The sequence below is a fragment of the Coregonus clupeaformis genome, chromosome 31, assembly GCF_020615455.1.
Source record: "Coregonus clupeaformis isolate EN_2021a chromosome 31, ASM2061545v1, whole genome shotgun sequence".
Taxonomy (NCBI): Eukaryota; Metazoa; Chordata; class Actinopteri; order Salmoniformes; family Salmonidae; genus Coregonus; species Coregonus clupeaformis.
The window spans coordinates 41,795,604-41,939,782 of record NC_059222.1 but is presented as its reverse complement, the minus strand read 5'-3'; the positions used below and the strand labels follow the sequence as shown (position 1 = coordinate 41,939,782).

General features: G+C 44.5%; 2 protein-coding genes and 1 long non-coding RNA gene across 3 annotated transcripts; 1 reads left to right on the top strand and 2 right to left on the bottom strand.

Annotated features, from left to right (window-relative positions):
* The first annotated feature begins 24,465 nt into the window (after positions 1 to 24,465).
* LOC121547907 lies at positions 24,466 to 26,541 on the top strand. The gene is made up of 3 exons (XR_005996564.2): positions 24,466 to 24,637; positions 25,030 to 25,145; positions 26,307 to 26,541. It is a non-coding gene; the product is annotated as an uncharacterized LOC121547907 (long non-coding RNA).
* A 49,509-nt stretch (positions 26,542 to 76,050) lies between these two features.
* On the bottom strand, positions 76,051 to 128,327 carry LOC121547737 (dual specificity mitogen-activated protein kinase kinase 6). The gene is made up of 12 exons (XM_041859152.1): positions 127,788 to 128,327; positions 109,735 to 109,798; positions 104,299 to 104,347; positions 102,361 to 102,474; positions 101,831 to 101,950; positions 99,382 to 99,498; positions 87,737 to 87,788; positions 87,020 to 87,147; positions 84,327 to 84,404; positions 81,884 to 82,023; positions 76,885 to 76,930; positions 76,051 to 76,581 (listed from the first exon to the last, which is right to left on the bottom strand). Exons 1-12 carry the CDS (start codon positions 127,924 to 127,926, stop codon positions 76,504 to 76,506), a joined length of 1,125 nt encoding a protein of 374 aa, XP_041715086.1. The 5' UTR covers positions 127,927 to 128,327; the 3' UTR covers positions 76,051 to 76,503.
* Positions 128,328 to 129,281: 954 nt separating this feature from the next.
* LOC121548040 (BTB/POZ domain-containing protein 17-like) lies at positions 129,282 to 143,121 on the bottom strand. Its single transcript, XM_041859440.2, is given in 5 exon segments — positions 129,282 to 130,337; positions 130,665 to 130,762; positions 130,765 to 130,811; positions 132,136 to 132,288; positions 142,897 to 143,121. Coding segments are annotated over 5 exon segments (1,194 nt in total). The 5' UTR covers positions 143,037 to 143,121; the 3' UTR covers positions 129,282 to 129,581.
* Positions 143,122 to 144,179: the final 1,058 nt, after the last annotated feature.

Here is a 144,179-nt window from a genome sequence, read left to right as displayed (position 1 = left end):
CGACCACCAGATGAGCGTGCCCAGACGTTTCACCACCCTCAGCCCGATACGCCGCTCCATCACTGGGGAACACACACACTAAGCACTTGGACTGGACACCCCCGGACATTTGGTGACCCCCGGAGCACAGGTACCCACAGGAGGACCCTGAAAGACCCCTGACACCCCTGGGACTCCTCTTCCCGCCTGTAACCTTGAATAAAGAACTCTGAATTTGAACTTGCGCTCTTGGGTCCTCTTCTGTTCGTGACAGAACGATCTGACCATCATGGACCCAGCGCACTCCCTGACCACGATGGAGGAAGAGCCAGAGAGGACTGCCCTACAGCGACTGGAACGCTCTGAGGGAGACATAAATCGGATGGCTGGCGACATCGCTTCCCTTCTCCAGTTATTCAACCAGCAGCAACAACAGTTCCAACTGCAGCAACAACAGCTAGCCCAAGCCCTGCAATTACTCTCAAGCCCGGCTACTCCACCTGCACCCCCCCCTGGTCCTTTTGTTCCTGTACCACCGATACTCCGTCATCCCTCCGCTGGAGGTCCCAATGCTGCAGGCCCGGCAGTGCTGCCACCAGATCCCCACGCTCCTGAACCAAGGATTGGGAACCCGGAACGCTTTTGATGGCAACCAGAAGCAAGTAAGACCATTCTTGAGCAGCTGCCGAATCCAGTTTGCACTACAGCCCAGGACTTTCTCAACAGAGGGAGCCAAGGTGGGGTATGTCATCACACATCTCACCGGTCGAGCTCGGTTGTGGGAACGGCGGAATTCGACCGGCAAACCCCAGCCTGTGCCTCCTTCAGTGCCTTTGAGGAGGAGATGTTAAAGGTCTTTGACCTAGGCTCGCCAACAGCCGAAGCATCACAAGCTCTGCTCACCATCCGTCAGGGCAATCGGACAGTGGCAGACTTCTCCATTGACTTTCGTACCCTGGCCAGTCAAAGCTCGTTTAACCCAGAGGCACTGGTGCAAGCCTTCCTCCATAGCCTGGCGGACTATATCAAGGACGAGCTTGTTTCCCATGACCCGCCCTCAACGCTTGATGCCGCCATTGACCTTGCCGTTCGCATTGACCGCCGTATACAGACCCGGGAGGAGGGAGAAGGGCCGTCTCAGTCAACCTGCCATCCGTACTCGGTCGATACCGCTTCTGTCCAGCCCCTGCCTGTCAAGTCCCATAGCCAACTCAATCAGCCTGAGGCCATGGAGATTGGCCGTGCCTCTCTGACTCCCGAGGAGCGTCGGCGCCGTCTAAGCTCCAACCCTTTGCCTCTACTGTGGTGGCGAGAATCACCGTGTCGCTACTTGTCCGGCAAAAGCCGCAGCTCACCAGGTGTAGGGGAGATCCGGGTGAGCTCAACAAGCCTTCAGTCTCCCTCCATCCGAAAGACCCTGCTTCATCTCCGCCTTCAGCTTTCTGACAAGACTCATACATTGGCCGCCCTTGTGGATTCCGGAGCCGAAGCAAACATCATGGACCCTGAGCTTGCACAGCAACTGGGCGTGAACCATCATCAACTGACACAACCCATTCCTGCACGAGCCCTGGATGGGCATCATCTTGGCACTGTCACTCATATCTCCGCCCCTGTGACAATCCTGCTGTCAGGAAACCACCAGGAGTCCATCCAGTTTCACCTCCTACACTCACCTGGCCAACCACTCATTCTTGGATACCCGTGGCTCCGTCAGCACAACCCCCACATCGACTGGGAGACAGGAACAGTCCGTGAGTGGGGAAGGAGTTGTCACCAGACCTGTTTAAGGGGGGCCACCCTGCCCGTTCACCGGGAAGGATCTAGCGCTACCTCCGACATATCCAATGTTCCGGCCTGTTACCACAGCCTGAAAGAGGTGTTCAACAAATCCAAGGCGACATCTCTACCCCCCACACAGACCCTATGACTGCGCGATTGATCTCCTGCCTGGCACAGCACCTCCCAAGGGTCGTCTGTATTCACTGTCAGCCCCGGAAAGAAAGGCCATGGAGGACTACATTAATGACTCTCTTGCCTCCGGGATAATTAGACCGTCGTCTTCCCCGCAGGAGGCGGATTCTTCTTTGTCGGCAAGAAGGACGGTTCTCTTCGTCCATGCATAGATTACCGGGGTCTGAACGACATCACGGTTAAGAATCGCTACCCACTGCCCTTACTTTCGTCTGCCTTCGAACTGCTGCAGGGAGCCACTGTATTCACTAAGCTGGACCTTCGCAATGCCTACCATCTGGTGCGGATGAGGGAGGGAGACGAATGGAAGACAGCGTTCAACACACCAACCGGCCACTATGAATATCTCGTCATGCCCTTCGGCCTCACCAATGCCCCAGCAGTTTTTCAAGCCCTAGTGAATGATATCCTCAGGGACATGCTAAATACGTTCGTATTTGTGTACCTTGACGATATTTTAATATTCTCAAAGACTCTGTCAGAACACACGCACCACGTCCGGTTGGTCCTGCGCCGCCTGCTGGAGAACTCTCTTTTCGTGAAGGCAGAGAAGTGCGAGTTCCATGCCAAGACCGTTTCATTCCTGGGGTATGTGGTGACCGAGGGCAGCATTCAGATGGATCTCACGAAGGTGTCGGCTGTCACTTCCTGGCCAGTTCCTGAGTCTCGGAAGAAGTTGCAACAGTTCCTGGGCTTTGCCAACTTTTATAGGAGATTCATCAGAAACTATAGCACAGTGGCTGCACCCCTCACGGCGCTAACCAGCACTAAACAACCGTACCAATGGACATCAGCTGCTGATAAGGCCTTCAATATCCTCAAGACATGTTTCACTTCTGCTCCCATCCTCCAGATGCCAGATGCAGCAAGGCAGTTTGTGGTGGAGGTAGATGCTTCGGACGTGGGAGTGGGTGCAGTGCTTTCTCAAAGAGCAGCTGAGGATGGCAAGATGCACCCTGTGCCTTCTACTCCCGTCGGCTAACCCCTGCCGAATGCAACTACGACATTGGGAACCGCGAGCTGTTGGCTGTCAAGCTCGCCCTTGAAGAATGGCGGCACTGGTTAGAGGGGTCAAAGGAACCATTACGTAGTGTGGACAGACCACAAGAACCTGGAGTATATCCAAACAGCCAGGAGGCTGAACTCCCGTCAACAGCGGTGGTCTCTGTTCTTTACGCGCTTCAATTTCACGCTCTCCTACCGCCCGGGATCTCGCAACATCAAACCTGATGCTCTTTCCCGGATGTTTCAGAAGGACGAGACCACCGCCATGACAGCTCCCATTCTTCCCAGCCACTTGGTCGTAGCGGCCCTCACCTGGGAGATCGAGAAGCAGGTCATGGAGGCTCTTCGGGACCAGCCAGGTCCAAGCACCAGCGCCCCCAACCGTCTGTTTGTTCCAGCAAATCTCAGGTCACCTGTGATTCAGTGGGGGCACGAATCCCGTCTGGCCTGTCATCCCGGCATCACTCGCACCCTTCATCTGGTCCGCCAGCGGTTCTGGTGGCGGGGGATGAGACGGGATGTCCGAGAATTCATCCGAGCTTGTCCCACTTGTAACCGAAACAAGACTCCCAACCAGCCTCCTGCTGGGTTGCTGCAACCCCTACTCATACCCAAGAGGCCCTGGTCCCACGTTTCACTGGACTTTGTTACGGGCCTTCCGCCCTCTGACGGACACACAGTCATCCTTACCATTGTTGACCGCTTTAGTAAGATGACCCACTTCGTGCCCCTTCCCAAACTACCCTCTGCTAAAGAGACCTCCCAGGTGGTCCTGGAACATGTGTTTCCGTATCCATGGCCTACCCCAGGATATAGTGTCAGACCGGGGCCCGCAATTCTCAGCAACCTTTTGGAAGGAGTTCTGTCATCTCCTTGGGGCCACCGCCAGCCTATCGTCTGGATTCCACCCGCAGTCAAACGGCCAGACTGAACGCATGAACCAGGAGCTGGAGAAGGCACTGAGGTGTGTGGCTTCCCAAAATCCCCGGGCCTGGGCTCAACACCTGCTCTGGGTGGAATATGCCCATAATTCACTCACCAGTTCCTCCACCGGGCTCTCCCCCTTTCAGTGTGTCTACGGGTATCAACCTCCACTGTTTGCCAGCCAGGAGGCGGATGCCACCTGTCCGTCTGCTCTTGCGTATGCCCGCCGCTGCCGCCGCACTTGGGCCCAGGCTCGCACTGTGCTCCTGGAAGTCTGGAACCAGGCTACGCCGTCGGGTGCCAACCGACGGAGGACCCCAGCACCTACTTACCGGGTTGGTCAGAAGGTCTGGCTGTCTGCCCGGGATCTGCCGCTGCGGGTTGTATCACGAAAGCTGGCCCCTCGCTTCATTGGTCCTTTTCCTGTGCAGAAAGTCATCAGTCCAACGGCGGTCCGACTTCAGTTGCCCGCTTCCATGCGGGTCCACCCCACCTTCCACGTCTCCAAGGTCAAGCCGGTCCATGAAAGTCCCCTGGTCCCTGCAGCTCCGGCGCCACCTCCTCCGCGCCTCGTAGATGGCGGTCCTGTCTTCACCGTCCGGCGGCTGCTCCGCTCTAGGCGAAGGGGTAGGGGTCTCCAGTACCTCGTTGATTGGGAGGGATATGGTCCAGAGGAGAGGACCTGGATCCCGGCCAGGAGGATAGTGGACCGGACCCTTATCACTGACTTCCACCGACTACATCCTGATCAGCCTGCAATCCGTAGGGGGCCGCCCAAGAGGGGTTCCTAGCCGTCCGGCCCGCCCCTGCTCCTGTCTCAGTGCCTGTCCTGTCTCCCGACCGTGACCCTCCAGCTCCTTCTGAGGATGAGGAGATTCACTCGGACCGCTCGGAGGAGTTCTGACCCGCCGCCTGCTCCCCTCCACCCTCCCGGCATGATGTTGTTCTTGGGACTTCTGGGGCCGTCCCTTGGAGGGGGGGTCCTGTCATGAGCACTCTCTCTCCCTGGTAGCAACATTAATTGCATTCAATTATCTTCCACTCTGCTCACCTCCCTCTCTCTACTCAGCCTAACTAGCTCCACCTGCCCTGCTCTGCTCTTGTTACCTGGCCAGCTGCACTGCATTTCCCACTCACCATCCTCACCTTGCCTCACTCTGTTCTAATTACTCTGCCAGCTGAACTGCATTTCCCCACTACCTCTCCCAGTATATCAAGCCCTGTTTTTCAGCCAAGCCCTGTCAGATCGTCTTCAAACCCGGACCAGTATCCTGCCTGTCTGCGCTCTGACTCCTGTTTGTGATACCGATCCTTTCTTGACTGCCTCCTTGTTCTACTGCCCCGTCTATCCCAACCTGCCTTCTGGACCTCGACTACTCTCCGATCTTCAGCCCCTCCGGTAACTCGTTTCTGCCTTCTGTCTCTCACCACGATATTTGCCCAGCCCTGATCTGTACTTCTGCCTGCCATTCATATTGCTGTTGTGTGTGTGTGTTCCCCCAGGTCTCCGACCACCAGATGAGCGTGCCCAGACGTTTCACCACCCTCAGCCCGATACGCCGCTCCATCACTGGGGAACACACACACTAAGCACTTGGACTGGACACCCCCGGACATTTGGTGACCCCCGGAGCACAGGTACCCACAGGAGGACCCTGAAAGACCCCTGACACCCCTGGGACTCCTCTTCCCGCCTGTAACCTTGAATAAAGAACTCTGAATTTGAACTTGCGCTCTTGGGTCCTCTTCTGTTCGTGACAAAATGAGGATCGGATGTCGTCAACCTTATTTTCAAAATGGTTGACGAAGTCATCCACAGAGAGGGAGGAGGGAGGGAGGGGGAGGAGGAGGAGGATTCAGCAGGGAGGAGAAGGTGGCAAAAAGCTTCCTAGGGTTAGAGGCAGAGACTTGAAATTTAGAGTGGTAGAAAGTGGCTTTAGCAGTGGAAACAGAGGAAGAGAATGTAGAGAAGAGGGAGTGAAAAGATGACAGGTCCGCAGGGAGTCTAGTTTTCCTCCATTTCCGCTCGGCTGCCCGGAGCCCTGTTCTGTGAGCCCGCAATGAGTCGTCAAGCCATGGAGCAGGAGGGGAGGACCGAGCCGGCCGGGAGGATAGGGGACATAGAGAGTCAAAGGATGCAGAAAGGGAGGAGAGGAGGGTTGAGGAGGCAGAATCAGGAGATCGGAGGGAGAAGGATTTAGCAGAGGGAAGAGATGATAGGATGGAAGAGGAGAGAATTAGCACAACACTACACCAAAGTAGCACAACACCTCAGATCATTTGCAAAATGGAACACTTTTGTCAAAACTATACAATGTCTTATAAAAACCTTATTTTGTTGTCATAACATAAACCCAACCATCATATGGTCTGATTCTGTTTGAATCAGTTAAACACTCCTGTGCTCAACCTAAAACACTTTTAGCATTTACACAGAGAAAGTGTAAAAATAAATTCACCAACACCACATGACACCAATTGTGCAGACTAATGAAAATATGTATTTATTTTCATGTACTCAAGTCAGTCAATACTGAACATTTCAACAAAACATTCATAATATTTTCCAGTTTTCATACAGTATTACTGAGCGTACCATTGCACTGTAAGCTTACAGTAATACTGTAACATAAATTACATATCCAGTTCAGTACCGAATAAAAAAGAAAAATAACCTAAACATCTCTCCGCCTAGCTGGATCTGGCCACAGGGCCTCGTCAACATCACAGGCTATATTTTCATTTGCAAGGCAACGTGGGAAGAATCTTTTGGAGTGACGAATCCACCCTTGTATGGATGCTGCTTCAATTTGATCACATGCTTCCACCATAGCTTGAATGAGGGCCATCTGGACATAGGGCCGGAGATCATAAACCTTCCACCGCCATGCTGAGAAGAACTCCTCGATGGGGTTTAGGAAGGGGGAGTATGGTGGAAGGTATTGAACTGTAAATTGTGGGTGTTGATGAAACCAGTTTTGGACCAGAGCAGAACGATGGAAAGCTACATTGTCCCAGACGACAATGTATTGCATCTGGTCCCTTTGGTTTACTGCTGTGATAATATTGTGTAATCTGTCTAAAAATGTAAGATTGAGGTCAGTGTTGTAATGACCCAAGTTGGCAGGCGGTGGAGGACCCCATTCTGTGTACAAAGGGTAATGTTACCCCCACGTTGCCCTGGTACATTGACAATAGCCCTGTGGCCAATGATGTTTCTTCCCCTTCTTCTCACTGTTGTCAGGTTAAATCCAGCCTCATCAATGTATATAAACTCATGCGGGACTTCCTCCGCAACCATTTGCAAAACTCTCTGAAATACAGCAAAAAGATCACATTGTGTAGATCAGTTTACTGTAGGTCTGCTATACAGTACAAGTACATGGAATTGTGCTTTAAGCAATTGAAAAAAACTGTAAAATGATAAACTTGGATTAGCAAACGCAACGTGCCATTGGAACACAGGACCGATGGTTGCAGATAATGGGCCTCTGTACGCCTATGTAGATATTCCATTAAAAATCAGCCGTTTCCAGCTACAATAGCCATTTGCAACATTAACAATGTCTACACTGTATTTTTGATCAATTTGACGTTATTTAAATGGACAAAAAAAATTGCTTTTTTTTCGAAAACAAGGACATTTCTAAGTGACCCCAAACTTTTGAACTGTGGTGTATATAAATTGACTATGAGCCAAGGTTCATATATCATGATTACTAGTGATGTCAAGAAGTTTGTAATGACATAACAACTGCGTTCTACTTGCTACACAGAGCATGTTGTTTTGAGAGCAGAAAGCAGCTGAGCGGAAGAGCATCTTTATTATATTTCCCCCTACTGTACTGTACCATATTCATCCATTATGAGTCAGTACCATAGCTTCGGTCCAGTTTTTTGCAAGTACTCATTAAAGTGTTGCTAATTGTTGTACTAAATGATCCTCTAATTACACAAGTTGCTTTAGTTTACATTGTGAACCCAGCTAGTCCACGTAGCTAGCTAGCTAGTAGCGGTAGCTTCTTGACTTCATACATCTTGTCTAGCCCAGGCTATGTGCAATCAAATCAACTTTATTTCTCGTTATTTAAATTCACAAGATAGAATGAACATGCGCGTCAGCCATCAAGAAGTGAATCTCTGCGATTCTTGCCATTGGACGTGACGCAACACGAGCGCAACACGAGTAGTGAAGCCGCTTTCATTGATTTCAAAGGAAGCATTTCCTCAATGGCTGACGGCTGACGGCTGACGGCTATAGCGTAGCAGGGCCGTAAGTAGTCTACAACAGTCCGACCTCATAGCCTCTGACGAGTTGAATCGGGGAATGGGCTTACTTGGGCCATCATTGACCTGTGAAGGCAGGAAGTAGATATATTATAGGAAAATATTATTTAAACACATCCAGTGTACTCCTCCAGAGAGTCTTTGAGCAGGTGCTGGATATAAAAAAAAAGATATTTGCAAATTGTAAAGAGATACTCCACTACCACAGCAAAGGCAGTCATTATATATTACACATACTGAATACAAGGGGAGAGGTTCAACTTGTACATTGGATGAAAAAAGACAAGTCCATCTTATCCACTTAAGGTTGACAATAACGCAACACGGCCAGGCCAGAGAAGATTGATGGTGACAGGCTGAGCTTTTTGTGGAGGCTAATGGTGCTCTGTCTCTGTTTGCCTCCGTCACCTGACCTGATGCGCCTGCTGTCGCTGTCTCTACCGTACCAGTAAGTCAGATCCAGTCACAGCAGGCTTCCTCTTCCCTGAGGACTATAGCAACAGGGGTGTGTTGCGGTGAGTGTGTACGTACGTGTGTGTGTGTGTGTGTGTGTGCTTGTATGTGTGCGAGAGTGACAGGTAAATACGCTAAGCATTTTTATTGATGCAGTATCAGTAACAGAAGATGTGAAGAGTTAAGTACAGGCAACACAAAATGACCAGGGGGTGCAATCAGTACAACAGAACGGTGTTCAACTTTTATTTGAATGGAAAACTGTACTGAACGACATGTTGCAAGAAAGGCGTGACTATGGTGGCCTAGAGGAAGATTGTGCATGGTGTGCTGCACAACTTTATCAAATGGGTCACACCCATGATCGGGCCACATCTCGCAACACCCACCAAATGGAAGCAAACACACCTCAAAAGGCTGTTGAATAACGTTGCACACTGTTTTTCTGAAAAGTTTAGTTCCGAACAAACTGTCACGCAACATAGCAAGCGTTCAACCGAACTGAATGAACCCCAGTTTTAAATATTTATTTCATTAAGGCATGGTTCACATCAGATAACTGTGGCAAAAAAATGTAGCATCACAATGTATTTGCCATAATATATGTAGGGGAGAGTGGGAAGTTGAGCAATGTTTTACATTCAGCATCACTCCGTTAAGGGAAATATTGTATTATTTTTAACAAAGATATCTACATATATTTCAGGATGTTGTGTATCCCTGGAAATAATCATAATTCATGTAAACATTACAGTTTGGAAAACATAGGTTGTCCCCCAAAAAATTGGTCTCTTTGCACAACTTACCCCGGGTATGGGTGAAAGTTGAGCTCCCAGTGAAAGTTGAGCTCCTGGTTAGGGGTATACTCTACCCCCCTCTCCTTCTCTCACTCTCTCCTCCTTATCTCTGAACAGATCCAGGAGCAATGGGAAGCTATCTCCCTCTCTCCTCCTCTTCTCCTCTCTTCTCCCCCCCTCTTCCTCTCCTCCCCCTCTCTCCTCCTCTTCTTCTCTCTTCTCCCCCCTCTCTCCTCCTCTCTTCCTCTCCTCCTCCTCCTGTCCTCCTCTTCTCCCCCCTCTCTTCCTCTTCTCCTCCTCTCTCCTCCTCTTCTTCTCCTTATTTAATGATATCCTGGAGCGATTGGTTCCTCAGCCCTCTCCTGTTACCTGTCGGCCTAATTAGAAGTGGGATACCAACCTCTCCATCTCCCTATTCCTTCGTTAGTAATGGAATTGGTTGTCCCCGGGCCTGTTAGAGTAATAGCTAGGGTAAAGATTAGATCTGATTTGTTTAGCTGTGCAGCTACTGATTTCCTCCTGTTGGACAGGGTTATTTAGGACAACGACAACACTTTCATTACCTCCAGTGAAATTTAAACCTGGGTTTGTTTCAGGGGAGTGACGTTGTTAGCAGTGAGAAGCCCTTATCTCTCAGTTGTTCAATATGTTCACTGATGACCGATTGCTGTTCTGGTTGTTGTTGTTGTTTAGTAACTGAGTGACTCTTTGATCAAATTATTCCTAGCAGATCTCATTGATATCTTCATGACTTCCCAGTGATACTATCTAAAATGCATCAGCCTCCTAATGATACATTTGAGGATAATTTCTCCCTCAAGGCAGACCCCCTGGTAGGTTATGCCATATGGTAAATAGTTGATGGAATAGAGTTGTTGTTCCATGGTGTTAGACAGCTGTTTTAGCAACATTTGTAGGGAAGCTACATTAGCTAACCAGCAGCAGGCTAGCCATCTGACCACAGGCTACAGAGGGAAGGAACACTGGCCCTACTTCCCTCTCCAACCAAGGTGCATGAATTGAGGAGCAGTTGATAAAAGTAGATAAAAATGCTTATTTTTTTGTTAAACCCAACGTGTTTCTGCTCTTAGCCTTCATCGGGGCTTTTGGCCCTGCAGGCTACAGCCAGCACTGTAGTTTGATGTGCACCAGTTGTACTTTTCCATTTCCCATCTGAAACTAAAACAGTAAGCCTGACGACACGATGACCCACCTCCCAATATACAGTACACAAAAGGGCTGACTCGGGCCTAAACGGCAGCAGGCACGACAGGAATTACGCTGATGTCGCTTGATGTCTTTTGAGTGCCGTGCTACCCGGCTTTGTTCACTTTTGTTTAGTTAAAGAAAGAGAGAGGGGACCTCCTGTGCACATGTCGCCGTCTGTCATGTGCTTTAGTGACAGCCGGGAGCGAGGGGAATCCACACAGAAAACTATTTGGGAAATACCCGAAAAGGAGTTATCTCCATCAACGATGTGTGTCTTTTTCCTCTGGACCACAACCAAAAACAACTGTTTCATTTTGGAAATAAATCTGGGGCTGTGCAGAGTTTCAAATGAAGCTTTGTCACGTTAAAGCAGAGGGTAGGGATGGTTGAAGGACAGGTTGTCATGGTTAACAACAGAGAGAGAACACACACACACCTGGAGTGTCAGTCTAATGACAGCTAATGAGACATTTAAATGAAGCTGGGATAAAGCTGCTGTTGCCAATGGAAACTGAAACTATGAGTGGGAGGTGATCTGGGTGAGCTCTGTTGTGGTGAGGATTAAATACGTTATTGAGATGCATTTTAGAAATGTTTTAAAAGTTTTAGAAGAAAAAATTATATTCAAATTATTATGATCACTTGTAAATAGTAGGGCTGCCAGAGTTAATCAGTAAACTTGAGTTAACTTTTTGAAATTTTAGTGCACAATTATATTTTCTCTAGTGATTAATCGCATTGTCTGAAGGTGTTGAAAATACGCTGAAAACATCCAAAATACATCATCTATAAAGCGGAAAAAAAACAATGCGATACCAAAACAAGTTGACATGGAAGTTAAAGATGTGTGCTTTATCAATTTACGTGATTTTGCTTACCATTACACACACAAAAATTAGGGCTTCTTAAGGGTTCTTTGGGAAGGGTGATGGTTCTTTGAGCCCTTCAATGCCAGTCTTTCTCTTACCTTCATTCTTTGGACTGATCTGACTGATGACTTGGTGGCTTGTGGCCATGTAGGACCATTACCTGAAACCTGATCGTTACCTGGGGTGTATTCACTAGGAACCAAACAGAACCAAACGGAACGAAACGAGGTGGGATTTACCTGACCTTGTCCAAGATGAACTCTTGTTTTCATTGCACAACGGTTTCCGTTTGGAGTAAACGGTTTCTGTTGTAAAAACGTTTTGGACTAATGATTACACCCCTGGTGACATCGTTACTCTGCCTCAGGGCATGGCATAGCAGTCCCTGTGTTTTACCCACTCCTTTGGACAGGTTCTCTCTCTGCTGTTGTCATTCTATCACACAGGAGACAATTAAATGTAACAAACTCTACCACTGACAAAACGGTTCAGCGGTTTTCCTACTATCAGGTGATCGAGAGGACAGAGTTGCAGTACAACTCTAATGTAAATACAATTGCCTTGGAGAGCTTTCTTTCATTTGTCACGACAGACACCGTGCTGCATTTTTTAATTGTTGAATCAGGTCACTTGTGTCAAGTATCAAGTGTCAATCGGAGAGCTACCACCTATCAGTAGCTTTAAGGTTTTTGTCCCAACTGCCTTTTGACCTTTGTGGGGCTGGAGCTGTTTGACCTCTGGTCAAATTTCAAACACTTCCATGGTTCCTTGTAATCTGGCGTTTTCCTTTCTGTTTTCCCTGAGTTTGCCTATAACTCCAGCACCTGTGGAAAGTACCTGGATGCGCGTATGTTCTTCAGCTTTCGTCCTTGTGATCTGTGCCTTTATAACAAGGTTGGTTATGTTTCCACTTGCCACTGCAGAAATACATGTATGTATACAATGTTAATGTATTCCGATTGGTTGGTTCAAATAAGATGCTTATACAGTGAGGGAAAAAGGTATTTGATTGCTGCTGATTTTGTACATTTGCCCACTGACAAAGACATGATCAGTCTATAATTGTAATGGTAGGTTTATATGAACAGTGAGAGACAGAATAACAACAACAAAATCCAGAAAAACGCATGTCAAAAATGTTAGTAATTGATTTGCATTTTAATGAGGGAAATAAGTATTTGACCCCTCTGCAAAACATGACTTAGTACTTGGTGGCAAAACCCTTGTTGGCAATCACAGAGGTCAGACGTTTCTTGTAGTTGGCAACCAGGTTTGCACACATCTCAGGAGGGATTTTGTCCCACTCCTCTTTGCAGATCTTCTCCAAGTCATTAAGGTTTCGAGGCTGACGTTTGGCAACTCGAACCTTCAGCTCCCTCCACAGATTTTCTATGGGATTAAGGTCTGGAAACTGGCAAGGCCACTCCAGGACCTTCATGTGCTTCTTCTTGAGCCACTGCTTTGTTGCCTTGGCCGTGTGTTTTGGGTCATTGTCATGCTGGAATACCCATCCACGACCCATTTTCAATGCCCTGGCTGAGGGAAGGAGGTTCTCACCCAAGATTTGACGGTACATGGCCCCGTCCATCGTCCCTTTGATGCAGTGAAGTTGTCCTGTCCCCTTAGCAGAAAAACACCCCTAAAGCATAATGTTTCCACCTCCATGTTTGACGGTGGGGATGGTGTTCTTGGGGTGATAGGCAGCATTCCTCCTCCAAACACGACGAGTTGAGTTCATGCCAAAGAGCTCGATTTTGGTCTCATCTGACCACAACACTTTCACCCAGTTCTCCTCTGAATCATTCAGATGTTCATTGGCAAACTTCAGACAGGTCCGTATGTGCTTTCTTGAGCAGGGGGACCTTGCGGGTGCTGCAGGATTTCAGTCCTTCACGGCGTAGTGTGTTACCAATTGTTTTTCTTGGTGACTATGGTCCCAGCTGCCTTGAGATCTTCTGGGTTCTTCTGCTGATTCCTCACCGTTCTCATGATCATTGCAACTCCACGAGGTGAGAACTTGCATGGAGCCCCAGGCCGAGGGAGATTGACAGTGCTTTTGTGTTTCTTCCATTTGCGAATAATCACACCAACTGTTGTCTCCATCTCACCAAGCTGCTTGCCGATGGTCTTGTACCCCATTCCAGCCTTGTGTAGGTCTACAATCTTGTCCCTGACATCCTTGGAGAGCTCTTTGGTCTTGGCCATGGTGGAGAGTTTGGAATCTGATTGATTGATTGCTTCTGTGGACAGGTGTCTTTTATACAGGTAACAAGCTAAGATTAGGAGCACTCCCTTTAAATTATAGACTGATCATTTCTTTGTCAGTGGGCAAACGTTCAAAATCAGCAGGGGATCAAATACTTTTTTCCCTCAATGTAAGGTGTATTGTCATTGGCTACAATTGCAGAAAGGGGGAGATCGCAAAAGTCCATTCTTCTGATTTTGATATTGACATGCAAGCAGAAGACCACGTTCTGAAATAGTGCATTGCATTTACATATTTACAATGTGTACAAGTTCATTATGTATATTTCCTGATGTATATATACAGTGGGGTCCGAAATTATTGACACCCTTGACAAAGATGAGCAAAAATGACTGTGTATAATAAATAATTCAAATACATAAATCAACATTTTGCAATGGCCATCTCAGTCTCCAGACTTGAAACCCATTGAAAACCTGTGGTTTGAATTGAAGAGGGCAGTCCATAAGCGCATACAAAGGATATTACATTTACATTTGACATTTTAGTCATTTAGCAGACGCTCTTATCCAGAGCGACCTACAAATTGGTGCATTCAACTTATGATAGCCAGTGGGACAACCACTTATTTTTTTGTGGGGGTGGGGGGGTAGAAGGATTACTTTTATACTATTTCAGGTATTCCTTAAAGAGGTAGGGTTTCAAGTGACTCCGAAAGCTGGTCAGTGACTCCGCTGTCCTGGCGTCATGGGGGAGCTTGTTCCACCATTGGGGTACCAGAGCAGCGAATAACTTTGACTGGGCTGAGCGGGAACTGTGCTTCCGTAGAGGTAGGGGGGCTAGCAGGCCAGAGGTGGATGAACTTAGTGCCCTCGTTTGGGTGTAGGGTCTGATCAGAGTCTGAAGGTAAGGAGGTGCCGTTCCCCTCACAGCTCCGTAGGCAAGTACATTGGTCTTGTAGTAGATGCGAGCCTCAACTGGAAGCCAGTGGAGTGTGCGGAGGAGCGGGGTGACATGAGAGAACTTGGGAAGGTTGAACACCAGACGGGCAGCAGCGTTCTGGATAAGTTGTAGGGCTTTAATGGCACAGGCAGGGAGCCCAGCCAATAACGAGTTGCAGTAATCCAGACGGGAGATGACAAGTGCCTGGATTAGGACCTGTGCCGCTTTCTGTGTAAGGTAGGGTCGTACTCTGCGAATGTTGTAGAGCATGAACCTGCAGGATCGGGTCACCGCTTTGATGTTAGCGGAGAACGACAGGGTGTTGTCCAAGGTCACGCCAAGGTTCTTTGCACTCTGGGAGGAGGACACAATGGAGTTGTCAACCGTGATGGCAAGATCATGGAGCGGGCAGTCCTTCCCCGGGAGGAAGAACAGCTCCGTCTTTCCGAGGTTCAGCTTGAGGTGGTGATCCGACATCCACACTGATATGTCTGCCAGACATGCAGAGATGCGATTCGCCACCTGGTTATCTGAAGGGGGAAAGGAGAAAATGAATTGTGTGTCGTCTGCGTAGCAATGATAGGAGAGACCATGTGAGGATATGACAGAGCCAAGTGACTTGTTGTATAGAGAGAATAGGAGAGGTACTAGAACTGAGCCCTGGGGGACACCAGTGGTGAGAGCACGTGGTGCGGAGACAGATTCTCGCCACGCCACCTGGTAGGAGCGACCTGTCAGGTAGGACGCAATCCAAGAGTGAGCAGCGCCGGAGATGCCCAACTCAGAGAGGGTGGTGAGGAGGATCTGATGGTTCTCAATATCAAAGGCAGCAGATAGGTCTAGAAGGATAAGAGCAGAGGAGAGAGAGTTAGCTTTAGCAGTGCGGAGAGCCTCCGTGACACAGAGAAGAGCAGTCTCAGTTGAATGACCAGTCTTGAAACCTGACTGGTTTGGATCAAGAAGGTCATTCTGAGAGAGATAGCAGGAGAGTTGGCTAGAGACGGCACGCTCAAGAGTTCTGGAGAGAAAAGAAAGAAGGGATACTGATCTGTAGTTGTTGACATCTGAGGGATCGAGTGTAGGTTTTTTGAGGAGGGGTGCAACTCTCGCTCTCTTGAAGACGGAAAGGACATGGCCAGTGGTCAAGGATGAGTTGATGAGCGAGGTGAGGTAAGGGAGAAGGTCTCCGGAAATGTCTGGAGAAGAGAGGAGGGGATAGGTTCAAGCGGGCAGGTTGTTGGGCGGCCGGCCATCATAAGTCGCAAGATTTCATCTGGAGAGAGAGGGGAGAAAGAAGTCAAAGCATAGGGTAGGGCAGCGTGAGCAGGACCAGCAGTGTCATTTGACTTAATAAATGAGGATCGGAGGGGGAGGAGGGAGGGGGAGGAGGAGGAGGATTCAGCAGGGAGGAGAAGGTGGAAAGAGCTTCCTAGGGTTAGAGGCAGAGACTTGAAATTTAGAGTGGTAGAAAGTGGCTTTAGCAGCAGAAACAATGACAGGTCCGCAGGGAGTCTAGTTTTCCTCCGTTTCCGCTCGGCTGCCCGGAGCCCTCTTCTGTGAGCTCGCAATGAGTCGTCAAGCCACGGAGCAGGAGGGGAGGACCGAGCCGGCCGGGAGGATAGGGGACATAGAGAGTCAAAAGATGCAGAAAGGGAGGAGAGGAGGGTTGAGGAGGCAGAATCAGGAGATCGGAGGGAGAAGGATTTAGCAGAGGGAAGAAATGATAGCATGGAAGAGGAGAGAGTAGCGGGAGAGAGAGAGCGAAGGTTGTGATGGCACATTACCATCTGAGTAGGGGCAGAGTGAGTAGTGTTGGAGGAGAGCGAGAGAGAAAAGGATACAAAGTAGTGGTCTTGGAGGGGAGTTGCAGTGAGATTAGTAGAAGAACAGCATCTAGTAAAGATGAGGTCAAGTGTATTTCCTGCCTTGTGAGTAGGGGGTGACGGTGAGAGGGTGAGGTCAAAAGAGGAAAGGAGGGGAAAGAAGGAGGCAGAGAGAAATGGGGAGGTTAAAGTCACCCAGAACTGTGAGGGGTGAGCCATCCTCAGGAAAGGAACTTATCAAGGTGTCAAGCTCATTGATGAACTCTCCAAGGGAACCTGGAGGGCGATAAATGATAAGGATGTTAAGCTTGAAAGGGCTAGTGACTGTGACAGCATGGAATTCAAATGAGGAGATAGACAGATGGGTCAGGGGGAAAAGAGAGAATGTCCACTTGGGAGAGATGAGGATTCCTGTGCCCGCCGCGCTGACCAGATGCTCTCGGGGTATGCGAGAACACATGATCAGACGAGGAAAGAGCAGTAGGAGTAGCAGTGTTTTCTGTGGTAATCCATGTTTCCATCAGCGCCTAGAAGTCGAGGGACTGGAGGGTAGCATAGGCTGAGATTAACTCTGCCTTGTTGGCTGCAGAACGGCAGTTCCAGAGGCTGCCGGAAACCTGGAACTCCACGTGGGTCGTGCGCGCAGGGACCACCAGGTTAGAGTGGCAGCAGCCACACGGTGTGAAGCGTTTGTATGGACTGTGCAGAGAGGAGAGAACAGGGATAGACAGACACATAGTTGACAGGCTACAGAAAAGGCTACAATAATGCAAAGGAGATCGGAATGAAATTGACTAAACATCTGGGAAAGCGAGAGAGCGGGGCCTCCCTCACTTACATTTCACTGAAACACTCAAATATAACTCTCCCAACTTCCACTTTAGACATTATAATTGTTGTAAACTACAGCGGTTCAATGTTTTCTAGGAATAGACTCTAACTTAGTTTATTCAGCTAGCTAACTTGGAACAGCATTGTTCCGTAAAAACCGCCCAGGGCACCCTATCCTATGACGCCATAGCTAACTAGCATGCTAGTTTCCAATAACACGGTTTAGCACCAATACACGGTTACAACAAACTACCAATAGTGTGTTAATACGCTAAACAGATCATTTGTGTCCGTGTCTAACGTTGTGTAAAGTTTTTGGGTTAGTTTTGACAGTTTGAGTGAGTACGTCGTCAACTTATTCAGCCAGTTAGTTAGCTAGCTAGAATAGTTAGCATATTAGCTAGCCATTGCTCTCTGTCAACGAACCAACCCCTCCTCCCACGGTATGAAACACACAGAGAGAGCCAAGCTAACGTTAACTAGTCACCCATGTCTTGAATTCCTTTTTACCAGTATGTAAAAATTTAATAAAAATAAATGTAGGTTATAACTTACCCTTAGTAGCTACTGTTAGCTAGTTAAGTGTAAAGCTAGCTACTGAATCGATTTAGCCAGTTCGTGTCTGTCCCAACGGAGAGAAACCGTCTCCAAACATTACAGCTAGGTCGTTCCAGCTATTGTTTAGTTAGCTATCCAGGTAGCAACAAGCTAGCTACATTTCGAGTACAGTAGCTACTAACTACCTAACGTTAACACTTCAGATAATGAGGTTAGAAAAACAGCTGAATGGTAGGTAGCTAGCTCGCATAATTACAGGTACTCTTAAGCGTGAAATAACATTGGAAACAACTATCCACAGTTGCTAATAGTTACCAGTAGCTACCCGCTAGCTAGCTAGCTTTATTGATCCAGGTAGTGGGTTAGCTAGCCTCGTGCTTCACCGGGCTCAGTCGAATACAATACTTACCTACAATAATTACCTACAATAACCTACAATAACTACCTAGATAAACTACCTACAATACCTAACTACAATCTAAATACATGGTTTAAGATTTACTCGACACCAAATAAAGAAGAAGCCAAGTTTACTTAGGATATCAAGGATCTTGAAGGATTCTGTATTGAGGAATGGTCTAAGATCCATCCCAACGTGTTCTCATTTATATTTACCTTTTAATAATTTAGCAGATGCTCTTATCCAGGAGAAATTAAGGTTAAGTGCCTTGCTCAACTCATAAAACCTTTTTGAAAAAGGCTCAGAGCCGTTATCCTCGCAAGCTGAGGTATTGAAGGTATAGAAAACAGGGGTGTCAATAATTTTGACCCCTACATTTTTTAAAGAAAAAAGTAATACTTGTTAAACAAAACCTCTTTCTCTGAGCAATTGTATTAGTATAAAATAATGTAATTCCCCAATTTTGTAGCTCAGTATTATAATTATATATTTTATACAGTCATTTTTGTTCATCTTTATCAAGGGTGTCAATAATTGCGGACCCCACTGTATGTGTACGGTACCCGTTGGATATTGGGGGCTTCCAGTGATGTGCTTCTGTATTTATGTTATTGCTGTACGAATGACATAACTAGCATGTTCTAAATGTAATGGTCGCATTAGCTCCCTGCTAATACACAGTTGTTGTTACAGATTCATGCTACAATCTACAGAGCCATCAACATCATCAAGCTATGCACATCTGATGTGCTGTCCTTTATCTATTGTCACAGGTACTTACGCATATTGTACGTTGTCACATTTTTGTCATTGTTATGATTATTGATTACAGCCCAATCTGATATTGACATTACATTTACATTTTACTCATTTAGCAGACGCTCTTATCCAGAGCGACTTACAGTTAGTGAATACATATATTTTTTAAATTTTTTATACTGGTCCCCCATGGGAATCGAACCCACAACCCTGGCGTTGCAAACGCCATGCTCTATCAACTGAGCTACATCCCTGCCGGCCATTCCCTCCCCTACCCTGGACAACGCTAGGCCAATTGTGCGCTGCCCATGAGTCTCCCGGTCGCGGCCGGCTGCGACAGAGCCTGGATCGAATCATGCTACAATCTACAGCCATCAGCATCATCAAGCTGTGCACATAACGTCACGATCGCTTACGGATGATACGGACCAAGGCGCAGCGTGATAAGCGTACATTTTATTAAGTACTTAACTCACGACAAAACAACAAACAAACGAAACGTCCTAGGTTACACAAAACAAACCTTAACGGAACAAGATCCCACACCGACTAGTGCCAAACAGGCTGCTTTGCGTATGGTCCCCAATCAGAGACAACGAGATACAGCTGCCTCTGATTGGGAACCACCCTGGCCAACATAGATCTAAAAGATCTAGAACATCAACATAGAAAATATAACACAGAAACTACACACCCTGGCTCAACATTTCAGAGTCCCCAGAGCCAGGGCGTGACAGTACCCCCCCCAAAGGCGCGGACTGTGACCGCGCCACACAAACACAACAGGGTAGGAGCCGGGTGGGCATTCCGCCTCGGAGGCGGATCCGGCTCCGGGCGTGACCACCACTTCTCTCCACCTCCCCGTTGCGCCCCTGATCTGGTCTAGCACCGCTGACTGGAGCTGGACCCGACGACGGTGGATCAAACCGTACAGGCTCCGGACTGGAGCCGCTGGCCGGAGCTGGACTGGACACCGGTGGAGCGGATTGCTCTGGCTCCGGAGTGGATCCGCTGACTGGAGTTGGACCGGACCCCGGTGGAGTGGATTGCTCTGGCTCCAGAGTGGAACAGGCACGGGCCGTGCCGGGCTGGACACACGCACCCCTGCCTTGGTGCGGGGAGCAGGAACGGGCCGGACCGGGCTGACGACACGCACCACTGGCTTTGTGCGGGGAGCAGGAGCGGGCCGGACCGGGCTGACGACGCGCACCACTGGCTTGGTGCGGGGAGCAGGAACGGGCCGGACCGGGCTGACGACGCGCACCACTGGCTTGGTGCGGGGAGCAGGAACAGGCCAGACCGGGCTGGCGACGCGCACCACTGGCTTGGTGCGAGGGGCAGGAACAGGCCGGACCGGGCTGGCGACGCGCACCACTGGCTTGGTGCGGGGAGCAGGAACGGGCCGGACCGGGCTGACGACGCGCACCACTGGCTTGGTGCGGGGAGCAGTAACGGGCCGGACCGGGCTGGCGACGCGCACCACTGGCTTGGTGCGAGGGACAGGAACGGGTCGGGCCGTACTGGGAACACGCACCACTAACTTAGTGCGGGGAGCAGGAACGGGCCGGACCGTACTGGGAACACACACCACTGGCCTTGTGCGGGAAGCAGGATTGGGTCGGGCCGTACTGGGAACACGCACCACTGACTTAGTGCGGGGATCAGGAACGGGCCGGACCGGACTGGTGACACACACCACTTGCTTGGTGCGAGGAGCGGGACTGGGTTTCCTTATAAACCTCCACTCCTTCTGCTGCCTAACCAGTTCCTCTCGCCGTGCCTCTACACTCTCCCTCTCCCTCTCCCTTAACGTCTCTTGTAGCTCCTCCCTCCGACCAATTAACTCCTGCTCCCTCTGGACCAATAGCCCCCGTAACCTGGTGGCCTCCTCTCCTAGTCTGCAGATTCGCCCTGTAGCTGCCTCCTGCTGCCCCGTCGTCCACGCCGTGTGCCCCCCCAAAAAAATTTCTTGGGGTTGACTCTCGGTTGGCACCGTTTCTCCTCTCCTGCCTGGGCATTTACCTTTGCCCATGGCCCTTTCCCCGCGAATATCTCCTCCCATGACCACCATTTGCCCACCTGAGACATCGCTATCTTTTCCTCCTGGGCACGCTGCTTGGTCCTCTTTTGGTGGGATCTTCTGTCACGATCGTTAACGGAAGATACGGACCAAGGCGCAGCGTGATAAGCGTACATTTTATTAAGTACTTTACTCACGACAAAACAACAAACAAACAAAACGTGTAGTCCTAGGTTACACAAAACAAACCTTAACGGAACAAGATCCCACACCGACTAGTGCCAAACAGGCTGCCTAAGTATGGTCCCCAATCAGAGACAACGAGATACAGCTGCCTCTGATTGGGAACCACCCTGGCCAACATAGATCTAAACGATCTAGAACATCAACATAGAAAATATAACACAGAAACTACACACCCTGGCTCAACATTTCAGAGTCCCCAGAGCCAGGGCGTGACACATAATGTGCTGCCCTTTATCTATTGTCCGGAACAAACCACTGATCAACTGGGACCGCTGGCTGGGATTCCTTTCTTTAGAAACACAACGCAGGAGAGTTATCGAAGTACGATCACAGCTGTTACACCTTCATCTCAGGAGTCTGATTGTCCCAAGGCTTCCTGTTCTCCCCAAAGGAGATAAACATTTTCTAAAATATCTATTGATTGAATCCCTTTTGATACATTTTAACCTGTAATTTTCAGTGCTGCTTGCCAAGTCCATCTTCGAAAGTAATGTCTCCTTTGTGCATGTGACCATAGGATCTGTGGAGAGTCATTCTTGAGAGCATCACTATTTAGCAAAACCAGTGCACAGGATTACTGCCTGCCTCTATCCTTTCACTATTGAGGCAAATTGTCAATAACATATTCTGAAATAAAGTATGCCTGTATTATTAATCAAGTCTTGGGAACTAATTCTAACACCACATCCCTGAACTTGGTGAATTTGGCTGGCAGTAAATCAGATATAGCACTGAACCTGGCTGAATGTGGCTGTGGTGTATCTGCCCTGTTGTGGAAACAGGAGCATGATTCAGACAATTACAGGAAGGAAGCATTCCGGCCCAGCTTAACCTTTACATAATAAAAACAGCTATTTAGGAGTGGATGAAACCTTTATTTTTAGAGGCTGTCTGATCTGGTACAGTTTCAAGTTCCTCTCTATCTTTCCAGCAACAGTGCTTGTTGAAATACTCCCACTGGGCGAAAAGGTTCCATGTCAGGGGACATCTTTATATAACCCGTTGATATTCTACAGAATACAGACCATTTCCAATGCAGATTTTGAGTTTTGTGACACATTTTTGTCTTTTAAAAATACACCACCGTTCAAAAGGTTTGGAGTCACTTAGAAATGTCCTTGTTTTCGAAAATACAAATAAAAAATGTGTCCATTTAAAATAACGTCACATTGATCAGAAATACAGTGTAGACATTGTTAATGTTGTAAATGGCTATTGTAGCTGGAAACGGCTGATTTTTAATGGAATATCTACATAGGCGTACAGAGGCTCATTATTAGCAACCATCGGTCCTGTGTTCCAATGGCACGTTGTGTTTGCTAATCCAAGTTTATCATTTTAAAAGGCTAATTGATCATTAGAAAACCCTTTTGCAATTATGTTAGCACAGCTGAAAACTGTTGTGCTGATTAAAGAAGCAATAAAACTGGCCTTCTTGAGACTAGTTGAGTATCTGGAGCATCAGCAATTGTCGGTTCGATTACAGGATCAAAATGGCCAGAAACAAATAACTTTCTTCTGAAACTCATCAGTCTATTCTTGTTCTGAGAAATGAAGGCTATTCCATGCGAGAAATTGCCAAGAAACTGAAGATCTCGTACAACGCCTGTGTACTACTCCCTTCACAGAACAGCGCAAACTGTCTCTAACCAGAATAGAAAGAGGAGTGTGAGGCCCGGTGCACAACTGAGCAAGAGGACAAATACATTAGAATGTCTAGTTTGAGAAACAGACGCCTCACAGGTCCTCAACTGGCAGCTTCATTAAATAGTACCCGCAAAACACCAGTCTTAACATCAACAGTGAAGAAGCGACTTCTAGGCAGAGTTGCAAAGAAAAAGCCATATCTCAGACTGACCAATAAAAATAAAAGATGGGCAAAAGAACACAGACAATGGACTTTTTCTTTGTAACTCAAGAAGGTCAGCATCCTGGAGTCGCCTCTTCACTGTTGACGTTGAAACTGGTATTTTGCGGGTACTATTTGATGAAGCTGCCAGTTGAGGACCTTTGAGGCGCCTGTTTCTCAAACTAGACACTCTAATGTATTTGTCCTCTTGCTCAGTTGTGCACCAGGGCCTCCAACTCCTCTTTCTATTCTGGTTAGAGACAGTTTGCGCTGTTCTGTGAAGGGAGTAGTACACAGCGTTGTACGAGATCTTCAGTTTCTTGGCAATTTCTCGCATGGAATAACCTTCATTTCTCAGAACAAGAATAGACTGACGAGTTTCAGAAGAAAGTTATTTGTTTCTGGCCATTTTGAGCCTGTAATCGAACCCACAATTGCTGATGCTCCAGATACTCAACTAGTCTCAAGAAGGCCAGTTTTATTGCTTCTTTAATCAGCACAATAGTTTTCAGCTGTGCTAACATAATTGCAAAAGGGTTTTCTAATGATCAATTTGCCTTTTAAAATGATAAACTTGGATTAGCAAACACAACGTGCCATTGGAACACAGGACCGATGGTTGCTGATAATGGGCCTCTGTACACCTATGTAGATATTCCATTAAAAATCAGCCATTTCCAGTTACAATAGCCATTTACAACATTAATAATGTCTACACTGTATTTCTGATCAATTTGATGTTATTTTAATGGACAAAAAAATTGCTTTTCTTTCGAAAACAAGGACATTTTTAAGTGACCCCAAACTTTTGAACGGTGGTGTACATGATAGTAGGATTACTCCGAATATCACATATCGACATTTCCTACGGCCGGATATGGACTAATTTAATATCCTGCGATATAAAACATCCTATTTTCTCTCTTCATGCTCAATAATTTGACATATATGAAATTCATATTTTTTTTCATGCACAAATCAGTTTTGGATTCCCTCCGGATATCATACATGGTATGTCTGGATATTGACTCATTAGATATCCTGAGATAGGCCTATCTTATTTTCTCTATATGAAGACAAATACTGACAGTAGGCCTACACAGTATGTTTTCTCAGCACATACAGTGCATATGCTCTTGACTTAGGTCTATATCAGGATCTTGATGTGAATTTTGATATGCTAAATAAGGACAATTTCTGGTGCTTATTTGAGTTTTGAGGACATGCTCAATAATTTCACCAATATTAAATCCATATAATTATTTCAGACAATAGCAAATTTTTGTATTCCCTCTGGATAAAGTCACTGCAAACCGCAAGCTAAAAGCGCTGTAACTGGTTGCCTAGCAACAAGCATCAGGTATTTTCTGCTGTGGAGTTCCAACTGTCATTTTTTAATTTGGGTGCCACAAATGAGTGTTTAAATGGTGTGTGGTCGAACTGCCAACTGAGAAACAATGACGTGAGAAGCCGTACAGAAAATACCTCAAAGAAGTTAACGCTAAAGTGAGTACCTAATTTGAGATGTTTTTTTTTATCTTAGTAATTAGAATCAAGAACATTAGCTAGCTAATTTGGCCAGCAGCCAGTAGGGCTAGCTAGCTAACTAGCTAACAAATACCGAAGTTGCCTTTCCTTCTGGGATTCTTTTTTTCACCCCCTATCAAGCCTCAAGGTGACAGCTAACGTTTCAAAATGTTTAGGCATATTTTGTATTACTGGTTAATATAAGCTAGCTAGCTAACTAGCAACTTGGCTATCTCGCTAGCTTGTTCCAGTTAGTTTTCTTGTCTTGAATGAAGCAGGTAGAGTAGCTACTTTGTGGCATGGTCATGTGAAATGACAATATTTTCTTGCAATATCGACACAAGTTTGATTCATGATTTATGCATTGACAGTTGAGTGGATCACATGCCAACACTACCGTCACGATGGGTCTGGACTGCGAGGGACCGGCGCCGCTGACAACCCAATCTGCACCCATCGCATCCATCGTCCATAACAAACAGGGCAGGTAGGGGTATTAAGGGTGTGCAACTTTCATTTAATTGTTAAATAAAATATTTTTTTTAGCAAAGATTAGTCTACGTTTGCATCTTTACAGAAAACGTGTTGTGATCGGAGCTCTGGATTTACTCTGCTGCATTTTTTAAACAGAAATAGCAGAGATGTGCTTTCGAAATAGCAACTTGGATTAAATATGGCAATGTTTGCCTTTCAGTGCCTTGTATAGCCTACTACTGAATATGAAGCAACTGTATGCTCAGATATGTCACCTTCATGTGAAGAAGCATGATGATTTTCAGTGCCTGAACAGGTAAAATAATTTGGGCGCTGGACATTTCATATGTGTCTGATTTAGCCCATTTTCGATCAGACACACAAGGATGAATATTACATATCATGTAAGGATATCTATTGAAATTATACAGCTAGCTAAATAATACAGATAAATGATCAGGTAATGTTAGAATATTCTACAAATATGTATCAGGTGCATGTCTTGAACGTATCTCACCCCAGATATCTCCCTAGACTCATACCGTAGCAGGGAGATTTCTGAGGTCCGGATTGGATGCATGTAGAAACTGTCCCATTATGGAGAATATCTAGCTCTATATATGAAATTAAGGACATGCGGATCTGGAGCACGTCTACTCCTTATATCTAGTAAAATGTCAGATATCCGGAAATACATAGATAAAGGTATCCCCTGATATTGACCCTTTCTGTCCAGTGTCCCAGCAACAGTGCTTGTTGAAATATTCCCAGCTCATCTTGTTGAAATACTCCCAGCTCATCTTGTTGAAATACTCCCAGCTCATCTGACTGAAAACGGGGTCACGTGAATCTAAAAACAGACAGGGATTCTCTAACAGTGAGTGATTCTCTCTCTCTCTCTCTCTCTCTCTCTCTCTCTCTCTCTCTCTCTCTCTCTCTCTCTCTCTCTCTCTCTCTCTCTCTCTCTCTCTCTCTCTCTCTCTCTCTCTCTCTCTCTCTCTCTCTCTCTCTCTCTCTCTCTCTCTCTCTCTCTCTCTCTCTCTCTCTCTCTCTCTCTCTCTCTCTCTCTCTCTCTCTCTCTCTCTCTCTCTCTCTCTCTCTCTCTCTCTCTCTCTCTCTCTCTCTCTCTCTCTCTCTCTCTCTCCTGTCTCACATGACACGGGCAACATGACAGCTGGTCGCTGGTGGAACGTGCATGTGGCGGAGGTCAGGGTGTTATTGACCAGGGAGGATTGTGGGAAATCCCAGAAAGGAGGACGTGATGGTGGCGCAAGGAGGAGATGGGACTTTAGTTTACCCTTGAGAGAACAATGACAAATGACGCACACACAAACACACACACACACACACACACACACACACACACACACACACACACAGAGTGGTAACATCAAGACCTCCAAGGGCAAATAGTTTACAGGTCAGTAAGTCTCCAATGTTACTGTAAATTCCAAATAAACTTTGGTTTAACAGTATATTACTGTAAAGAAGTGCTTTCTTTACAGTAATGTATTGTTAAACCAAACTTTCTTTGGAATTTACAGTAACATACTGTACCTTTTTTACAGTAACTGACAGGTAACTGGCTGCCAGTAAGTTACCGTAAAAGAAAGTTACGTTTTTTTTTACAGTGCAACGGTGGGAGAGCTGACGTAGGTCAGTGTCCGGCCAGCATTCACCGGCCTGTCTCCGCTTGTAAACAGGTCCTCCTCTGTCAACGTCACACGCACACACGCAAACACAAACACACAAACACACACACAGTCCCACAACAGCTGGTTCTGCCTATTGTTCTCTGTTCATGGAGAGAGCATCACCAGCCAGTCAACCGCTGAGTGACACCTCAATGAGGTCCCCAGGGCCATACACCACCATGTGTGTGTATGTGCGTGTGTATATGTATGTGTGTGTGTGTATGTGTGTGTATGTGTGTACGTGTACGTGTGTGTGTGTGCGTGTACGTGTGTGTGTGTGTGCGTGTGTGTACATGTGTGTGTGTGTGCGTGCCTGTGTGTGTCACCTCCCTCACACTATTCATCTCAACCCATCACAAATGCGTGCAAATCTTCACTACTTTACATGAAGCCGGTTGGATTGTCATAACAAACCTTCACTACTGTACACAAAGCCTGTTGGATTGTCATAACAAACTTTCACTACTATACATGAAGCCGGTTGGATTGTCATAACAACCCTTCACTACTGTACACAAAGCCTGTTGGATTGTCATAACAAACTTTCACTACTATACATGAAGCCGGTTGGATTGTCATAACAAACCTTCACTACTGTACACAAAGCCTGTTGGATTGTCATAACAACCCTTCACTACTATACATGAAGCCGGTTGGATTGTCATAACAACCCTTCACTACTGTACATGAAGCCGGTTGGATTGTCATAACAACCCTTCACTACTGTACACAAAGCCTGTTGGATTGTCATAACAAACTTTCACTACTGTACACAAAGCCTGTTGGATTGTCATAACAACCCTTCACTACTATACATGAAGCCGGTTGGATTGTCATAACAACCCTTCACTACTGTACATGAAGCCGGTTGGATTGTCATAACAACCCTTCACTACTGTACATGAAGCCGGTTGGATTGTCATAACAACCCTTCACTACTGTACATGAAGCCGGTTGGATTGTCATAACAACCCTTCACTACTGTACATGAAGCCTGTTGGATTGTCATAACAACCCTTCACTACTGTACATGAAGCCTGTTGGATTGTCATAACAACCCTTCACTACTGTACATGAAGCCGGTTGGATTGTCATAACAACCCTTCACTACTGTACATGAAGCCGGTTGGATTGTCATAACAACCCTGATGTTGTACATAAACAAAAACAGAGATGTTAGCTGGGATACCACAAGCACAAACCTTACCACTGCATGCACGTGTGCAATACATTTGACTATGGGCCATAATCTTCTGCAATCATCATTGCAATTTGCAACACATACTTTGTAAATACTCTTAATTATACTGTAGACAAGCAATGTACTTCATGTGTAGGTCATGAGTTGAAAACTGACATCGAAATGCAAACATGTCAAAAACAAAATGACAGGAGTGATACACACTCATACCATCCTTGATTGATAGCTTTCTGTCCTTAACCCCCAGTCCCGGCATATGTGGGTGAGTTTGCAGCTGCCCAGACAATATTTTCAATATTGAGTTATTTTCTCGGCTCGTTTCAAAAATAGTCAAACACAGTCTTAGCCCACGAGTAAACAGCGTGTGTCACACGTGTATCTAGTCCAGGATACCCTGTGCTGCACACTACCCCATTTCTTCATTCTCATTACCTCTCGCCGTAAAGTGTTTTCTCCAAGGATGCGTCCCAGATTTCATGCACTACTTTTGACCAGAGCCCCGGTGAAAAGCAATGCATTGTAAAGGGAATATGTCACCATTTGGGATGAAGCCCAAGGCTCTCCATCTCTATTCCTCGGCTCAGTGCTGATGAATGAGATGTGTGTCAGTGGGGAGATGTTTGCGGGAAGCTGTTACATGTCAGTGGGGATGGGTATCGTGTATTTTTCGTCTTCAGATCTGTCATTGGCAGACATTAGAAGAAGGTCAGCTCTGTCATTATGGTTGTTTGGTCCGTGTCAGGATGACTCAAGGCAATCACACAGACACTGGCGTGGAGTTGATGACCTCGCAGTACAGCCTACTGTGGCCATTTTGCTAACAGTATGCAATATGGCAGCACCCAAAATAGCCTCCTATTCCCTATATACTGTAGTGCACTACCTTTTGGCAAGTGGCTCTGGTCAAAAGTAGTGCACTACATAGGGAATAGGGTGCCATATTAGATGCAGCCTATGTAATGGTAGAACAACAGCAGGTGGTGTTGTTCTGTATCCCACACAAGGGCAGGCCGGGCGCACAGGGGAGCATAGGACACTGCATCTCTCTGCTGGCAAGCTCAAGTGCTCAACTGTGGGAAAGGTGTGAGCAAAGCAATAGATTCTGTTCTATTGTTCCGCTGCCAGGGCCTGACTGAACTGTACTGTGTGGTGTTCGTCTGTTCTCTTTTTTTTTTTTCTAAATCTATTTATTTCCCCAAAGGAAACTGCCACAATTATTCCCACCCACTTAGAGCTGAGTAGTGTTACTGACGCATGGGAGTCCATTCATAAGATCATCCTTTGACATCAATAACTCCGACTGACAGAATCACATGCTCACTCATACAATCAATATCACACTCAAACCAAGCTTTCTCTCTCATTCAGACCTAACAACAACAACAGCCTTAATTCATGGTAGTCTATATAACTATACATTCATTCCAAGCTCAGCATCTTGGTGCTTACAAATGTTTTTTAACTTCTCCATTTCTATCTTACTAAACTGATCTATCTTATGTTTCCTCTTTAGATGGTTCACTTAGTTGGGTTATTGAGCTATGATCCACTAAGTCAGATCAGAAGACTGGAGTAGAGGTGTGGCTTTCAGATAGTTATTTTTGGCCACCTGTTAGAGTAAATGTCATTTGGTTAATCTGTTCTGTTGTATTGTCAACACAAAGTTAAGGTTGAGCACTGACACGTTTGTAGCTTAATGAGGCTTACACAAGTTGAGTTCCTTAAGTACCTATGCGTATCCCAATGTTGGGATAGTTCCCACTTTGTTATGATATTTAAATAGTAATGTTATTAATTGTATATTAAAATATGTAATGTGAAAAAATGTTAAAGGGACATTTAAATGTACAGTGTGTTACAGGTTTTGTTTTTCGGTGTACGTTTGAGGTTGGACTTTAGCACGTACAGCTCGTTAGCATGTCGTGCGCACTAATTGGTGTCACCTCATTAGTCAGTATGTGCTGGTTGCCATCTCGTTACTGGGAAGGTGTTTCACCTGAGCTATTTAAGAGTGGCTGGCCAAGTGCTCCAGTTGTCTTGAGAGGTGTGGAGGGTCAACTCTTTTAGTTGTCTTGAGAGGTGTGGAGGGTTAACACCTTTAGTTGTCTTGGTAGATTTTGTGGGTTAACTCCTTTAGTTGTCTTGATAGATGTGGAGAGTTAACACCTTTAGTTGGCTCTACCTATTTTGATTTCTAGACAAACAATCCTTTGTGTGATTTTGTTTTGCTCCACCTTTTGGTTTGCTTCCTGTCTTTAAGTTTGGTGTGGGTTTTTAGTGGACACTCATGGTGGGTGTATTTTAGGTTCCAGTTGTTGTTGCTAGGTAAACTTTCAGTGGACACCCCCATGAGTGTCTTTCAGTACCCCTCCTTAAACCCCACCTGATTCGTTTTGGTTGAGGTCAGTGACTCTTTGGTAGTTCCCGCTTCTGTTCGACCTCAACTGTATTTGGTTTCCTTGCCGAGGAACGTAAAACAGTGTACAAATATAACATGATGAACAGGAATGACATTTACCTGAAAATAAGCTATGGATTACTTAAAAAAATAGCCATCTGCTAGATTGACCCAGCATGAAAGTGAATAGAAACCCAACTGATGGTTAAATTAACCCATGTTTGGGTAATCCAAAGGCATGGCTTATTGGGGGCGTGGCTTTCAGATAGTTATTTTTGGCCACCTGTGGCCATTTCAAGTTTCCTTAAATATTTTTTGCACATTACACATTTAAACATTAAACAAAGTGGTAACTTTCACAACATTGGGATATGCATAGGCACTTAAAGGGATACTTTGGGATTTTAGCAATGTGGTCCTTTATCTACTTCCCCAGAGTCGGATTTACATTTAAAGCATTTAGCAGATGCTCTTATCCAGAGCAACTAGGGTTAAGTGCCTTGCTCAAGGGCTCATCAGCAGAATTTTCACCTAGTCAGCTCGGGGATTCAAACCAGCAACATCTCAGTTACTGGCCCAATGCTCTTAACCGCTAGGCTACCTGCCGCAGATGAACTTGTGGATACCATTTCTATATCTCTGTGTCCAGTATGAAGGAAGTTACAGGTAGTTTCGCAAGCCAACGCTAACTAGCATTAGCGCAATGGCTTGAAGTCTATGCGTATCTGCTAGAATCCATGACTACATCTAACCCTGGGTGGCAAAATCCAAAATTATTCCTTTAAGATGTTCATACTCTTGTGGAAGCCTTATTAAAGCTATAGAAGTGTCAGTGCTCAACCTTAACAGTTGTTGACAATACAACAGAACAGATTAACCGGAATAACATTTACTCTCGCTGGTGGCTAAAGATAACTATCTGAATGCAACGCCCCTACTAAGCCACACCTCCAGTCTTCTGATCTGACCTGGTGGATCATAGATCATTAACCCAGCATCAACACCTCAACTTAAAGAAAACAATGGGTTATTTGTGATCCAACTGGCTGGGTTCTGTCCAATATTTACCCAAATTGGGTTGTTTTTAACGCAGCATTTATTTGAGTGTATGGTGGCCTACAACAGTAGTGTGATATTCCCTGCTGTGACCCCCGACCTCTAGGGTTAACAGTCAGTCAATCAGGATCAGTCTACCTCTAGGGTTAACAGTCAGTCAATCAGGATCTGTCTACCTCTAGGGTTAACAGTCAGTCAATCAGGATCTGTCTACCTCTAGGGTTAACAGCCAGTCAATCAGGATCAGTCAACCTCTAGGGTTAACAGTCAGTCAATCAGGATCTGTCTACCTCTAGGGTTAACAGTCAGTCAATCAGGATCTGTCTACCTCTAGGGTTAACAGTCAGTCAATCAGGATCAGTCTACCTCTAGGGTTAACAGTCAGTCAATTCGGAGCTGTCTATCTCTGCTACTCTTTATATTTATAGACATATAAATTGAGAGAGGAGATTGATTGATGCATTTAGTCCAGATGGGATGCTTCCAAAGGGAAACTTTGTTAAGCTAAATTTAACCTCTAGCTGCGGTTCTATTTTCTCTTTAACAAGGGAAAACCTAAATGCGATCGAGGAACATGATCAGTCTGGCCTTTCATATGGAAAAAACACCAAATGGAAAAAAGAACACCAGTGCATTCTAAATGGCACCCTACTCACTAGATAGTGCACTACTCTGGTCAAAAGTAGTGCACTATAGTAGAAATAGGGTGCCATTTGGGACGTCACCATGAACGCGCCCTAAGAGCCTCATCATTTGTTAGGCTAAGCAATGGAATAGAGAAAGTCTATTCTGATCCAAGCCTTGGGCTGTGGCGGCCATGACATGTTGTCAGCCGGTGATTTGTCAAGCAAATAACTGCAGGTCTCATGGTAATCTACCATTAATTAACATAAACACATTTAGCATCTCCTGGCTTCCATGCATAGCCTACAAGCCACCGATGCAGACCTTTGGGACATCTACAGTCGTGGTCAAAAGTTTTGAGAATGACACAAATGTTAATTTTCACAAAGTCTGCTGCCTCAGTTTTGATGATGGCAATTTGCATATACTCCAGAATGTCATGAAGAGTGATCAGATGAATTGCAATTAATTGCAAAGTCCCTCTTTGCCATGAAAATGAAATTAATCCCCCAAAAACATGTCCACTGCACTTCAGCCCTGCCACAAAAGGACCAGCTGACATCATGTCAGTGATTCTCTGTAGCTCAGCTGGCAGAGCACGGCGCTTGTAACGCCAGGGTGTGATCCCCGGGACCACCCATACACAAAAATGTATGCACACATGACTGTAAGTCACTTTGGATAAAAGCGTCTGCTAAATGGCATATTAATATTATATTAACACAGGTGAGAGTGTTGACGAGGTCAAGGCTGGAGATCACTCTGTCATGCTGATTGAGTTAGAATAACAGACTGGAAGCTTTAAAAGGAGGGTGGTGCTTGAAATCATTGTTCTTCCTCTGTTAACCATGGTTACCTGCAAGGAAACACGTGCCGTCATCATTGCTTTGCACAAAAAGGGCTTCACAGGCAAGGATATTGCTGCTAGTAAGATTGCACCTAAATCAACCATTTATCGGATCATCAAGAATTTCAAGGAGAGAGGTTCAATTGTTGTGAAGAAGGCGTCAGGGCGCCCAAGAAAGTCCAGCAAGCGCCAGGACCGTCTCCTAAAGTTGATTCAGCTGCGGGATCGGGGCACCACCAGTGCAGAGCTTGCTCAGGAATGGCAGCAGGCAGGTGTGAGTGCATCTGCACGCACAGTGAGGCGAAGACTTTTGGAGGATGGCCTGGTGTCAAAAAGGGCACTGAGGAATGGCTTCTGTCTGGCCACTCTACCATAACGGCCTGATTGGTGGAGTGCTGCAGAGATGGTTGTCCTTCTGGAAAGTTCTCCCATCTCCACAGAGGAACTCTAGAGCTCTGTCAGAGTGACCATCGGGTTCTTGGTCACCTCCCTGACCAAGGCCCTTCTCCCCCGATTGCTCAGTTTGGCCAGTCGGCCAGCTCTAGGAAGAGTCTTAGTGGTTCCAAACTTCTTCCATTTAAGAATGATAGAGGCCACTGTGTTCTTGGGAACCTTCAATGCTGCAGACATTTTTTGGTACCCTTCCCCAGAGCTGTGCCTCGACACAATCCTGTCTCGGAGCTCTACGGACAATTCCTTCGACCTCATGGCTTGGTTTTCTGACATGCACTGTCAACTGTGGGACCTTATATAGACAGGAGTGTGCCTTTCCAAATCATGTCCAATGAAGTGAATTTACCACAGGTGGACTCCAATCAAGTTGTAGAAACATCTCAAGGATGATCAATGGAAACAGGATGCACCTGAGCTAAATTTCGAGTCTCATTGCAAAGGGTCTGAATACTTATGTAAATAAGGTTTATTTTTTATAAATTTGCAAAAATGTCTAAAAACCTGTTTTCGCTTTGTAGTTATGGGGTATTGTATATAGAATGTTGAGGATTTTTATTTATTTAATCCATTTTAGAATAAGGCTGTAACGTAACAAATTGTGGAAAAAGTCATGGGGTCTGAATATTTTCCAAAGGCACTGTATATGTTTAGATTTTTAATACATTCTAAGGCTGCATGATGAGACTAATAATGATTTGAAAATAGTCGCATGAAAGGCATGAGCTCTGCTTCGTTTTTTTGCGCAGGCTGTACACACTTCATCAGTCTCTCGTTCACAATTTGACAAGCACTTGATAATGCCTCGAATTTCCTGCCGGCATCCTCTTTTTGTGGCCGTAATGCCCCCTAAAAAAATCCATGCCTTTGTGCCCTTGGGCTAAATATAATAATTATAATTCCCTTCTCCTGGCTGCGTGCTCCGAAGCACCTCTCACTCACACGGCTCTCTCAGATATCTCAATTCTTATTAGCCAATGACTGTCACGTGATCAGGTCCTTCTCACAGGCTACAAGCGAAGACAGACACATCAGGGATGCACCTGCGGGTGTCCTTATCGAATTCTGAGGTGCATATTGAAGATGTTGGAAGAACTGTCCACATTTACTTTTCATCAGCCAACAAGATGAGTAGGCCTAATGAACAGCAAAAGCACGAGCCTATGTCAGTCTACTATCCCCCATTGTAAAAGTTGCCCTATTCTATTCTGTGCGAGAAATAAATATTCCAAACAGTCTGGGACAGTTGTTGGAGGCGATATATCCCAAATTAATACAACCACTAGCATCAACAAAACTTTTTTTTTTATGAGGCTGACGCAACAGATCAGAACGTTTAGCTTAAAATGTTGATAAACTATTATGCTAGTTCTTCACATTATAAGTGCAGCAATGCACACGGCAGTAGCCTGTCCGGGTAGCCATTTGATTACCTGTTCAGGAGTCTTCTGGCTTGGGGGTAGAAATTGTTAAGAAGCCTTTTGGACCTAGACTTGGTGTTCCGGTACCACTTGCCGTGCGGTAGCAGAGAGAACAGTCTATGACTAGGGTGGCTGGAGTCTTTTACAATTTTTAGGGCCTTCCTCGGACACCGCCTGGTATAGAGGTCCTGAATGGCAGGAAGCTTGGCCCCAGTGATGTACTGGGCCGTACGCACTACCCTCTGTAGTGCCTTGCGGTCGGAGGCTGAGCAGTTGCCATACCAGGCAGTGATGCAACCAGTCAGGATGCTCTCGATGGTGCAGCTGTAGAACCTCCCGAGTGGTGCAGTGGTCTAAGGCACTGCATCGCAGTGCTAGCTGTGCCACTAGAGATCCTGGTTCGAATCCAGGCTCTGTCGTCGCCGGCCGCGACCGGGAGACCCATGGGGCGGCGCACAATTGGCCCAGCGTCATCCAGGGTAGGGGAGGGAATGGCCGGCAGGGATGTAGCTCAGTTGGTAGAGCATGGCGTTTGCAACACCAGGGTTGTGGGTTCGTTTCCCACGGGGGGCCAGTATGAAATTTAAAAAAAATAAAATAATGTATGCACTCGCTAACTGTAAGTCGCTCTGGATAAGAGCGTCTGCTAAAATGGATCTGAGGACCCATGCCAAATTGTCTCCTGAGGGGGAATAGGCTTTGTCGTGCCCTCTTCATGACTGTCTTGGTGTGTTTGGACCATGATAGTTTGTTGCTCCACTAAAGCCCCGTCAATGAGAATGGGGGCGTGCTCGGTCCTCTTCTTTTTCCTGTAGTCCACATTCATCTCCTTTGTCTTGATCACATTGAGTGAGAGGTTGTTATCCTGGCACCACACGGCCAGGTCTCTGACCACCTCCCTATAGGCTGTCTTTCGTTGTCGGTGATCAGGCCTACCACTGTTGTGTCGTCGGCAAACTTAATGATGGTGTTGGAGCCGTGTCTGGCCATGCAGTCATGGGTGAACAGGGAGTACGGGGGGGGACTGAGCACGCACCCCTGAGGGTCCCTCGTGTTGAGGATCAGCGTGGCACGTGTTGTTACCTACCCTTACCACCTGGGGGCGGCCCGTCAGGAAGTCCAGGATCCAGTTGCAGAGGGAGGTGTTTAGTCCCATGGTCCTTAGCTTAGTGATGAGCTTTGAGGGCACTATGGTGTTGAATGCTGGGCTGTATTCAATGAATAGCATTCTCACGTAGGTGTTCCTTTTGTCCAGGTGGGAAAGGGCAGTGTGGAGTGCAATAGAGATTGCATCATCTGTGGATCTGTTGGGGCCGTATGCAAATTGGAGTGGGTCTAGGGTTTCTGGGATAATGGTGTTGATGTTAGCCATGACCAGCCTTTCAAAGCACTTCATGGCTACAGACGAGAGTGCTATGGGTCGGTAGTCATTTAGGCAGGTTACCTTAGTGTTCTTGGGCACAGGGACTATGGTGGTCTGCTTGAAACATGTTTATATTACAGACTCAGTCAGGGACAGGTTGAAAATGTCAGTGAAGACACTTGCAAGTTGGTCAGCGCATGGTCTGAGTACACATCCTGGTAATCCATCTGGCCCTGCGGCCTTGTGAATGTTGACCTGTTTAAAGGTTTTACTCACATCGGCCATGGAGAGCGTGATCACACAGTCGTCCAGAACAGATGATGCTCTCATGCATGCCTCAGTGTTGCTTGCCTCGAAGCGAGCATAAAATTGATTTAGCTCATCTGGTAGGCTCGTGTCACTGGGCAGCTCGCGGCTGTGTTTCCCTTTGTAGTCTGTAATAGTTTGCAAGCCCTGCCACATCCGACGAGCGTCGGAGCTGGTGTAGTACGATTTCTTAGAAGCGTCCGGGTTAGAGTTCTGCTCCGTGAAAGCGGCAGCTCTACCCTTTAGCCTGTAATCCATGGCTTTTGGTTGGGGTATGTACGTACGGTCACTGTGGGGATGACGTCATCGATGCACATATTGATGAAGCCAGTGACTGATGTGGCGTACTCCTCAATGCCGTCGGAAGAATCCCGGAACATATTCCAGTCTGTGCTGGCAAAACAGTCCTGAAGCTACGTTTTTTTTCCTCTGGTTGCACATTTAACATGCTGGTATAAATTGTGTAAAACGGATTTAAGTTTCCCTGCATTAAAGTCCTCAGCCACTAGGAGCGCCGCCTCTGGATGAGCGTTTTCCTGTTTGCTTATGGCCTTATACAGCTCATTGAGTGCAATCTTAGTGCCAGCATCGGTTTGTGGTGGTAAATAGACAGCTACGAAAAATGTAGATGAAAACTCTCTTGGTAAATAGTGTGGTCTACAGCTTATCATGAGATAGTCTACCTCAGGCGAGCAAAACCTAGAGACTTCCTTAATATTAATATAACTCCTGAGTGGCGCAGTGGTCTAAGGCACTGCATCGCAGTGCTAACCGTGCCACTAGAGATCCTGGTTCGAATCCAGGCTCTGTCGCAGCCGGCCGCGACCGGGAGACTCATGGGCGGCGCACAATTGGTCCAGGGTAGGGGAGGGAATGGCCGGCAGGGATGTAGCTCAGTTGATAGAGCATGGCGTTTGCAACGACAGGGTTGTGGGTTCGATTCCCACGGGGGGCAAGTATAAAAAAAAAAATGTATTCACTAACTGTAAGTCGCTCTGGATAAGAGCGTCTGCTAAATAACTAAAATGTAATGTAAATGTATTAGATTTCGTTCACCAGCTGTTGTTTACAAATATATACAGACCGCCACCCCTTGTCTTACCGGACGCCATTGTTCTATCTTGACGATGCAGCGTGAAACCCGCCAGCTGTATGTTATCTATACACTTAAATAGCGAATGGAGGACGCTTTTCACATGGTTCATTTTCATGCCTGCCAGGTAGGCTATGCTCCTGTTGAAAAGAGAAGCAATGTGCTTAATATTAGGAAAGTTCAGAAATAAATATATTATTCCTAGCCTATAGAAAGCTGATGGGATCCTCCTCTCTTAATAGAGGCCATCAAAACTCTTTTCTCACACAATTGCATAGCCTATAGAAATGTTGCGCAACATGAGCTCATGGGCTCTCATGAAGTGTTTGATTAGATTTTCAAATACATTTGCATTGATGTCAGAGTGATTAGAGGGACAATAGAGTGCTGAGTACCAGGCAAGTTAGCAAGTTTGGTAGGCTTCTAATGACCATCAGAGCTTTGAGAAGTCTAATTACTGTGACTAAACGGTCACGTGGAATTTGACTGCCATCATGACTCGTGACCGGCGGTGTTACGGTCACCGTAACAACCCTATCCAAGCCTGCTTCTTCTTTGATCCATTCGCTGTATTGTTTTGTTTTTAGACCCGGGTAAACCTCAACAGAGTGTGTGTTGTGTGGTCTTGAATTTCACCAAGCGGAGGGAGGAAGAACTGCTGGAATTAATAGACGGAGATATATCATACAATGAAACCACGAGGGGAGAAACCAAGGGACCATGCCAACAACTTTCTGCACTCTTTTCCTCTATTGACTTTAATACTGTCCTATTCTTACTCTTACACACACACACACACACACACACACACACACACGCACACACACACACCATTCTTCCTTAAACACTAATCCAGTTGCTTTGTCTCTGGATTTTTACACTGCAGGGATAAATTCACACTAAATCCTGGATTTACAACTGAAACCTCCCACCTTCCTTTTTCCTTCTCCTTCCTACTTTAATATATATATATATATATATATTTCCTAAAAGTCTCTTTGACTGCATTGGAAATTCCTCTTCCTTAGCTCTGCATGAGGGTTGGACTTGTCCAGTAAATGAATTACTGTAAGATGTCATCCCCTCATTTACTACCTCTTGTTGGCCAACAGCCTACAGGTTAGCCTACACTGGACCTACAGCCTACACTGGACCTACAGCCTACACTGGACCTACAGCCTACAGGTTAGCCTACACTGGACCTACAGCCTACAGGTTAGCCTACACTGGACCTACAGCTGACATATAGTCTACAGTACAGACTTTGTTGCCAGAACCTGAGAGATAAATACAGTGAGGGTGTTCCAAAACAAAAACAAAAAGCTCCATGGCTCCGAAACAACAATCATTTACTTCCTTAATCTCCTCTCATCCACTCAGAAAGTGAGTGAAATGACACAACATGTGGTTCTCTGTAGCTCAGTTAGTAGAGCATGGCTCTTGCAACGCCAGGATAGTGAGTTCATTTCACGGGGCCAAATAAAATTGATGCATGCATGACAAGTCACTCTGGATAAAGGTGTCTGCTAAATTGTACATATTACAACCTTTGACCCTATAATACCGTACAAGCAAAACACAATCCTGCTCTATAAGCCTTCCCCCGTTTATTGTTTGTAAAATGCTATATTTGATGGGGAGAAATTAATTCTGTTCGACAAATAGTAACCATGCAATCTATTTGCTAATGGATATTTGCACAGATATTTGCAAAGATTGCAAATGCTAAACTGACTCAGCCTGTGGGACATCCCCTTTAACTAGATGTTATCTTATACACACTATTGACATTTTGTATTGTACATATATGTATACATCCAGGAGGCTCTTTACCTAGTTACTAACAGTGACACTGCACAGAACCATCACCGGGTCATTCAATGTGACCACAAACCTTGTTACTGGCCCGGGGACCGTGTGTTGTTGAAACGATAAGGTTCCAGTCCAGGAATACATCACAAAATCATAGTGCTACAACTGTCACACACAAGTGTGTGTGTGTGTGTGTGTGCGTGCGTATGTATGTGTGTGTGTGTGTGTGCATTTGCACGTGTGTGTGTGTGTGTGTGTGCATTCGCACGTGTGTGTGTGTGTGTGTGTGTATCTACTGACATGTTTATTAATCCACCACTGTTAAATTACCCCTAAGGTCAGTTTCTGACACCACCAAACTGTTAAAAGCAGAGGGCCAGAGTCTTAGAAGGCTTTTGATTGTGGAGCACATAGATGGAGCTTTACATGTCATGTCAGAGGGGATCAGTCAACTATGTCAGCTAGATGACACATTCCTGGCATGCAAAACCACTGTGAAGGTCAACAAAGACGGAGGCCATTGGACACAACATAGCAACACAATATTAACGATGTATTTAAATTACTCAAGCCCATAGCAACACAGCACAACACTTCTCAGGTCTATTTTCTCTTTATGAATGGGAGTGTCTGATCATTCTACACCTGTGTGAATGTTTGGTCAATGCCCCATGCCTGGCTGAATACACAGCGGTGAGTGACATCGATATGGATGAAGATCATCTGATAGACAAAGTGTGATATACAATGAAATGGTGCCCATACCTAAAAAGAAACAAGAGAACATCACTTGAGCAGCAGAGGTTTAGCACTGACATGCAAATGCAAAATGTTCTGTATACTAAAGGACTAAACTAAAGACAAAAGGTTAAGGATAGGGTTAGTGTTAGGTTTAATATTGGGGTTAGGTTTCATGTTAGTGTTAGGGTTTGGGTTATTCATGTACAGTATACCACAATACCAGTTCACCGCTCACTTGAGTTTTCCTTAGTCAAGATTGCTCTGAGGGAAGCTATACCTTGAAGAAAAACCCCAATATGCATACTACACTCTAAAGCTAAATTCACTCTTAGAAAAAAAAGGTTCCTTTTAGAATCAAAAAGGGTTCTATCGCTTGCTTCATATATGGAACCCCTAAAAGTTCTATATAGAACCCTTTTATAGGGTTCTTTGATAAGAACCCTAGAGGTTCTTCTTCACTGAACCAAAATGGTTCCATATACAGAGCCTTTGGAAAGTATTCAGACCCCTTGACCTTTTTCAAATGTTACATTACATCCTTATTCTAAAATGGATTCAATAAATACAAATCCTCAGCAATCTACACACAATACCCCATAATGACGAAGGGAAAACTGGTTTTTAGAAAAGTTAGCAAATTAATTAAAAATAAAACTCAGAAATACCTTATTTACATAAGTATTCAGACCCTTTGCTATGAGACTCGAAATTGAGCTCAATTGCATCCTGTTTCCATTTATCATCCTTGAGATGTTTCTACAACTTGATTGGAGTCCACCTGTGGTAAATTCATGTGATTGGACATAATTTGGAAAGGCACACACCTGTTTATATAAGGTCCCACAGTTGACAGTGCATGTCAGAGCAAAAACCAAGCCATGAGGTCGAAGGAATTGTCTGTAGAGCTCCGAGACAGGATTGTGTCGAGGCACAGATCTGGGGAAGGGTACCAAAAAATGTCTGCAGCATTGAAGGTCCCAAAGAACACAGTGGCCTCCATCATTATTAAATGGAAGAAGTTTGTAACCACCAAGACTCTTCCTAGAGCTGGCCACCCGGCCAAACTGAGCAATCGGGGGAGCAGGATCTTGGTCAGGGAGGTGACCAAGAACCCGATGGTCACTCTTACAGAACTCTAGAGTTCCTCTGTGGAGATGGGAGAACCTTCCAGAAGGACAACCATCTCTGCATCACTCTACCAATCAGGCCTTTATGGTAGACAGACAGAAGCCACTCCTCAGTAAAATGCACGACAGCCCGCATGGAGTTTGCCAAAAGGCACCTAAAGGACTCAGACCATGAGAAACAAGATTCTCTGGTCTGATGAAACTAAGATTGAAGTCTTTGGCCTGAATGCCAAACGTCACATCTGGAAGAAACCTGGCACCATCCCTACGGTGAAGCATGGTGGTGGCAGCATCATGCTGTGGGGAGGTTTTTCAGTGACAGGGACTGGGAGACTAGTCAGGATCGAGGGAAAGATGAACGGAGCAAAGTACAGAGAAATCCTTGATGAAAACCTGCTCCAGAGCGCTCAGGACCTCAGGGGCGAAGGTTCGCCTTCCAACAGGACAATGACCCTAAGCACACAGCCAAGACAACGCAGGAGTGGCTTCGGGACAAGTCTCTGAATGTCCTTGAGTGGCCCAGCTAGAGCCCGGACTTGAACCCGATCGAACATCTCTGGAGAGACTCGAAAATAGCTGTTCAGCGACGCTCCCCATCCAACCTGACCGAGCTAGAGAGGATCTGCAGAGAAGAATGGGAGAAACTCCCCAAATACAGGTGTGTCAAGCTTGTAGCGTCATACCCAAGAAGACTCGAGGTGGTAATCGCTGCCAAAGGTGCTTCAACAAATTTCATTTTTTCATTTTTAATAGATTTGCAAAACTTTCTAAAAACCTGTTTTTGCTTTGTCATTATGGGGTATTGTGTGTAGATTGATGAGGAAAAAAAACAATTTAATCCATTTTAGAATAAGGCTGTAACATAACAAAATGTGGAAAAAGTAATGGGGTCTGAATACCTTCCGAATGCACTCTATGTATTTTGGCAGCCATTCATGGACAGTTTTGAATAAGTCATACAAATAAGCATTGGATATTAAATGCTCCAGGAATCAAATATCATTTTTGACATTTTAGTATTTTGCACATGCTAAGCAACTCATAAAGGCATCATATTTTGTCTATGCAGAGTAAGATGATGACAGGGATCTTCAACTAGTAGGTATAAACCCCCTGAATGTTGATATTCATTAGAGTTTTCTTGAAAGTTTGGTGATTTTGAGAAATTTATTGTTATAACAAGAACATTTTCAAACACCCAGCAATCGGGAAACATAGATCAGGGGTGGCAGGATTTTCTTCTAGCCCTATTTTAAAGAGATAGTTCACCCAAATTACAAAATGTTAGTGTCCTTACCTTAAAAGCAGTGAATGGACAAGGAGACTGCAATCTATGATTTGGTTGCCCACTGCCATCAACCATTAATATGTCCTGTGCAGAGTAGTGGTAACACTCCCTGGCACGTGTCGCATACAACTTTCCACCTGATAACAGGGATCAATCCCTGATTCCAACCTTCCTACTGTTTCTAGCATTTGCCCGTCTCCCCATCTCATTTCATTACTGTCTGAATAAAGTGTCAAACTACCACATTTGTTATAAAACCAATTATATTTGCAGACTTTCAATTTCATCCCCCCAAAATCTCAAAGCACCAAACACCCAATTTTGAGTGTTCATTTAATGTTCAAAGCATCCTGAATACACCTGACCTATGTTTTTTTTGTTTTTTTTTATCCACCCTGGTCATAGGCCTAAGCCATGTGAAAATGCATAGAATTGCACGAAATGAGCTTTTAAACAGTAAAAATGTTCACCCATCTGAAGGAGCAGTGCCACATAGGAATGAATGGAATTCTACAGTATTTCAATTAAGTGTTTCAAGGACAAAATTGTTTAAGGATTTTTGTTATAGTGGGGACAGTAACATAAGAACTTTCTAAAAAAAAAAACTATACTTTCAGGAAAATGTTTTAATATATATTTTTTGTTTATCTCACATAATATCATTTAAAATGATGCATTAATGTGTAGGTAATAGAATAAATGTGGCAAAAACAAATGTAGACATTAATAAATACATTTCTATAGCTTCCAAAATAGTTTTTACACTGGTGGGGGAGTGCCAATATGGAGGCACGGTGACTTCAAAACAGCGCCCCCTGGCAGTTGTCTATATATATTTTTTATTTATTTGTTATACAGTGAGGGAAAAATGTATGATCCCCTGATGATTTTGTATGTTTGCCAACTGAAAAATAAATTATCAATTAATGGTAGGTTTATTTGAACAGTGAGAGACAGAATAACAACAAAAAAATCCAGAAAAACGCATGTCAAAAATGTTATGAATTGATTTGCATTTTAATGAGGGAAATAAGTATTTGACCCCCTCTCAATCAGAAAGATTTCTGGCTCCCAGGTGTCTTTTATAGAGGTAACGAGCTGAGATTAGGAGCACACTCTTAAAGGGAGTGCTCCTAATCTCAGCTTGTTACCCGTATAAAAGAAACCTGTTCACAGAATCAATCAATCAATCAGATTCCAAACTCTCCACCATGGCCAAGACCAAAGAGCTCTCCAAGGATGTCAGGGACAAGATTGTAGACCTACACAAGGCCCCATTCATTCTTTCCTTTACACGGATCAGTCGTCCTGGTCCCTTTGCAGAAAAACAGCCCCAAAGCATGATGTTTCCACCCTCATGCTTCACAGTAGGTATGGTGTTCTTTGGATGCAACTCAGCATTCTTTGTCCTCCAAACACGACGAGTTGAGTTTTTACCAAAAAGTTCTATTTTGGTTTCATCTGACCATATGACATTCTCCCAATCCTCTTCTGGATCATCCAAATGCACTCTAGCAAACTTCAGACGGGCCTGGACATGTCCTGTACTGGACTGACAATGTACAATTCAAAGACTGAAACAAATAAGTCAGGTTACTTATATTTAAGGAGAGCAAAACGATATACAATCCTGAAATCAGCTGTAATTGTCAATAGTAAAACAAAGCTTAAAATGTTGTTTGAGTGAATCTGAATCCAGAAAATGAATGACTTCTGGACGCGGTAGACTCCATCTCCTCATAACCCTATTATGCTCAAATATAGACTGGTGCACACTGGAAGTTATTTATTGTGTGAAAAGTATTTAAAGAGAGACCGCAGGGTGTGTGTGTGTGTGCGCAGGTATGTGTGCTGTCTCTCTGGGTTGTGCCGTGGGTGGCGTTGTTGTGGCGTTGTTCTAAGATGGGTAAAAACAGCTGCATCTGCCAGTGCCCATTGCCCATGTGGGGGAGAGTAGGAAGGGCTGGTTTGACCGGCCAAGGTAGGGGGGGGGGGAGTGGGGGGATAGAGGGGGGAGTGGCTGGTTTGGCCGGTGAGGGTTGGACGGCACATGTTTGGCACATGGGGGTGTCACATAGCCTACTATCTCAGGCAAACTCCCAGTCCAGAGAGTATGAAGCAGACAGGTCCAGGTCCTTGCCTGGTCAATTGGCACAGTGGACAGAGAGCGGCTACTCTGGGATAGGCTCTACTGCCTACAGCCTGGTTATTGGACTGACAGGAGGGTCTAATTTAATCAGCATGGACAGACAAAAACACAGAGATGTTTGCAGAAGTGTGGAGTGGCAAAGGGGTGGAGGAATAGAGAGGTGGAGGGAGGGAGCGATTGGATGAAAGGGTGGAGGATGGAGGGTGGATGAGGGGGGATGGATGGATGGAAGGGTGGAGGATGGAGGGTGGAGGAGGGGGGGGATGAAAGGGTGGAGGATGGAGGATGGAGGGTGGAGGAGGGGGGATGGATGGATGGAAGGGTGGAGGATGGAGGGTGGAGGAGGGGGGATGGATGGATGGAAGGGTGGAGGATGGAGGGTGGAGGAGGGGGGATGGATGGATGGAAGGGTGGAGGATGTAGGGTGGATGAGACGGGATGGATGGATGGAAGGGTGGAGGATGGAGGGTGGAGGAGGGGGGATGGATGGATGGAAGGGTGGAGGATGAAGGAGGGGGGATGGATGGATGAAAGGGTGGAGGATGGAGGGTGGATGAGGGGGGATGGATGGATGGAAGGGTGGAGGGTGGAGGAGGGGGGATGGATGGATGAAAGGGTGGAGGATGGAGGGTGGATGAGGGGGGATGGATGGATGAAAGGGTGGAGGATGGAGGGTGGATGAGGGGGGATGGATGGAAGGGTGGAGGATGGAGGGTGGAGGAGGAGGGATGGATGGATGGATGGAAGGGTGGAGGTTGGAGGGTGGAGGAGGAGGGGGGATGAAAGGGTGGAGGATGGAGGGTGGAGGAGGGGGGATGGATGGATGGAGGTACTGATCATCCACATCAGCTGACTGTCGAGCACAGAACAGGTGGGATGGAGAGAGGAGGAGAGGAGGAGAGGTGGGATGGAGAGAGGAGGAGAGATGGGAAGGAGAGAGGAAGAGAGGAGGAGAGACAGAAGGAGAGGTGGGGAGGGAGAGGAGGAGAGATGGGAAGGAGAGAGGAAGAGAGGAGGAGAGACAGGAGGAGAGGTGGGGAGGGAGAGGAGGAGAGATGGGAAGAGAGAGGAGGAGAGGTGGGAAGGAGAGAGGAGGAGAGATGGGAAGAGAGAGGAGGAGAGGTGGGAAGGAGAGAGGAGGAGAAGAGGAGAGAGAGGAGGAGAGGTGGGGAAAGAGTTCAATGGAAAATGGTTGGAGACGTGCCAAGAACATGCATTATCAATCACTCTAATGCGCTCCCTCTCTCACTCTACTCTCTCTCTTGCATCATTCGGTTTATTGCATTTAATCATTTCATAATGCAGACTAGTCAGATGTTCTTTTGTCAGTAATTGGGTGGGTCAAGATGTGCATGTTGTACATAGCATGTGTGTGTGTGTGTGTAAAATTTAAAGCATTAACTTTCCATCCATGTGATTGCAGACAGGAAACTGTGTATAGGATTTGGATACAGTGGCATACAGTGAGGGAAAAAAGTATTTGATCCCCTGCTGATTTTGTACGTTTGCCCACTGACAAAGAAATGATCAGTCTATAATTTTAATGGTAGGTTTATTTGAACAGTGAGAGACAGAATAACAACAAATAAATCCAGAAAAACGCATGTCAAAAATGTTATAAATTGATTTGCATTTTAATGAGGGAAATAAGTATTTGACCCCCTCTCAATCAGAAAGATTTCTGGCTCCCAGGTTTCTTTTGTTACCTGTATAAAATACACCTGTCCACAGAAGCAATCAATCAGTCAGATTCCAAACTCTCCACCATGGCCAAGACCAAAGAGCTCTCCAAGGATGTCAGGGACAAGATTGTAGACCTACACAGGGCTGGAATGGGCTACAAGACCATCGCCAAGCAGCTTGATGAGAAGGTGACAACAGTTGGTGCGATTATTCGCAATTGGAAGAAACACAAGGGAACTGTCAATCTCCCTCGGCCTGGGGCTCCATGCAAGATCTCACCTCGTGGAGTTGCAATGATCATGAGAATGGTGAGGAATCAGCCCAGAACTACACGGGAGGATCTTGTCAATGATCTCAAGGCAGCTGGGACCATAGACACCAAGAAAACAATTGGCAACACACTATGCCGTGAAGGACTGAAATCCTGCAGCACCCGCAAGGTCCCCCTGCTCAAGAAAGCACATATACATGCCCGTCTGAAGTTTGCCAATGAAAATCAGAATGATTCAGACGAGAACTGGGTGAAAGTGTTGTGGTCAGATGAGACCAAAATGGAGCTCTTTGGCATCAACTCAACTCGCCGTGTTTGGAGGAGGAGGAATGCTGCCTATGACCCCAAGAACACCATCCCCACTGTCAAACATGGGGGTGGAAACATTATGCTTTGGGGGTGTTTTTCTGCTAAGGGGACAGGACAACTTCACCGCATCAAAGGGATGATGGACGGGGCCATGTACCGTCAAATCTTGGGTGAGAACCTCATTCCCTCAGCCAGGGCATTGAAAATGGGTTGTGGATGGGTATTCCAGCATGACAATGACCCAAAACACATGGCCAAGGCAAAAAAGGAGTGGCTCAAGAAGAAGCACATTAAGGTCCTGGAGTGGCCTTGCCAGTCTCCAGACCTTAATCCCATAGAAAATCTGTGGAGGGAGCTGAAGGTTCGAGTTGCCAAACGTCAGCCTCGAAACCTTAATGACTGAGGAGAAGATCTGCAAAGAGGAGTGGGACAAAATCCCTCCTGAGATGTGTGCAAACCTGGTGGCCAACTACAAGAAATGTCTGACCTCTGTGATTGCCAACAAGGGTTTTGCCACCAAGTACTTTTTCATGTTTTCCAGAGGGGTCAAATACTTATTTCCCTCATTAAAATGCAAATCAATATATAATATTTTTTACATGCGTTTTTCTAGATTTTTGTTGTTGTTATTCTGTCTCTCACTGTTTCAATAAACCTACCATTAAAATTATATACTGATCATGTCTTTGTCAGTGGGGAAACTTACAAAATCAGCAGGGGATCAAATACTTGTTTCCCTCACTGTACATATTCCTCTATTACAGTGAATTTCCCTGAGTGTCTGCACCTGTATCTGGGAGCGGTGGGTTAATGTGCTGGCTTGTCAGTGAGTACAGAAGTCCTGTATCTGGGAGCGGTGGGTTAATGTGCTGGCTTGTCAGTGAGTACAGAAGTCCTGTATCTGGGAGCGGTGGGTTAATGTGCTGGCTTGTCAGTGAGTACAGAAGTCCTGTATCTGGGAGCGGTGGGTTAATGTGCTGGCTTGTCAGTGAGTACAGAAGTCCTGTATCTGGGAGCGGTGGGTTAATGTGCTGGCTTGTCAGTGAGTACAGAAGTCCTGTATCTGGGAGCGGTGGGTTAATGTGCTGGCTTGTCAGTGAGTACAGAAGTCCTGTATCTGGGAGCGGTGGGTTAATGTGCTGGCTTGTCAGTGAGTACAGAAGTCCTGTATCTGGGAGGGGTGGGTTAATGTGAAGTCAGGTCAAATGTCCAAGTCTCTTACAGTATATATCCTCTTCCTCCATCTTCCCTCCTCCATCACTCACCTCCCTTCCCCTCCTCTCCCTTCCCCTCCTCTCCCTTCCCCTCCTCTCCCCCTGTCCTCCTCTCCCTCTGCCCTCCTTTCCAATCTGCTCTGTTGTTGTTTTGTGGCAAGTGGACGTGGGGGCAGGAAGCACTAGTTGTGCACAGGATGCCCCCTAAAAACCCTGCTCCAATTCAACTAATAACTTTAACACTTCTTCTTCCACCACACAACCGGAACACAGTCACTTCCTGTTTAGCGGGGCTCCACTTCCTCCACTCTCTGTGGCCACTGTATTGTGTGTGTGTGTGTGTGTGTGTGTGTGTGTGTGTGTGTGTGTGTGTGTGTGTGTGTGTGTGTGTGTGTGTGTGGGAACCATCAATTCCTAACATTGAGCATGTGCATCTTACACAAACAAGTGTGCTTGTACACAGCACTTAACCTTCTGAGAACCATATGTTTCTTGGAGATGGTGGGAGCATCTTTGTCCAATGATTATTTTGCATACAACCTTCCCACAACTTTCTGGGAATGGTGCAGGATAGTTGCTTGGCTTTGGAACATTCTCGGCCCATTTACTTAACAAAAAAAAAAGTTTTTGTATTTCATTACTTTAACAGAACGTTTCCTAAAAGTTCAAACATGGTTACATTTAATTTCAATTTTGGTAATGTTCTAGGAATGTTCTCCAACTGGTTTAACATTGGGAATGTTCTCAAATAGTTCAGAGAACATTAAGAAACAATGTTTCTACAGGTGTTTCCTACAGGTTTCCTCATGGTTCAATTTAAAGTAATGTTCTCAAATAGTTCCAAGAATGTTAAGAAAACGTTCCATTAAAACCACAAGAAAACTTTTGTAATTTCAGAGAACGTTCTAAGAATGCTATTTAAAAACATATACATTCTGTTCTCAGCATCAACAAACTCTAATCCTCTATCTTGTTATGAGTGCTTGTTTAATTTGAAATGGGGTCTGTTTGAATAGACTAAAATGAACAGCTTTATATGCGTAAAAAAAACATGACATTCTAGTTCCATCCTGGTGGTGCAGTGGACTAATTCCATGGATATACAACAGAAGATAATAGGTTCAAATCTCATTGATGCCATGTCACAATAAAAAATAAATATGCATAAGGAAATTAATTTCCATGTTTCCTATCTGTGCTTGGAGTTCAAATAAGTTAACCCAAATTAAGCTAGCAATATTAAAAGTATTATTGAAACATTCAGTGAAAGTTAAGGAAGTTAGTAAAAACCTATAATTTCCGTTCTCAGAGCATTAATAAAACCTCCCAGGAAAACATTAAAGGAACCAGAGTAAAACGTTCTCAGAACCTCCCTGCAACCTTAAAATAAACATTCCTAGAACAAGTGACATTTTCACTTCTGTTCTCAGAACGTTTAAAAAAAACTTTCAGTTTTACTGGTCAGGAAACGTATGGCTTCCCACAACCAATGTGAAACCAAAAACATACGTTCCCACAACTTCCAAGGAACCAAATGTGCTAGCTGGGACTCTGTAGCTCAGCTGGTAGAGCATGGCGCTTGTAACGCCAAGGTAGTGGGTTCGATCCCCGGGACCACCCATACACAAAAAAAAAATATATGTATGCACGCATGACTGTAAGTCGCTTTGGATAAAAGCGTCTGCTAAATGGTATATTATTATCTGACAGGATTCAACAGGGCAGGCTGATTTGCAAAGCACAAGTTTATTCGTGCTTGAATTGCTCTTGGCTGTACCGACAGACATAGTTCATACAGGTGTTTCTTCAGTTATTAACCAAATAGAAAAGGGTGAGAAACGACCGTCTTTCCTTCTTTGCTTTTGTGGACACACGTGGACGCACACACGCTTACTTCTGAGAATTTTGCAATTTGTATTACACTGGGCTGAACTACACTCCAATGTATTTTATAACAAGACACTTTTGAGAGCTGTAATTTGTATTTTCAAAATACAAAATGCTTTTCTATACAATTTTTTATAGTGGCTCCCTTTCTCCCTGCATTGGTATCAGAAGTCTGATGGCACTATGGTGTGATAAGAGCGTTTGCTAAATAAACTAAATATAAATGTGCGGCAGGTAGCTTAGTGGTTAAGAGCGTTGTGCCAGTAACCGAAAGGTCGCTGGTTCTAATCCCCGAGCAGACTAGGTGAAAAATCTGTTGATGTACCCTTGAGCAAGGCACTTAACCCTAATTGCTCCTGTAAGTCGCTCTGGATAAGAGCGTGTGCTAAATGACTAAAATGTAAAAATGGACATTTGCAAAGCATGCTGTGTATTATTATAATGAGCTAAAAAAAGGTTTTGTCTAGAAGGGATACAGCTTTTGTCAGTATTTGGTTAAACTGTATCCTTTCTAGACATGACCCCGAAAACAAGGCCAATTATAATACCCAGTGTGCTTTGCAGTTCATTTTGGTACGTTCATTTTCACATATACATTTATGTCATTTAGTAGACACTCTTATCCAGAGTGACTTACAGTCAGTGCATTCAACGAAGGTAGATAAACAACAACATATCACTATCATAGCAAGTAAAACGTTTCTAAAACCGTTACTGAGAATGTTGTTGCTGTTCTGTCCGTCTACTTGCGAATGCATTTCTATATTTTAAAATACAAAATACAAGTATACATTGATCTTTATGGTATTTTGTAATTGTATTCTGTAATTGTATTTTGTCATTTTTTCCCATCCGTGCAAACACACAACATGACCTGAAAGGAGAGGTTGTACAGAAGAGGAACTGTGCAACAGGGTGGATGTGTGTGATTCCCTTTTTTTTTTTTTATCAGAGGGAATTCAACATTTCCAACAAGGAAGAGGATCCTTTATTTTTGAGGTGACTGACTAGAAAGCTTGCTCATACCTCGTCAGCTATATTGAAAGATAAGGACGTGCTCTGTCTCATAGCCAAACACACTCGGAAATAGAATTACAGACGCGAACTGACACACACAAACGGTGGCAGGGAATCACGTTTCCCACATTCACAACAGGATCTGATTCAATTCCACCTTGCATTCCCGTCAGTTCAACCCGTCTACAAAGCCAGATTTGAATAAAAAAGATGAATGGGTAAGAGTCAGTGAATGCGTCAGTCTGTCAGGTCAGTCAGGCCAATGGATATACAGTACCAGTCAAAAGTTTGGACACACCTACTCATTCAAGGGTTTTTCTTTATTTTTACTATTTTCTACATTGTAAAATAATAGTGAAGACATCAAAACTAGGAAATAACACACATGGAATCATGTAGTAACCAAATATATTTGAGATTCTTCAAAGTAGCCACCCTTTGCCTAGTTGACAGCTTTGCACACTCTGGGAATTCTCTCAACCAGCTTCATGAGGAATGCTTTTCCAACAGTCTTGAAGGAGTTCCCACATATGCTGAGCACTTGCTGGCTGCTTTTCCTTCATTCTGACGTCCAACTCATCACACACCATCTCAATTGGGTTGAGATCGGGTGATTGTGGAGGCCAGGTCATCTAATGCAGCACTCTATCACTCTCCTTCTTGGTAAAATAGCCCTTAGACAGCCTGGAGGTGTGTTTTGGGTCATTGTCCTGTTGAAAAACAAATGATAGTCCCACTAACCACCTTCCGGAGACACTTGAAACCCTACCTCTTTAAGGAATACCTGGTATAGTATAAAAGTCATCCTTCTATCCCCCCCTCCCCCACCCCCCAATAAATAAATAAATATATATATATATACACACACTGCTCAAAAAAATAAAGGGAACACTTAAACAACACATCCTAGATCTGAATGAATGAAATAATCTTATTAAATACTTTTTTCTTTACATAGTTGAATGTGCTGACAACAAAATCACACAAAAAGTATCAATGGAAATCAAATGTATCAACCCATGGAGGTCTGGATTTGGAGTCACCCTCAAAATTAAAGTGGAAAACCACACTACAGGCTGATCCAACTTTGATGTAATGTCCTTAAAACAAGTCAAAATGAGGCTCAGTAGTGTGTGTGGCCTCCACGTGCCTGTATGACCTCCCTACAATGCCTGGGCATGCTCCTGATGAGGTGGCGGATGGTCTCCTGAGGGATCTCCTCCCAGACCTGGACTAAAGCATCCGCCAACTCCTGGACAGTCTGTGGTGCAATTGTTGATGGATGGAGCGAGACATGATGTCCCAGATGTGCTCAATTGGATTCAGGTCTGGGGAACGGGCGGGCCAGTCCATAGCATCAATGCCTTCCTCTTGCAGGAACTGCTGACACACTCCAGCCACATGAGGTCTAGCATTGTCTTGCATTAGGAGGAACCCAGGGCCAACCGCACCAGCATATGGTCTCACAAGGGGTCTGAGGATCTCATCTCGGTACCTAATGGCAGTCAGGCTACCTCTGGCGAGCACATGGAAGGCTGTGCGGCCCCCAAAGAAATGCCACCCCACACCATGACTGACCCACCGCCAAACCGGTCATGCTGGAGGATGTTGCAGGCAGCAGAACGTTCTCCACGGGGTCTCCAGACTCTGTCACGTCTGTCACATGTGCTCAGTGTGAACCTGCTTTCATCTGTGAAGAGCACAGGGCGCCAGTGGCGAATTTGCCAATCTTGGTGTTCTCTGGCAAATGCCAAACGTCCTGCATGGTGTTGGGCTGTAAGCACAACCCCCACCTGTGGACGTCGGGCCCTCATACCACCCGCATGGAGTCTGTTTCTGACTGTTTGAGCAGACACATGCACATTTGTGGCCTGCTGGAGGTCATTTTGCAGGGCTCTGGTAGTGCTCCTCCTGCTCCTCCTTGCACAAAGGCGGAGGTAGCGGTCCTGCTGCTGGGTTGTTGCCCTCCTACGGCCTCCTCCACGTCTCCTGATGTACTGGCCTGTCTCCTGGTAGCGCCTCCATGCTCTGGACACTACGTTGACAGACACAGCAAACCTTCTTGCCACAACTCGCATTGATATGCCATCCTGGATGAGCTGCACTACCTGAGCCACTTGTGTTGGTTGTTGACTCCGTCTCATGCTACCACTAGAGCAGGGGTGTCAAAGTCAAATGGACGGAGGGCCAAATAAAAAATTTAGCTACAAGCCGAGGGCCGGACTGTTCGAATGTTCATTGAAAAATTTTTAAATGACGCATATAGTCTAGTGAACCTAATTGAACCTACTGAAAACCTAACAAATATATTCCAATATGATCAGATAAATAAAGCAATATTTTCTTATGGCTCTGTCAGTAATCTTTAATTTTCAACAGACACAAAAGACAAATTTCCTTTATATAAAAATCCCCATAACATGAACATTAAATGAAAGAAACCGGTATTCAAGGCACCATCAGTAGCCTATATTTTCTATTTTAGCAAAAGTGGGCTAAATTTACTTCAAAGAAAAAAACAATAATAGCAATTTTCTATCATCCACTCAACTGAAATATTTTTAAAATATAATTGGATTGAAATACAATAAAATAAAGTGCAAAAATCTATTAATCAAAAACAACACTTTGTTTAAGGAGAAGTAACATGCAGTGAAAACAAATATTAAACTTTAACTTTTAAACTTGAACTGAGTAAAAACTCTAAATATGTGATTGCACAGTAATGTTCACTTGTTTGAGGTTGAGGGTGATACTTGGTGGTGTCCCATCTTTTCCACAAGTTCATCAATGTTCGGGGTAAGGCTCTGAGCTGAGGAAATCCTCAGAATTGAGTGGAGGTGTTCAGCAGTAAGTCGACTTCTGTGTGATGTTTTGTTCAGGTTCATCAAAGAAAACAGTTGTTCACACAGGTATGTGCTGCCAAACATAGACAACGTTTGAGCAGCCTGGATGCGCAGCTGGGGCATTGTGTCGGGGAGGAAACGTTTTTGATGAAATCCCCCTCCGTAAATGGCCGGGCTGATTTAGCGATCTCTTCTGCCAAAATAAAACTGGCCTTGACAGCAGCCTGGCCTTGTGATTTGGCTTTTTTGAACAGAGCCTGTCGAGATTTGAGGCCTCGTTTTAATTCCTCTGCCTTTTGTAGCCTTTGTTCCATGTCCATATTCTTGTTTTTGTCCGCGTGTTTCGTTTCATAATGTCGTCTCAGATTATACTCTTTCAGTACCGCCACACTTTCTCCACACAGAAGACACACAGGTTTTCCAGCTACCTCCGTGAACATATACTCCGACTCCCACCTTGTTTGAAACCCCGGTTCTCAGTGTCCACCTTCCGTTTTGCCATTTTTGATGGGTATCTGAAAGTTAATTTTACTGTGATGCTGACGACTGCTGTGCCAATAAATATTGAAATGAAGCAGCCTACTGCTCGGTGCGTCACCGTTGCATTGTGGGAAATGTAGTATTGGTGCGTGTAAAAGATCTGCGGGCTGCCGGCTTGCTGCGGTCTGCGGGCCGGTTCTAATAATAAATCAAGATCATCCCAGGGGCCGTAAAAAACCTTCTCGCGGGCCGGATGTGGCCCGCGGGCCTTGACTCTGACATATGTGCACTAGAGTGAAAGCACCGCCAGCATTCAAAAGTGACCAAAACATCAGCCAGGAAGCATAGGAACTGAGAAGTGGTCTGTTGTCACCACCTGCAGAACCACTTCTTTATTGGGTGTCTTGCTAATTGCCTATAATTTCCACCTGTTGTCTATTCCATTTGCACAACAGCATGTGACATTTATTGTCAATCTGTGTTGCTTCCTAAGTGGACAGTTTGATTTCACAGAAGTGTGATTGACTTGGAGTTACATTGTGTTGTTTAAGTGTTCCCTTTATTTTTTTGAGCAGTGTATATATATATATATAGGGTGATTGTCCCACTGGCTATCATAAGTTGAATGCACCAATTTGTAAGTCAATCTGGATAAGAGCGTCTGCTAAATGATGTAAATGTAAATGTAAATGGCGTATCGCTGCAGAATGCTGTGGTAGCCATGCTGGTTAAGTGTGCCTTGAATTCTAAATGAATCACTGACAGTGTCACCAGCAAAGCACCCCCACACCATCACACCTCCTCCTCCATGCTTCACGGTGGGTACCACACATGCAGAGATCATCCGTTCACCCACACCGCGTCTCACAAAGACACAGATTTCCACCGGTCTAATGTCCATTGCTCATGTTTTTTGGCCCAAGCAAGTCTCTTCTTATTATTGGTGTCCTTTAGTAGTGGTTTCTTTGCAGCAATTTGACCATGAAGGCCTGATTCACACAGTCTCCTCTGAACAGTTGATGTTGAGATGTGTCTGTTACTTGAACTCTGTGAAGCATTTATTTGGGCTGCAATTTCTGAGACTGGTAACTCTAATGAACTTATCCTCTGCAGCAGAGGTAACTCTGGGTCTTCCATTCCTGTGGCGGTCCCCATGAGAGCTAGTTTCATCATAGCACTTGATGGTTTTTGCGACTGCACTTGAAGAAACTTTCAAAGTTCTTGAAATGTTCCAGATTGACTGACCTTCATATCTTAAAGTAATGATGGACTGTCGTTTCTCTTTGCTTATTTGAGCTGTTCTTGCCATAATATGGACTTGGTCTCTTACCAAATAGGGCTATCTTCTGTCACAACACAACTGATTGGCTCATTAAGAAGGAAAGAAATTCCACAAATTAACTTTTAACAAAGGGTGGCTACTTTGAATTTGTTTATCACTTTTTTGGTTACTACATGATTCCATATGTGTTATTTCATAGTTTTGATGTCTTCACCACTTTTCTACAATGTAGAAAATAGTAAAAATAAAGAAAATCCCTTGAATGAGTAGGTGTGTCCAACCGTTTAACTGGTACTGTAGTGGAGATGAGCATATGCCAGAAAGCAGGAAGAGCCCCACCTCACCCCCCTGATTCATCGCTTTCCCATTTTCTACACAGGAGGCAGGAATAGCAGCAGAACAAACAGCTCAGGGATAGGGGGTAGGGGGAGGCAGGGAGGGAGGGAGGAGGGGGAAGCAACAGGATGTTGTTTGAGTTTCACGTCCTGTTTCCTTCCCTTTCCCAAGAAGCTACTCTAACGCAGGTGCACAAGCTCTCCTCTAACCCCCCCGAACAAGTTCAACTTTGCTCGGTTCCTATTTGAGAACATGTACTCCCAACTCTCACTGGCTTACTCTCTCTACTATGGACACACAAACACGCACGCACGCTCACACACACACTGACTCACTCACATACACACTCTCCCCTTACAAAACCGTCCATTGTTATTCAGCAAAGTTACTTTTGCTATCTCTTGGTCAATTGCAGACCTCTGTGAATTTGGGACGACATGTAAGACATGGGTCAAAGAGGGTTCTGTAAAGAGTTCCTGACTTTGATTTAGAAGCACTTTTATCTTCATGTAAGACCTTATGCTTTAGCTGGGCCTTTCTTCTCCCTGGAATACAAATATCCACGTCAGTCGTCACATGACACGGCTACTAACCCACAGGCCTAAGTGGCTCCCCATTATGTTAAACTGGCCTTGCGTGAGTAGTGCTGCAGAAAGACTGTGCAGGGGCGTGGGCTGCAGAATGAAAGGGTCAAGTAAGTCTTTGTTCTGTGATATATGTAGAGTGAGAGGATTTAAAAAGCTGTGTCCGGCTGGGACGTCAAATGTGCATTAACGGCCCTTTTCTTTTTCTACAGGCGTTGTTTCTTTTTCAAATATCTGAATTCTTGCCTTCGACCAGTTGGTTACATAAAGGCGGAAATGTTGAAAAAGTACAAGTTCAACCCAGGTAGATTCTGTTTAATGAACGTGAACCTAACAGAACCCCCCCTTCTCCACCTCATCCCCCCATCTGCTCCCCCCCTCCCTTCCAAAAAGAGAGAGAGGCTGTGTTTCATTACAAATTATTCTACATTTTTTAAGTACACTCAGAAAGAGCAGTTTCCATGACATCATCAACTGTCAGTATGGGAAGCCAGTCGCTTATATAGTGAAATTCAAACCAGGGCACAGACGAGGCAACATAGTACTCGTGCAACCCAGGACCCTGCTGGGCCATACAGGAACATGAATTGTGGGACATTACCTAGAGTTAGAGTGCAATGTGGACATACAATTGTGAGAGGATAACCGGGGACATTTTTCACATTTTTTTTTTTTTTACCTTAATAGAGTGAGTCATCTGATTTTCCTCCTTTGGCATACATGAGGGCTGGTTGACGCACATCTCAGAGCTATCGTTCATCCAGATCTGATTATTGCATCAACAGGTGTGTACTAGGCCAGAAGTCAGGGGTCAATTGCTGGGCAACAAGTATTATATGAGGCAATAACAGTGTTAAACCAACCCTCACCCCCAAAGCTAAGTGAAAGGTGTCCTTCCTAGATTCTCTATGAGTACATTGCCAGGCCCAGACCAAACTCCAAGGTGAGAGAGGAAGCAACATGATGCCTGAAGATCCCAAGGAGAACAGCAGCATTGTTGGCACACAGAAAAGTTAAGGGCTGTTAAAACTAAATGTGGGTGAGCTATATCCGACATTCCAGTGAAAGCGAATATCCAAATGGCTGGAGCTGGCCATCATGAAGAGGCTATGGCAGCTTAGGTGAACCCTGACCTCTGCCTTCCAAGGTGGTCTGGCACAGACAGACTAGCTAGGACAGAGGTCACACAGACCGACAATAATAATAATAATAATGATATATCTGACCTCATTATTCTCCTGTTCAAAACAAATCTGTTTTTCTGAGTAAATGACGTAAAAGGGTGAATACTGTACGTACATAGTAATTTAATTTAGATTTGTTTAGATTGTCATATCCTATTATGATTGCACCAGATTTGGGGCTTTGTGTGTGTGTGTATATATATATTTGTGCATAGTGTGTGTGTGTGTGTGTGTGTGTGTGTGTGTGTGTGTGTGTGTGTGTGTGTGTGTGTGTGTGTATTTGTGACTTGTTTCAGGAAACTAGGCATATGTCACGTGTCACTACTTCACAGGAGAGGCATTTGAACATAAACATTTCTTTTTTATCAAAATGCTTTTTTGGGGCAGAAATGCCTTCTGGAACATGTGAACTTTCATGTTTCTTAATAACAAACTTGTATGCCATCTGTGAATATGAATACAATTGTTAAAATTATGAGCCTAGTTGGTTTAGCCACGGAAAAATACATTAACCTTCCCGCTAGCCATGATTGGCTGAGATAATGAATGGGCTGGACATGTGCCATGTACCACGCTTCTCTGAGCTGCTCAGTATGTGTAGCTAGGTAATCCTTTCTAAACGCAGCTTTTTTTTAAATATGTCACGAAGAACTGCATAAGTGTTGCTAATGCTCTCCACTTTCTGGAGGACCGAGTTTTGAAATAAGTGGAATACCCAGTGGAAGCAGTATGATAGCTAAGGAGATAGAGAAAATTCTGGCGTTTGATTGCAAATAATGCGGAGGGAGTCGAAATGAGAACACAGAGAAGGCAGCTGTTGTATAAAACACCTGTCTCCGGATTACATTTTAAAACTAAGGGCAACCGTGGTATCTGTGACAGAGAGGGAGAAGCATTCATCCATGTATACGGGTAAGAGAGTCTTGCAAGCTACATTTTCATATATATGTTTCTAATTTTGTCAAAAAGTCATTTTTATTGCAGCTAGCTACCGTTACATGTATGATCTGTGTAGTAATATTATTTGTATCTCAGATACATTTGCATTGCTAGTTATAGCCTAATGTTAACTAGCTAGCTAACATTGAACCTAGCTAGTTGGTTAGTTTTAGCTACCAGCAGATTCAAGCAGGGTAGTAATGTTATGAGTTGGGATTATGGTTCATTATTTAGCTAGCTAGCTAGCTAGCTACATGTCTAAACAAAATACTCCACTATGCAAGTAACCATTTCACTGTACCATTTACCATTTCACTGTACCATTTACACCTTCTGTATCATGTGCATGTGACAAATAAATGTAGATTTTATTTGATATAGTGTTTACCAGAGATGGTAATGTGAAGACAACATGACCTGCACCAAAGTCAGATTAGGATATAACGTTAGGCCAACGAGACAATGTCCAAGTTCTAAAATTCTCCGGTAGAATGCCCTGCTTTTATTTTGTCACAACCGTAAGCAGTTATTTGTAATTAGCTCGCCATTAACTTGTAAATAATGATCTTGTTGTGAGTTTATTTCCTGTAATAATGAATACAAATTAGCTAAAGTTGAGACGTTGTCAGCTATATGATATGGTCTTTATTTGAACTGGCTAGCCAGCTAACTTAACATTAGCTAGCAAGCTAGAAATGAACCAAAACATTGTTTAGAAAGTTGCTTTTAGTTGCCTGGTTTGCTAGATTGACATATACTAAATTCATTTTTAAACGGATGGGTTTATTGGTGTTAAAATACACCAGTTATGCTATTTTGGACCACCAGGCATGCAGCCTGTCATTTGTGTTTATACTTTTTTATAATGACAACGACAAAGTTTGATGTCGGACGACAATAGAATGTTCATGATGTCACTGCGACAACTGTCTACAGACATGACGATAGACGTGGTATAAAACCAGCCATTAGTCTTGAAATCTTTGGTTTAGTACACTACCGTTCTCACTCTGTTTAGTACATGGCCTCACATGGGAATCCTTAAAGAGATGGGTGGGGCTAAGGCTTAAGAGGGTGTGAACGACGCTGAGTGGGTGTAGACTAAGAAAAGCTCTCCAGTAGGTGTACCAAAACATTCAAGTGCTATTTTCTCAAAAGTGGGGTTACAAGTTTATCAAAATTCAAAACATAATTATTTTCCCATTGTTCCTCAACTGCAGTGTATGCTATACCATTTTCTAGCTCTGAGTCTTTACTTTTATCCAATGTAAAATACACAATTTCAAATGTTGCTACATAAGACCGAATCGAGGTGGTTGGTCACATATGTGAGGGGTCAGAGGTTGTAAAGCATTGTAGTAGCAGGCCTCCTCATACAGACCCTCATGTCACCTCCTCTATCAGCAGGGTGGTGTGGTCTGCTCCTCTATCAGCAGGGTGGTGTGGTCTGCTCCTCTCTCAGCAGGGTGGTGTGGTCTGCTCATCTCTCAGCAGGGTGGTGTGGTCACCTCCTCTATCAGCAGGGTGGTGTGGTCTGCTCATCTCTCAGCAGGGTGGTGTGGTCTGCTCCTCTCTCAGCAGGGTGGTGTGGTCTGCTCCTCTCTCAGCAGGGTGGTGTGGTCTGCTCCTCTCTCAGCAGGGTGGTGTGGTCTGCTCCTCTCTCAGCAGGGTGGTGTGGTCTGCTCATCTCTCAGCAGGGTGGTGTGGTCTGCTCCTCTCTCAGCAGGGTGGTGTGGTCTGCTCCTCTATCAGCAGGGTGGTGTGGTCTGCTCCTCTCTCAGCAGGGTGGTGTGGTCTGCTCCTCTATCAGCAGGGTGGTGTGGTCTGCTCCTCTCTCAGCAGGGTGGTGTGGTCTGCTCCTCTATCAGCAGGGTGGTGTGGTCTGCTCCTCTCACAGCAGGGTGGTGTGGTCTGCTCCTCTCACAGCAGGGTGGTGTCGTCTGCTCCTCTATCAGCAGGGTGGTGTGGTCTGCTCCTCTATCAGCAGGGTGGTGTGGTCTGCTCCTCTCTCAGCAGGGTGGTGTGGTCTGCTCCTCTATCAGCAGGGTGGTGTGGTCTGCTCCTCTCTCAGCAGGGTGGTGTGGTCTGCTCCTCTATCAGCAGGGTGGTGTGGTCTGCTCCTCTCACAGCAGGGTGGTGTGGTCACCTCCTCTATCAGCAGGGTGGTGTGGTCTGCTCCTCTCTCAGCAGGGTGGTGTGGTCTGCTCCTCTATCAGCAGGGTGGTGTGGTCTGCTTTTAGCTTTGTTTTGCTTTTCTCACCCTACTCTCTCGTCCCTTGTTTTTTCCCCAGGAGATTTACAGGATAGATTTTTTTCAGCAATATCCTCCTACTTACAGTATGTAGTGGTAGTTCATTGGGTTCAATACCCAACAACACACTGTGTACTTCCCAAATGGCACCCTATTCCCTATATGGGTCGTTCTACAGAAGTGGTGTATATTGGGTGTTGAAAAAATATATATATCCGATTTGTATCCTATTTCTCCCAAACTTTCACCACACATCTTCCAACATACAGTGCATTCGGAAAGTATTCAGACCCCTCGACTTTGTCCAAATTTTGTTACGTTACAGCCTTATTCTAAAATGGATAACATTATTTTTTCCCTCTCATCAATCTACACACAATACCACAATGACAAAGCAAAAACAGGTTTTTTGAAATTTACATAAGTATTCAAACCCTTTACTCAGTACTTGGTTGAAGCACCTTTGGCAGCGATTACAGCCTTGAGTGTTCTGGGGTATGACGCTACAAGCTTGGCACACCTGTATTTGGGGAGTTTCTCCTATTCTTCTCTGCAGATCCTCTCAAGCTCTGTCCGGTTGGATGGGGAGCGTCGCTGCACAGCTATTTTCAGGTCTCTCCTGAGATGTTCGATCGGGTTCAAGTCACTCAAGGACATTCAGAGTCTTGTCCTGAAGCCACTCCTGCATTGTCTTGGCTGTGTGCTTAGGGTTGTTGTCCTGTTGGAAGGGGAACCATCAACCCAGTCTGAGGTCCTGAGCGTACTTTGCTCTGTTCATCTTTGCCTCGATCCTGACTAGTCTCCCAGTCCCTGCCGCTGAAAAACATCTCCACAGCATGATGCTGCCACCACCATGCTTCACGGTAGGGATGGTGCCAGGTTTCCTCCAGATGTGATGCTTGGCATTCAGGCCAAAGAGTTCAATCTTGGTTTCATCAGACAAGAGAATCTTGTTTCTCATGGTCTGAGAGTCCTTTTGGTGCCTTTTGGCAAACTCCAAGCGGGCTGTCATGTTCCTACTGAGGAGTGGCTTCCGTCTGGCCACTCTACCATAAAGGCCCGATTGGTAGAGTGCTGCAGAGATGGTTGTCTTTCTGGAAGGTTCTCCCATCTCCACAGAGTAACTCTGGAGCTCTGTCAGAGCGACCATCGGGTTCTTGGTCACCTCCCTGACCAAGGCCCTTCTCCCCTGATTGCTCAGTTTGGCCAGGCAGCCAGCTCTAGGAATTGTCTTGGTGGTTCCAAACTTCTTCACTTAAGAATGATGGAGGCCACTTTGTTCTTGGGGACCTTCAATGCCGCAGAAATGTTTTGGTACCCTTCCCCAGATCTGCGCCAGGACACAATCCTGTCTCGGAGCTCTATGGACAATTCTTTCGATCTCATGGCTTGGTTTTTGCTCTGACATGCACTGTCAATTGTGGGACCTTATATAGACAGGTGTGTGCCTTTCCAAATCATGTCCAATCGATTGAATCTACCACAGGTGGACTCCAATCAAGTTGTAGACACTTCTCAAGGATGATCAATAGAAACAGGATGCACCTGAGCTCAATTTCGAGTCTCATAGCAAAGGGTCTGAATGCTTATGTAAATAAGGTATTTCTGGTTTTTATTTATAATCGATTTGCAAAGATTTCTGTTTTCGCTTTGTCATTGTGTGTAGATTGATGAGGGGAAAAAATAATTTAATCCATTTTAGAATAAGGCTGTAATGTAACAAAATGTGGAAAAAGGGAAGTGGTCTGAATACTTTCCCAATGCACAGTATATCAGGTAGACATACACCACCGTTCAAAAGTTTGGGGTCACTTAGAAAGGTCCTTGTTTTCCAAAGAAAAGCAATTTTTTTGTCCATTAAGATAACATCAAATTGATGTCTGTTCCGACACATCTGAGACTGGGAGGAGGTCGTCGACGTAAGCTTGGCGTCGGGTAAGTTTGGCTTTATACATAGCTTGGGCTTTGTCGAGTAAGGCTTAAACTATGTATTTAGATTGTAGTTAGGTATTGTAGGTAGGTATCGTGGGTTGTTGTAGGTAGTTGTTGTATGTAATTATTGTAGGTTAGTATTGTATTCGGCGGTGCCGGGTGTAGCACGAAGCTAGCTAGCTAGCTAACTCACCACCTGGACTAGCTGGCGAATAGCTATTAGCAACGGTATAGTTGTTTCACGCCTGAGAGTGCCTGTAATTACGCCAGCTGGCTGCCTACAATAATTACATACAATAACTGCCTACCATTCAGCTGTTTTCAAACCTCATTGTCTGAACCGTTAACGTTAGGTAGCAAGTGGCTACTGTGCTTGAAAATTAGCAAGCTTGTTGCAACCTGGATAGCTACTTGTAAACAATAGCTGGAACGACCGAGCGAACAGACGCGAACTGGCAGAGTCAATTCAGTGGCTAGCTTTGCACTTGGCTAGCTAACAGTAGCTGCTAGGGGTAAGTCATAACCTACACTTGTGTTTTGTTTTTTACATATTGATAGCCCGAGTCGCTCAAGGAATTCGGGACATGGGTGACTAGTTAACGTTAGTTTGGCTCTCTCTGTGTGTTCGTGCCGTGAAAGGAGGGGTTCTTCTTTGTCTGAAAGCAATGGCTAGCTAGTTTGCTAACTATTCTAGCTAACTAACTGGCTGAATAAGTTGACGACGGACTCGCTCAAGCTGTCGGGACTAACCCACAACGTTAGACACGGACACGAACGATCTGCTTGTGTGTTGATACACTGGTGGTTGTTGTGGCTGAGTATTGGCGCTAAACCCTGCTGCTGGAGACCGGCATGCTAGCTGGCTGTGGCGTCTTATGACGAGGTGCCCGGACGTTTTTCACGGAATAATACTGCACCTAGTTAGCTAGCTGAATAAACTAGGTTAGTCTATTCCTAGAAAACATTGAACCGCTGTAGTTTATAACAATTATAGTTTCTGAGGTGGAAGTTATATTTGGGAGTTGTGGTGAGTGAGGCCCCGCCCTCTCCTTTCCCAGATGTTTAGTTCATTTTATTCCGATCTCCTCTGCATTATTGTAGCCATCTGCTGCAGCCTGTCAACTATGCCTCTGCCTATCCCTGTTCTCTCCTCTCCGCACAGGCTACACAAACGCCTCACACCGCGTGGCTGCTGCCTCTCTAACCTGGTGGTCCCTGCACGCACGACCCACGTGGAGTTCCAGGTCTCAGGCAGCCTCTGGAACTGCCGTTCTGCTGCCAACAATGCAAACTTCATCCCAGCCTATGCTACCCTCCAGTCCCTCGACTACTTGGCGCTGACGGAAACATGGATTACCACTGAAAACACTGCTACTCCTGCTGCTCTCTCCTCGTCTGACCATGTGTTCTCGCATACCCCGAGAGCATCTGGTCAACGGGGTGGTGGCACAGGAATCCTCATCTCTCCCAAGTGGACATTCTCAATTTTTCCCCTGACCCATCTGTCTATCTCCTCATTTGAATTCCATGCTGTCACAGTCACTAGCCCATTTAAGCTTAATATCCTTGTCATCTATCGCCCTCCAGGTTCCCTTGGAGAGTTCATCAATGAGCTTGACGCCTTGATAAGTTCCTTTCCTGAGGATGGCTCACCCCTCACAGTTCTGGGGGATTTCAACCTCCCTACGTCTACATTTGACTCATTTCTCTCTGCCTCCTTCTTTCCACTCCTCTCCTCTTTTGACCTCACCCTCTCACCGTCCCCCCTACTCACAAGGCAGGCAATACGCTTGACCTCATCTTTACTAGATGCTGTTCTTCTACTAATCTCACTGCAACTCCCCTCCATGTCTCCGACCACTACTTTGTATCCTTTTCTCTCTCCCTCTCCTCCAACACTACTCACTCTGCCCCTACACAGATGGTAATGCGCCGTCGCAACCTTCGCTCTCTCTCTCCCGCTACTCTCTCCTCTTCCATCCTATCATCTCTTCCCTCTGCTAAATCCTTCTCCCTCCAATCTCCTGATTCTGCCTCCTCAACCCTCCTCTCCTCCCTTTCTGCATCCTTTGACTCTCTATGTCCCCTATCCTCCCGGCCGGCTCGGTCCTCCCCTCCAGCTCCGTGGCTTGATGACTCATTGCGAGCTCACAGAACAGAGCTCCGGGCAGCTGAGCGGAAATGGAAGAAAACTAGACTCCCTGCAGACCTGGCATCTTTTCACTCCCTCCTCTCTACATTTTCTTTATCTGTTTCTGCTGCTAAGGCCACTTTCTACCACTCTAAATTCCAAGCATCTGCCTCTAACCCTAGGAAGCTCTTTGCCACATTCTCCTCCCTGCTGAATCCCCCCCCCTCCTCCCTCTCTGTGGATGACTTCGTCAACCATTTTGAAAAGAAGGTTGACGACATCCGATCCTCGTTTGTTAAGTCAAATGACACTGCTGGTCCTGCTCACACTGCCCTACCCTATGCTTTGACTTCTTTCTCCCCTCTCTCTCCAGATAAAATCTTGCGACTTGTGACGGCAGGCCGCCCAACAACCTGCCCGCTTGACCCTATCCCCTCCTCTCTTCTCCAGACCATCTCCGGTGACCTTCTCCCTTACCTCACCTCGCTGATCAACTCATCCTTGACCGCTGGCTATGTCCCTTCCGTCTTCAAGAGAGCGAGAGTTGCACCCCTTCTCAAAAAACCAACACTCGATCCCTCCGATGTCAACAACTACAGACCAGTATCCCTTCTTTCTTTTCTCTCCAAAACTATTGAGCGTGCCGTCTTTAGCCAACTCTCTTGCTATCTCTCTCAGAATGACCTTCTTGATCCAAACCAGTCAGGTTTCAAGACTGGTCATTCAACTGAGACTGCTCTTCTCTGTGTCACAGAGGCTCTCCGCACTGCTAAAGCTAACTCTCTCTTCTCTTGTCCTTCTATACCTGTCTGCTGCCTTTGATACTGTGAACCATCAGATCCTCCTCTCCACCCTCTCCGAGCTGGGCATCTCCGGCGCGGCTCACTCTTGGATTGCGTCCTACCTGACCGGTCGCTCCTACCAAGTGGCGTGGCGAGAAGCTGTCTCCGCACCACGTGCTCCCACCACTGGTGTCCCCCAGGGCTCAGTTCTAGGCCCTCTCCTATTCTCGCTATACACCAAGTCACTTGGCTCTGTCATATCCTCACATGGCCTCTCCTATCATTGCTACGCTGACGACACACAACTAAACTTCTCCTTTCCCCCTTCTGATAACCAGGTGGGGAATCGCATCTCTGCATGTCTGGCAGACATATCAATATGGATGACGGATCACCACCTCAAGCTGAACCTCGGCAAGACGGAGCTGCTCTTCCTCCCGGAGAAGGACTGCCCGTTCCATGATCTCGCCATCACGGTTGACAACTCCGTTGTGTCCTCCTCCCAGAGTGCGAAGAGCCTTGGCGTGACCCTGGACAACACCCTGTCGTTCTCCGCTAACATCAAGGCGGTGACCCGATCCTGTAGGTTCATGCTCTACAACATTCGGAGAGTACGACCCTGCCTTACACAGGAAGCGGCACAGGTCCTAATCCAGGCACTTGTCATCTCCCGTCTGGATTACTGCAACTCGCTGTTGGCTGGGCTCCCTGCCTGTGCCATTAAACCCCTACAACTCATCCAGAATGCCGCAGCCCGTCTGGTGTTCAACCTTCCCAAGTTCTCTCACGTCACCCCGCTCCTCCGCACACTCCACTGGCTTCCAGTTGAAGCTCGCATCTGCTACCAGACCATGGTGCTTGCCTACGGAGCTGTGAGGGGAACGGCACCTCCGTACCTTCAGGCTCTGATCAATCCCTACACCCAAACGAGGGCACTGCGTTCATCCACCTCTGGCCTGCTGGCTCCCCTACCTCTGCGGAAGCATAGTTCCCGCTCAGCCCAGCCAAAACTGTTCGCTGCTCTGGCACCCCAATGGTGGAACAAGCTCCCTCACGACGCCAGGACAGCGGAGTCACTCACCACCTTCCGGAGACATTTGAAACCCCACCTCTTTAAGGAATACCTGGGATAGGATAAAGTAATCCTTCTACCCCCCCTCCAAAAAAAATTAAACATTGTAAAGTGGTTATCCCACTGGCTATAAGGTGAATGCACCTATTTGTAAGTCGCTCTGGATAAGAGCGTCTGCTAAATGATGTAAATGTAAATCAGAAATACAGTGTAGACATTGTTAATGTTGTAAATGGCTATTGTAGCTGGAAATGGCTGATTATTTCATGGAATATCTACATAGGCGTACAGAGGCCCATTATCAGCAACCATCAGTCCTGTGTTCCAATGGCGCGTTGTGTTTGCTAATCCAAGTTTATACATTTTAAAGGCTAATTGATCATTAGAAAACCCTTTTGCAATTATGTTAGCACAGCTGAAAGCTTGACCGTATGGTACGTAAGAAGTGCCCATCAAGCCAATCCAACTTGTGGGAGGTGCTTCAGGAAGCATGGGGTGAAATCTCTTCAGATTACCTCATCAAATTGACCACTAGAATGCCAAAAGGTCTGCAAGGCTGTAATTGCTGCAAATGGAGGATTCTTTGACGAAAGCAAAGTCAGAAGGACACAATTATTATTATTCTAATTAAAAATCATTATTTCTAACCTTGTCAATGACTACATTTCCTATTCATTTTGCTATATTTCCTATTCAAACTCATTTCATGTATGTTTTCATGGAAAACAAGGACATTTCTAAGTGACCCCAAACTTTTGAATAGTAGTGTAAATACTACTGACACACTCCATTTGCATTGCAGATTTCCCTGAATTCCTTCCCACTACATTTGTCACTACTGAAACATAGTGAAAAAGAGAAGCACCATGCACAGTAGAGATCCTTTTGACTAGCCGTTATTTGCATACCAAATTAACAAAATAGTAAAAACATGATTAGCAAGATTTTCAAAACCTTTAAATTGAATTTAGATAAATATAATCTCTATTGTAATAGAGCACAAGATGTTCTATTGAAATAATTTTCTCTGTTGTCGACAGGTTTCAGCCTGTCAGTCTGCGGTTTTGATTTAACGTTGGGCCGGAGCCATAAAGGGGAAAAAAAACATCCTCAAAAAGCCTTTTTTCTCCTGGCTGGCCCTTCTGAGAAAGACAAAGAAGAATGAGAAAGAAGGTGGATACACATACACCCACACACATGTGATTAGTGTAAAAATACCTATTTTATTGAATTTCCATCATTACAATTGCACACAATCAGTTTGAGCAATCTTTTTAAAATATTTAATAGAAATTCATTTAGCTCTAAGAAGCGAACAGTCATCAGTCTTGTTTTTATATCAGAGGCTTTAAAGAGATCGACGTGTAAATATACTGAGAACTTCACTTCCCCACGGCAACGGTCGCCATGATGTTGCCACGGTAACTCTTGCCCACCCACCCATCATACAATAAAACAATAGAATATATGCCTCCTCTCTCTTCTCCACTTTACTTACAGTAGCATTTGAAACCATCTCCGCTAATTTATTTTCTGAGACCAGTCAACATTGACAATATGGACTTATCCACCCTCCCTCCCCATTGCATTTGCCTCGTCCCACTCCCACAAGCCTGGCTTGAATCGAATCCCCCACAAAAGAGCACAACACAAGTCAAGCACAGCTGCATGTACCTGCAGCCAGGTATCCATCGGCCACTGAGAGACACTAAGCTCCAAAAGTTTCAATATTCCAAAAAAGGTGAATCTGATGGCTACACAGCTCACCTTAACGCCGAAACAGTTAAGCAAAAATGATGTGCAATAATGTGTGAAAACAAAAGCATAGTTCACACACAACAGATTTACACTTGATATAGTCTGGCAAATGCATAACAGCAATATGTTTTTGATTACGACTAATTTACAGCTTCTGAAATGAGGGCTGTGTGATGTGTGAGTAGAGAAGACAACAGCTTATGTATTCCAGAAACCAACATTAACAATGGGGAAAGTACAGACTGTTTGGATGGGATGTCATTATGTCACTGGTTTTATTATGCATGAGGGGGAAGAGGGTGAGGAAGATTGTGACAAAAACGGCTTCCTATGATTCTTAGTTTTCAACCTTTCAGATCACATGACTCATCGCTACCTGTCTGACCTGTGACCTGTCACTTTTTAAATTAATAACCGACCCTCCCAATTCCAGAAAGAAGAATTCCCGCTTTACCAATACAAAGTCCCCAAATACACAGCTGGAAAAAACTAAATAGGATAAGTCAGAAACCTGGAAGAATCAGACGGTGGGATATGAGATCATAGGAGGATGGATAGTTGACTGGACATATTTTCCACCGTGACGTCCTGCCACGATGACAAACCCTGGGTGACAATTTCAACAGCAGGTGGGTACTACTAACGAGCACGCAAATAGAATCACTGACTTGAACTGAGACACACACAGATGTGAACACACACGGACAATCTGAACCACCCACACACGGACAATCTGAACCACCCACACACGGACAATCTGAACCACCCACACAAGGACAATCTGAACCACCCACACACCAGAGAGAGTGAATCATCCTCCCATAATGCACGTCTGGCTTCCTGGGAGAGCTTACTGTGTGTGTGTGTCAGACATGTGACTGGTCCTAGTATCTTCCAGGAGAGTTCAGCTCAGTGCAGGAACAGAGGGGATGAAGAGAGCATTGCCCTTCAGCCAATCCACTGACTGTATTAGACATGTCCCACAACACACACACACACACACACACATCTTATGTTCTTCAATCATCGTGGGGACCTAAAATTAATTTCCATTAAAAATCCTATTTTCCCTAACTGCTAACCCTAACCTTAACTCGTAACCGTAACCCAAACACTAACCCCTAAGTTTAAAATAGCCTTTGTCCTCATGGGCATGTGGGAAATGTCTCCACGAGGAAGAACTTTCCTTGTTTTACTATCCTTGTGGGAACATTTGGGGATTTTAGATCGCTACAAGAATAGAAGAACCAACCCCCCCCACACACACACACACACACACACACACACACACACACACAACCTATACAGTCAGAATAAAACTGAGCACTATCCTCTTACCTGACAATCCCCAATGAAAATTAAATATCGACAACTGTATGTGTGAAAAAAAAATGACTCTCATGCATAAAGAACACATACCGTCATATCAAATCAACGTCAACAACGACCCTTGGAAGTTATACCTCTAGTAAATTCAAACAGTAAAAACCACACAAACTGCCCCTAAAATTGGATGACCTAAAACGTCCTTTCACCAAATGCAAGTGGCAGGAAACGTTATATACGACGCTAACGACAGTAAAGCTTTTCAGTGTTCGGAGATAAGGCCTAAACAGCATCAAGCATAGATCAAATACAAATAAAAACGACAAAGTATGAAAATTACTGATACGATAACTGATATAACTAAAAAATGTACACCAGACACAGAATGGTATTTGACCAAATAAAAATGATGTATTTATTATTTCCCCTCACTGTATTTGACCAGATAGAATACATGATTTAGGCACTTACAGCTGTACACCTATAAACTAAGAAGAAGTTAGACTTGCTTTGTGAAGGGGATGGAACATTAGGAGACTCCCATTTGTTTTCCAAGTGTGGTTGTCAACCAATTTGGGAAACCAGAACCAAAACTCACGTGCACTGGCCAGCTAAGAGAGACTAGCAGATGGGGACAGCGTCACTAACAGCCTGTGCTCTACAACCAGCCCATCATCGCCCCAAATCAGGGCACAAATCTTGGCACACGGAAACAAATATTGCGCGTCTTGCGTGAGCGCTGGCCAGCTGTTCGATTTGATAGTAAGAGAGTCTGTCACAGAGGAATAGGCAGGGCACAGACACCATGTCCCCGAATTAGTCTCTCTCTCCTCCGCCTGAACTCACGTGTTCCAGCTCCTTAACCCACTCCATGTGACCTGTTGCCACAAGAAAAGAGCAACCAGTGAAGAACAAAACACCATTGTAAATACTACCCATATTTATGTTTATTTATTTTCCCTTTTGTACTTTAACTATTTGCACATTGTTACAACACTGTATATATACATAATATGACATTTGAAATGTCTTTATTATTTTGGAACTTTTGTGAGTGTAATGTTTACTGTTCATTTTTATTGTTTATTTCACTTTTGTTTACTATCTACTTCACTTGCTTTGGCAATGTTAACATACGTTTCCCATGCCAACAAAGCCCTTTAATTGAATTGATAGATAAAGAAAGAGAGAGAGAGACACAATTAAAATAAAACACAAAAGAAAGCAGGGATGATGGGACCAATTCAGAATCGAGGGAGATGGGTGGAGATTTCTGGACGCACCATTAGTTATAACACAAAAGCAGTATTTTTGTCTTATGACTTGAATTTATGGGCATATAACCCATCTTTAATCTAATCTAATATTATAAAACATGGACCGGCAGAAGACTAACAGTTATGCAAGACGACCATTATGGGAGAACAGGCTTTTAGTTGCCAACAGTGGAACACTGTTCAAAAGAGACATTAGTCTTCAATATCTCAGTGGCTTTCAGAAGGTGAAGGGGGAAAACAATGCCACATTGTGGGTTACCAGACACTAGAAATCATGTGTGTTGATGGCACAGCACATACGCTACCACTGTACCTGTCATGCCAAGGGGCAAAGCACAATAGATCCACTACTGTGGAATGCAGGGGGTCTGGTAATGGTATGGGCTCTTGGATGGTGGTTGAATGCAGGGGGTCTGGTAACAGTATGGGCTCTTGGATGGTGGTTGAATGCAGGGGGTCTGGTAACGGTATGGGCTCTTGGATGGTGGTGGAATGCAGGGGGTCTGGTAACGGTATGGGCTCTTGGATGGTGGTGGAATGCAGGGGGTCTGGTAACGGTATGGGCTCTTGGATGGTGGTGGAATGCAGGGGGTCTGGTAATGGTATGGGCTCTTGGATGGTGGTGGAATGCAGGGGGTCTGGTAATGGTATGGGCTCTTGGATGGTGGTTGAATGCAGGGGGTCTGGTAACGGTATGGGCTCTTGGATGGTGGTGGAATGCAGGGGGTCTGGTAACGGTATGGGCTCTTGGATGGTGGTGGAATGCAGGGGGTCTGGTGATGGTATGGGCTCTTGGATGGTGGTGGAATGCAGGGGGTCTGGTAATGGTATGGGCTCTTGGATGGTGGTTGAATGCAGGGGGTCTGGTAATGGTATGGGCTCTTGGATGGTGGTGGAATGCAGGGGTCTGGTAACGGTATGGGCTCTTGGATGGTGGTTGAATGCAGGGGGTCTGGTAATGGTATGGACTCTTGGATGGTGGTGGAATGCAGGGGGTCTGGTAATGGTATGGGCTCTTGGATGGTGGTCCTCTGTAGCTCAGCTGGTAGAGCACGGCACTTGTAACGCCAGGGTAGTGGGTTCGATCCCCGGGTCATGTATGCACACATGACTGTAAGTCGCTTTGGATAAAAGCGTCTGCTAAGTGGCATATTATTATTATTATTATTAATGGTATGGGCTCTTGGATGGTGGTTGAATGCTTGGGGTCTGGTAATGGTATGGGCTCTTGGATGGTGGTTGAATGCTGGGGGTCTGGTAATGGTATGGGCTCTTGGATGGTGGTGGTAAGAGGAAGGTCCTACAACAGCACATATAGATAGGAAGGACAGGAAAGGTTTTATAGCCTAGGGCTGATTGTCTCTACAGACAAGCGGAGGACATCAATGCATGGATGTTTGTATAGTTGACAGAACAGAACACACTACTGGGGCGGCAGGTAGCTTAGTGGTTAAGAGCGTTGTGCCAGTAACCGAAAGGTCGCTGGTTCTAATCCCCGAGGCGGTGAAAAATCTGTCGATGTGCCCTTGAGCTCCTGTAAGTCGCTCTGGATAAGAGCATCTGCTGAATGACTAAAAATGTAAAATTTTGACAGAAGAGTGGGATTCAGACTCAACACCAAGGTGGAACAGAGAACACAGCTGCCCTAACACTAAGTTAACACAACTGCCTTAACACTAAGTTAACACAACTGCCCTAACACTAAGTTAACACAAATGCCCTGACACTAAGTTAACACAACTGCCCTAACACTAAGTTAACACAACTGCCCTGACACTAAGTTAACACAACTGCCCTGAAACTAAGTTAACACAACTGCCCTAACACTAAGTTAACACAACTGCCCTAAAACTAAGTTACACATATTCAAACCTGGGTCTAATATGCAAAATGAGTATGAGAAATAATATATACAGGTATGAATGTCTGGAGTTGGTAATGTATTTGTTTTCTCGTTAAGCAACATTTAAATAAGATAAATTGTTTGCTTAAAAAGGACCTTTGAAAGTTTCAAAAGCAGGACTCACACTTAAAGCACAAAAGAGAACTGTGCATTTCATTATTGAAATGTGATTAATACCCTGCCTTCCCATTTTGCCGCATCATAACATTTACAGTAGTACTTCCATAATAGCAGAGAGGCTAAAGAGCATCGGCCATCTTGCCAGTCACACTCAGAGAGCAGCAGAAAGTAACAGACGTCTATACAGTATCAGCCACCACAAGAACAAGCAACAACCAAGGCTTCCGTCAAACTAGACTAGAGTTTCAGAAGTGTTTTTTTTTTTTTTTTTTTTAGATCTCATGTAAATGAGTTGTATGTGTTTTGAAACGGCAACAAACTACTACTGTATACGTCAGACTCTATTCATCCCACAGCTGTGAAACCAAAGACTTGCATGACTGTCACAATCTAACAATCTAGTAGACTGGGTTCGGGAGGGAGAGGTGGAGAGGGGGGTGAGAGAGTACGGTAACAGCAGCGAGTTAATATGATACTGCAGCCCAAGCAGGTAACGATATAGAAAAATGTGGAGGGGCCACTGTTAGTTAGTCAGTAGACTGGTTCGGTAAGGGGGGGAAACAGCTTCATTATGTAACCTATGCAAGTTAATTGAGTCTATATACTCCTGCAGTGTTCAGCAGGTATAGTAGATGTGATGATGGGAGTAATGTGGAGGGATTGACACTGAACAAAAGGGCTATACATTATGTTTGCCTCTGGGGGTGTTCTTGAGCCAAAAAGGGGTCCTCCTAAATATTGTCCAGAAATTACCCCATTGGACAGAAAGGGGCACATGCTGAGAAAATAAAGTGGTTGGACTTGCCTTGTTCAATACAGCACATCTCTTTAGCTGTCAACAGTTATTTTTGTTTTCCGGATTTTTAGAGGCACATTTAAGGCTTGTGTTAGGAGTAACTGTTTCATTAAAGCATTACCTGTCAAGAAAGACACATAAAACACACACACACACACACACACACACACACACACACACACACTAAAATAAGAAAAGTATTTTGTTAATGTTAAGTTTTCAAAGGGAAAACAGCAGTTAATACATCAGGAAACTGCAGTATACTGTATCTCATCAGTATACATAAATATAAGCTATATAATAATAAATAATAATAATAATAATAATAATAATAATAATAATATCAGTATAACTATTATTCTATTCCAGTTCAACATAGAGTGGGGAAAGTACTGTGACTGGCTCAGAAGAGAAGAATATTCAGGAAGTGACTAGCTAGGAAGTGTAGATGCACCTCTCCCACACTGACCACATATACCTTACTTTAAAACACATGTAACACACATAGAAGGCGCCCACATACACACAGACGCACGCACGCCCCTCACACACACACATACATACCGAACACGCACACGCACACGCACACACACACACACACACACACACACACACACACACACACACACACACACACACACACACACACACACACACACACACACACACACACACACACACACACACACACACACACACACACACACACACAGCCCACAGCCCACAGCGTGTAGTGGACCTATACATGAGAGCAAAGTGCAGTACCTTCCTTTGAGGAACCCACTGCACTTCTGACTGAGACCTCCAGCCATTACAGACCTGTGTGCTGCTCAACCATTACAAACCATTGGACAGTCGAGAATCTGAATCTCTGTCTTTCAAAGGCGAATGAAACCCATTCATTCTATAGTATATATTTTCTGTACATGCAGTCAATTAGTAAACCAATGCAACACTTGAGCTTGAGTATAATACAAAACATTGAGATTATACATAGATATATTCATATCACAACTGTTTTCAGTTTTCTTACATTGGGTTAAAAAATATTTCAGGGATTGACCAATAGAGCCACACAGTGGAGGTGTCATAATACCCATAAAACCTAGCGGTCAAACAGGGAAATGGTTCCATTCGTTTTTCCACCATTCATTTTTCCCATAGGGGATTTTAGAAACACTTAAAATAAGGGCTGTGTGTACCCTGGCGTGACGTTTTGATAACCATGTAAATCTCTCTAGGACAAGGTGACCTATCAATATATCCGGATCTATTTACTCTCAGATTCGAAAATGCTTATTAGCATCAAAGTAGACATCATGCAAAATACAAATCCCTGCCAGCTCCTGCACATCATCTCTAGCTGACACCTTTGCTAACAGGTATTGTGTCAATTTAAAACTTGCACGAGACAGTTCACAGAATTGCCCATTTAAAGAAATGTAGCCAATTTATTCATTACTAAATTTAGCAAACATTAGATAGTTAATCCAGAGCACAGGCGGCTGGTGGCAACTTAATTGGGGAGGACGGGCTCATAGTAATGGCTGGAATGGAATAGTATCCAACACATCAATCACATGGTTTCCATGTGTTTGATGCCATTCCATTACAGCCATTATTATGAGACCGTCCTCCCCTCAGCAGCCTCCTGTGATCCAGAGATTCTTACCTTTGCCTCAATTAAGCAGTCTCGTCCAGATCATCATGGCATTTGTAGTTCTTTATGATAGCCACATTAGCAGCTAATTAGCGTTTCATTTTTGGGGGGTAAATAGAGGCAAATATATTTATAAAAGTCACCTTGTCCTAGAGAGATTTATATGGTTATCAAAACGTCACGCCATGGTAAGCCTACACGAAACACAGTCCTTATTTTAAGTGTTTCTAAAATCCCCTATGGGGAAAAATGAATGGTGAAAAAACGATTGGAACTATTTCCCTGTTTGACTGCTAGGTTTTATGGGTATTATGACTCATACCGTGGTACTCTACAGGACAGGGCATAATCCACACGTTGCTTAATTCATTAACATCTAACAATGGAATCTGTTTTAGTAGTAACAAGGGTGGGACAAATTTAGAGGTCGAGGGGAATCACATTTCATACAGATATATTTAAATTAATCCAGATTATATATGGGCCGGTGCTCCAATCCTCAAAATTCCAGTAATTTCCCCATTTTCCCCATATCTAATATGTGAGGACCTTAAATCCTTTAGGATAACTTCTCACTCAGTTCCTCTGAGTTCCTCTAATGTCCATCTGCACTGTGCCAGAGGGCGGGGGTCGGGGGTCGGGGGTCGGGGACTAGGGAGGGGGTGGACTCCCGCAGGTAATAGGGTTTGTGATGGGTGCTTTTATTTTTTGTAGGTCCTCGTGGCAATTGGTCAGAGTGTTGGGTTAGATTAGGGCGCTCGTCAGTCCCCGAGGATGACCTTGACAAAGCTAGCCACGTCAGTGTCTTTGGAGTCATGGGAGATGAAGAAGGGATGTTGCTGGGATGGAGAGAAGAGAAGAAGACAAGAAGACAATTTAAATGATTTAATCAAATATAACATTAAAATAATATCCTCAACAACAGTTTGATATATAATCAATAGCGTAGATTGAATAAAAAATATAAATTAAGTGGGGAGATGATCACAAAACATGATGTATCACTGGACTAAGTCTGCCATCTAGTGGTGAACTGATGGTAAATGCAAGAAGACACTTATTATTGAGCATTTCTTAAGAGTAAAAAAATAAAATAAATGTGTGTCTACATAATGGGAGATCTAAGTTCAAAACACACTCACCATGAGTTCTGGGTAGTTTGGCCGCTCTTTGGAATTTTTCTTTAAGCTGAGAATGAAATGGCCAATGAGATAAAAGATTAGATAAGTAATATGTGGTAACGAGTCTCCCACTCCCTATTCAAGGCAGACTGAATGATTGCATCAGCTGCAAGCGGACATGGAACTGTTAACGGGGTTGAAAAGAAGAGTTGAGAAGAAATGAGAGCGAGAGAGAGAGAGAGAAGAAAGTGTTCAGCCTGTGATCTATCCTCCCTTCTGCCATGTGAGAGTAAAGTAGCTCAGGGGTTAAAGCAAAGAAAAAAACATGACTGAAACTTAAGTTGATCTCAGATTGATTGTCTGGGGCCAAGTTAACCTCCCCTTTCATGTAAGAAAGTCATGACCATCATGCTTTTAGGGAAAGAGGCTAATTTTGTACATGTATTAAACTGCAAGATTGCCCAATTCCAGTCCCCTTGCTTAGAGGGTCCGGGGTCCTCCCCGAGATAATTTGTATGTAGAAGGACTGAAAAGCTCAGTTCTGGTGACTTTTTAAAAGGACATTCTACCTCAAAATGTATTAACATAAAAATGACACCATCTAAAATACAACTTCCACCTCCAGAAATGGGCCCAATAACATACTGCTAAAAATGATGGTAAAATTATTTTAACATATTGGAACATGCATATAAAATGTACAAAATATAGCCTATGTATGGCCTATATTATCAGATGTGCTATTAGCAATAAGCATTATCACCTTTAGCCTAACGTGCAGCATAGTTGGGGTTTATCCATCTGCATTTACCCCATTGGACACATCCTAATAACAACTGCTTTATAAATATGAATATATAATTAATTATTATTCACTCAAATTTTAATTTTGGGGATTCTATTACAAAGTATGTAATTTCCCTTTTAAGACGCCATTGCCCCTTTAAGAACTCTGTTGTGCAGCTGTGACTAAACCATGCTTGAAACTCTGGTTGTAAAACTCTGGTTGTAAAAAACCTGGAGGGACCCGTCCCGACCCTGACATTAAGGCCTGTTCGTTCATCAAGGGTACGGGTAGGGCTTGGGTATCACCAAATTGATCACTAACATTTTGAAGCTGAGCCATTTGCTTGTACAGTCATATCTGACTAAGATCATAACATGGTGTCAGAAGTTCTTCAATCTCGTCAAATATAAGATCAGAACGTTATCCGAGTCGACAGGAGAGATTATTTCACCCAAAAAAAATAACTTTCCTTGAGTTGTTGGAGTTTAGAGTGACGAAAATGATCTAACAGCTAACTGCTCTCTCAAGTCTCGTCATTGAGCAGCCCAAGATGGAGCCATTGCTATGGATACTCACACACTCTGACTAGCAGCGCGAGCAGTGCAGGGAGCGAGTTGCTATGGATACTCACACACTCTGACTAGCAGCGCGAGCAGTGCAGGGAGCGAGTTGCTATGGATACTCACACACTCTGACTAGCAGCGAGCAGTGCAGGGAGCGAGTTGCTATGGATACTCACACACTCTGACTAGCAGCGCGAGCAGTGCAGGGAGCGAGTTGCTATGGATACTCACACACTCTGACTAGCAGCGCGAGCAGTGCAGGGAGCGAGTTGCTATGGATACTCACACACTCTGACTAGCAGCGCGAGCAGTGCAGGGAGCGAGTTGCTATGGATACTCACACACTCTGACTAGCAGCGCGAGCAGTGCAGGGAGCGAGGGACAGACAGAGACCAGCAGCTAATGGATCCTAACGAAGGAAGTTATTTGTGATTTCCTTTCATTTGGCAGAAGTAATAAGGCCTGGGTAGGGCTCGGGCCTGAACTTTGTGGGCATGGCTGGGGTAGGGCCTGAACTTTGTGGGCATGGCTGGGGTAGGGCCTGAACTTTGTGGGCATGGCTGGGGTAGGGCCTGAACTTTGTGGGCATGGCTGGGGTAGGGCCTGAACTTTGTGGGCATGGCTGGGGTAGGGCCTGAACTTTGTGGGCATGGCTGGGGTAGGGCCTGAACTTTGTGAGCATGGCTGGGGTAGGGCCTGAACTTTGTGAGCATGGCTGGGGTAGGGCCTGAACTTTGTAGGCATGGCTGGGGTAGGGCCTGAACTTTGTGGGCATGGCTGGGGTAGGGCCTGAACTTTGTGGGCATGGCTGGGGTAGGGCCTGAACTTTGTGGGCATGGCTGGGGTAGGGCCTGAACTTTGGGTAGGGCTTAAAATTCATGCCTGTGCAGGGCTCTAGTATGTATGTGTATGCCTGACATTGTGGGGTGAGGTACGAGTATCCCCACTGCCCCCTTTTACATGTTTATAGACCCCTCTTTCACAGAAGGACAGTCTCCAATCAAGCCAGAGGAGAGGTTTGCACAGGTGTTCCAATTTCCTAATGGTCAGATAAACAGTTGAGTCACCGGAGTATAAAACAATGCTGTTGATCCACTGCTGGAAAGCCCTGCTTTAACATCTGACCTGGCTGAATGAACCACAGCTCTACTGGTAAATGATGACAGAGCCCAGCTAAACGTGGGATAAACATCCTGGTATGAGATGAATGATGAATACCTGCACGCATGAGCAATGCCGGGACTTAAAGATGGTACTTAAAATGTGGATACGCAATGAGCAGTATGTGACCAAATTACCAAAGAGACGTTAGCACTGGCCAAAGATAGCGCACCACATACTGTAGGTAATGGGTTCCATTTTGGACAGACGTAAGACCGTAAAACTAGGGCCTACATTGTACAACACAACAGACCTAGATAACCGATGAGCAAGGTTAAAAATGTTGGGGAAAATGACATTTATCTCTCTGTACCGTAGGCCTACATGCTAAACAAATTCATAACAATTCAGGGTTACGGGAAGGGAAAAACACAACATGAGTAGATATGAAGTATTGGGTGTGAAGACCTAACAGTGGACATAACAGGCTGGTGAGAGAGAATATTAAGACAGAGGGTAGCTTGTGGAACCCAGGCATAGCATTCTGTCCTGGTCATAAAGGGCTTGTGGTTATTACAACAACGGGGGAAAAATTGTCAAGAGAAATTGTCTTGTGAGTCTCACTCCAGCAAGCTCTCTAGATAGATGATTTCTAGGTAGCCTGGAGGGACTAGATGATGTACAGGTAGCCTGGAGGGACTAACTAGATGATGTATAGGTAGCCTGGAGGGACTGACTAGATGATGTACAGGTAGCCTGGAGGGACTAACTAGATGATGTACAGGTAGCCTGGAGGGACTAACTAGATGATGTACAGGTAGCCTGGAGGGACTAACTAGATGATGTACAGGTAGCCTGGAGGGACTAGATGATGTACAGGTAGCCTGGAGGGACTAACTAGATGATGTATAGGTAGCCTGGAGGGACTGACTAGATGATGTACAGGTAGCCTGGAGGGACTAACTAGATGATGTACAGGTAGCCTGGAGGGACTAGATGATGTACAGGTAGCCTGGAGGGACTAACTAGATGATGTACAGGTAGCCTGGAGGGACTAACTAGATGATGTACAGGTAGCCTGGAGGGACTAACTAGATGATGTACAGGTAGCCTGGTGGGACTAACTAGATGATGTACAGGTAGCCTGGAGGGACTAACTAGATGATGTACAGGTAGCCTGGAGGGACTAACTAGATGATGTACAGGTAGCCTGGAGGGACTAACTAGATGATGTACAGGTAGCCTGGAGGGACTAACTAGATGATGTACAGGTAGCCTGGAGGGACTAACTAGATGATGTACAGGTAGCCTGGAGGGACTAACTAGATGATGTACAGGTAGCCTGGAGGGACTAACTAGATGATGTACAGGTAGCCTGGAGGGACTAACTAGATGATGTACAGGTAGCCTGGAGGGACTAACTAGATGATGTACAGGTAGCCTGGAGGGACTAACTAGATGATGTATAGGTAGCCTGGAGGGACTAACTAGATGATGTATAGGTAGCCTGGAGGGACTAACTAGATGATGTACAGGTAGCCTGGAGGGACTAACTAGATGATGTATAGGTAGCCTGGAGGGACTAACTAGATGATGTACAGGTAGCCTGGAGGGACTAACTAGATGATGTACAGGTAGCCTGGAGGGACTAACTAGATGATGTATAGGTAGCCTGGAGGGACTAACTAGATGATGTACAGGTAGCCTGGAGGGACTAACTAGATGATGTACAGGTAGCCTGGAGGGACTAACTAGATGATGTACAGGTAGCCTGGAGGGACTAACTAGATGATGTACAGGTAGCCTGGAGGGACTAACTAGATGATGTACAGGTAGCCTGGAGGGACTAACTAGATGATGTACAGGTAGCCTGGAGGGACTAACTAGATGGTGTATAGGTAGCCTGGAGGGACTAACTAGATGATGTACAGGTAGCCTGGAGGGACTAACTAGATGATGTATAGGTAGCCTGGAGGGACTAACTAGATGATGTATAGGTAGCCTGGAGGGACTAACTAGATGATGTACAGGTAGCCTGGAGGGACTAACTAGATGATGTATAGGTAGCCTGGAGGGACTAACTAGATGATGTACAGGTAGCCTGGAGGGACTAACTAGATGATGTACAGGTAGCCTGGAGGGACTAACTAGATGATGTACAGGTAGCCTGGAGGGACTAACTAGATGATGTACAGGTAGCCTGGAGGGACTAACTAGATGATGTACAGGTAGCCTGGAGGGACTAACTAGATGATGTACAGGTAGCCTGGAGGGACTAACTAGATGATGTATAGGTAGCCTGGAGGGACTAACTAGATGATGTACAGGTAGCCTGGAGGGACTAACTAGATGATGCATAGGTAGCCTGGAGGGACAAACTAGATGATGTATAGGTAGCCTGGAGGGACTAACTAGATGATGTACAGGTAGCATGGTCCTAGATCTGTTTCTGATGTCTTTCCAACTCCAACTGTCTCTGTCATAACAAGCATAACAATGACCATAGAGTTGGAAAGACAGCTCAAACAGATATGGGACCAGGCTAGCATTATGGGAGAGGAGAACATACCACAGGGAGGTGAAGTCAACGAACTCAGGGGAGAACTGGTCAGCAGGGAGCTGGGGCGACGGATCCTCAACCACCTGCTTCAGCTGCTGGAAGGGCGTGCACCAGGAGTCATAGGGGAACCGCAGGATGGCCAGCTCAATCTGAAAAGGATGGGGGCACAGGATATGACAGGGCACAGGACATGACAGGGCACCGATAGAGGTCAGGCTATGTGAACGCAGCATTGTATTACTGTACATAAAAATGCACAAAACTAAATATGTACATAAAAGCCAGAAATTGAGTGGTGTATGACCCTAGACAGTGTTACATTTCTGAAAACTACCATAGGCAGTTGGAGGATCATCATCAAATGTTATTTTGAAACCCAACTGTTCTTGGGTGTGACGCAGTTTAGGATGTGCAAATGAGAGCTAGGAAAATTTAACAGCTCTCCTAATAAAATGTCTAGACACCAGTTAGTCTAGAGCAGAGACGTAGTGTGTCATCATCTCTCACTGAGAGAAGGCAGGGCTTTTCTTGAACATGAAGAACATGTTCTACAGTTGAAGTCGGAAGTTTACATACACCTTAGCCAAATACATTTAAACTCAGTTTTTCACAATTCCTGACATGTAATCTAGTAAAAATTCCCTGTTTTAGGTCAGTTAGGATCACCACTTTATTTTAAGAACAGTAGAGAGAATTATTTATTTCAGCTTTTATTTCTTTCATCACATTCCCAGTGGGTCAGAAGTTTACATACACTCAATTAGTATTTGGTAGCATTGCCTTTAAATTGTTTAACTTGGGTCAAACGTTTCGGGTAGCCTTCCACAAGCTTCCCACAATAAGTTGGGTGAATTTTGGCCCATTCCTCCTGACAGAGATGGTGTAACTGAGTCAGGTTTGTAGGCCTCCTTGCTCGCACATGCTTTTTCAGTTCTGCCCACAAATGTTCTATAGGATTGAGGTCAGGGCTTTGTGATGGCCACTCCAATACCTTGACTTTGTTGTCCTTAAGCCATTTTGCCACAACTTTGGAAGTATGCTTGGGGTCATTGTCTATTAGGAAGACCCATTTGCGACCAAGCTTTAACTTCCTGACTGATGTCTTGAGATGTTGCTTCAATATATCCACATAATATTCCTTCCTCATGATGCCATCTATTTTGTGAAGTGCACCAGTCCCTCCTGCAGCAAAAAACCCCGACAGCATGATGCTGCCACCCCCGTGCTTCATGGTTGGGATGGTGTTCTTCGGCTTGCAAGCGACCCCCTTTTTCCTCCAAACATAACAAGGGTCATTATGGCCAAACAGTTCTATTTTTGTTTCATCAGACCAGAGGACATTTCTCCAAAAAGTATGATCTTTGTCCCCATGTGCAGTTGCAAACCGTAGTCTGGCTTTTTTATGGTGGTTTTGGAGCAGTGGCTTCTTCCTTGCTGAGCGGCCTTTCAAGTTATGTCGATATAGGACTCGTTTTACTGTGGATATAGATACTTTTGTATCTGTTTCCTCCAGCATCTTCACAAGGTCCTTTGCTGTTGTTCTGGGATTGATTTGCACTTTTCGCACCAAAGTACGTTCATCTCTAGGAGACAGAACGCGTCTCCTTCCTGAGCGGTATGATGGCTGCGTGGTCCCATGGTGTTTATACTTGCGTACTATTGTTTGTACAAGCGTTTGGAAATTGCGCCAAAGGATTTAGTTGAACCAGACTTGTGGAGGTCTACAATTGTTTTTCTGAGGTCTTGGCTGATTTCTATTGATTTTCCCATGATGTCAAACAAAGAGGCGCTGAGTTTGAAGGTAGGCCTTGAAATACATCCACAGGTACACCTCCAATTGACTCAAATTATGTAAATTAGCCTATCAGAAGCTTCTAAAGCCATTAAATAATTTTCTGGAATTTTCCAAGCTGTTTTTAAAGGCACAGTCAACTTAGTGTATGTAAACTTCTGACCCACTGGAATTGTGATACAGTGAATTATAAGTGAAATAATCTGTCTGTAAACAATTGTTGGAAAAATTACTTGTGTCATGTACAAAGTAGATGTCCTAACTGACTTGCCAAAACCATAGTTCGCTAACAAGAAATATGTGGAGTGGTTGAAAGTTTTAATGACTCCAACCTAAGTGTATGTAAACTTCCGACTTCATCTGTATATGCACAACAATGCATTTCAATTCAATATAACTTTATCAGCCCACTTAGGGCTATTACTAGCAATGTACACAACGTATTGGTTATATAGTGAAGACATCATTCAGGAAAAATAAAATAAAATAATTGATCTGTGGTTACTGTATCTGACCTTACGGTATCAGAGGTTGCTAGTTTAATTGATACATAATATAATAGGCCTACTAGTGTGATAATCATAACAATTTTGATATAATAAATTAATCTGCATAAATAATAATACTTTAAAAAATTTTTTTTATATAAAATAGACTCACCATAGTGATTCCTAGACTCCAAATGTCAGACTTGACGTTGTAGCCTTTCTGATTAATCTCTGGGTTTATCCTCTCCGGCTAGGGGACAGAATGACACACACACAAACACACACAGAGAAGGAGACACGGGTGACATCACTTTAGCATCGCTAACTGACATTAGTTGTCCTAGACGACCCAACCTCACCCCGTCATCTGTACCTCTTGAACACACACAGCCCTAGTCTGTTCTCTGAGTGCTACCATAGCCCTAGAAACGGCCTCAGCCAATCCAAGGCTCTGTGGACACACTGTTTGGGCACACTGGGGTTATTAAAGGGTAGCTAGCATAAACATAACATATGGATTTGCATTAGGATACGCATCAAAAGTCCCAATGCAAAGAGCATCTCACTTTTTTTATTTTTCAAGTTCTTACATAAAACCGATCAGAAGTCATGTCGGAAAATGTTTTTTAAGCCAGCCTAATCCCTATAATGTAAACAGAAATAACTTCAAATGTATAACTTCAAATGAAACCTAATTGTTTGCACTGATGACTACTGGTTTCAATTTCATTACAAGCAAATACTTTATGAATTTATTGTTACAAATCAACTTGCAAGGTTGCTAGCCAACTAGCCTGCTAACGTTAGCCCTGCTAGCCTGCAAACGTTATGTTAGCAGTGCATGAGTCAGCCAGTTGCTATCAACACCCAACTTACTGCTACATTAAAGTAAACCAACGTTTTGGAAATACATAACACCATCTAACCAGCTATCAAAGAATGTTAGCTATATGCAGTTATCTTAGCCAGCCAGCCATTAGATATTTAGCCAACTAGCTATTAGCCTAGCCAGCCTAGCCAACCACCACGGTTACGGTCAGCAAGCTAGAGCCCAACTACTGGAGACCAGCTAGAACACAACTAACACTTACAAAACATTACCACAGATTAAAAGCAAAGAGAGAGAGCTAACTAAAATGTAATGAGATTGTAGAGCAGATTAACAGATTGATCCCATGATAAAACCTTTAAGGGGGGGAGGCGGGTGCTTCGCCGGGCCAAGGGAGAGTCAGGGAAATCCAAAATAGATAAGATTCCAGATGTACGTCAGCTAGCGCGCTAGCACTGAGCCAAGGTGGAAAAAGTTACCAAACTCCCGTAGCCTACTTCACAGAGAACATGCAGAGAAGTTGACAAAACTAAAAGGAGAACAGACGAGGTTCTACACAATTAGAGCAGGTATGATTTTCTGTTTCGTTTTGAGCCCACAGCAAGAAGGTACCAGAGTTAACAGGTTCCCACTAGATATTAACACAGCCACAAAGTCTGTGAAGAGCATGATGCATTGACGCACACGCCCCATCTGCTCCTTGTTTACATCACACTTCCTCGTGATTGGTGGACCCTACTTTACACAGGAAGCGGCACAGGTCCTAATCCAGGCACTTGTCATCACCCGTCTGGATTACTGCAACTCGCTGTTGGCTGGGCTCCCTGCCTGTGCCAGTAAACCCCTTCAACTTATCCAGAACGCTGCAGCCCGTCTGGTGTTCGACCTTCGCAAGTTCTCTCATGTCACCCCGCTCCTCCGCACACTACAAGACCATGGTGCTTGCCTACGGAGCTGTGAGGGGAACGGCACCTCCTTACCTTCTGGCTCTGATCAGACCCTACACCCAAACGAGGGCACTACACCTCTGGCCTGCTAGCTTCCCTACTTCCACGGAAGCACAGTTTCCGCTCAGCCCAGTCAAAGCTATTCGTGCTCTGGCACCCCAATAGTGGAACAAGCTCCCCCACGACACCAGGACAGCGGAGTCACTGACCACCTTACGGAGACACTTGAAATCCTACCTCTTTCAGGAATACCTGGAATAGTTTAAAGTAATCATTCTTCCACCACCCCCCATAAAAAAAAAGAAGAAAAAAGGTGGTTGTCCCACTGGCTATCATAAGTTGAATGCACCAATTTGTAAGTCGCTCTGGATAAGAGCGTCTGCTAAATGATGTAAATGTAAATGTGGATTGTTGCTCACCACTGCCAACACTTAGAAGATATTCGGAAATAAGTTCATAAATATGTAACAACCCAAAAACATAACTATATTTGTACTTATAGGAAACCAGATCGTGACTACAACTAAGTTACTAAGTCTTTGACCACACGGTGTTGTTACATTGGTGAGAAAAAACGAATGCTTTCGACCCTTTAGGGGCATGGCTATTGACATAACATAGAGACCTGTAGCACTTAAACATAGGGAGCAAGCGGCCAACTCAGCTCAGCTCAGTCAAACTTGTATGTGAATTAATTAACATTAACAAATCCAATCACATTATATATTTGTCACATGCGCCGAATACAACGGGTACGGACTTGACCGTGAAATGCTTGCTTACGATCCCTTCCCAATGGTGCAGAGTAAAAAAATTACAATACAAATAAAAAATAGTAACATGAGGAATAAAATAAACAAGAGTAGAGCCATATACAGGGAGTAGCAGTAACATATCAATGTGCAGGGGTATGAGATACTTTGTGTATCATATCGCTCTTCTGAACAGTTATTCACTGAGCCAGCTTAAACCTAACTCCATTACTGTTTGATTTTACTGAGTAGATTTCACTGATATATATCTATTTTTATCCATTGTAAAACCCAGAAACCTCTCCTACTACCCACAACCACCCACACAACCACTCACCGCCATGTAGGGCTTGCAGCCTGCGTCCACGGTCTTGGCCAGAGAGTCCACCAGGTAACCACTGATCCCAAAGTCACACATCTTCACCTGGCCCTGGGTGTTGATCAATATGTTGGATGGCTTCACATCTTAGGTAGGAGAGAAGGAGAGAGAGAGACAGAGACAGAGACAGAGACAGAGACAGAGACAGAGACAGAGAGAGAGAGAGAGAGAGAGAGAGAGAGAGAGAGAGAGAGAGAGAGAGAGAGAGAGAGAGAGAGAGAGAGGGAAAAGACAGATGAGATGGAGAGAGATGAGGAAACAAAACAGAGAAATAGGAGAGAGAGCGGCGTGAGATGGAAGTGAAAGAGAAACAGGGTCATCACCGATTTTGGAGTCAGATAGTCCAATACAGACTTACAAGGTATATTATAGTATATTATGTATAATCTTTTAAAGTGGTTTCCTTAGCCTCAGCAACATAACTATGAAGCAGTGTATCTGTCTCGACCAACACAGCCCTCGAAACACATCTGTAAAAATTGAATGTAAAATGTTGTTTCAAGTAACGTCTTTGTTGTTGTAATATCGCAAACGGACGAGGCAGGTTCACCGCTAAAGCTTCCAGATTGAAAGGATGGACCACTAGTGCAAACTGTTTCAAAATGTGTACCCTATAGAGACATACATACTATACCTAATATAAAATGTTATATTTAACTCTGCGGTTGTTCTTACCTCGGTGGATTACTGACAGATTGCTGTGCAGATGTTCCAGAGCTTTCACTGTCTGTAATGAGAGAGGTTAAAGGTTAGAACATAAGACCAGAACACAGACACATCAGCAGCTGGAGAAGGATATCAATATGGGGAATGCATGTCCAACTTCCCAGACATACCCATATGGTCGCATCTATTATTTATTAATTCTTAGTATATTAAAACATCTAGCATTAATTCAGTAATTTAGTTAACAACATGTATACCCATGTACAGTCATCGCCTCTTGGTCTAGAGACCGGCAAGACGTTAATATACTGAACAAAAATATAAAAACGCAACATGTAAAGTGCTGGTCCCATGTTTCATGAGCTGAAATAAAAGATCCCAGAACTTTTCCATACGCACAAAAAGCTTATTTCTCTCAAATGTTGTGCACAAATTGTTAGTGAGCATTTCACCTTTGCCAAAATAATCCATCCACCTGACAGGTGTGGCATATCAAGAAGCTGATTAAACAGCATGATCATTACACAGGTGCACCTTGTGCTGGGGACAATAAAAGGCCACAAAAATGTGCAGTTGTCACACAACAAGGTATATTACAGTATATTATGTATCTCTTTAATGGAATCCTTTCCAACATAATCCAGGTAGAATCAGGAATTCCCCAGGGCAGCTGTTTACTAACGACATGCCACTGGCTTTGAGTAAAGCTAGTGTGTCTATGTATGCGGATGACTCAACACTACACACGTCAGCTACTACAGTACTACAGCGACTGAAATGACTGCAACACTTAAAGAGCTGCAGTTAGTTTCAGAATGGGTGGCAAGGAATAAGTTAGTCCTAAATATTTCAAAAACTAAAAGCATTGTATTTGGGACAAATCATTCACTAAACCCTAAACCTCAACTAAATCTTGTAATGAATAATGTCGAAATTGAGCAAGTTGAGGTGACTAAACTGCTCGGAGTAACCCTGGATTGTAAACTGTCATGGTCAAAACATATTGATACAACAGCAGCTAAGATGGGGAGAAGTCTGTCCATAATAAAGCGCTGCTCTGCCTTCTTAACAACACTATCAACAAGGCAGGTCCTACAGGCCCTAGTTTTGTCGCCCCTGGACTACTGTTCAGTCGTGTGGTCAGGTGACACAAAAAGGGACATAGGAAAATTACAATTGGCTCAGAACAGGGCAGCACAGCTGGTCCTTAAATGTACACAGGGAGCTAACAATCATATGCATGTCAATCTCTCATGGCTCAAAATGGAAGAGAGATTTACTTCATCACTACTTGTCTTTGTAAGAAGGATTAACAAGCTGAATGTACCGAGGTGTCTTGTCTAAACTACAAGCACACAGATCGGACACCCATGCATAACCCACAAGATATGCCACCAGAGGTCTCTTCACAATCCCCAAGTCCAGAACAGACTATGGGAGGCGCACAGTACTACATAGAGCCATGACTACATGGAACTCTATTCCAAATCAGGTAACTGATGCAAGCAGTACAATCAGATCTAAAATGTTTTTTACAGTTCAAAATACACCTTATGGAACAGAGGGGACTGTAAAGAGACACACACGTACAGACACACTCATACAAGCACACGCACTCTACACACACGTACACATTGTAATATTGTTGTATGGGGGTATTATAAATGTTGTATTGTAGATATGTAGTGGAGTAATAATGTTATATGATATAATGTTGTATGTTTTGTTTTATATGTAATGTAAGTGTCTTAATGTGTTTGGACCCCAGGAAGAGTAGCTGCTGCCTTGGCATCCGTAATAAATCTGAATAAACATGCGCAAAAAAAGAAACGTCCCTTTTTCAGGACCCTGTCTTTCAAAAATAATTTGTACAAATCCAAATAACTTCACAGATCTTCATTGTAAAGGGTTTAAACACTGTTTCCCATGCTTGTTCAATTAACCATAAACAATTAATGAACATGCACATGTGGAACGGTCGTTAAGACACTAACAGCTTACAGACGGTAGGCAATTAAGGTCACAGTTATGAAAACTTAGGACACTAAAGAGGCCTTTCTACTGACTCTGAAAAACACCAAAAGAAAGATGCCTAGGGTCCCTGCTCATTTGCGTGAACGTGCCTTAGGCATGCTGCAAGGAGGCATGAGGACTGCAGATGTGGCCAGGGCAATAAATTGCAATGTCCGTACTGTGAGACGCCTAAGACAGCGCTACAGGGAGACAGGATGGACAGCTGATCGTCCTCGCAGTGGCAGACCACGTGTAACAACACCTGCACAGGATCGGTACATCCGAACATCACACCTGCGGGACAGGTACAGGATGGCAACAACAACAGCCCGAGTTACACCAGGAACGCACAATCCCTCCATCAGTGCTCAGACTGTCCGCAATAGGCTGAGAGAGGCTGGACTGAGGGCTTGTAGGCCTGTTGTAAGGCAGGTCCTCACCAGACATCACCGGCAACAACGTCGCCTATGGGCACAAACCCACCGTCGCTGGACCACACAGGACTGGCAAAAAGTGCTCTTCACTGACGAGTCGCGGTTTTGTCTCACCAAGGGTGATGGTAGGATTCGCGTTTATCGTCGAAGGAATGAGCATTACACAGAGGCCTGTACTCTGGAGCGGGATCGATTTGGAGGTGGAGGGTCCGTCATGGTCTGGGGCGGTGTATCACAGCATCATCGGACTGAGATTGTTATCATTGCAGGCAATCTCAACGCTGTGCTTTACAGGGAAGACATCCTCCTCCCTCATGTGGTACCCTTCCTGCAGGCTCATCCTGACATGACCCTCCAGCATGACAATGCCACCAGCCATACTGCTCGTTCTGTGCGTGATTTCCTGCAAGACAGGCATGTCAGTGTTCTGCCATGGCCAGCGAAGAGCCCGGATCTCAATCCCATTGAGCACGTCTGGGACCTGTTGGATTGGAGGGTGAGGGCTAAGGCCATTCCCCCCAGAAATGTCAGGGAACTTGCAGGTGCCTTGGTGGAAGAGTGGGGTAACATCTCACAGCAAGAACTGGCAAATCTGGTGCAGTCCATGAGGAGGAGATGCACTGCAGTACTTAATGCAGCTGGTAGCCACACCAGATACAGACTGTTACTTTTGATTTTGACCCCCCCCTTGTTCAGGGACACATTATTCAATTTCTGTTAGTCACATGTCTGTGGAACTTGTTCAGTTCCTGTCTCAGTTGTTGAATCTTGTTATGTTCATACAAATATTTACACTTGTTAAGTTTGCTGAAAATAAACGCAGTTGACAGTGAGAGGACGTTTCTTTTTTTGCTGAGTTTACAAACAATGCCACAGATGTCTCAAACTTTGAGGGAGCATGCAATTGGCATGCTGACTGCAGGAATGTCCACCAGAGCTGTTGCCAGATAATTTAATGTTCATTTCCCTAACATAAGCCGCCTCCAATGTAGTTTTAGAGAATTTGAGAGTACATCCAACCGGCCTCATAACCGCAGACCACGTGTAACCACGCCAGCCCAGGACCTCCACATCCAGCAAACCGGATGGACATCATGAAAATGATCGGAGAGGTTGAGGGTAGAGGAAGTTCAGGAGTAAAAACAAACGAAATAAAACTATTGTTTTAATTGACTGTGTCCATAAAATGTATATAGTACGTATAAGCTGGAAGTAGTGATCTAAGCGTTGTTGTTCACGAGTTTACTCCAATTAGGGGAGGGGTGGTGGGGTTGGAAAGTAATAAAGGAAAATATATTTCTAAAAAGGATGTGTGTGTATAATGATGTAACACACTACGCCGTCATGGATAAAAATCCTGCAGCGCACGCAAGGTCCCCCAGCTCAAGCCAGCGCATGTCCAGGCCCGTCTGAAGTTTGCCAATGACCATCTGGATGATCCAGAGGAGGAATGGGAGAAGGTCATGTGGTCTGATGAGACAAAAATAGAGCTTTTTGGTCTAAACTCCACTTGCCGTGTTTGGAGGAAGAAGAAGGATGAGTACAACCCCAAGAACACCATCCCAACCGTGAAGCATGGAGGTGGAAACATCATTCTTTGGGGATGCTTTTCTGCAAAGGGGACAGGACGACTGCACCGTATTGAGGGGAGGATGGATGGGGCCATGTATCGCGAGATCTTGGCCAACAACCTCCTTCCCTCAGTAAGAGCATTGAAGATGGGGTCGTGGCTGGGTCTTCCAGCATGACAATGACCCGAAACACACAGCCAGGGCAACTAAGGAGTGACTCCGTAGAAGCATCTCAAGGTCCTGGAGTGGCCTAGCCAGTCTCCAGACCTGAACCCAATAGAAAATCTTTGGAGGGAGCTGAAAGTCCGTATTGCCCAGCGACAGCCCCGAAACCTGAAGGATCTGGAGAAGGTCTGTATGGAGGAGTGGGCCAAAATCCCTGCTGCAGTGTGTGCAAACCTGGTCAAGACCTACAGGAAACGTATGATCTCTGTAACTGCAAACAAAGGTTTCTGTACCAAATATTAAGTTCTGCTTTTCTGATGTATCAAATACTTATGTCATGCAATAAAATGCTAATTAATTACTTTAAAATCATACAATGTGATTTTCTGGATTTTTGTTTTAGATTCCGTCTCTCACAGTTGAAGTGTACCTATGATAAAAATGACAGACCTCTACATGCTTTGTAAGTAGGAAACCTGCAAAATCGGCAGTGTATCAAATACTTGTTCTCCCCACTGTATGTGTATATATGTGTATATATAGATATACACACACACATATGCGGGAAATAATATATGGGGGATTGGAAGTGATGCAGACAATTACATTGATGGAAGTTACAATCTATCTGCAATATTAAAGCTGATCTACCGCCTAAAAACAAATATAAAAAAAATATGAACAAATATATATATTACATTTTTTTAATAATAAAACGGAAAGAAAACCATACGTTTTAGAGAATTTGACATTACATCCAACCGGCCTCACAACCGCAGACCATCTGTAACCACGCCATCTAGGACCTCCACATCCAGCTCGTTCACCTGCAGGATCATCTGAGACCAGCCACCAGGACAGCTGATGAAACTGTGGGTTTGCACAACCGAAGAATTTCTGCACAAGCTGTCAGAAACCGTCTCAGGGAAGCTCATCTGCGTGCTCGTCGTCCTCACCAGGGTCTTGACCTGACCACAGTTCGTCGTCGTAACCGACTTCAGTGGGCAAATGCTCACCTTCGATGGCCACTGGCACGCTGGAGAAGTGTGCTCTTCACGGATGAATCCCGGTTTCAACTGTACCGGGCAGATGTGTGGGGGAGCTGTTTGCTGATGTCAACATTGTGAACAGAGTGCTCCATAGTATGTTCTAGTTCCCGCCAATATCCAGTAACTTCGCACAGCCATTGAAGAGGAGTGGGACAACATTCCACAGGCCACAATCAACAGCCTTATCAACTCTATGCAAAGGAGATGTGTCACGCTGCATGAGGCAAATGGTGGTCACGGACTAGTTTTCTGATTCATGCCCCAACCTTTTTTCTAAGGTATCTTTGACCAACATACGCATATCTGTATTCCCAGTCATGTGAAATACATAGATGAAGGCCTACTTATTTCAATTGACTGATTTCCTTATATGAACTATAACTCCGTAAAATCTTTGAAATTGTTGCGTTTATATTTTTGTACAGTGCCTTCAGAAAGTATTCATACCCCTTGACCTATTCCACATTTTGTTGTGCTACAGCCTGAATTCAAAATGGATTAAATATATTATTTTTCTTTACACACAATACCCCATAATGACAAAGTGAAAACATGTTTTTAGACATTTGGGAAAATGAATTGAAATTCAATACAGAAATATCTCATTTACGTACGTTTTCATACCACCGGAGTCAATATTTTGTAGAAGCACCTTTGGCGGCGAACACAGCTGTGAGCCTTTCTGGGTAAGTCTCTAGGAGCTTTGCACACCCGGATTGTACAATATTAGCCTATTCTTCTTTTTTTTTTATTCTTCAAGCTCTGTCAAGATGATTGTTGATCATTGCTAGACAGCCATTTTCAAGTCTTGCCATAGATTTTCAAGCCGAGTTGAGTCAAAACTGTAACTAGTCCACTCAGGAACATTCAATGTCATCTTGGTAAGCAACTCCAGTGTAGATTTGGCCTTGTGTTTTAGGTTATTGTCCTGCTGAAAGCTGAATTAGTCTCCCAGTGTCTGTTGGAAACCAGACCGAATCACTTTCCTCGAGGATTTAGCCTGTGCTTATAGCTGTATTCCATTTATTTTCCTCAACAACAAAAAAACTCCGTAGTCATTGCAGATGACAAGCATACCCATAACATGATGCAGCCACCGCCATGCTGGAAAACATGAAGAGTTGTACTCAGTGATGTGTTGTGTTAGATTTGCCCCAAACATAATGCTTCGTATTCAGGACAAAAAGTTAATTTCTTTGCCACATTCTTTGCAGAATTACTTGCATATCACAACAATTAAACTCTGTAAATATTTTAAAATGACCATTGGCCTCATGTTGAAATCCCTGAGCAGTTTCCTTACTCTCCGGCAACTGAGTTAGGAAGAAAGCATGTATCTTTGTAGTGACTGGGTGTATTGATACACCATCCAAAGCCTAATTAATAACTTCACTACGCTCAAAGGGATATTCAGTGTCTGCTTTTTGAATTTTTACTCATCTACCAAATCGGTGCCCTTCTTTGCGAGGCATTGGAAAAACTCCCTGGTCTTTGTGGTTGAATGTAAGTTTGAAATTCACTGCTCGACAGAGGGACCTTACATATACAGTGCCTTGCAAAAGTATTCATCCCCCTTGGCGTTTTTCCTATTTTGTTGCATTTCAACCTGTAATTTAAATGGATTTTTATTTGGATTTCATGTAATGGACATACACAAAATAATCAAATTGGTGAAGTGAAAAAAAGAACTTGTTTCAAGAAAGTCTAAAAAATACATCACGGAAAAGTGGTGCGTGCATATGTATTCACCCCCTTTGCTATGAAGCCCCTAAATAAGATCTGGTGCAACCAATTACCTTCAGAGGTCACATAATTAGTTAAATAAAGTCCACCTGTGTGCAATCTAAGTGTCACATGACCTCAGTATACAGTGGGGCAAAAAAGTATTTAGTCAGCCACCAATTGTGCAAGTTCTCCCACTTAAAAAGATGAGAGAGGCCTGTAATTTTCATCATAGGTACACGTCAACTATGACAGACAAATTGAAAAGAAATATCAGAAACTTTGAACATCCCACGGAGCACCATTAAAATTCATTATAAAAAAATGGAAAGAATATGGCACCACAACAAACCTGCCAAGAGAGGGCTGCCCAACAAAACTCACAGACCAGGCAATGAGGGCATTAATCAGAGGCAACAAAGAGACCAAAGATAACCCTGAAGGAGCTGCAAAGCTCCACAGCGGAGATTGGTATCTGTCCATAGGACAACTTTAAGCCGTATACTCCACAGAGCTGGGCTTTACGGAAGAGTGGCCAGAAAAAAGCCATTGCTTAAAGAAAAAAATAAGGAAACACGTTTGGTGTTCACCAAAAAGGCATGTGAGAGACTCCACAAACATATGGAAGAAGGTACTCTGGTCAGATGAGACTAAAATTGAGCTTTTTGGCCATCAAGGAAAACGCTATGTCTGGCGCAAACCCAACACCTCTCATCACCCCGAGAACACCATCCCCAGAAGCATGGTGGTGGCAGCATCATGCTGTGGGGATGCTTTTCATCGGCAGGGACTGGGAAACTGGTCAGAACTGAAGGAATGATGGATGGTGCTAAATACAGAGAAATTATTGAGGGAAACCTGTTTCAGTCTTCCAGAGATTTGAGACTGGGACGGAGGTTCACCTTCCAGCAGGACAATGACCCTAAGCATACTGCTAAAGCAACACTTGAGTGGTTTAAGGGGAAACATTTGGAATGGCCTAGTCAAAGCTCAGACCTCAATCCAATTGAGAATCTGTGGTATGACTTAAAGATTGCTGTACACCATCGGAACCCATCCAACTTGAAGGAGCTGGAGCAGTTTTGCCTTGAAGAGACTTGCAGCTGTACCCCAAGATTGCTGTACGGCCATCTTTCCCAGGATGTCATCAGGGATGGTCATGCCTTACCCCAAAAGACTTGCAGCTGTAATTTCTGCAAAAGGTGGCTCTACAAAGTACTGACTTTGGGGGGGTGAATAGTTATGTACGCTCAAGTTCAGTTTTTTTGTCTTATTTCTTGTTGTTTCACCCCAAAAAATATTTTGCATCTTCAAAGTGGTAGGCATGTTGTGTAAATCAAATGATACAAACCCCCCAAAAATCAATTTGAATTCCAGGTTATAAGGCAACAAAATAGGAAAAATGCCAATGGGGGTGAATACTTTTGCAAGCCACTGTAATTGTATGTGTGGGGTACAGAGATGGGGTAGTCATTCAAAAATCACGTTAACACTATTATTGAACACGGTATGAGTCCATGCAACTTATTATGCGATTTGATAAGGACATTTTTACTCTTGAACTTATTTAGGCTTACCATAACAAAGGGGACATTTCAGCTTTTCATTTTTGTATGAATTAGTACAAAAATTTGGAAAACATAATTACACTTTGACATTATGGGGTATTGTGTGTAGACCAGTGGCAAAACAAAATCTAATTTAATCCATTTTAAATTTGGGCTGTAACACAACAAAATGTGGAAAAGTTCAAGGGGCGTGAATACTTTCTGAAGGCAAGAATACTTTTCCTACATTAGGAAAATTTGGCGTCAGACGAGTGACCATGAAGACTTTTTAATTTATCTGACATTTGAGAATTTTACCGTTACCGGTCATCCATTATGCACTGGGTGAGGAACCCATTACGCAGTCCACCCACGCAGTCAGCACCATCAATAAACAAGGGATATTAGCCAAATGAGCCACATTTACGTGTCCTTAAAAACAGCCTATAACTAATTACAAAAAAATAATAATAAACGAGTGTTTAGATGTGTAGTATATGCAAATCTTTATAGCCTATTGTTTTATTGGTTTCTATTTTCCTAAAACAATAAATAATCCACCTCATGGTTCAGCTGTCGGAGATTTATTGATATAAATATCTATTGATATAGGCCTCCAATGTATTCTATTAATATAAAATATATATATATGAGAGAGAGAGAGAGAGAGAGAGAGAGAGAGAGAGAGAGAGAGAGAGAGAGAGAGAGAGAGAGAGAGAGAGAGAGAGAGAGAGAGAGAGAGAGAGAGAGAGAGAGAGAGAGAGAGAGAGAGAGAGAGAGAGAGAGACAGAGAGAGAGAGAGACAGAGAGAGAGACAGAGAGCAGAGACAGAGAGAGAGAGAGAGAGAGAGAGAGAGAGAGAGAGAGAGAGAGAGAGAGACAGAGAGACAGACAGACAGAGAGACAGAGAGACAGAGAGACAGAGAGCGCATCCCCCGGCGCACCGTTAAATCCATTATAAATAAATCGAAAGAAATGGCACAACCGCGACTCTGCCTAGAGAAGGCCATCCACCGAAACTCAGTGACCGGGTAAGGAGGGCATTAGTCAGAGAAGCAACCAAGAGGCCAATGGTAACTGTGAAGGAGCTGGAGAGATCCACAGCTGAGACGGGAGAAACTGTCCATGGGACAACTAGTACCCAGGTGCTTCACAAAGCTGGGCTTTATGGAAGAGTGCTGAGAAGAAAGCCATTGCTGTAAAAAAAAAAAAAAAAACATATCAAATCCTGTTTGGATTTTTGCCAAAAGACATGTGGGAGACATAGCAAACATGTGGAAAAAGGTTCTCTGGTCAAAGCCAAGACTGCTCATCGCCCTGAGAACACCATCCCCATGGTGAAGCATGGTGGTGGCAGCGTCATGTTATGGGGATGCTTTTCATCGGCAGGGACTGGGAAACTGGTCAGGATTGAGGGCACGATGGATGGAGCCAAATCCACAGAAACCTGTTTCAGTCTGCAAGAGACCTGCGATTGGGGCAGAGGTTCACCTTCCAGCAGGATAATGACCCTAAACACACAGCCAAAGCTACACTGGAGTGGTTTAAAAACAACAACCTGAATGTCTTAGAATAGCCCAGTCAATGCCCAGACCTCTATCCAACTGAGAATTTGTGGCAAGACTGGAAAATTGCTGTTCACCAATGGTCCACATCCAACTTGACTGAGCTTGATCAACTTTGTCAAGAAGAATGGACCAAATATTGCAGGATCCAGGTGTGCAAAGCTGATAGAGACTTACCCAAAAAGACTCACAGCTGTAATTGCTGCCAAAGGTGCTTCTACCAAGTATTGACTCTGGGGGGTGAATACTTATGCAACCAACACATGTATTATTATTTTTTTTTTATAAACTTTTGTCACAAAAAAATCTTTGCACCTTAAAAAGGTGTTAAGTATGTTGTGTAAATCAAATGTAAAAAATACCAATTAAATCCTTTTTAATTCCAGGTTTTAACACAACAAAAAGGGGGGTGAATACTTATTTGTGCAAGGCAGGAGGCTAATTTGTTAATTTTCAATTAGAATATTTTTTATAAAGATAAGTATTATATTGTTAGATTATAGGAGTAAATCCGGTAGGCCTAAAAACATTCTTCCTCACCTGAAGTTCAACTGTCGGTTGGAGTCAGTTGTAGCGCCGGGGTGCACTGCCTTCATATCATAGGCCTGCAGTATAATATGCTAATAGCCACACCACACCAAACCTTCACAAACGTTTCTTAACTTTATCAGGATAATATCAAAAAGTAAGTCAAGCTATTGTTTATAGGGAAAATATGAGCAGGATATTATATTGTGGCAAACACAACATTACAGTTGGAACTTACTTTGGCCAAAGAAAATGCCTCAAAAGACTTGAACAGGCTATATTGCTGCTATTACCAAGAAAGGCTAGTGACTACCGTACCCAATAGGCTAATGATAATGTACGTACAGAAAACTGAGAACATCCTCTCCCCATCTGTGACAACAGGATAGCTGTTTTTTTTTTCCAGCAATTGGAACAGCAATCAGAACAATTTTCTTTCACCTGGAAAATGATTTTTCCCCTGGGAAAAGAGAGAGCGAGCGGCTGCTCAACACAGCAGAAGGCGCCAGCAAAACAGGTACAGGGGCATGCAGGCCCACACTTCTACTACAGGAATCATGAGGATACTTTACTGTTTGACCAAATCATGGTTTTAGCCTCCTAAAAAAAAAGAGGATGTTTTTTGTGAGGTGAATGAATGTGCAGCCCGCACCGATGCGAACACATTTTTTATTGTACCTGCACAGCCAAGTCTAAGGGTCGCAAAATGCGACTAAAATGCCCTGCATTGTAGGCTTTCACTATAGGCATACCCTCTAACTTTCAATGAAAAAGGCCTCCATCTTCGCAATCAACAGTAGCCTAGGCCAAGGCTCCTCTCTCGCTTTCTCTCTCTCTCTCTCCACAGCAGCTGGACAGCCCTGGACAATTTGGCCGGCTACAATTCTATTAATCAGCTTTTCATTTATTTTATCGGCCAAAAGCCGGCAATTACCAGCTAACGGAAACCCTGTCCTACACATAACACATGCAATATTCCTCTTGGTCTCTAGGGTGACTGAAGTAACATAGTTAGTCCTATTTACATGAGGAAACGGAGTAAAGAAGTAGTCCTACTCACCGAGACGGCCATCTTTCCCAGGATGTCTTCAGGGATGGTCATGCCTTTATCGATCACCTGCTTGTAAAACTTATCCAGAGAGGTGTCCATCAGCTCCATACAGATCCACACATCACCCTGGGAACACAGGTGAAACATGGGAAGGTCAGATTGGGGTGAGAGTTTAGGGGTTAAGGGGGTGAGGGGCAGGTACCGGGATGGAGAGAGGGGTAGAGGGATGTAGAGAACGGTATTGGGAACGGAAAAAGTGGGCTATGGAGAGAGCGGTAGAGGGAAGGATTGGAAAAACAGAACCACATTCCAGAGACACAGATTGGCTAACAGGAAGGAGCTTTTTCCAATGTGGTCCACTTCGGAGGGATATCCTGTGGAACGCTCTCTTCAAGCGGTAGGTAACTACATCCGGTATCAGGAATTCTTTATTTGTTTCTCTTGACTACAACATACAAGGTTCTATCAACTGACATCTCGACATAAGGAAAAGAGCTCATGGTACTTGTCTGTCTGGATGGCAGCCCAGTCCTACAGTACAATGTCTTGTGTAAATCAGGAAGTCTTATGTTCCAGATACACTACATGACCAAAAGTATGTGGACACCTGCTCGTCGAACATCTCATTCCAAAATCATGGGCATTAAAATGGAGTTGGTCCCCCCTCTGCTGCTATAACAGCCTCCACTCTTCTGGGAAGTCTTTCCACTAGATGTTGGAACATTGCCGCGGGGACTTGCTTCCATTCAGCCACAAGAGCATTAGTTAGGCCTGGCTCGCAGCCGGCGTTCCAATTCATCACAAAGGTGTTCGATGGGGTTGAGGTCAGGGCTCTGTGCAGGCCAGTTAAGTTCTTCCACACTGATCTTGATAAACCATTTCTGTATGGACCTCACTTTGTGCACGGGGGCATTGGCATGCTGAAACAGGAAAGGGCCTTCCCCAAACTGTTGCCACAAAGTTGGAAGAACAGAATCATCTAGCATGTCATTGTATGCTGTAGCTTTAAGATTTCCCTTCACTGGAACTAAGGGGCCTAGCCAGGACCATGAAAAACAGCCCCAGACCATTATTCCTCCTCCACCAAACTTTACAGTTGGCACTATGCATTCGGGCAGGTAGCGTTCTCCTGGCATCCACCAAACCCAGATTTGTCCTTCAGACTGCCAGATGGTGAAGCGTGATTCATCACTCCTGAGAACGCGTTTCCACTGCTCCAGAGTCCAATGGCGGCGAGCTTTACACCACTCCAGCCGACGCTTGGCATTGCGCATGGTAATCTTAGGCTTGTGTGCGGCTGCTCGGCCATGGAAACCCATTTCATGAAGCTCCTGACAAACAGTTATTGTACTGATGTTGCTTCCAGAGGCAGTTTGGAACCCGGTAGTGAGTGTTGCAACCGAGGACAGACAATTTTTTTGCACATTGCGCTTCAGCACTCGGCGGTCCCGTTCTGTGAGATTGTGTGGCCTACCACTTCGCAGCTGAGATGTTGTTGCACCTAGACGTTTCCACTTCACAATAACAGCACTTACAGTTGACCGGGGCAGCTCTAGCAGGGCAGAAATTTGACAAACTGACTTGTTGTAAAGGTGGCATCCTATGAAGGTGCCACGTTGAAAGTCACTGAGCTCTTCAGTAAGGCCAGTCTACTTCCAATGTTTGTCTATGGAGATTGCATGGCTGTGTGCTCGATTTTATACACCTGTCAGCAACGGGTGTGGCTGAAATAGCCGAATCCACTAATTTGAAGGGGTGTCCACATATTTTTGTAGATATGAAGACGACAAAGTAAGTTGCTAATAACTGCTTCTCTGAACATACAGATGAGTCAAATATATAGGCACCCATGCATGATTCACAATTTCTTCTAAAATAAGTTGACATTTAAAAAAAACTTTTGGTGTTCACATTTTGTTTGATTTACAACTGATCAAAACTGAAATTAAGATTTTGCACTTCATAGTCAAAAATGGCCTGGACTAAATTATTCAAAAATCGGATTATTTTGGTTGGAGACGGAGTGATCCTTGGAAAGTGTCATTTATCCTCCTCTTTGTAAGTTGCAGGTGCCTACTGGGTAAAAATAGCCATCCAACTAGTTTTGAAAAGATAAAAAAACTGTTGCACTCCATTGTAAAGTGTAAGGGTGCCAATATATTTGACAGCATCTTTACAAGGCTCTGTCCTCCGACATCTATGTAATGACATTGTTCAACATAGTAATGAACTAGATCAGCAGTAGAGGAAACCCAAGAAGAGTAGCTGTTGTGATTGTAACAACTTATGGGGATCCAACTACACTAATAAACAATTAATAAACAATTAAAATAAGCTACACCTAAAGGTTGTTGATTGTAAAGCGTCTTTGGGTTTTAGAAAAACACTACATAAGACTTAAGTATTAAATATTATTTTATTTGAATGTTTTATTATTTTTTATAAAGAAGCTGGCTACCTCTCTGAAGAGTGCGCCGTAGAAGGTGACTGTGTAGAAGCAGTCTACTGTCCTCATAGAGATGTCCAGGTCCATCAACAGTCTCTTCTGTTCCTGGTTGTTCACTGTGGCCCGGATCCTCTGGGGTGGGAGAGAAAGGACATCAAATCCATCCATCCATCCATCCAACTTATTACATCAATAGCCGTCACCATGGCTGTGTTTACACAGGCAGCCCAATTCTGATCTCTTGCCCCAATTGTTGGCGTAAGAGCTGATCTGATTGGTCAAAAGACCAATTAGTGGGGAAAAGATCAGAATTGGCCTGCCTGTGTAAATAAAGCCAAAGTGCTCACCTATAGTAACTTGACAAAGGCCGCGTTTACACATGCAGCCTAATTCTGATATTTTTCCACTAATTGGTCTTTTGACCTATCATATCAGCTCTTTTGCCAATAATTGGGCAAAAGATCAGAATTGGGATGCCTGTGTAAACATAGCCATAGATCCCCTTAAAGAGAACACCAGTTACAGCATCAAATGTCGCAGACCTTGACTGCCATGATCAGGCCACTGGGCATGTGCCTCATCTTGTCCACCACACCGTACGCCCCTCTCCCCAGCTCGCCAATCTGCTCCAGGTCATCTGCCTTCACCACAAAGTTCTGCTCAGGACAGGCAGAGAGGGAAGAGAGCAGTGTCAGGCTCAAACATTAAACGGGTGACACGATGATGTAATAAGATAAACAAATAAAAAATAAATCACCCTTCCTTCCCTTCTCCCTTACTTCCTTGATGTAATCACTGAACACAAAATTGAGAGGGGTAAAAATATTGAGTCACTAGAAACAGAGAGCGAAAAGCACTAAAAGGAAAACTAGGTCTAATCTCCCAACAACAGTGTCATTCTGGCTGGGGGTATTCCTCTTTGTCAGAGAGTGCTGCCTCAGCTCGGAGCTGTCTTTATTCAAACAACTCCTCCAACCAACAGCTGTTATCAAGAGGGAAAGCATTGAACATTGAGAACACTAAATATATATAGTCTCTGGTAAGGGGGGGCTGAGTCCAAAGACACCGCAAATGACCCTTTTCATCTAAAATAATGGTTTAAGTAAAGAATGGGATCTTCTGTCCTTTTCTCACTTCATACATGAACAACTAAATCAATGGCTGCCCTGACTTTGACTTCAGGCTAAATTATAAGAGGAAAAAAAGCCGGCATCTTTGCCAATGGAAAATTCCACTTATTTGATCAGTTTAAAATAAATATTTTTACTGCCCGTCAGGCAGTAAAACACATTCCAGTCTGCCTACAATCAGAAGTGTTCAATCCGAGTCGTAATGTTCGCTAGGGCGTTCTATATGGCTCACAGACCCTTAATTGAGCCAAGCTTTCAGCTTTCTGTATCCAGACCACAGAGAGAGGACCTTACTCAACCTAATGCGGCGTTCAGACGAGGGACGCAAAAACCGCCATAGCAGTCGGCATAGTGGGACAAGAAAGCAAGAAAGAAGGCGATGGCAAAAGCAAGCCAGCACGACAGCAAAGATTTTTATAACAAACCCAAGATAGATCAGAGCCTGTCAGTTCCAATGGGAGCAAATGAATCATAGTGGGCAGAACAAGCAAGGAGGTGGGCAGAGCCAAGCATGAGCTAGTGAGATCCTATTGGTGCGTTCTAGCATTTATTTGCATATTTCCGTTAGGGAACGCCTACTCTGCGAAGTGCGTGTAATAACTCAATTCTCCCTTGCACTCCTTCTAAACAATGCAATTTTTTAAAACTTTGGCAAAATGTAAAGTCTACAAAACACAGTCCACTCTGTTTGTTACAGATTCTAGGTTGGGAAACAAAAAACTGTATGGAGATCAAATGTCTCATCAATGAGAAAATTAGCAGAATGTCGGCCAAAGTCCATCTCGCTCCATCTTCTCCCACTGCCAGCCACTGGGCGTCCTCTCATCAACATATTTGGTTGTGAGTGGAAACGCCAATCGAATGCTTCACATTTATACATCCAGTGAAATATCTGGCTCATTGTTCTATCTGTGATGAATGTATGCGTTGCTATGGTGATTTCAGTAAACAAACAGTGCAAATCAACATCCGGTAGAAAACAACGCTACGGCAGACAGCAAAAGTTGAAATATTTGAACTCTGGCGGCAAGTCCCGTTTACTGTGGCGGCTGATGGCATTACACCGCCAGCCTCAACTGCATTTACCGTCATGCTCTCAATGAAAACAAAGACATCCGGTTTGCAGTCTACCTCGTACCATCTAAAAACTCAGTATACATAAGGTTACAACAACTACACCCAGATGTCAAACCTGAAGTTTATGTGCTTCAGTTTTAAATAAAGGTTTAGTCAAAGGAACGTGTGTGGGGAAGAACACAGTGGTAGACGAAAGGTAAGAATGTGAGAGACTGTAAAATATACTGAACAGTTCAGTGAACATGAATACAGATGAGATGTGGTAAATAGTACCTTCTCTCCAATGGTCACACAAGCTTTCGAATCCAAATCTCTTGGGGGTCTGTAAAGTAGTCAGACAGTTGTTAGGATAAAAAAAAAAACTTTATGTACGAAACGATTTTGTACATCAACTGCATGCATTAATTCATTAAGATTTCAAAATGTTCTGGGGAAAAACTGCATGTAAATGTTTTTTTTTGACACTGAAACTGTACTCTATCAACAATATTCACTAGCACATTTTTTCCAAAGACATCAGTTTGTGAACCACTTATCGGTGAACGCATCCAAAAGGTAATCTCTAACTAGCCTCCTCTCTCCTCATTAGTCATGGAAGGAAATGCAGCTGTCACTGACATCTTTAGGATCATCAAGTTGATTTAGCAGCATCATATCCGTATTACCATGCCTCATAGAAAAACAGGGTAACACTTTATATTAAAAGGGAAGGTTGCGCAATATATTTCCATAAATCTAACCATGTAGATTGGTGATATTCCCTCTAAAAACAGTCTTTATGCAAAAGCTTATTAAGAAATAAATAATTATAAACTTATATTTTCGCAATTTGAATTACATTTATCATAAACTCATACCAACAATACATTGAGGCTTTGACGTCAAGAGGAGGGTGCACTGTTTACCGGTAGGCGTGTTTGGTCTATTGGGAAAAAAGTTGGACCGCTTGGGGCAGAATGGTTTCGGGGAAATCCCCGGCGCTTCAGTCTCACTTTGTCCCAAAGGATTACGATGGCTACCAACAGTGGAAGACTAGATTCACCATGAATCTGAGGCTAGTAAAAAGGGGTTCTGTGTCCATATAGACTCCAAGTCCACTGACACCACCGGTGTTACAGCAAGACAGCGGGCGGCTTTGGTGATGGAGGCGAATCGGGTAAGTAGGTACTAGTGCCCAACGCATTTTGTCATGTTATGTTGCTAGTAGATTATAAAAAAACAAAAAGAAAGCCAGCTATCTACAGTGAGGGAAAAAAGTATTTGATCCCCTGCTGATTTTGTACGTTTGCCCACTGACAAAGAAATGATCAGTCTAGAATTGTAATGGTATGTTTATTTGAACAGTGAGAGACAGAATAACAAAAAAATCCAGAAAAACGCATGTCAAAAATGTTATAAATTGATTTGCATTTTAATGAGGGAAATAAGTATTTGACCCCCTCTCAATCAGAAAGATTTCTGGCTCCCAGGTGTCTTTTATACAGGTAACGAGCTGAGATTAGGAGTACACTCTTAAAGGGAGTGCTCCTAATCTCAGTTTGTTACCTGTATAAAAGACACCTGTCCACAGAAGCAATCAATCAATCAGATTCCAAACTCTCCACCATGGCCAAGACCAAAGAGCTCTCTAAGGATGTCAGGGACAAGATTGTAGACCGACACAAGGCTGGAATGGGCTACAAGACCATCGCCAAGCAGCTTGGTGAGAAGGTGACAACAGTTGGTGCGATTATTCGCAAATGGAAGAAACACAAAAGAACTGTCAATCTCCCTCGGCCTGGGGCTCCATGCAAGATCTCACCTCGTGGAGTTGCAATGATCATGAGAATGGTGAGGAATCAGCCCAGAACTACACGGGAGGATCTTGTCAATGATCTCAAGGCAGCTGGGACCATAGTCACCAAGAAAACAATTGTTAACACACTACGCCGTGAATGACTGAAATTCTGCAGCGCCCGCAAGGTCCCCCTGCTCAAGAAAGCACATATACATGCCCGTCTGAAGTTTGCCAATGAACATCTGAATGATTCAGAGGAGAACTGGGTGAAAGTGTTGTGGTCAGATGAGACCAAAATCGAGCTCTTTGGCATCAACTCAACTCGCCGTGTTTGGAGGAGGAATGCTGCCTATGACCCCAAGAACACCATCCCCACCGTCAAACATGGGGGTGGAAACATTATGCTTTAGGGGTGTTTTTCTGCTAAGGGGACAGGACAACTTCACCGCATCAAAGGGACGATGGACGGGGCCATGTACCGTCAAATCTTGGGTGAGAACCTCCTTCCCTCAGCCAGGGCATTGAAAATTGGTCGTGGATGGGTATTCCAGCATAACAATGACCCAAAACACACGGCCAAGGCAACAAAGGAGTGGCTCAAGAAGAAGCACATTAAGGTCCTGGAGTGGCCTAGCCAGTCTCCAGACCTTAATCCCATAGAAAATCTGTGGAGGGAGCTGAAGGTTCGAGTTGCCAAACGTCAGCCTCGAAACCTTAATGACTTGGATAAGATCTGCAAAGAGGAGTGGGACAAAATCCCTCCTGAGATGTGTGCAAACCTGGTGGCCAACTACAAGAAACGTCTGACCTCTGTGATTGCCAACAAGGGTTTTGCCACCAAGTACTAAGTCATGTTTTGCAGAGGGGTCAAATACTTATTTCCCTCATTAAAATGCAAATCAATTTATAAAAAATTTTAACATGCGTTTTTCTGGATTTTTTTGTTGTTATTCTGTCTCTCATTGTTCAAATAAACCTACCATTAAAATTATAGACTGATCATGTCTTTGTCAGTGGGCAAACGTACAAAATCAGCAGGGGATCAAATACTTTTTTCCCTCACTGTAAGTGCACCGGGTCATGCAAAACTAACTGACCCACTCAGATCTAGCATGGTGTTTGGGGATGGAATAAGCTCGTTTTAGCCAGTTTGGGTATAGATGTTCAATGTCTAACGTTCAATGTCTAAAATGCTTAAACCACAACAGGAGACAATTTTTTAGGTCTGGGAAAAATCTAAGACATTTCCTTTTTGGGTGTAGATACCCTTTAAAGTGACAATATGTAACTTTTTGGGCGAGACCTTCAAATTCACATAGAAATGTGAGTTATAGATCTGTCATTCTACTTGAAAGCAAGTCTAAGAAGCGGTAGATCTGTTCTATGTGCGCTATATCTATCCTTCCCGTTCACCACAGGATTGATGCAAATAATCATTATATAATTCTGCCAGATATGCATAGTCTACTTTGTAGTTAACATTTAATTGAGAAGGTTTTTGGGAAAGCCTTTCCATCTACCAGAAGAGGTTGTCATTAGCATCAAGCTGACGTCTACATAGTGGCAGACAAACACGAACACACAGATGGAGGCATTCCCGCTCCCATTGCCTCTTCAGACAGTTGAAGGAAAATACGAATCACTTATGCATTTTGTTAATGTCTTACCATCTTGAGCAAATCATTTAATGCTCTAATAAATTCAATATATTTAGTTGATTTCCTACTAACTCTTCTACTTGGAAGCCAAAATGTTCCCAAACTGGAGATTTAAATGATGGAGTATCCTCCAATTCTGGTTTATCGACCCCCCGACATACAGAACTAGTTCCCGGCTGCGCCTCACAAAATTACAGTTTGAAATGCACCTATTAAGATTTGAATTTTGATCACAATGTGCACATAAGCGCTAGTTGTTTTAACGGAATAGCCTAGTGTTTAAAAAAAAAATTTCTTCATGTATTCATTCAGGTTCACAGTGGAGACCGAACAGAGGTTCCCGTACCGAATGGTTTGATACAAATACATGTACCATTACTACTTTAGTAACTACATTGAAATTGTATAGTGTTGGAGGTGAGCGTTTTTTGTAATTACACAAGGGGAATAATGCAGTGTCGTTGTAATACAAAGAGCTGTGATATATATGTGGTCCTCTGTAGCTCAACTGGTAGAGCACGGCGCTTGTAACGCCAAGGTAGTGGGTTCGATCCCCGGGACCACCCATACACAAAAATGTATGTACGCATGACTGTAAGTCGCTTTGGATAAAAGCATCTGCTAAATGGTATATTATTATTATTATTATTATTATATACAGTGCCTTCAGAAAGTATTCACACCCCTTGACTTTTTCCAAATGTTGTTGTGTTACAGCCTGAATTTAAAATTGATTAAAATAGAGATGTGTCACTGGCCTACACACAATACCCAATAATGTCAAAGTGGAATTATGTTTCTAAATTTTTTAAAACAAATTAACTAAAAATGAAAAGCTGAAATGTCTTGAGACAATAAGTATTCAACCCCTTTGTTATGGCAAGCCTAAATAAGTTCAGGAGTAAAAATGTGCTTAACAAGTCACATAATAAGTTGCATGGACTCACTCTGTGTGCAATAAGTGTTTAACATGTTTTTTGAACGACTACCTCATCTCCACACATAAAATGATCTGTAAGGTCCCTCAGTCAAGCAGTGAATTTTAAACAGATTCAACCACAAAGTCCAGGGAGGTTTTCCAATGCCTCACAAAGAAGGGCACCGATTGGTAGATGGGTAAAAATGAAAAAATCAGAGGCTGAATATCCCTTTGAGCATGGTGAAGTTATTAATTACACTTTGGATGGTGTATCAATACACCCAGTTACTCCAAATATACAGGCGTCCTTCCTAACGCAGATGCCGGAGAGGAAGGAAACCGCTCAGGGATTTCACCATGAGGCCAATGGTGACTTTAAAACAGTTAGAGTTTAATGGCTGTGATAGGAGAAAACTGAGGATGGATCAACAACATTGTAGTTCTCCACAATTCTAACCTAATTGACAGAGTGAAAAGAAGAAAGCCTGTACAGAATACAAATATTCCAAAAAATGCATCCTGTTTGCAACAAGGCACTATATTAATACTGAAAAAAATGTGACAAAGCACTTAACTTTTTGTCCTGAATACAAAGTGTTATATGTTTGGGGCAAATCCAATACAACACATTACTGAGTACCACTCTCCATATTTTCAAGCATAGTGGTGGCTGCATCATGTTATGGGTGTGCTTGTAATCGTTAAGGACTGGGGAGTTCTTCAGGATAAAAAAGAAACAGAATGGAGCTAAGCACAGGCAAAATCCTAGAGGAAAACCTGGTTCAGTCTGCTTTCCACCAGACACTGGGAGATGAATTCCCCTTTCAGCAGGACAATAACCTAAAACACAGGACCAAATCTATACTGGAGTTGGTTACCAAGGAGACAGTGAATGTTCCTGAGTGGCTGAGTTACAGTTGTGACAAATCTACTTGAAAATCTACGGAAAGACCTGAAAATGGTTGTCTAGCAATGATCAACAACCAATTTGACAGAGCTTGAAGAATTTAGAAAATAATAAAATGGGCAAATGTTGTACAATCCAGGTGCGGAAAGCTCTTAAGAGACTCACCCAGAAAGACTCACAGCTGTTATCGCTGCCAAAGGAGCTTCTACAAAGTATTGACTCAGGGGTGTGAACAGTTATGTAAATGAGATATTTCTGCATTTCATTTTCAACAAATTTGCTAAAAATGTCTCAAAACATGTTGTTTTCACTTTGTCATTAAGGGGTATTGGGTGTCAATCAATTTTGAACTCTCAGGCTGCAACACAACACAATGTGGAATAAGTCAAAGGGGTGTGATTACGTTCTGAAGGCTCCGTAAAGAAGACATTGAAGAGAAAAATCTTACGCAGCAGCAGGAGACGGCTGCTCAAACACCTCCTTGGAGAGCTTGAGCCCAGGCTTCTTCTTACCTGAAAGGAGAAAAATAACAGCAATGAACAATAAATACCACAAACACATACACCTAAAAGATTCACATTCAACAGAGTTAGAAAGGAGGCACGACCTGAATCAATTGTAAAGTGGAGTTTCTTCCTGAGTTTAAAAAAAAATGTTCCTTCTAAGTCATCTCAGATGTCTTTTAGTGTATTTCCACTGCAGTAGATCCAGACCGTGAGTCCAACACTTACGGTTGGATGCGGTGAGTGACTCCAGATCCTAATTGAATGTAACAGGCCCTTGCGACCGCAAGCAGCGAGGGGAGATATGTCTGCAGCGTTGGTGGGTTAGAGTGATCTCCATCTGGGAGGTACTGCGCTGAGCCACTGCAAGGTTTAAACGGCTCCATGCCGACGGAAACAGGGCGTTACGGACACTCCTGAGGGTGTGTGAGTGACAGGTTGCCGTCGCCGACAAAGAGTGTGTGTGCACGCGTGTGTTCACCAGAGCATCTGGATCACACCTCCCCTAACTGGATCACGGAACCTAGTGCTTCCACACACAGAACCAATAGAAGAAAATAAAAAAACAAGTGGAAACCCCACCCACCTGGTACTCCAGGCAGACTAAAGCAAACGCTCAATATATTTTTTTAAAGACCTCTAATATAATTTTAATCCTGCTCACTCACACAGCATGGCTACACAGACATGCTCACACTTTAAAGATCTATGTACTGACTAGTTGACGCCACCACCTGGCTATGGGCGGAGTTATTTGACTTGTCCCAGGAGGAGGGAGGAGGCAAATTGCTTATGGTTTGTGGCTTGATCGAAATGTTTGGGAGCGTGAGGAACTGTTTAAAGTAACTGAACATACAGTAGGTATTTGGGAGCTATGCACATTGCACACATACACCCAGCAGTATTTTATGGTAGACACACCTGACAACGCAACGTCTGTGCTATGATGTACTTGCAGGTGCAGTTCTGGTAAGCCATGATGAAACACTCAGTCAACGAACTCAACTAGAATCTTTCACATTTTTAAGAAAAGGTATTTCTATTTGATATTTTATTAGGATCCCCATCTATTCTGAGGAAAACATTAAATCCATTACAGCTCGAGAGGAAAAAAAAAAACATACTGATCGAAACCTCACAAGCACAGACACACAGTCCAGTGTGCCACCACCACCTCTCTGTGCTGTACGGTCACCGTGGCCTCTCACTGCATGCCTCAGGGTTTCCACTTTCCAAAGCAGCTTTGTTGCACCAAAATGTCACTTTGGGCCCCTCCCACGTGCATTAACACAGACAACAATAGCATCTGCAAACTGACACTAGTCACCTAATAGGCCTAAAATCTATGACTATGTTTGAATGGACATAGACCAAACGAGTTCCACTCCACCAACTGCAGGTTTCAGACTAAACATTTTAGTTCCCTGCTCCATTCAACACCCGGAGTGTATTCAGTGACATGAATTGTTCTGAACACTGCAGATAGAAATACAATTGATAGCGCTGACAAACAATACATTGAACTGAACGCTATGCAATATTACATCCTCTTGGACAAGCTCTTCGAGCTTAGTGCTACCCACTGCTCCCTCAAATAGTGCTGTGACATTACAAGGCTTTGCCAAAATAAAAGAACTGGTGAGTGGTTAATATCATGGCTGAGCGCCAGGCACCACCTTCACCAAGCTTTTTCCATGACTAGGCCTTTGCATGCCAATACCAGGCAGGCTGGCAAGGAATTCTGCAGGCAGGTTCTCTCCAGTTCATTACAAGGACTTTGCCAAAAACGAAGAACTGGTGGCAGTAGTTATTATGGTTAAGCACCACCAAGCTTTCTCCATGAATATGCATGCCATGCTGCTAGGCTGACAGGGGGGATTCAGCAAAACTCCACGGTCCTCAGCCTCCCAGTCTCTGGCTCGATGGGATGGGACAAGACGCAGCACGCTCTGCTCTATGGAGAAGACAACAGCTTCCATCTCCAGTCCACAGAGACCAAACACACACAAATCAATCATGACAGCTCCCTGAGATCCCTGCTGCGTGCACTTTGCACACTGACTTAACATGTTACCTATACTGTAGGCTATACATTCATTCACATTTGCATGCATGGGAGACATGTAAGCATAAGGGCAGCAACTCCTAATCATACAACGAGAGTCATGCACGGAGCTGCACGCAAATAGAATTACCTTTGCATTCGCTCACACAGTCACGCATAGCCAAACGAGTCAAGATGTCGCAAAGTGGAGGAAAATCACAACAAAACGGAACGTGCAGCTGAACAAAAAGAGAGCCATGAGAAAACAAGTTTTGATAAGTCATCGAAATAAAAAAGTGCTGAAAACATATTGGCTCGCCATTTAAAAATAAGAGATGGAGAACAAGCTACACAAGGAAGAATACCGGAGTCATGGTACAGCTGGGCCAACTAGCGCAATAATAATATTGCGATAGGCCTATATTGTCAAAAATAAATATCTCTATATGTAACTGTTAAATATTTTTTTTCAATAGATTATAGAATTTACAGTGTACATGGCAGGAATAAGATAATAGGCTGCATTGTCTGTCCTGAGCCAATATAATATTTTCATCTCAAAAACAGGTCTTCTGCAACAGGCCTTCCTAACATTATATAATTCTTGTGTCATATATTTTCACAACTGTGAGAGGAAATTATGGCAAGCTATGCAAATGCGGTCACTGTTTTAAGTTATGCCACATTATCTTGCACAAATTCAAATAAAATATACAAAGTCTCCCCCTTTAGGCTTTTTCCTCGCTGATCTCAGCATTCAATGCAGCCTGAGCTTTATTTTGCATTGCAACCTAATTAAAAATTAGTACATCATTCCCAGTTATTTGCAGCACATGGGCTGAAGACAAGTATGTCGTGAGATGCCAGCGAGAGGTCACTGGGGAGAAGAACTCTATATCGGGATGCCTCTCTCGCTCTCTCTCATGATTACAGCCTCTGGGGGTTCATTGGAACATTCACAATTATCACATTCTCCCTCTCCAGATTTTGTGATCAGGGGTGAAGATAGCAAAACTACAATACCAGAGAGAAGTACCGAAGCCAAGGTAATGGCAAAGAAAAGACAACTGAAGGAGTCTTTGCCCAGCTGTCTTTGCCCCACCTACTGTTAACATGAAATACCACCAACCAAGCAGGTCTAGTAATCTGTTTCCTTCAGCTTTCAACGAAGCCAAGGGAAACATGTCCTGTAAGAGACGGCATGCTAACAGCCAGGGGACTATGCCAGAGTGATCGGTGTTGAAACCAAGGCTGCCTGAGACTGAGTGCTTTGAGCATTGTGAATCTGGAGCAAAAGCTTTGGTGTGAGAGTGCAGCCATGCAGGCCCATGCATAGGCCCAGCCATGCTGATGATTATCCCAAGGTGGCATTCACAGCAGGCGGAACCAACCAACCCGCTCATTCTTCCAAACCCAAACACACACGCATGCCGGGAATTCCAACAATCCCAAAAGTCCCTCAATGGAATTACACAGACACAGAGGAAGATGGATGAATCAGACATCCGCAAGAGGGTTGGCGGGAAGGAGAGAGGGAGTGAGGGAAAGAGAGATGGGGGGGGGCAGCCAGGGAGTGGAAAAGAGAGGCAGAGGCAGAGAGAGGGAGTGAGGGAAAGAGAGATGGGGGGGGCAGCCAGGGAGTGGAAAGAGAGACAGAGGCAGAGAGAGGGGAGTGAGGGAAAGAGAGATGGGGGGGCAGCCAGGGAGTGGAAAAGAGAGACAGAGGCAGAGAGAGGGAGTGAGGGAAAGAGAGATGGGGGGGGCAGCCAGGGAGTGGAAAAGAGAGACAGAGGCAGAGAGAGGGAGGGAGGGAAAGAGAGATGGGGGGCAGCCAGGGAGTGGAAAAGAGAGACAGAGGCAGAGAGAGGGAGTGAGGGAAAGAGAGATGGGGGGGGCAGCCAGGGAGTGGAAAAGAGAGGCAGAGAGGGAGTGAGGGAAAGAGAGATGGGGGGGGGGCAGCCAGGGAGTGGAAAAGAGAGAGGGAGGGAGGGAAAGAGAGATGGGGGGGCAGCCAGGGAGTGGAAAAGAGAGACAGAGGCAGAGAGAGGGAGTGAGGGAAAGAGAGATGGGGGGCAGCCAGGGAGTGGAAAAGAGAGAGGCAGAGAGAGGGAGTGAGGGAAAGAGAGATGGGGGGGGCAGCCAGGGAGTGGAAAAGAGAGAGAGGGGCAGAGAGAGGGAGTGAGGGAAAGAGAGATGGGGGGGGCAGCCAGGGAGTGGAAAAGAGAAACAGAGGCAGGGCAGAGAGACAGAGAGAGATGGGATAAAAATAACTCCTCGAGAGGCTGTTATGCCACTTCTGACCGTCCTGGCAGTCTGAGATAGCCTACACTTTCACCGTCCTGGCAGTTTGTGAGATACCCTACACTTTCAAAAGATGTCAGATACAGAAAGATCCATTAGGTTACAGCTGTTATATTGTGAAGCTCTTTTGGGAACCATGTCATCACTAGTAGCCACATGGCTATACACTTCCTACATGGCTGGGGTTGACTTAAACCATACTGACGGCAGTGCTCTGCATGCTTAGGGTATCAGCTTCTGTCCTGCCTAAGTAGGGGTTAGCAAGTGGCTAACTTCACCTCCATGACTACAACAGGAGATCACTGCTCAACTATGGGGGCATGTGATCTTCATGTCCTATTTAGTACACCTGCAAGAGTACAAAGAATGGGCCAAGGCAATAGTAAGATCAAGTCGATAACTTATAAATGAAGGGAAGCACTGCCATAGCAGTTGTTGGCCTGGTAGCAGCCTAACATGAGCTAGCATTATTTATGAGTCCAAGCGTGGCAGCCTGCTAACTCTCTCATAGCAGATTTCCACAGGATGTAGGCCTACTGGCCTGGTTGATCTGGCCAGGCTTCAGCAGGATGTAGGCCTACTGGCCTGGTTGATCTGGCCAGGCTTCAGCAGGATGTAGGCCTACTGGCCTGGTTGATCTGGCCAGGCTTCAGCATGAGGATTTGGCTGGATGTTAGAGGCTTAGGCGTTATAGTCCAGAAAGAAGAAAACAAAGAATTGGTCCCCGAGATTAGATGACAATCTGTGGAACTGCAGGGCCATTTCTTTCCAGTTACTTCTATGGTGCCAAGTGGACCAGGTGACGTGCTATGTTTTATTCAACACAACACCACACACACACACACACACACACACCACAAGTGGTTGGAGAGTCGACAGAGATCTGTTTATGTGACATGTACTCCTCAACCTATAGTGTCCCCACTTGCATCAGCGAATAGTTAGCTTTTCTCATGGCGCCGACTGGTAAGACGTTTCAGGAGGGCGGTCATAGGTGCAAGCAAGGCAGAAGTCCTGGGTTCGAGATTCGGTGTGAGCCGAAGCAGGAAGTGGCGGTACTCGCTAAGGAAGCAGCGTGACATCTTTTACATTTACAAAACCCTAACAGGTGTCGTTAACGGGTGAGTTAGACCATCATTCCTCTTTAGCTGGGTTTCACATAAATAAAGCACTTTTTATTCAAATCCAGGCACTTTCCCAATCACCATTTAAATTTGAAACAAAATGTCTATCTGGAATTAAATTCAAGTCTATTAACCTCCAGACAGCTTGTCTGTCCCACATCCAGAGTACTGTCATAGCATCCCAAATGGCACCCTAATTCCCTATATAGTACACAGATTGTCTATAAGTAGTGCACTATGTAGGAAAAAGGGTGCCATTTGGGATGCAGCTACTGTCGGCTAGCATGCCATGCACTCTCTCGGTGGTAATCGGAGAGCAGTAATTTGCAGGAGGAGCGGGAGGTCATGCTTTCCTTTCCTCAGTGTGCTAGCTGGGGTTTTTAAGAGAGATCACTTTATTGGTCAATTGCACAAGGTCCAACTGGTAACCAACTGGTAATCAGGCAGGGGGCAGCTAAGTGCACCGCCACCCGAATGCTTTAATATTAAACACCTTTGATCCAGCCACGATGACAACGGCTAGGGCTATTTATTCCATCCAGCAGAGCCGGGGAGCCAAAGTTCACCCTCGATCTTGAAAGGCTGCGTTTACACAGGCAGGTCAATTCTGATCTTTTAACACTAATTGGTATTTTGACCAATCAGATCAGCTCGACAATAAAATTGGGCAAAAGAGCCGAATTGGGCTGCATGTGTAAACGCAGCCATAGAGGAACCAAGAAATGTTGTTTCAGACACGACATTGATTTACTGAAACATACATGAACTCTATAGCCCTTCAGACAAATGAAATCGATTTACTAAAAAAAATGGCCCTTCAGTAAAATAAAGGTTAAATTAAAAAATAAAAACAATTGTAGGATTATAGTTGCCTGGAGGGAGGTTATGCCAGGAGAAATGCATGCAAAAGGTGTCAGCCACATCAATGACGTGTAGAGTAAGGAGCAATTGCTTATTCAGGAAGCTTGATGAGGTTTCAAGATCAATGTTAGGATTCAGCTGTGATGCATTGATTTTATTATTTTAACATCCTTGACATGCAGTAAAGCTGAGCTACAAAGCAGATGCAGGGCTTCTTACCCTTTCCCCTTTGAGATCAGGGAGCGAGAAAACGCTGCTGGAGACCTGCTGTGATCACATGCACCGCAGGGTGGCTAACGGGCAGGGTGAATGAAGATGAGACTAGATTTATGCTCCTCACATTTTCAGCAGCGTGGCACACACACTCCACTTCACACAAAGCTCCAGGAAACAGAGAGTCACAGAGAGCTCAAGGCTCGTGAAGATGCATGTGTCATGTTAACCCTGTGGAACCATCTACTGTCTTGTATTGCAGTCGGACTATGTTGTACTTTGTGTTGACATTTATTTGCCAACCACTGTCCTGACGCATCAAGCTTTATCCTGCACAGATGGCTTGGTGTGGTGGTCTCTGGCAATTCCACGGCAACGGAATTGCGCTTTGACACCGTTTTTTTAAACTTTAAAATGTATGCCAAACAAAAAACATTGATTTCAAAGTTTAACAAACCATACAACTTTATGTACAAGGACTCCTTTGAACAATTTCCACAGAAAAATGTACAAAAACGATTTGTGCAGATGCAAACTTTGGTAACGAAATTACAGTAAAATCCCCCTCAGGTTTACGCGACCACATTTTCCAAAAACTGTTAAATATCTGCTCCGAATTAAGATTCAAAAGATGTCTGCAGAAAGAATGGGGTGTCAGCTATGACATGGCACCCTGAGTTAAAAAAATATATATTTTGGTTATTGAACTACAGTATGTGAAGTGGATTTACACCCGGTAACGGAATTACCGTACCGGAATTACATAATGGGTCCCTAATCTGTGCATAGTTATGGATATGAATGTCATTCTCCTCATGTTTCACAAGTTTGGACATGACAGCACAGTAGAGTACCGTACAATACAGCAAAGTAGAGTAGAGTTCAGTACAGTAAAGCAGAGTACAGTACATTAAAGTAGAGTTCAGTACAGTGCAGTACAGTAGAGTTCAGTACATTAAAGTAGAGTTCAGTACAGTAGAGTAGAGTTTGGTACAGTGGAGTAAAGTAGCGTAGGGTTCAGTTCAGTACAGTAGAGTTCAGTACAGTAGAGTTCAGTACAGTAGAGTTCAGTACAGTAGAGTTCAGTACAGTAGAGTTCAGTACAGTAGAGTTCAGTAAAGTAGAGTTCAGATTAAAGTAGAGTTCAGTACAGTAGAGTTCAGTACATTAAAGTAGAGTTCAGTACAGTAGAGTAGAGTTTGGTACAGTGGAGTAAAGTAGCGTAGGGTTCAGTACAGTGCAGTATAGTTCAGTACAGTACAACATACTATACTGTACTTTTAACTGTACTGTGTTGTACTGTACAAACGTCTATGATAAGTTCATATTTGCTCAATTCCAGTCTCTGTGGATGTTAACATCAAGCGGGGGGGGGTGTTAAGGAGCGTGGTTTGGCGGGTCATGTTTCGGAGGACGCATGACTCGACCTTCGCCTCTCCCGAGCCCGTTGGGGAGTTGCAGCGATGAGACAAGATCGCAATTGGATATGAAGAAATTGGGGAGAAAAAAGGGGGAGGCATTTTTCTATAAATAAAAAAAAAAAAAAAGAATACTCAGCATGCATTGCAACTGTTCATTTTTACATATTGTGATGTCACGAGAGGCTGTGTCCTGGAGGGACGTTACATCCCCCTGAGATGGCTGCAAACCCAGACAGCTATGGCTCCATCTGCTGGTATGGTCGGGAACTCCAACCCTCTATGGCCAATCTTCCCACGCAGCTGAAACCAATCAGGAGCTGATGAGCTGAAGGTTTTGTTGAACGGAAGAGACACACTGGGGGTGAGTGTGTGGAAGGGAAGAGACACGGTCTCCAACCTGGGCTCTCTGGAGGACAAGAGTGCTGCATGTCCACTTCCATGAGGAATATAAGGATTTGGAGATACTTACCTTTGGGAAATACTCACCTTTGGATATATGCACCTGTGGAAATACGTGTGGGACATTTGGAAGGACGTTTTGCTGGGTTGGCCACTAGCTGCAACGTGGAATACAGTAAGACTGGGGAAAAGTTATTTGAGCGAGGGAGAGTTATGATTTTGGATGTGGAAGAGACATCCCTGAACTGTTAACCCTTAAAGAGCCACCAGAGTACAGAACTGTGTTATACTTTCGTTAGTTTCCCAAGACCTTTAATAAAATCCTTGTTTTGGTTGAACCTGGTCTCCTTGCACTACTTGAGCAATCCCGCTGAAAGCTGTGTAGCCTCTCGTGACATCACAGATGGTGGAGAATACAGGCACGCTCAAGCGTTAATAGTGCATGTCAGAGGAGGATACCGAAGGTTTGATCACCCAGTTTTCCAAGTTGGCCGTAGGCTCCCCGCCGACTGAAATGGAGGACATATTGAAAGCCCTTGTTGCTGGCCAGCAAGCCCAGATGCAAGCAAACGTGGCTCTCTTGGAGGAGCAAAAGAAAGCCAACCTTCTGAAGGCAGAGGAATTGCAGTTGCAGAGACAGAGGGTGGTCCAAAATACCCGCCCAATAAAGGCAAGTGACTTTATATCTAAGATGGGAGCTACCGATGACATTGAGGCATACCTGCATGCATTTGAGGCCACGGCCACTAGGGAAGCCTGGCCCAAGCAACAGTGGGTTGGTCTGTTAGCCCCCCTTTCTAACCGGGGAAGCGCTGAATGCTGTCCGGGACCTGGGCCCTGACCAGGTTACTGACTATGATGCCCTGAAGTCTGAGATCCTCAGCAGATATGGACTCACAAAGTTTGGTATGGCCCAGCGCTTTCACAGTTGGACCTTCCAACCAGACCAACCTCCTCGGGCGCAGATGCATGAACTTGTCCGAATCGCAAGGAAATGGCTGGATCCGCAGAGGAATACAGCAGCGGCGGTGGTGGAGGCCGTTGTGGTGGATCGTTACCTACGCGCCCTGCCTTATGAGGCAAAAACGGTTCATCAGTCAACAGGCCTTGACCACGGCTGATCTGACCGTGGAAGCTGTGGAAAAGTACCAGGCCACAGCGGAGATGCTGAATGCTTCCCGAAAAGACCCCAGGAGGGCGGCCCCACCACAAATGGGAAGAACCCGTCCAAAGGACCCCAAGGTCTCGAACCCAGCCACGTCAGGACTTATCCCGGCTCCAGGGGGAGCCAGAAACCAGGCGGGTCCAAGAAGAGTACACCAGGAGGGGGGAAACTTCGACAGTGTTACCGGTGTGGGGAGATGGGACATATCTCCTGGCGGTGTGGGAAACCAGCCGATAAACCTATGCCCACTGCGGAGTCCTCCAGCGCAGCACCCACACACCGTTTTGCCTCGCTCTTGGGAGTCGTAGATGGCGGCCCAGATCGACCCCCCCACCTGCCCGGTAACTGTGAATCACCATGATGTGGAGGCCTTACTGGATTCTGGTAGCCGGGCCACCCTGGTGCGTAGGATTTGGTGGGCCCAACGTGTCTGACCCCGGGGAAAGTCCTCCCAGTTTCCTGTGTCCATGGGGACACCAGAGAATACCCCATTACTGAACTTACAATGACCAGCACACGGGGAACCATACACACGACGGCGGGGGTGGTTGATTCCCTCCCCGTCCCTGTCCCTAATTGGACGAGACTGCCCAGCCTTTTACCCACTCTGGAGAGAGTCTCAGGAGAGGATAACCCGAGTACCTCGGAAACGGAGAGGCAAGACTCATCCTGGGAAAGCTCCGGTGCAATCCTCCGAGTTACTCACTCCCGCCCGGGCTCTGATAGGGATGGCAGGTGCCCAGACCGACACAGAGACGGAGCTACAGAATCTGGACAAAGAACTGTCTGGTCTGAAGGGGACCGCTGAGAGGTATCGTTTGTTAAAGCAACAGTTAGACATGAAGACAGAAGAGTTAGATATCCTCCAGGCTAAACTCCAACAGAGCTCCTTCCCTAAGCAACAGGAGGAGCTGGAGAGGCTGCGCAGGACCATCGAGGAGTGTGAGGAGACCCTGCGCAGTAGTAAGGAGGTCCAGAAGAAGGCAGAGGAGAAGTACAAGGTGTTGGAGAACAAGATGAAGAATGCGGAGGCAGAGAGAGAGAAGGAACTGAAAGCTGCTCAACAGAAGCTAAACTCTGCTAAAACCAAGGCTGATGCGTTCAGTAAGAAACTCAAGGAGAGACAACAGGAGGCTGAGTCCCTGGTCCTAGAGTTGGAGGAGTTGAAGAGAGAGCAGTCTGGCAAGCACCACGGCAATGCGGACGCCCTCTCCCGGCGTGATGCCTTCTTCGCTGCCTTTACCCCGACGAGGACGTCGGTCCCGAGGAGGGGGATGTGTGATGTCACGAGAGGCTGTGTCCTGGAGGGACGTTACATCCCCCTGAGATGGCTGCAAACCCAGACAGCTATGGCTCCATCTGCTGGTATGGTCGGGAACTCCAACCCTCTATGGCCAATCTTCCCACGCAGCTGAAACCAATCAGGAGCTGATGAGCTGAAGGTTTTGTTGAAGGGAAGAGACACACTGGGGGTGAGTGTGTGGAAGGGAAGAGACACGGTCTCCAACCTGGGCTCTCTGGAGGACAAGAGTGCTGCATGTCCACTTCCATGAGGAATATAAGGATTTGGAGATACTTACCTTTGGGAAATACTCACCTTTGGATATATGCACCGTGGAAATACGTGTGGGACATTTGGAAGGACGTTTTGCTGGGTTGGCCACTAGCTGCAACGTGGAATACAGTAAGACTGGGGAAAAGTTATTTGAGCGAGGGAGAGTTATGATTTTGGATGTGGAAGAGACATCCCTGAACTGTTAACCCTTAAAGAGCCACCAGAGTACAGAACTGTGTTATACTTTCGTTAGTTTCCCAAGACCTTTAATAAAATCCTTGTTTTGGTTGAACCTGGTCTCCTTGCACTACTTGAGCAATCCCGCTGAAAGCTGTGTAGCCTCTCGTGACATCACAATATACATTTAATTTAGTTCATTTAGCAGACACTTATCACACCATAGTGCAATCAAACTTCTGATACAAATGCAGGGTGAAAGGGAGCCAAAGAAATGGTATAGAAAAGTGTTTTGAAAATACAAATAACAGCTCTTGAAAATATCTTGTTACAAAATACATTGGAGTGTAGTTCAGCCCATTGTAAAACAAATTACAAAATACTCAGAAGTAATTGAAATACATACAGTGCCTTTAGAAACTATTCAAAGTGGAATTATGTTTTTAGAAATGTTTACAAATGTATTAAAAATGAAAAGCTAAAATGTCTTGAGTCAAAGTGTTATGTTTGGGACACATCCAACACAACACATTACGGAGTACCAATCTCCATATTTTCAAGCATAGTGGTGGCTGCATCATGTTATGGGTATGCTTGTAATCACTAAGGACTGGGGAGTTTTTCAGGATAAAAGAAGAAATGGAATGGAGCTAAGCACAGGCAAAATCCTAGAGGAAAAACCTGGTTCAGTCTGCTTTCCACCAGAAACTGGGAGATTAATTCACCTTTCAGCAGCACAATAATCTAAAACGCAAGGCCAAATCTACACTGGAGTTGCTTACCAAGACACTGAATGTTCCTGAGTGGCCAAGTTACAGTTTTGACTTAAATCTACTTGAAAATCTATGGAAAGACCTGAAAATGGTTGTCTAGAAATGATCAATAACCAATTTGACAGAACTTGAAGAATATTGAAAAGAATAAAATGGGCAAATGTTGTACAATCCAGGTGTGGAAAGCTCTTAAGAGACTCACCCAGAAAGACTCACAGCTGTAAATCGCTACTAAAGGTGGTTCTACAAGTTTCAAGCTCAAGTTTTAATGTCACGTGCACAAGTACTGTGAAATGCCTTTCTTGCAAACTCAAAGTATTGATTCAGGTGTGTGAATACTTATGTAAATATTCTACAGTACCAGTCAAAAGTTTGGACACACCTACTCATTCAAGTATTTTACTATTTTCTACATTGTAGAATAATAGTGAAGACATCAAAACTATGAAATAACACATATGGAATCATGCAGTAACAAAAAAAGGGTTAAACAAATCAAAATATATTTTATATTTGAGATTCTTCAAAGTAGCCACACTTTGCCTTGACGACAGCTTTGCACACTCTTAGCATTCTCTCAACCAGCTTCACCTGGAATGCTTTTTCAACAGTCTTGAAGGAGTTCCCACATATGCTGAGCACTTGTTGGCTGCTTTTCCTTCACTCTGCCGTCCAACTCATCCCAAACCATCTCAATTGGGTTGAGGCCGGGGGATTGTGGAGGCCAGGTCATCTGATGCAGCACTCCATCACTCTCCTTCTTGGTAAAATAGCCCTTACACAGCCTGGAGGTGTGTTGGGTCATTGTCCTGTTGAAAAACAAATGATAGTCCCACTAAGCCCAAACCAGATGGGATGGCGTATCACTGCAGAATGCTGTGGTAGCCATGCTGGTTAAGTGTGCAGACAGTGTCACCAGCACCAGCAAAGCACCCCCACACCATAACACCTCCTCCTTCATGCTTAACGGTGGGAACTACACATGCGGAGATCATCCGTTCACCCATACCGCGTCTCACAAAGACACAGAGGTTGGAACCAAAAATCTCCAATTTGGACTCCAGACCAAAGGACACATTTCCACCGGTCTAATGTCCATTGCTCATGTTTTTTGGCCCAAGCAGGTCTCTTCTTCATATTGGTGTCCTTTAGTAGTGGTTTCTTAGCAGCAATTCGACCATGAAGGCCTGATTCACGCAGTCTCCTCTGAACAGTTGATGTTGAGATGCGTCTGTTACTTGAACTCTGTGAAGTATTTATTTGGGCTGCAATTTCTGATGAACTTATCCTCTGCAGCAGAGGTAACTCTGGGTCTTCCTTTCCTGTGGCGGTCCTCATGAGAGCCAGTTTATCATGGCACTTGATGGTTTTTGCGACTGCACTTGAAGAAACTTTCAAAGTTCTTGAAATGTTCCGTATTGACTGTCCTTCATGTCTTAAAGTAATGATGGACTATTGTTTCTCTTTGCTTATTTGAGCTAGTCTTGCCATAATATGGACTTGGTCTTTTACCAAATAGGGCTATCTTCTGTATACCCCCCCCCCACCTTGTCACAAAACAACTGATTGGCTCAAATGTATTAAGAAGGAAAGAAATTCCACAAATTAACAAGGTACACCTGTTAATTGAAATGCATTCCGGGTGACTACCTCATGAAGCTGGTTGAGAGAATGCCAAGAGTGTTCAAAGCTGTCATCAAAGCAAAGGGTTGCTACTTTGAAGAAACTTGATTTGTTAAAAACTTTTTTGGTTACTACATGATTCCATGTGTGTTATTTCATAGTTTTAATGTCTTCACTATTATTCTACAACCTAGAAAATAGTACAAAATAAAGAAAAACCCTTGAATGAATAGGTGTGTCCAAACTTTTGACTGGTACTGTATTTATGTATTTACATTTTCAAAAATTTCTAAAAACATGTTTTCATTTTGGGGCATTGTGTGTAGAAGGGTGAGAGAAAAATATATTTAATCCATTTTCAATTCAGGCTGTAAAACAACAAAATTTGGAATAAGTCAAGGTGTATGAATACTTTATGAAGGCACTGTATTTCAAATAGATGTAACATAAATACTGTCCATCTCTGCACATGCACACACACACTTAGTGGATCATCAGCTAACAATGCAGTGAACAATCCTCCTGTTATTGCAGCAGAAAGCCACTATAGGCTTGGAACGGGACCAACAATAGGCCCGTCGAAACAGCAAATTTACTATCTGTGCAGCTGAAAACGATGCAGGGTCTATTTGCATGACAAATGGGGTGTTTGTGCAGGCCAGGCTGGGCTTCATAATGACAGGCTGCAGGGGACAGGGACACGCACTGAGAGGGCCACTGGCTGGCTGACTTGCTGCCATCACCATCCCCCAGTGCCGCTGCACAGTACAGTACAACAGACAATGATGAAAGCACAACTGTCCGTCTTTGGGCCAAACTGCAAAATTTAAATAAATAAAAAGACTCACAGGATAATTTACTCCCTAGTCCCAACTGACATGACAGGGGACAGTAATTACAGGAACACACATTGTAATAGATGTGTCCTCCGGCCCCTGCTATCATTTTTGTGCAAGATAAGTGCATGCAAGTGTAGGTTGGCGGCCACCCTTTTATAAGCCCATCCGTAGCCTAGGTCTAACCTTGCCTTGCACAAGAATTAACGCAGGGGCCGGTATCATTTGCAGAATATCCAAATTCTTGATAAATTCTTTGGCATTTGGTATGAGTTTTTTTTTATGCATTTCCAGACCTCCTTTTAAGTCCTTAGTCCATTTCCAGAGTCATTTTCTAAGGAAAGAAAACATGTATCTGCAAGGTATGCTCACACTAAAAAGTCTGGAGTGCAGTGCTTCTAACAATGCAAATACTCAATGTCAATACAGTCTAAACCGTTTTTTGCAGGTGTTTTATTTTGCACAGATTAAACGAAGTGTGAATACAGCGATCCGTCTTAATCTAGCAAAAGTCCCAAACCAGCCGAGTATATAAATGAAAATATGGCTTTGTATTAATCACATAGAAAGCATACGCCTAACCATTAGCTGTAACTCCAGTGTGTGTGTGTGTGTGTGGGTTGACGTTTCACCTCTATTGACAGAAGCCCACAGGTAAAGGTAAACATTGCTGCCAATCAGGGGCGAGCCACTAGCTGGTCATGTCCTGCACAGCCAGACAGAGTGTGTGTGTGTGTGTGTGTGCATGCATCGCAGGGGTAGAAAGCTGTGTATTATGATTCTGAATGATCAGATTGGCAGAAACAATGACAAGAAGCTGCCATGTGGGGAATCATAGATGGCTTGTTTCAGCTAGTTGTATCTTGAAGTGTTTTTAGGCGTTTTGACTTATACCACATCTGATAATATGGCAAAAATGTGATAGCTAACTAACTAATAACTGTAATGATGTATTTGAGAGACAACAAGTGCTTATTGTGCAAATGTATTTATGTTTTCAATAAACATTTGGAGACTAAATATAGTTTACATGTTGTCAATAATCCTATGACAAAGAAGTTGGTTACGTCCCAAATGACACCCTATTCCCTATATAGTGCACTACTTTTGACCAGCGCCCATTGGGTTCTGGTGAAAAGTAGCGCACTATATAGGGAATAGGGTGCCATTTGGGACACATCCAATAACAGCCCTCCTGGCTTTGCAAATCCTATTCAAATCATATGCATTTTTCTCCTTGATGATCTGTCAAAATAGATGTTTGCCTTGGCCTTAGGAATGCAGTAGGGCCCACAGCTATGGGACATGTGCATGGTTTAGATCATAGGTGTCAAACTCATTCCATGGAGGGCTGAGTGTCTGTGGATTTTCACTTTTCCCTTGTTCTTCATTGATCAAGTAAGGTGACTGGTTAGTTAGGAACTCCCCTGTCTAGGTCTTAATTGGACACAAATTGAACATAATCATCCAATGTGTGAGTTTCGATGGATAGGAGTAACAGGACAATTAGGCATATGTTGTGAAAACGCTCATGCATGTACCAAGACTTTCAAAGATGCAAATACTGTCTGAAAATATCAGGGGTGTCAAACTCATTCCATAGAGGTACGAGACGAGTGTCTTCTGGTTGTTGTCATGTCCTTGCAATGTGTGTCCAATTAAGACCTAGACAACCAGGTGAGGGGAGTTTCTAATTGATCAGTGACCTTCATTGATTAATCAAGCACAACAGAGATCAATAGCAATACATTCCAGAGGGTTATAGAGATTGATTCTGAAGATTGTCTCTTTGTGCAGTGGTCCACCTTGAGAGAAACTGTTCAGCATGAAACACACGAGAATCTCACTGCCAATAGACTGCAAGTACTTAATACAGTGGGGGGCCGTTCCTTCTCTCGCTACAACAAAAGCGGTACCTACTGCGTGCTGACCCGGTAGCGACGAGCCTACTGATTATACTTGTAGAATCGCCAACAACTTGACTTTGAGCCAATCAGAGAGCACGAACCACGTGGGGGGCCGAAAAAGGAAGGCATTTTTTTTTCTCCATACATCCATAGATGAGCCAGTCTGACTTCATATCCAATGTAGCTATGGGATGGTAGCTAGCTAAGTGCAGAGACGCAATCCACACAACACTAAATACTTCCTCCAAGCTAGCTAACCACTGTAGCCGGTATTGACATTATAATTCAATCACAATGGATTAGCTAGTTTCCATGAAACAGCTGCCTGTGTTAGCTGCCGAGTTAGTGCAGTGTCCTTAGCTAGCTATGTAGTGCTAGCTAGCGAATATGCTAACGTTAGCTAGCTAGCTAAACATTTGACTATGGGCTGTACTGGCAGTATGGGATTATGGAGAGTGAAATAAATAATTTATTCGTCATCTTGCTAGGTAGTTATCTAGCTGTGGCCATCTGGCTAGTATCAACATGGGCTTTCTACAAAATAGAAACATTAGCGCAGATAGCTTTGAATAGACCATAAGCAATATGCACGGCAATGCGTTGCCAAACAACTCTACTGCCACCTTCTGGTTAGTAGAATTTTAACAAGGCTGAGTGGCTAACAACTTCCAAGGTCTTTGCTGTGTGAACACAAAAGAGATTGACTGCAGACACTTATCATAGGTGCTAAATACTGTCAGCAGGTAACCGTTTGGCAATCCTACCTGTGTGTCTGAGCTTTTACTTACTGAATGTGGCAGGGATGTTTTGCTTGGAGACTCGTATTTTAAATAGCCCATTACCCTGTTTCTTGAACTGTTCACCTCAGTACAGTAGACTTACACACAGCAAATCTATATTTAGCTTTTTATTTTTTAAATGTCTACCTATATTGCTGTAGGAACAAAGCTCAGCCACTAGCTAGGTCTATAGGCGCCCCAATAATTTCCATTATGCGCCACTGACAGTGAAAACAAAACTGCAACTAATAAAATTGTCTGAAGAACTCAAGTGTGATTTTCCAAGCCATTTAAACTGAACTTCACCAATTGACAGCTGCATGTTGTCATATTGTGATCGTGTCCCCGACCCCCTGCTTACAACGCATGCACTGTAATAGCAAAGTTTACAGTTATGCAGTTAATCGATGCACTGCAATAAATGCATTTGATTCATTACCTTGCAAAGGCAACATCTCGTCGAAATGTGCATGTGATCGTACATGCTTTATATAAAGGCGTTGCAATATGTCTGCAGGGAGTTGTTGACTGTGTAACAGCTTTAACTAGGCTATAACATCCCTGGTACAAGAGGACTGCAAATACCGTCAACATGAGCAAAAAACATTTAACTACTATATGTTGAGAGTAGACAGACAGCATCGTCTCACCAGGGACTCTGCAAAGGGGAAGAGCTAAACAGGAAATGCAACTGACCCTTTTAGCGCATCAAACTTTAACATGCATTGACAATATCCAACCTGCAGCAATGCACATTGCATACAATGCATTGCTGATTGCAGATCAGTCGTTTTGCACAGATCGCATGTAATATTCTTACCTCCCTTTGGCTGAGACATTTCCCCTTTGCTTTGATGGGGGGGAGGGGATGCACTAGAGACTTTGCCTTCTTTCTCACTCCCTCCCTCCATCGCCCTCGCGCCGAAGCTTGCTTGCAGAATACAAGCCGCGATCTTCATGCACTTGGATCCTTTTTGCGTCTGAACCGTGTGTGTCCGTGCAAAGAGCAATATTACAATTGCACACCTTGCAAAACGGTCAGGAAACGGGTAGTTTTGCAATGGCACTGCAAATAATTCTCAGCGGCACTTACATAATGGGCCACGGCTGGCAGCTGAAAGCTCCTAACTTGGATCAGACAGTGAGTGCCATTGGCCTATATTACGAACGTTCGTCCTGCTTGGGCGCAAAGGATGGTGGGAACTGTCGTCCATACTGTAGTTATGCGTACTGTGTTACAGTATTTTATTACTTTTTTACAGTATCTGAGTATGGCTATGTGTGATAAATGATCCGCATGTTTTCTTGTAGGCTATATACCGAATATTCATTTCAAGTGTATTATAATTTACATAAAATGAAACTTGAAGTTACACCTTTGTATGCACTCATAATCCATAAAAGGCCTAGGCTACTTGTAATACATCACTCTAAAATGTTGGAAACACACCAACAGTCAATCTGTCCTGGAATAATGTTGCTTTATTGGATGGTACCGCAAGCAAGAGATATCATCAATGGTAATGTCAATGAAGAGGAAACACTGTTTCTGAACCTCCTTGGTAAACAGCTTGAGAATAATACCAACACATTTTTAAAAAAATATTTTCTAAGATAATTAATATTATCTATTATTAATAAACAGAAAAGTGACAATGAATCTAATCTAATCACGATTTGTATAACCTTTGTGTTATTTCTTATACAAATGGACTAAATGCATTCAATCAATTTTGCTTTCGTCATGGTTTCTAGTACTTTGGTTTGTAGGCCTATGTATGCTACATGAGAGACAGAATGGCCAAAGCACCTGAACAGTGTGTGATGAGTGACCCTTTGAGGTGAATGTCTGGGGTATAATATCACAGAGAAATAGCATTTAAAACATCACTAAACCAAAGCTTGTAAGACCTATTGATCTTGAATAAAGACATACTGTACAAAATGTTATCAAACAGGTATTGTCTGCTATGCATTTATTCCATGCATTGCAGACATGCTGGTTGGCTGGTTGGCTGGCTGGCTGGTTGGCTGGTTGGTTGCAGCATGATGGGGTTGGCTGGCTGGTTGGCCGGCTGGCTGGCTGGTTGGTTGGCCGGTTGATTGGCTGCAGACATGATGGGGTTGGTTGGTTGGTTGCAGACATGATGGGGTTGGTTGGTTGGTTGCAGACATGATGGGGTTGGTTGGTTGGTTGGCTGGTTGCAGACATGATGGGGTTGGTTGGTTGGTTGGTTGGCTGGTTGCAGACATTATGGGGTTGGTTGGTTGGTTGGTTGGTTGGTTGCAGACATGATGGGGTTGGTTGGTTGCAGACATGATGGGGTGGGTTGGTGGGTTGGTTGGCTGGTTGGCTGCAGACATGATTGGGTTGGTTGGCTGGTTGGTGGATGCAGACATGATGGGGTGAGTTGTTTGGCTGGTTGCAGACATTATGGGGTTGGTTGGCTGGTTGGTTCTCCCTTGACATTGTGTATTATGCAATATGAGTGTGATGTTTTAAGAGGTTGGCTTACATGGTGTCAACCATGCCACATGAATGAAGGGAAGTGAATAAGTGCACACTTAGGGCAGAAGGACAGAGAATTGGGACGCATAGAAAGAGTGATTGGGGTCATTTCTTGGTAGAGATGAGGGTCCGGTAGAGCGGCTTGACCACGATGTGTAGATAGAGGGAACCATCGACGAGGTACTCAGACGTCTTGCGGTGCAGATCGGCTTCCACCAGGAAGTCCCCAGTCTCCTCGGTGCTCTGGTGGAAGTTATAAACATGTCTCACCACCATGTTCCCCTGCTGCCTTGCCATCACCACCACCGTCTTCTGGAAACTCACCCCGGCGAAGTCCACACTCGACGTAGCGGGGGTAATAATGATGCGCGGCTGCCCTCCGTCGACTTGCGTCGGCTGCATGGAGCCATGTTCAGAATAGATGGTCCTCATACTGAGGGGTAACCAACGTGGCGAGAACAGGGCGTTCCAGGTCACCCGCTTGTTGACGTCATGGCCGCTGGGACCAAGCTGCGTCTGGAAGCTGGTGCTGCGGTCATCCCTCATGGGGTTGTTGATGACCCAAGGACTCCCCCAGGCTGGGGAGAGGTAGTTCCTGGGCATGAAGAGACTACAGTTCACGTCAAAGTACTTGGCCATGTGGAGGGGGGAGGCAGAGTGGAACTGGTAGGACTGATAGAGGAGGTCCCGGACCGACTCCTGGTAGCGGGCCAGGAGAGGAGACTGTGTCTGCAGCCGGAAGAGCTCCCGCGGGGGCATCATGGCGTAACGGACGGCTCTGAGAGCGTTCTCCGCTGTTAGAGCATCCGGCTCATTCTGGTTGATCCAGACCTCCAGCGCCGTGAAAAGTTCCATCTCACTCTGAAATTCAAAGTCACATTTTAAAACTTTATTGTTCCCGCAGACCAGGGAAATTCATTTTGCAGCCAGGAGTACATAAGACAACACAATAAATAGAGTATACACATCGCAAAGACACACACAAGTTCAAAATTGTTCAATGGATCTGTACATAATCATAAGATGGAGTAGTACACAGGAGTTAGCCTGCTCCCATATATGTTTGTGCTGTATTGCCAACAGAAACAGATCTGGGATCAGGCAGACAAATGTGAAACAATGATTGACAAGTAGTTGGCCCGACAGTAAAAACAGATCTGCAATCAGGCTACCCAGGAGTAGGCCTACCTGCAAGATGAGGTCTGAGCGCTGCAGCAGGGTCATGAGCCGGTCGTTGCTGGTGGTGGTCCACTCCCCACTCTGCAGTACGGAGGACAGGTTCCAGGACAGGTGTCCCTCAGGGCCACGTCTCCAGTCCGCAGGGCGTACTGGTACCTGCAATGGTGTCAACATTATATAAGTCCAGTCCATGTTTTACTAGTTGAACTAGTTGTTAAAGGTCCAATGCAGTGTTTTTATCTCAATATCAAATAATTTCTGGGTAACAATTACATATCTTACTGTGATTGTTTTAAATAAAAATGGTCAAAAAGAAACAAAAATATATTGTTAGCAAAAAGCTATTTCTCAAGTAAGAATTTTGCAAATACTGTCTGAGAGTGGTCTGAATTGGGAGGGGAAAACTGAAAACTAGCTGTTATTGGCAGAGAGGTTTGGAACTCTCATTTTTTTATTTCATTTTTTGTTGTAATTTTTAACCCCCTTTTTCGTGATTACGATCTTGTCTCATCGCTGCAACTCCCCAACGGGCTCAGGAGAGGCAAAGGTTGAGTCATGCGTCCTTCCGAAACATGACCCGCCAAACCGCGCTTCTTAACACCCGCCCGCTTAACCCGGAAGACAGCCGCACCAATGTGTCGGAGGAAACATTGTTCAACTGATGACCGAAGTCAGCCTGCAGGCGCCCGGCCCGCCACAAGGAGTCGCTAGAGCGCAATGAGCCAAGTAAAGCCTCCCCTAACCCGGACGACGCTGGGCCAATTGTGTGCCGCCCTATGGGACTCCCGGTCACGGCCAGTAGTGACGCCGCAACACTACGATGCAGTGCCTTAGACCGCTGGGCCACTCGGGAGGCCCGGAACTCTCTTTCTTAATTAACTAATACCACCTGGGGATGACACAGCTCATTATCATCCTTTTCACAATTTCACAGTATTATTCCATCCTCACAGTGTGGAAATATATATATATAAACACAGGAAAATCACGTTTTTGACTGCACTGGGCCTTTAATGAATGCAATGTTTATTGTAAAGACTAATGTATGGACTTCATAATGTATAGACTTCTGCTGAAGACGTTATTTACCAATTGTATCTTTGACAGCAGTGCCTTCAGTAAAGTATATCAGACGACACCCCGACCTCCATTCATATAACATTTACATTTTAGTCATTTAGCAGACGCTCTTATCCAGAGCGACTTACAGTTAGTGAGTGCATACATTCTTTTTTTTTTTTTTTTTTAAATCATACTGGCCCCCCGTGGGAATCGAACCCACAACCCTGGTGTTGCAAACGCCATGCTCTACCAACTGAGCTACATCCACAACATATACAATACAATATAAAGGGGGAGGTTACCTTTTCTCAAGGCAGACCTGAAAATATAGTTCTCCCTTGGGAAAGATGTCTTCTGACCTCAATGGGACTTCCTGGTTAAATAAACATTAGATAAAAATAAATAAACAGTAAAGTACCATTCCACTGCGTGTCCAGAGGGGCTGGCCAGGTTCTGAGTCATGTACTGGGTGACCCCCTGCTGGAGGCCCTGGACGCGGTACTTAGTGGGCAGCTTGTGTAGAGGGGTGGCCTGCTCAAGACACAGAGAGATCTCTCCACAGTACAGGTACCTGGAGAGAGAGAGAGAGAGAGAGAGAGAGAGAGAGAGAGAGAGAGAGAGAGAGAGAGAGAGAGAGAGAGAGAGAGAGAGAGAGAGAGAGAGAGAGAGAGAGAGAGAGAGAGAGAGAGAGAGAGAGAGAGAGAGAGAGAGAGAGAGAGAGAGAGAGAGAGAGAGAGAGAGAGAGAGAGAGAGAGAGAGAACTGAATAATAATAATAATAATAAGGAACTGAATAATATTAAGAAATGCTATAGATGGAGGGAAAAGAGTGTGGAAACCTACCAAAAAACAATTAGGCAACAACAAATTCAATCCCTTTTATACAACTTCCTGGACAAAACGTTTCACTGTAATAGTGAAGGTGTAAACTTGGCAGTAGATAACCTAGTATATTTGACCTCTCAGCTTCCCTATCAAATTAAAAAATGTCAAACAGACAACTGAAGAAAATTAACAGCAATGACAAATGGTTTGATGAAGAATGCAAAAATTGAGAAACCTATCCAACCAAAAACAAAAGAGACCCAGAAAACCTGAGCAGACGCCTTCACTATGGTGAATCACTAAAACAATACAGAAATACACTACGGAAAAAGAAGGAACAGCACGTCAGAAATCAGCTCAATGTAATTGAAGAATCCATGGACTCTAACCACTTCTGGGAAAATTGGAAACCACTAAACAAACAACAACACAAAGAGTTATCTATCCAAAATGGAGATGTATGGGTAAACCACTTCTCCACTCTTTTTGGCCCTGTAACAAAGAACAAACAGCAAAAACATATACATGATCAAATACAAATCTTAGAATCAACTATTAAAGACTACCAGAACCCACTGGATTCTCCAATTACATTGAATGAACTACAAGACAAAATACAAAGCCTCCAACCCAAAAAGGCCTGTGGTGTTGATGGTATCCTCAATGAAATTATCAAATATACAGACCACAAATTCCAATTGGCTATACTTAAACTCTTTAACATCATCCTTAGCTCTGGCATCTTCCCCAATATTTGGAACCAAGGACTGATCACCCCATTCCACAAAAGTGTAGACAAATTTGACCCCAACAACTACCGTGGGATATGCGTCAGCAGCAACCTTGGTAAAATCCTCTGCATTATCATTAACAGCAGACTCGTACATTTTCTCAGTGAAAACAATGTACTGAGCAAATGTGATATTGGCTTTCTACCAAATTACCGTACGACAGACCACATATTCACCCTGCACACCCTAATTGACAAACAAACAAACCAAAACAAAGGCAAACTCTTCTCATGCTTTGACTTCAAAAAACGTTTTACTCAATTTGGCATGAGGGTCTGCCACCCTCTTCAACATATACACAACACTACCTGTCAAAAGTTTTAGAACACCTACATATACTATTCTATCCACATATTCTACAGATATACTAATATTGCATTAATATACTGTCAATAATGTCTATACATCCCATCACACACATGTATGTATATATATATATATATATATATATATATATATATATACAGTACCAGTCAAAAGACACCTACTCATTAAAGGGTTTTTCTTTATTTGTATTTTCTACATTGTAGAATAATAATGAAAATGATGAACGATCACATATGGAATCATGTAGTAACCAAAAAAAGTGTTAAACAAATCAAAATATATTTTATATGTGAGATTCTTCAAATAGCCACCCTTTGCCTTGATGACAGCTTTGCACACTCTTGGCATTCTCTCAACCAGCTTCACCTGGAATGCTTTTCCAACAGTCTTGAAGGAGTTCCCACATATGCTGAGAAATTGTTTGCTGCTTTTCCTTCACTCTGCAGTCCAACTCATCCCAAACCATCTCAATTTGGTTGAGGTCGGGGGATTGTGGAGGCCAGGTCATCTGATGCAGCACTCCATCACTCTCCTCCTTGGTAGCCTGGAGGTGTGTTGGGTCATTGTCCTGTTGAAAAACAAATCATAGTCCCACTAAGCCCAAACCAGATGGGATGGCGTATCGCTGCAGAATGCTGTGGTAGCCATGCTGGTTAAGTGTGCCTTGAATTCTAAATATATCACAGACAATGTCACCAACAAAGCACCCCCACACCATAACACCTCCTCCTCCATGCTTTACGGTGGGAAATATACATGCGGAGATCATCCGTTCATCCACACCGCATCTCACATCTCATGCAAATAGTCCGGGTAGCCATGATTAGCTGTTCAGGAGTCTTATGGCTTGGGGGTAGAAGCTGTTGAGAAGCCTTTTGGATCTAGACTTGGCGCTCCGGTACCGCTTGTCGTGCGGTAGCAGAGAAAACAGTCTATGACTAGGGTGGCTGGAGTCTTTGACCATTTTGAAGGCCTTCCTCTGACACCGCCTGGTATAGAGGTCCTGGATGGCAGGAAGCTTGGCCCGAGTGATGTACTGGGCCGTACGCACTACCCTCTGTAGTGCCTTGCGGTCTGAGGCCGAGCAGTTGCCATACCAGGCGGTGATGCAACCAGTCATGATGCTCTCGATGGTGCAGCTGTATAACTTTTTGAGGATCTGAGGACCCATGCCAAATCTTTTCAGTCTCCTGAGGGGGAATAAGCTTTGTCGTGCCCTCTTCACGACTGTCTTGGTGTGTTTGGACCATGATAGTTCGTTGGTGATGTGAACACCAAGGAACTTGAAGCTCTCAACCTGTTCCACTACAGCCCCGTCAATGAGAATGGGGGCGTTCTCGGTCCTCTTTTTTTTCCTGTAGTCCACAATCATCTCCTTTGTATTGATCACGTTGAGAGTGAGGTTGTTATACTGGCACCCCACAGCCAGGTCTCGGACCTCCTCCCTATAGGCTGTCTCATCGTTGTCGGTGATCAGGCTTACCACTGTTGTGTCGTCAGCAAACTTAATGATGGTGTTGGAGTCAAGTCTGGCCATGCAGTCATGGGTGAACAGGGAGTACAGGAGGGGACTGAGCACGCACCCCTGAGGGGCCCCCGTGTTGAGGATCAGCATGGCAGATGTATTGTTACCTACCCTTACCACCTGGGGGCGGCCCGTCAGGAAGTCCAGGATCCAGTTGCAGAGGGAGGTGTTTAGTCCCAGGGTCCTTAGCTTACTGATGAGCTTTGAGGGCACTATGGTGTTGAACGCTGAGCTGTAGTCAATGAACAGCATTCTCACATAGGTGTTCCTCTTGTCCAGGTGGGAAAGGGCAGTGTGGAGTGCCATAGAGTTTGCATCATCTGTGGATCTGCTGGGGCGATATGCAAATTAGAGTGGGTCTAGGGTTTCTGGGATAATGGTGTTGATGTGAGCCATGACCAGCCTTTCAAAGCACTTCATGGCTACAGACGTGAGTGCTATGGGTCGGTAGTCATTTAGGCAGGTTATCTTAATGTCCTTGGGCACAGGCACTATGGTGGTCTGCTTGAAACATGTTGGTATTACAGACTCAGTCAGGGACATGTTGAAAATGTCAGTGAAGATACTTGCCAGTTGGTCAGCACATGCTCGGAGTACACGTCCTGGTAATCCATCTGGCCCTGCGGCCTTGTGAATGTTGACCTGCTTAAAAGTCTTACTCACATCGGCTACGGAGAGCGTGATCACATAGTCATCCGGAACAGCTGGTGCTCTCATGCATGCTTCAATGTTGCTTGCCTCGAAGCGAGCATAGAAGTGATTTAGCTCGTCTGGTAGGCTTGTGTCACTGGGCAGCTCGCGGCTGTGCTTCCCTTTGTAGTCTGTAAAAGTTTTCAAGCCCTGCCACATCCAACGAGTGTCAGAGCCGGTGTAGTACGATTCAATCTTTGTCAGGTATTGACTCTGCCTGTTTGATGGTTCGTCGGAGGGTATAGCGGGATTTCTTATAAGCATCCGGGTTAGAGTCCCGCTCCTTGAAAGCGACAGCTCTACCCTTTAGCTCAGTGTGGATGTTGCCTATAATCCATGGCTTCTGGTTGGGGTATGTACGTACGGTCACTGTGGGGATGATGTCATCGATGCACTTATTGATGAAGCCAGTGACTGATGTGGTGTACTCATCAATGCTATCTGAAGAATCCCGGAACATATTCCAGTCTGTGCTAGCAAAACAGTCCTGTAGCTTAGCATTTGCATCATCTGACCACTTTTTTATTAACCGAGTCACTGGTGCTTCCTGCTTTAGTTTTTGCTTATAAGCAGGAATCAGGAGGATAGAGTTATGGTCAGATTTGCCAAATGGAGCTTTGTATGCATCTCTGTGTGTGGAGTAAAGGTGGTCTAGAGTTTTTTTCCCTCTGGTTGCACATTTAACATGCTGGTAGAAATTAGGTAGAACGGATTTAAGTTTCCCTGCATTAAAGTCCCCGGCCACTAGGAGCGCTGCCTCTGTATGAGCGTTTTCCTGTTTACTTATGGCCTTATACAGCTCATTGAGTGCAATCTTAATGCCAGCATCGGTTTGTGGTGGTAGATAGACAGCTACGAAAAATATAGATGAAAAGTCTCTTGGTAAATAGTGTGGTCTACAGCTTATCATAAGATACTCTACCTCAGGCGAGCAAAACCTTGAGACTTCCTTAGTATTAGATTTTACATTTTAGTCATTTAGCAGATGCTCTTATCCAGAGCGACTTACAGTTAGTGAGTGCATAGATTATTATTATTTTTTTCATACTGGCCCCCCGTGGGAATCGAACCCACAACCCTGGCGTTGCAAACACCATGCTCTACCAACTGAGCTACATCCCTGCCGGCCATTCCCTCCCATACCCTGGGCCAATTGTGCGCCGCCCCATGGGTCTCCCGGTGGCAGCCGGCTACGACAGAGCCTGGATTCGAACCAGGATCTCTAGTGGCACAGCTAGCACTGCTATGCAGTGCCTTAGACCACTGCGCCACTCGGGAGGCCAGCTGTTGTTTACAAATATACACAGACCGCCACCCCTTGTCTTACCGGAGTCAGCCATTCTATCCTGCCGATGTAGCGTATATCCCGTCAGCTGTATGTTGTCCATGTCGTCGTTCAGCCATGACTCGGTGAAACATAAGATATTACAGTTTTTAATGTCCCGTTGGTAGGATAACCTAAATCTCAGGTCGTCCAATTTGTTCTCAAATGATTGAACATTGGCTAATAGGATTGATGGAAGAGGCAGTTTACTCACTCGCCGTCGGATCCTTACAAGGCACCCCGACGTACGTCCATGATATATCTGTCTCTTTCTCATGCGAATGACAGGGATTTGGGCCTTGTCGGGTGTCTGTAGGATATCCTTCGCCTCCGGCTCGTTGAATACATTTTTTCCGTCCAATACGAGGTGAGTAATCGCTGTCCTGATATCCAGAACCTCTTTTTGGTCATAAGAGATGGTGGCAGAAACATTATGTACAGAATAAATTACAAATAACGCGAAAAAACACGCATAATAGTACAATTGGTTAGAGGGCTGTAAAACGGCAGCCATCTTCTCCGGCGCCACTTTATGGTTGTGAGGTCTGGGGTTCACAAAATGGGACAAACACCAAATTGAAACTCTGCATGCAGAATTCTCCAAAAATATCCTCAGTGTGCAACGTAAAACACCAAATAATGCATGCAGAGCAGAATTAGGCCTATACCCGCTAATTATCAAAATCCAGAAAAGAGCTGTTAAATTCTACAACCACCTAAAAGGAAGCGATTCCCAAACCTTCCATAACAAAGCCATCACCTACAGAGAGATCAACCTGGAGAAGAGTCTCCTAAACAAGCTGGTCCTGGGGCTCTGTTCACAAACATAAACAGAGCCCCAGGACAGCAACACAATTCGACCCAACCAAATCATGAGAAAACAAAAAGAGAATTACTTGACACATTGGAAAGAATTAACAAAAAAAACAGAGCAAATTAGAATGCTATTTGGCCCTAAACAGAGAGTACACAGTGGCAGAATACCTGACCACTGTGACTGACCCAAACTTAAGGAAAGCTTTGACTATGTACAGACTTAGTGAGAATAGCCTTGCTATTGAGAAAGGCCGCCATAGGCAGACCTGGCTCTCAAGAGAAGACAGGCTATGTGCACACTGCCCTCAAAATGAGGTGGAAACTGAGCTGCACTTCCTAACCTCCTGCCAAATGTATGACCATATTAGAGACACATATTTCCCTCAGATTACACAGATCCACAAAGAATTCAAAAACAAACCCAATTTTGATAAACTCCCATATCTATTGGGTGAAATACCACAGTGTGCCATCACAGCAGCAATATTTGTGACCTGTTGCCACAAGAAAAGGCCAACCAGTGAAGAACAAATTTATGTTGATTTATTTATGTTGATTTATTTTCGCTTTTGTACATTCACTATTTGCACATTCTTATAACACTGTAAATAGACATAATATGACATTTGAAATGTCTTTATTCTTTTGGAACTTTTGTGAGTGTAATGTTTACTGTTAATTTTTTTGTTGTTGTTTATTTCACTTTTGTTTATTATCTACTTCACTTGCTTTGGCAATGTTAACATACGTTTCCCATGCCAATAAAGCCCTTCAATTTAATTTAATTGAGAGGGAGACAGGTGAGAGGAGTGGAGGAGAGGAGGAGAGGAAGAAGCAGTGGTGGAAAAAGTACCCAATAGTCATACTTGAGTAAAAGTAAAGATACAGTTGAAGTCGGAAGTTTACATACACTTAGGTTGGAGTCATTAAAACTTGTTTTTCACCCACTCCACAAATTTCTTGTCAACAAATTATCATTTTGGCAAGTCTGTTAGGACATCTACTTTGTGCATGACACAAGTAATTTTTCCAACAATTGTTTACAGACAGATTATTTCACTTATAATTCACTGTATCACAATTCCAGTGGGTCAGAACATTACATACACTAAGTTGACTGTGCCTTTAAAAAGCTTTGAAAATTCCAGAAAATGATGGCATGGCTTTAGAAGCTTCTGATAGGCTAATTGACATCATTTGAGTCAATTGGAGGTGTACCTGTGGATGTATTTCAAGGCCTACCTTCAAACTCAGTGCCTCTTTGCTTGACATCATGGGAAAATCAAAAGAAATCAGCCAAGACCTCTGAAAAACAATTGTAGACCTCCACGAGTCTGGTTTATCCTTGGGAGCAATTTCCAAATGCCTGAAGGTACCACGTTCATCTGTACAAACAATAGTACGCAAGTATAAACACCTTGGGACCACGCAGCCGTCATACCGCTCAGGAAGGAGACGCGTTCTGTCTCCTAGAGATTAACGTACTTTGGTGCGAAAAGTGCAAATCAATCCCAGAACAACAGCAAAGGACCTTGTGAAGGTGCTGGAGGAAACAGGTACAAAAGTATCTATATCCACAGTAAAACGAGTCCTATATCAACATAACCTGAAAGGCTGCTCAGCAAGGAAGAAGCCACTGCTCCAAAACCGCCATAAAAAAGCCAGACTACGGTTTGCAACTGCACATGGGGACAAAGATGGTATTTTTGGTCTGATGAAACAAAAATAGAACTGTTTGGCCATAATGACCATCGTTATGTTTGGAGGAAATTGGGGGACGCTTGCAAGCCGAAGAACACCATCCCAACCGTGAAGAACGGGGGTGGCAGCATCATGCTGTGGGGGTGCTTTGCTGCAGGAGGGACTGGTGCACTTCACAAAATAGATGGCATCATGAGGAAGGAAAATTATGTGGATATATTGAAGCAACATCTCAAGACATCAGTCAGGAAGTTAAAGCTTGGTCGCAAATGGGTCTTCCAAATGGACAATGACCCCAAGCATACTTCCAAAGTTGTGGAAAAATGGCTTAAGGACAACAAAGTCAAGGTATTGGGGTGGCCATCACAAAGCCCTGACCTCCATCCTATAGAAAATTTCTGGGCAGAACTGAACAAGCATGTGAGAGCAAGGAGGCCCACAAACCTGACTCAGTTACACCAGCTCTGTCAGGAGGAATGGGCCAAAATTCACCCAACTTTTTGTGGGAAGCTTGTGGAAGGCTACCCAAAACGTTTCACCCAAGTTAAACAATTTAAAGGCAATGCTACCAAATACTAATTGAGTGTATGTAAACTTCTGACCCACTGGGAATGTGATGAAAGAAATAAAAGCTGAAATAAATCATTCTCTCTACTATTATTCTGACATTTCACATTCTTAAAATAAAGTGGTGATCCTAACTGACCTAAAACAGGGAATTTTTACTAGGATTAAATGTCAGGAATTGTGAAAAACTGAGTTTAAATGTAGTTGGCTAAGGTGTATGTAAACTTCCGACTTTAACTGTAAGTATCAAAAGTAAAAATAAAAGTATAAATCATTTCAAATGTCTTATATTAAGCAAATCAGACCGCAACATTTTCATGTTCTTTTAATTTACAGATGTCCACGTGCACACTTCACTTTACAGATGAAGCATTTGTGTTAAGTGAGTCCACCAGATCAGAGGCATTAGGGATGACCAGGGATGATCTCTTGATAAGTATGTGAATTGGACGATTTTCCTGTCCTGATAAGCATTGAAAAAGCAACTTTTGGGTGTCAGAGAAAATAAATGTACATTGTTTTCTTTAGGAATGTAGTGAAGTAAAAGTAAAAGTGATCCAAAATATAAATAGTAAAATAAAGTACAGATACCCCCCAAAAACGACTTAAGTAGTACTTTAAATAATTTTTACACCACTGGAGATGAGAAGGGGGTCATTATTCAATATCTGTGCAGTAATGACTCCTCTCTAAACATTTACCAGACGCTCTTATCCAGAGCGACTTACAGTTAGTGAGTGCATACATTTTTCATGCTGGCCCCCCGTGGGAATCAAACCCACAACCCTGGCGTTGCAAGCGCCATGCTCTACCAACTGAGCTACAGGAGGGCCCACACATGCGCTCACATTTAGCCTTTGATGGAGGTTGGATGCCCTCACGTTTAGCCTTTGATGGAGGTTGGATGCCCTCACATTTAGCCTTTGATGGAGGTTGGATGCCCTCACATTTAGCCTTTGATCATTCAAATACATGTTATGTTTTACTGAAGAAAATCATGTTGTGCTTGACCCAAATACAGTACATCCAACCTCCATTGAGTCCACAGAATAGTCTTAGTTCATTTTACGGTGTTGCTATTTTTATCTTTCGTAGTTTGACTTTATCGTGGGTATCTCCAGCCCAGACGGAAACTCGACCCCCAACAAAAATGGCAACAGATCAAAGCTATTTATGGTAGTAGGCTGTACCTGGCATACAATAGCCAAGAGAGTATGTTCTGCTGTCTGGTGTCGTCTATTGTTAGCCATCCAGAATAAGCCTCCACAGTCAAGACTATAACCCTCAAACTCAACTCCGAACCTCGACGCCAGTTCCACTGCTTTTCTTAATTCTTCCCCTCTAATCAGGCACTGATTTAGACCTGGACACCAGGTGGGTGTAATTCATTATCAGATAGAGCAGAAAACCATCAGGCGCCGGACCTCGTAGGGTGAGAGTTTAATACCCCTGACCTACACACCCTACAGCAGCGTTTCCCAAACTCGGTCCTCGGAACCACCAAGGGGTGCACGTTTTGATTTTTTGCCCTATCACTACACAGCTGATTCAAATGATCAAAGCTTGATGATTGGTTGATGATTTGAATCAGCTGTGTATTGTAATCCCAAATGTGCACCCCTTGGGGTCCCGAGGACCGAGTTTGAGAAACCCTGCCGCGTAGAATATCCTATTCCATGTAGGATCTGCACAATACACAGCACAGCTAGAGATATAATTCCTAGAACGGGTTTTCTCATTCAAGTCAATGAGTAGAATTATGCAGGAATTATATTTCTATGGTTGCAGTAGCCAGCTAGAGTAACCCTCTACAGTAGATTGTGATCAGTGTGCTGACACCTCCATAGACCATTTGGGTTTTCATTACTTACTCATAGATATAGTAACACACCCACCGACCGTGCGTCCTCCTATAGCTCCTCCCACCCGCCTCCACTGGAATACAGCATAGACTGTAGGTCTGGGATTTCCGAGACAAGTACTGAATCAGTCACGAGGTTGCAGTTACCAAGTACACCCACTAGATGGCTATATATAAATATACAGTAAAACTGTTTGTACATATACAGTATACAGTCTAAAATAATAGAGTGACATCTACAGTTAAACCCCTCCCTCTTTTTGCTTTCCCCCCCCCATGAACCCTGAACTGTGTATTACTTGTCAGGAGGGGAATTCCTCAGAATATAATTCCCTCTGACTTATTACTTACTTCCTCGAAAGGTCGCTGGTTTAAATCCCCGAGCCGACAAGGTGACAAATCTGTTGATGTGCCCTTGAGCAAGACACATAACCCTAATTGCTCCAGGGTCACCGTTGATAATGGCTGACCCTGGCCGTGTCCCCACTCTCCGAGGGTGTCTCGGGGTGTTGGGATATGCAAAAAACACATTTCCAATTCACATGTGTATTAATACACACCTGTGAAATAGGACAAATATAAGCACCCACCAAATGATTATTATTGTTAATGAACCTGTTGAAGACGGCAGCACACTGTGTTTATGTCTCCCTTTTCACCTGATGAACTTATCAAAGACGGCAGCACACTCAACGCTCTCCCTCAACATGGCGCCTTAGATACCAGAAACGTGCTTTGTAAGTGAATCGTTACCTGATGAACTTGTCGAAGACCTCAGCACACTCAGCGGTCTCCAGTAGGACCAGGGTGGTGCCGTTACGCCCGAGCAGCAGCTCCTCAAATACAGGGCTCTGCAGGGACAGCACCAGGGAGTGGGCCTGGATCACCTTCATCACCTCCACCGTCTGGAGGGAGATTACTTTTTTGGGGGGTTTCAAATGTCACAGAGACACTGCGATTTGTCATTTTTCTGGCCCACTTTGCTAAACCCTCTAGGCTAGCTGCCTACCTGAACCCTGAGGGACACGTCGCTGCCGTTCCCCTGAGTCACCAGGGCCTCGAGACGCTGCACCAGGGCCAGGGAGTGGCTCATGGTGTCACCGCCATCATTCTGGATCTCCTCAGCCTTCATTGGGCCCAAAAGAGGAACAACACTTTATTGTACAGTTTTAGGGTTTAAAGGGAAATGAAAATGGTGTGTTTCTACGTTCTATGGTTTAACTATTTTTGCTACAAAACCTAACAAATGTGCCATTTTCACACTTGTAGACACTGGTATGGTGCTGGAGATAATGAATATGAGGTTGAAAAGTGGTGCTATTGCCCTTGAGATAGAGCCGCAGGAGATGGCATGGGCCCCCTCACCATGAATAGGGAAGGGAGGAGGAGGGGGTAGGGGTGGTCGTTAAATACAGACACAGGACAATCTATGGCCCCTCAACCTTCACCATGGCTATTGGCATGAGGGGGTAGAGTCCCAATCCATGGGATCAATCATTGTAGCTGTGCACACTGTGTGGGTGATTGTAGGTCAGCTTTTAATTCAACTTTGATTCATGTACTGCTAATATAGGCTATGGTACATGCCCTGACCAGATTCAAATGGGACTCAGAGACTGTATATGATTTGAATTGAGGATCTATTTGAGCTTTTTATTAATTTGTCAGAGTGAGTTCCTCTTTTTCTTCTAAGTCTGTTGGTCAAACTTCCTTTTCCGGAAGAAAAAGGAACAAAAAACACAGAACTATTATGTCAACATACACTTTACATCTCCACCAGTTGTGATGAACAATTATGTCAGCGTACACTTTAACTCAAATCACATTTCATTTGTCACATACACATGTTTAGCAGATGTTATAGCGGGTGTAGCGAAATGCTTCTGCTTCTAGCTACGACAGTGCAGTAATATCTAACAAGTAATATCTAACAATTTCACAACATATACCCAATACACACAAAACTAGTAAGGAATGGAATTTAAGAATATATATATATATATATATATATATATATATATATGGACAAGCAATGA

What these genes read in the sequence shown, in the direction of transcription:
- LOC121547737 (XM_041859152.1), bottom strand. Translation starts at nt 127,926, where the DNA reads ATGAAGATCGCGGCTTGTATTCTGCAAGCAAGCTTCGGCGCGAGGGCG. An exon ending in TCTGTCAGTAATCCACCGAG is followed by an intron (nt 87,148 to 87,736) that starts GTAAGAACAACC and finishes CTCCTACCTAAG; the next exon opens with ATGTGAAGCCATCCAACATA. An exon ending in GCTGCAAGCCCTACATGGCG is followed by an intron (nt 84,405 to 87,019) that starts GTGAGTGGTTGT and finishes TCTGTCCCCTAG; the next exon opens with CCGGAGAGGATAAACCCAGA.